The 120,000-nt window shown below is 41.8% G+C and overlaps 3 protein-coding genes and 1 long non-coding RNA gene across 7 annotated transcripts in view; 2 read left to right on the forward strand and 2 right to left on the reverse strand.

Annotated features, from left to right (window-relative positions):
- The window catches only part of lcp1 (lymphocyte cytosolic protein 1 (L-plastin)), a 22,412-nt gene extending 22,300 nt beyond the window's left edge, over window positions 1–112 (forward strand). Inside the window, exon 16 of the mRNA XM_042066654.1 lies at window positions 1–112. This exon is cut by the window's left edge and continues 196 nt beyond it. The gene's annotated coding sequence lies outside the window, so the exon portion shown is untranslated.
- A 48,497-nt stretch (window positions 113–48,609) lies between these two features.
- On the reverse strand, window positions 48,610–114,120 carry LOC121685931 (interleukin-1 receptor accessory protein-like 1-B). 2 transcript variants are annotated; one of them, XM_042066807.1, is made up of 15 exons: window positions 113,416–114,117; window positions 113,160–113,286; window positions 79,795–79,873; window positions 72,971–73,030; window positions 72,449–72,647; window positions 70,597–70,744; window positions 70,100–70,247; window positions 68,619–68,684; window positions 68,107–68,221; window positions 65,711–65,841; window positions 65,432–65,572; window positions 57,557–57,559; window positions 57,407–57,432; window positions 49,117–49,133; window positions 48,610–48,736 (listed from the first exon to the last, which is right to left on the reverse strand). In XM_042066807.1, exons 2-14 carry the CDS (start codon window positions 113,238–113,240, stop codon window positions 49,119–49,121), a joined length of 1,212 nt encoding a protein of 403 aa, XP_041922741.1. In that variant the 5' UTR covers window positions 113,241–113,286; window positions 113,416–114,117; the 3' UTR covers window positions 48,610–48,736; window positions 49,117–49,118. The 2 variants fall into 2 exon arrangements, with proteins under 2 accessions (XP_041922741.1, XP_041922740.1); XM_042066806.1 differs by lacking the exon at window positions 57,557–57,559 and having other exon boundaries at window positions 57,407–57,483; window positions 113,416–114,120.
- Window positions 69,930–86,550, forward strand: LOC121686431. The gene is made up of 3 exons (XR_006023954.1): window positions 69,930–70,033; window positions 79,749–79,759; window positions 86,539–86,550. It is a non-coding gene; the product is annotated as an uncharacterized LOC121686431 (long non-coding RNA).
- Window positions 114,121–117,167: 3,047 nt separating the features above from the next.
- Window positions 117,168–120,000, reverse strand: part of zmp:0000000936 (interleukin-1 receptor type 1) — a 24,293-nt gene continuing 21,460 nt past the window's right edge. For all 3 annotated transcript variants that reach the window (XM_042066667.1, XM_042066678.1, XM_042066688.1), the window contains 2 exons: window positions 119,030–119,194; window positions 117,168–118,644 (listed from right to left, as the gene is read on the reverse strand). In XM_042066667.1, coding sequence (XP_041922601.1) covers window positions 118,148–118,644; window positions 119,030–119,194 — 662 coding nt within the window. In that variant the 3' untranslated portion in view covers window positions 117,168–118,147. The remainder of the gene's footprint in view (window positions 118,645–119,029; window positions 119,195–120,000) is intronic.

Here is a 120,000-nt window from a genome sequence, read left to right on the forward strand (position 1 = left end):
ATCACACATAAGCAGTGCAAACATTCAAATCAGAACACACACACACACACACACATTTCTCTGTCACACTGTGAAATTCCGGCGAAATAAAGTTGTGTTTGTAAGAAACTCAGCAGCTTGTCATGTTCCTGTACGTTACCTTAACACCTAGTTATGTCACGGCTCAGAGCATGGAGACACACAGCAGAGCTCAGTAGTCATTTTGTATTTTATTTAGTGCTGTCAAACAATTAAAAATTTTAATCACGATTAACCGCATATTTTATCATATGATTAAAATTCTATTATTTTGCATTTCTGAACTTTCCAGGAGTCCATATTAACAATAAAGCAATTATTGCTTATCTTGATTGGGATTCAAATGAAAGCAAAGCAAGTTACTTTATTAACTGAACTTTAAGACATAGGTCTATTTGATTATTTCAAATCAAATTTCAAAAGATGTGCAGCAGACCTGAGGCAAAACAATATATTCTTCAGAAATATAGCTGATATAAACTGAAATAAATGCTACTGCAGAAGTGCATGCACAAAATGTAGGCCTACACACATAATAAAGGGCATAACAAACAGAAAATATTATATTCATGCTATATTCATTATCTTTGATACATACTGTACTGGTCTTTTACCAATTTAAGTCCATCCATGTGACTGACTGTAGTTATTTCTGACTGACCGTCCTTGCCATCCAAAAGAAGTGATTGTCCACAATGTTATGTGCCGTTTGAACTCAATGAGTTGAGTATTTATTTTACAACATTACTGGTAAATCAAAATAAAACAAGCAGCTCAAGCTCATGAAGGCAGGAGAAGGACGTAAAAAAGCTGTTGCCTCCAATCAGCCACAGCTGGCCTGGCTCTGCCTAATCAGCCACACCTGGCTCTGCCCAATCAGCCACACCTGGCCTGGCTCTGCCCAATCGGCCACAGCTGGCCTGGCTCTGCCCAGGTACTTGTGTTTTTGGGACGGAGTATCCTCAAGGGAGGAAGGCACTCCAAACCTGCAGAGGGTGCACAAACTAAAAAAAAAAAAGGGTTAAATTTGACCCCAACACATACTGTATTCATTATCTTTGAGTTAATAATATAGGAATGAGTATATTATTTGAGTTAATAAATAAGGAACTTTTCAACATGAGTGCATTGCCATTTTATAGGCCTACAGTCTATGGTGCACTGTCACTTGCCACACACATCAACGCCGAAGTTTTTAACAGGCAAACAATGGATGAACTGGATGAACAATGGATTTTATGGAGCAGCGACCAAAAATATAACTGAATCGTGATTTACACGGCTGCAAAGTGCGATGCTGGTGTGCAGTATTGAAAAGAATGGAATCTAATGTAAATGAATGTCGAAAGCAGAGTGCATCGTAAATAGTAGCAGCCAAAGAGGAATGTTGATATCAGAACAAGTGACGGTGAAAAAATCTTTGGCGGCACACAACTAATGCGTCAGCCTAGGCTACTACTCTTTGGCCGGCTCGTTAGCCCAACCAAGTGTGTGCAGCATGCCTTTACGTAGCCTACTAACGGCGCATCATCATAAAGATACATTTGATCTGCATCACGCCCCATTTTAGCGGAAAACATGTTAACATTATATCATTGAAAGGGGCGGTAGTAGTGTAGTGGTTGAGGAGCTGGGCTAGCGTGCAGTAGCCTGAAAGTTGTCGGTTCAATTCCCGGCTTCCACCGTTGTGCCCTTGAGCAAGGCACTTAACCCCAAGTTGCTCCGGGGACAATGTGATCCCTTGTAATATAGCTGACATATGTAAGTCACTTTGGTCAAGAAGTGTCTGCTAAATGTAATGTAATGTAATGTAATTGAAAGACAGCTAGTAATCACACGTTGACGTTATTTCTAGTTATTAATTCACAGGACATTCAATCATTTTACTAATACGGCAGTTATGAAGAATTGTGTTTATGTAACATAGGCCTACTCATGTCGAAATGATGTACATTACCAACCTTATTCGTTTGCAATTCCCCGATGTATTATACAAATTTAGCATGTACACTTACCATAATATCCCATGCAAAACGGTTAGCTTGCTAGCTAGCTAACTGTGGAACTTCAGTATAACATAGCCAATTATCTCACCTAGTTGTAGGAAATAGGCTACGTTCATATTACAAGTGATAGAATGAATGTGTGACTTATAGTTGATGTTATGACATGTAAAGTTAAGCTTTCTGAACTTAATTAGTCAGCCACGGGCAGTTTGACTGTGCCTATCCATACATTCGTGACACTCCTGTTAGTAAACTGGAGAGAGCAAAACATAGGAACATGGTCACATTAATCCCATAAACACACAGATAACTCTTACACCAACCTTATTTTGTGCCTTTTATTCATGTTTGTTTCAAGATTTAGTAAATTTACTATTGCTCTCCACTTTGATGCAGCATAGATTTTCATTATATCAGTCATCTTCCCCCTAAAAGGGGGCGTGTATGCAGCACATACAACGTTCTGTTCCATTCCATTCGTCAGTGCGTTTTGTTTAGTTTCCGGTCTGGCTAGATCGGTGTGGTGTTGTAGTTGTTCTAACGTTACTAGTTGTTGCAACAGCATGTGAAAAAACTACAAAGTTTGTTACACCAAAATGAACGTTAATCTCGCGATAAAAAAAAATTGACGCCGTTAAAATAGGTTTCCGTTAACGCCGTTAATAACGCGTTTAACTGACAGCACTAATTTTATTAATAAATAAATCATAATAAATAAATCTACATTTATAATAAATCATAATAAATAAATAGACATTCTAAAATCTAGATTTTCTGTATAAAACACACACGCAAGAGCGGTGAAGAAGGCAAACTCAGGAGCTTCTCATCCACACCTGCAGGTGCACACAGCTACAGTCAGTGTACTCATTTCCTATCACCCCATCTAGGCTTCACGAAAAGGGCAATCTGCGTAGTCTGCCTCCAGTGTGCTTTTATAACAAGGCAAGTTTAAGAAGATAGTACATTTTATTCATAGAGCACACACAAAAGTGTTAAAAATGACACATCTGCTGAGTGTGCTTAGGAACAACACACTTTGTGTTAATTTCAACACAGCAATGTGTGGCTGGCAGTTGAAACACAGATTTCAGTAATCTAATATTATATAAGTGATGTGCCCGCATTCACCCAATATTTACAAAGTCAAAGTCAAAGTCTGCTTTATTGTCAATTTCTTCACATGTCAAGACATACAAAGAGATCGAAATTGCGTTTCCTACTATCCCACGGTGGAGACAAGACATATTTTACCAATTAAGTCCACAGACAAACATAACATTCAAGTAAACAATATAAAAAGTAAAAATAAGAAGGCACATACAATGAAGAAATAAGAGCAGCAAAATTTGGTAGAAATTGTGCAATTGTGCATACAGTAGACAGTCAATATAATAGTGCAAAAGTCAGGCCAATAAATGGCTGAGGTAGTTTTGTTTGACCTAAGTATGCAAGTGGCATAGTGGTGCAAGTTATGTAAGAGCAGCAGAAGTGTGTTCAGAAGTGTTCAGGACAACAGGACAACAACAACAAGTTGCAAGTGTACAAGTGGAGTAGTGCAAGTGGAGTAGTGCAAGGCAGCCATTGTGGGTCTAAAAGTCCAGGATGTTATGTAGCTGAGGGTGGAGGGGGGAGAGGGGGGAGAGAGTTCAGGATCCTAACAGCCTGGTGTATGAAGCTGTTGGTGAGTCTGGTGGTGCGGGAGCGCAGGCTTCTGTACCTCTTCCCAGAGGGCAGTAGATCAAACAAATTGTGAGCGGGGTGACTTGCATCACTCACAATTGTGGTCGCCTTGCGGGTGAGATGGGAGGTGTAAATGTCCCTCAGGGAGGGGAGTGAAGCACCAATAATCCTTCCAGCTGTGTTCACTATGCGCTGCAGGGCTTTCCTGTTGTATACAGTGCAGCTTCCGCCCCACACAGCGATACAGCTGGAGAGGATGCTCTCAATGGTGCCTCGGTAGAATGTGGTCATGATGGCTGGTGGAGCACTTGCTCGCCTGAGTTTCCGCAGGAAGTACAGGCGGCGCTGAGCTTTCTTCGCCAGTGATGCAGTGTTGGTGGTCCAGGAGAGGTCTTCACTGATGTGCACCCCCAGGAATTTGGTGCTGCTCACTCTCTCCACCACAGCACCGTCGATGGTCAGTGGCAGGTGTTGGGTGTGACCTCTACGGAAGTCAACAACAATCTCCTTGGTCTTGCTGACGTTCAGCAGGAGGTTGTTGTCCCTGCACCACGCGGTCAGAAGGTCGACCTCCAACCTGTATTGAGTCTTGTCGCCCTTGGTGATGAGACCCACCAGAGTTGTGTCGTCAGCAAATTTCACTATGTGGTTGTTGCTGTAGGTTGCAGTGCAGTCATGCGTCAGCAGGGTGAGGAGCAGCGGACTGAGCACGCAGCCTTGGGGGGCCCCCGTGCTCAGTGTGATGCTGCTTGAGATATTGTTGCCAACACGTACTACTTGAGGCCTCTGACAGAGGAAGTCCAGTAGCCAGTTGCAGAGGTAGGTACTGAGTCCCAGTTTGTCAAGTTTGCAGAGGAGTTGTTGTGGTATTATGGTGTTGAATGCAGAACTGAAGTCTATAAACAGCAATCTCACATATGAGTCTCTTTTTTCCAGGTGGGTGAGGGCTGGGTGGAGGGCAGAGCAGATTTCATCCTCTGTGGACCGTTTGGCTCGGTATGCAAACTGGAAGGGGTCCAGGGTGGGGGGGAGAATGGATTTGATGTGTGACATGACAAGCAGCTCAAAGCACTTCATGATGATGGGTGTCAGTGCCACGGGGCGGTAGTCATTGAAGCAGGATGGAGCAGTTTTCTTCGGCACAGGTATGATGGTGGCAGCTTTGAAACATGATGGGACGATGGCTTGCTTCAGGGAAGTGTTAAAGATGTCTGTGAAGACATCCTTAAGCTCCTCAGCGCAGTCCTTCAGCGCCCGACCTGGGATGTTGTCTGGGCCTGCTGCCTTACGGGTGTTGATAGCAGCAAGTGTCCTCTTCACGCTGTCGGCAGAGAGGCACAGGGGCTGCTCGTGTGGAGGGGGAGGGGTCTTCTGTGGGCAAGTGCTGTTTTGTGCTTCAAAGCGAGCAAAGAAACGGTTCAGATTGTTGAGCAGAGGGATGTTGCTCTCACAGCTCTGTGGCGCGGGCTTGTAGTCCGTGATGGCCTGAATGCCCTGCCATAGGCTTTGTGCGTTCCTGCTGTCTTTGAAGTGGGTGGTTATCTTGCGAGTGTATTCCTTTTTTGCTTCCTTGATGCCACGGGACAGGTTGGCTCTCGCTGTTCTCATGCCAGCTTCATCCCCAGCTCTGTAGGCTTTGTCTCTGGCCCTCAGCAGCCTGAGGACATCCCCTGTCAGCCATGGCTTCCAGTTAGCCCGAGTGATGATGTCTTTTGTATGGGTCACATCATCAATGCACTTTGTGATGTAAGAAGTTACAGTGTCTGTATACTCCTCTACAGTATGTCTGTCTGATTGTTTTAAGTGGCTGCCTGCTTAAACATTTCCCAGTCTGTTGTGTCAAAGCAGTCTTGAAGAGCATCGGAGGCTCCCTCAGGCCACACTTTTACCTGCTTACGAACCGGTTTGTTTGCTTTTACTCTTTGTCTGTATGCGGTTAAAATCTCCAGCGAAGATGGTGAAACCGTCTGGGTGTGCCGTCTGTTGTTCACTGACAGCCTGGTACAGTTCACTAAGAGCCGCGTTCTTATCGCTGTTGTTGTTGGTAGGCGGGATGTATACTGCGACTAACAGAATCGCAGTAATTTCCCTTGGCAGGTAAAAAGGACGGCACTTTATGATCATAAACTCCGCCAGTGGTGAGCAGTGTTTGCATACTACTACAGTGTCCCGGCACCATTCGTCACGGATGTAAACACAGATTCCTCCTCCTCGTGATTTTCCACCCTTTACAATGGCCCGGTCTGCTTGATAGCATGCTAGCTGCTCCAGTTGTACAGCAGAGTCCGGAATGTTGTCATTTAACCAAGTCTCAGTGAAGACGAGCACACAGCAGTTACTCACTGTCCGGTTCGTTGATCTCAGCAGTCGTATGTAATCCATTTTGTTGTCCAGTGATCGTACATTTGCCAGGAGAATGGATGGTATGGCTGGGCGAGTTGGGTTGGCCGCTAGCCTGGCCCGGACGCCTCCGCGCTTGCCCCTCTTCTGCTTCCTCGCACACCGCTTCCGACGCTTTCTTTCCGGGGGAGGAGTAGCAGGCGAGTCCGGTGTTGTTGCAGGCCGGAGTAGTCCGAGTTCCTTTAGCGTCTCTGTTGCAAAGTCCAGAACGCTGCAAAACTTGCTTTTGCAGATGTCGATTAAAAACTGCCTGCTGTACTTGTAGTACGACGTAGTAAGACGAGACGAACACGTAAAACTTTCGGACAAACACTTTTTAAACGAACAAAACACCGTTCGGTTGGGACAGAGAGAGGTCGCTGCGTCTGCCGCCATTGTTAATGTAATGTTGTTGTTTAAATCAACTGGACCGCGAATATTAATTAAGACAAAATGATACCCAACCTGCAATCAAACCGACTTATTTACAAGTGGTTAATGTAGCACTTAGCATGTACAGCACTTGCTGTAGGCTAAAAGTTAAACGTGAGCTACACGTGGCCCTACTGGCCAATGCATAGAACGCAACAACCCTCTGGTTTAAGTGCCCTGTAGGCTCATTTGGTTTACAATGGCCGCCGTGTGAACAAGGCAAACTGCTTCAGGTCCGGTGAATTGCACATGTCATGACTTGGTTAGGCTGGGAGGGCTACCAGTGCTGCATTTGTGACGAGCCATGTTGGGCGGGCCTGTTTTGTGGCTGTCATACCTCCAAATGGCTTGGCATGAACTGCATAAAACAGAACCACTGCTGTCATCACCTCTACCGTCTCCACCTCCACACCTCCATCTCCACACCTCCACCTCCACACCTCCACACCTCCACCTCTACCGTCTCCACCTCCACACCTCCATCTCCACACCTCCACCTCCACACCTCCACACCTCCACCTCCACACCTCCACCTCTACCGTCTCCACCTCCACACCTCCATCTCCACACCTCCACCTCCACACCTCCACCTCCACACCTCCACCTCTACCGTCTCCATCTCCACACCTCCACCTCCACACCTCCACACCTCCATCTCCACACCTCCATCTCCACACCTCCATCTCCACACCTCCATCTCCACACCTCCACACCTCCACCTCCACACCTCCACCTCTACCGTCTCCACCTCCACACCTCCATCTCCACACCTCCACCTCCACACCTCCACCTCCACACCTCCACCTCTACCGTCTCCATCTCCACACCTCCACCTCCACACCTCCACACCTCCATCTCCACACCTCCATCTCCACACCTCCATCTCCACACCTCCATCTCCACACCTCCACACCTCCACCTCCACACCTCCACCTCTACCGTCTCCATCTCCACACCTCCATCTCCACACCTCCACACCTCCACCTCCACACCTCCACACCTCCATCTCCACACCTCCACCTCCACACCTCCACCTCCACCTCTACCGTCTCCATCTCCACACCTCCATCTCCACACCTCCACCTCCACACCTCCATCTCCACACCTCCATCTCCACACCTCCACCTCCACACCTCCACCTCTACCGTCTCCATCTCCACACCTCCATCTCCACACCTCCACCTCCACACCTCCACCTCCACACCTCCACCTCCACACCTCCATCTCCACACCTCCACCTCCACACCTCCATCTCCACACCTCCATCTCCACACCTCCACCTCCACACCTCCACCTCTACCGTCTCCATCTCCACACCTCCACCTCCACACCTCCACCTCCACACCTCCACCTCCACACCTCCATCTCCACACCTCCATCTCCACACCTCCACCTCCACACCTCCACCTCTACCGTCTCCATCTCCACACCTCCATCTCCACACCTCCACCTCCACCTCTACCATCTCCATCCTCACACCTCCATCACACAGAGCCTGTGTGGCTCATGTTGCATCGGCTGAAGTAATTTAGCCAATGATATCTTTGAAAAACAATTCAATAATGATGTTAGCCTTCAATGATATTTTAAGTATTTTTTATAAATAAAGCTCTGAAAAAAATAAGGGGTCAATGCACATATTCCTGATGTCATCCTACATCCTTGCTGAGTGACATTCGAGTGAGTTGATGGTCATCATGAAAACAAGCAAATTTGGCTGCCAGTGTGATAGGACTCCTTAAAATAAGTCAACATGTTATTAAATGAAGTCAACATGCTGTGTTGTGTGTGACGATAAAGAGGGATTTATGCGTGTGTTGTTAAAATAAAGAGGGATTTATGCGCGTGTTGTTACAGCACTGTTAAGGGTCATAAAGAGGGATTTATGCGTGTGTTGTTAAAATAAAGAGGGATTTATGCGCGTGTTGTTACAGCACTGTTAAGGGTCATAAAGAGGGATTTATGCGTGTGTTGTTAAAATAAAGAGGGATTTATGCGTGTGTTGTTAAAATAAAGAGGGATTTATGCGTGTGTTGTTAAAATAAAGAGGGATTTATGCGCGTGTTGTTACAGCACTGTTAAGGGTCATAAAGAGGGATTTATGCGTGTGTTGTTAAAATAAAGAGGGATTTATGCGCGTGTTGTTACAGCACTGTTAAGGGTCATAAAGAGGGATTTATGCGTGTGTTGTTAAAATAAAGAGGGATTTATGCGTGTGTTGTTAAAATAAAGAGGGATTTATGCGTGTGTTGTTAAAATAAAGAGGGATTTATGCGCGTGTTGTTACAGCACTGTTAAGGGTCATAAAGAGGGATTTATGCGTGTGTTGTTAAAATAAAGAGGGATTTATGCGTGTGTTGTTAAAATAAAGAGGGATTTATGCGCGTGTTGTTACAGCACTGTTAAGGCTCCACCAGAAATGAAGCCAAAGCGCCGCGTTTAGAGCCTAGAAATCTGGACGCACCCTAGCGGCAGCTGCCAGGGTAGTCTAGCAACTCTCCGTTGGCTTGAAAGCTGGAAAAATTAAACTTCGACCAGGCCAATCACATCGTGTATAGAGTCGGTAGGCAGGCTTAACATAGGCCTAATGCTGGCAGTTGCTATGGTTCGGAGTGAATTCCCTGCTACTTGAAAACAATGAAGATGGATGCTGCTGCTGGCAAACAGTGTGACACGAGTTAAGCTTTGTTTACGTTGGCTAAGGTTTGAACAACTAGCCAACTAGCTCTGCTGGAGAGAAAACGCATGGGACTCATGAGGTGTAGCGCTGTGGAGGGAATTTGAAAGACAACCGATTATCCCGCCCCTCGGACTGAGCACTGCGAATGGTGAGTCCAGACCAGGGTTTCCGTTGTCCGGTAATTACCGGACATTGGCCGGAAAAAAAATGAAATGTCCGACAAAATTAAATCTCTCCGGTCAAATTGTCCAATTGAAATTGCCTAATAATCCCGTCCGACTAACGCAATCTGACTTTGAGAATAAGCCTTAAAATGTAAGCCTAAGCAATCCGTCCTCTGGCTATGTTTTTAAATGTAGGCCTGCAGGCTCTACCATTTGAAAGCTATTAAACAACACGCATAGCCTATGCTGCATTTCAAATAGGAAACATTTCAAATAGGAAACATTTCAAATAGGAAGCGCACGCTTAAAACGTCCATATTAAACAACTAACAAATGAGTGAGGCGGTTCAAACATGGCCAGGCCCAGGCAGACTAGCCTTAAAAGTTTTTTCAGAGGCCAGACGCGATGGATGATGATAAATTGGTAACGCCTGAAGCCTCAGATGTCCGGTCAACTCCACCACCACCAGATAAAAAGCAGAAGTGTTGTAAGTAGGCTATCTGTCTGAATCATGACGTTGGAAGTGGAGTTGCGGGGTTGCGGCCTCTCCAAGACACTGTCATTCTCCGTGTACACTGGACATGCAACATGTGTTCTGTACCCAAAGCACATAGGCCTATGCTTTCTATGTCTATGATCTGCAGGGTTAGGACCTCTTTGATGAGGAGATTGCTGGTCCGCGCACAATTAAACGGTATCATTGAACCGCGGACCGAAAGAAAAAGAAACTAAACATTTCCCAGAATAGGAAACATTTCTTAATTTATTGTTATCAAATAAATTATAGCCTTAGTGGTGTGAGCGCTCATTCTTGTGTTTGCGCATCTGTGCAAGTTAAACAGTGGAACCACTGGAGATAACGTAGGTAGCAGCAACAAACAACGTAGCCTTTTTAAAACAATGAACGAAGCGGACTCTTGCTGTTAATGAACACATAGATACTGGCTAGATCTTGTTAGGCATGTTTACGTATTGAAGATGTTGCATTCTATTCAGCCTGATTATGTCATTCTTTAAGCTACATAGCCTGTCTCCAGTTTTCCTCAACTTGACTAATTAAGAAGCGATAATAGGATATTTGACCGGCATATCATCAAAATGTCCGGAAAACGAAACCTCTGCCGGTCACTTTACCGGCACCATTTTTTTCTAGCGGAAACTCTGGTCCAGACCCTACATTTTAACAATCTTTCAAGAATCTTTCCCAAATCTTGTCTAAGTTGTTGTAGTCATGGGCGTAGATTTAGGGTGGGACGCTAAGGACTAGTCCTAATCAAAATTTTAAGATGACAAAATTGTCCCCACCCATATTTTAGCGAACTTATTTGTGCTGCTGATCATTCCGACAGCCAGCACGACAGTAGGCTACAAGAAACGTCATTTGATTGGCTGATCGAGGGGTAGGGGGAAGGGTTATCTGACACGCACGCTACACGCATGGAGAGTGCCAATGCACGGGCTACTTTGCACTGGCAGTCAAATGAGCAGGTGTGTTAACGACAACGGTAAGTTACCAGGGCTGTCTGCCAATACATACCCCATAAAAGGCCAAAGTAAAACATTTTGATATTCCCTTTGCCCTTCATCATGTACATGTTTGCCCCTTTTTGTGGTTTGTAGGCTAGATCAGCTATGCCACCCAAGAAGAAGAAAGAAAGCTTTTTCATTATGCAGAGTCTAAGCAAACTAGCCATACAAACTGGCAACTGGTGACCAGGCTTTCAAATTCGGATTTTACTGTGTAAAATAACATTAGCTATAAGGATATTGTCACAGCTAAACCTAGCTTCTGTAATCTTTCAACCAAAGTTAGGAGTCATGTTGAATAGGCTATGGGTGTGCCGCATGGCCAGTCGCTATAGAAGAAGAAGTCACTGGGCTGCCAATCTTGCAGTGTATTTGTGAATGGAGCCTGATGGAAAGAAATAAAAGAGAAACAATGCAAAGAAATAAAAGATAAACTAGGTGCATTTCCTTAGAAATTAACATTGCGAGACACCAGATATTTCTACCATGATCTCATCCCATAAAGCTTTTCTTTGACTTGTTAGTTTTTTGAACATTTATTTTATCTAATGACATAGCAAACATGATGAATTGAATCCACATATCCTTGCACTTACGAAAACTATTTTTCACTAGCCTAAAACAATGAGGTCGCAAAAACAATGACTTCACACCAGTAGGCACGGCTGAAGTGCCCTTGAGCAAGGCACCTAACCCCTCACTGCTCCCCGAGCGCTGCTGTTCTTGCAGGCAGCTCACTACTGTATGCCGGGATCAGTGTGTGTTCACTGTGCTGAGTGTGTTTCACTAATTCACAGATTGGGATAAATGCAGAGATTGGGATCAAAGAGTATATATACTTATACTTACTTAATTAACCACATTATAATCAATAGGCCAAAATCATAATTGTGTATCTGTGCCGAATTTCGTAATTCAAGTCCAGTGCAGAACTGAATAAGAAAATCATAAGGCTATGTATCTTGAACTTCCAGTATGTGAGAAACTTGACATGCCTTAATATCTCAGACCTCAAGTATGCAGCTAATAAGGAAATAGAATTGTTATTTAATTAAACAAGGTGAACTTCTCCCCACTGTGGAATGCAGATAAGGATGCTACAAGGAAGGGAATTCAAACACACTCAACACCTTACCATCTATTGATGTCATTGTGGTTGAGATATCTGACATTTTTTCTGTTAAAGATCGGCATGGAGACAATAAGACATTGTTGCCTTTGTCTGTGTCCTTATGTGAACTTGCACAGGTAAACTTGCTCATCTACCTGCGTACGACTTCACACCTGTGCTTCAGGGCAGCCGTGGCCTACTGGTTAGCGCTTCGGACTTGGGGGGTTGCCGGTTCGAACCCCGACCAGTAGGCACGGCTGAAGTGCCCTTGAGCAAGGCACCTAATCCCTCACTGCTCCCCGAGCGCAGCTGTTCTTGCAGGCAGCTCACTACTGTATGCCGGGATCAGTGTGTGTTCACTGTGTGCTGAGTGTGTTTCACTAATTCACGGACTGGGATAAATGCAGAGACCAAATTTCCCTCACGGGATCAAAAGAGTATATATACTTATATTGTATTGTCTATTTGCTTATACTTACTTATACAGTACTTCAGACCAGAGCTGATGCTTCAGCAATAGCCGTCACTGAAAAGCTGTGAGTGTCGTTGAAAACAGCTGTTCTCACATTAGCTGATTGCGATAAACATAAACCATTGTTGCTTAATTACCAATTATTCATTACATTGTGTAGTATCTACTTTTTAGTGTCACATATAGTATTTTGCAATATTTTTAAAATACAAAAATACAAAATACAGAGCCATTTCCTTCAACCCAATAAAATACAAATGACAAATTACTATTTTGTATTTGAAATACATATTACATGTTTCAGAAATACTACCCATCCCTGAGAACAGGCAGATTACATCTTTATAGTTGGCCATATGATGACATACTTAGGTTAATACTGTATTTCACCAGTTAGGGCACCAAAATGGCCAGCACTGTGTAGCCTATCTTGACATGTCTTTAAGTTTTGGGTTACAATATACAGGTAGTGGGCTCTCTGTTGATTTTAATGAGTAGGCCTAAGCCTAAAGTTACAGCATTTCTATCACAATTGACCAGACTTCGACCTTTGGTCTGCTTTTAACAAAATTCTGGCTATGATTTTTCCTTTCATTGCATCATGAGCCATCACTGCGCCTATTGCATTCTACTGTTGTTAGCCTTAAGCCTAGCTCAGTCATTATGTTCACCCTCCATTAGAAGTGCAATGAGCTGCATTGAGCATAATAAACTGCATTTAGAATTCCAAATCCATATTTCTAGATATTTTGGTAAAAGTAACTTAAAAGGAATACAAGTAGTACAGTAGTGTAATGCCTTACAATTCAGATACAGATTACTTTGAAATGACAGTAATGAGTAATACATAATACATTACGATTTTGAAGTAACTTGCCCAACACTGATGACAACCAGCACTTTCTATGTGTGTGTATGTGTGTGTGTGTGTGTGTGGAGGGTCAATCAAATTCTATGATTGCCACTGATGTGAATGATCTCACAAATCACACAAACCAAATCAAAATCGCAAAAGTATCGATTAGAGATTCTTAGTAGGCCTATTGTTAGTGAAACATTATTACACGGCTCTTCATAGTGCTGAAGAATGCTCCATTAACTTGAATGGGCCTTCCCTATGGCGTTCCATTAGTGCCAAAAAGAATGCCTATGTCGACTAAATATTGCTTTTGTCAACTACTTATGTCCACTGAAGATGTCTATGCAACATTCACTTTACGACAGACGTGACAAAACGGCCTTGTTCATGTCATTGCTCACCTTACAAAACGACACCCCCTAGTGTTGACTGTGATGTTGTGCCATGACTCTGTTGTTGCACATGTCGTCAAGTATGTCTACTTGCCTGTTGTTTGATTCTGCTGTTGTGCATGTCGTCTTCTGTGTTGTTTGGATCCGCTGTTATGCATGTCGTCTTCTGTGTCATTTGGATCAGCTGTTGTGCATGTCGTCTTCTATGTCGTTTGGTTTTAATGTTGTGCATGTTGTCTTCTGTGTTGTTTGAATCAGCTGTTGTGCATGTCGTCCTCTCTGTCGTTTGTTTTTAATGTTGTGCATGTCGTCTGCTCTGTCGTTTGATTCTGCTGTTGTGTGTCGTCCTCTCTGTCGTTTGTTTTTAATGTTGTGCATGTTGTCTGCTCTGTCATTTGATTCTGCTGTTGTGTGTGTCGTCCTCTCTGTCGTTTGCTTTTAATTTGGGTTTAATATCGTCTGCTGTGTCATTTCATTCTGCTGTTCACCCCCCCCCCCCCCCCCATCAAACGTGGATAAACCAATCGCGGCTCAGCACCAGGCACTCTCGGCCAACTTCAGCCCAGACAGAGCTCGAACTACCGAAATTCTATCGAAATTGGTTGCAGTTCACCTTTAGTTCCTCTAGGGGCGGTCGCAAAAAACGTCCCCCCACTGCTTGTTTCACTTCACCAAAAAAAAACAAAAAAAAAACTTCAACAGTATATTATACAATAGTTTACTCACTGAACCACCTTTCTTATCGTCTTTGCACCTTGCTTATTGTGTCAGAGGATTCATATGATTTAAACTGGCATAGCTTACATAGTTAGTTCAATATTGCAAACAACTCATCTATATTATATTTTACCAGGTCTGCTCGCGTACCACCTGTGGTTCCTGGACCACACTTTGAGAAACACTGCTGTATTTTGTGGTTGTCAAAAGATTGTTAGCCTTACCGGGCAACAGCTTTATTACTTGCAAATTTAGATACCCAATATTTACAACATCGTCTCAGATATGTCAGCATGCTGTGGCCTACAGATCTAGTGTTCAGGCATTTCTGTTAGTGTCCTATTCAGTTATTTTGATAAAATAAAGGTTCCCACCACAGCATTGATAAAATTGTAAGACTCAGCCATAATCATGTGTCAAATAAATATACAAATGATCAATTACAGCTTAAATGTTAAAAATAAGTTCTATCAATACACAGCCACTGTTTCCATAACACACTTGCAACTCAATAGGCAATCAACCGTTTCAATAAAACTCATGTGCTGAAAAAAAATAATGAACTTATTTTTAACATAGACAGCTACCCATCCTTTGCACATTGTGTATTTTCTGTTGTTCACACACACACTCCAGACATTAGGAACTGAGTGTCAAACCTCCTTTCTATGTTGCAGTCCCACCACACCTCCCTTCTGGTATTTTTGTTGTTTTTCCCCCTAGTTTTTTGTTAACACACACTTGTTTCACACATTGAAAAATGAATAAAATATCTAAAATGTATCAGTCACCTTTTTATGCTGCAGTCTCACCAGCTATTTGAAATATGAGTTGAAACGGTTGATTGCCTATTGAGTTGCAAGAGTGTTATGCAAACAGTGGGTGTGTATTGATAGAACTTATTTTTAACATTTAAGCTGTAATTGATCATTTGTATATTTATTTGACACATGATTATGGCCGAGTCTTACAATATTATCAAGGCTGTGTGGTGGCAACTTTTATTTGATCAAAATAACTGAATAGGACACTAACAGAAATGCCTAAACACTAGATCTGTAGGCCACAGCATGCTGACATATCTGAGACAATGTTGTAAATATTGGGTAACTAAATTTGCAAGTAATAAAGCTGTTGCCCGGTAAGGCTAACACTCTTTTGACAACCACAAAATACAGCAGTGTTTCTCAAAGTGTGGTCCAGGAACCACAGGTGGTACGCGAGCAGACCTGGTAAAATATAATATAGATGAGTTGTTTGCAATATTGAACTAACTATGTAAGCTATGCCAGTTTAAATCATATGAATCCTCTGACACAATAAGCAAGGTGCAAAGACGATAAGAAAGGTGGTTCAGTGAGTAAACTATTGTATAATATACTGTTGAAGTTTTTTTTTTGTTTTTTTTTGGTGAAGTGAAACAAGCAGTGGGGGGACGTTTTTTGCGACCGCCCCTAGAGGAACTAAAGGTGAACTGCAACCAATTTCGATAGAATTTCGGTAGTTCGAGCTCTGTCTGGGCTGAAATTGTAAGGCATTACACTGGGCTGAAGATCCCAAGTGGTACGCGAGCAGACCTGGTAAAATATAATATAGATGAGTTTGCAATATTGTATGTAATTCCAAACAGTTCTGCAACACTGCCTATGTAAGCTATGCCAGTTTAAATCATCTTTATTTTTCAGCTAGGTGGTCCGTGAGGTTTTTTTTTTTTTTGGTGAAGTGGTCCTTGGTCTGAAAAAGTTTGAGAAACACTGAAATATAGGGACTGTAGAGGTGCACATGAACCATGACGAACAAGTATCGCAACTCCATGGCTCTACAGGGTCAGAGAATTTGTACAGGTGTTTGTTTCGATGGAAAATCCATACTTTTTTGCGATAAGCAGTGGGGGGAGTGGGGTTTTTTTTGCGACCGCCCCTAGAGGAACTAAAGGTGAACTGCAACCAATTTCGATAGAATCTCGGCAGTTCGAGCTCTGGGCTGAAGTTGGCCGAGAGTGCCTGGTGCTGAGCCGCGATTGGTTTATCCACGTTTGATGGGCGGGGCCAGTGGGTCTGGATACAACGAAAGGGAGGGCGACTTGAAAGATGGCACATCTGATGGCCACAGGTAGCAATACAACACCAGTCAATCAATTGACATGAGAGGCGACACATCTGACATCATCCGAACTTGGTAACGCCACAATCAACAGACAAAGAATATTCTAAACGTCTGCACAGTCAAACGACAGGGGAGTCGCCCTGCACTATAGCAGAGAAAACGAGATGAACAGCAGAATGAAATGACAGCAGACGACACAACATTAAAACCAAATTAAACATTAAACCCAAATTAAAACATTAAACCCAAATTAAAACATTAAACCCAAATTAAAACCAAACGACAGAGAGGACGACACACACAACAGCAGAATCAAACGACAGAGCAGACAACATGCACAAAAGCTGATCCAAACGACACAGAAGACAACATGCACAACATTAAAACCAAACGACATAGAAGACGACATGCACAACAGCAGAATCAAATGACACAGCTGACGACATGCACAAAAGCTGATCCAAACGACACAGAAGACAACATGCACAACAGCTGAATCAAACGACACAGCAGACGACAGGCACAACAGCTGAATCAAACGACACAGAAGACGACATGCACAACATTAAAACCAAACGACATAGAAAACGACATGCACAACAGCAGAATCAAATGACACAGCTGACGACATGCACAACAGCTGATCCAAACGACACAGAAGACAACATGCACAACAGCTGAATCAAACAACACAGCAGACGACAGGCACAACAGCTGAATCAAACGACACAGAAGACGTCACGCACAACAGCTGATTCAAACAGAAGACAACATGCACAACATTAAAACCAAACAACATAGAAGACGACATGCACAACAGCTGATCCAAACGACACAGAAGACGACATGCACAACAGCTGATCCAAACGACACAGAAGACGACATGCACAACAGCAGAATCAAACAACAGGCAAGTCGACATACTTGACGACATGTGCAACAACAGAGTCATGGCACAACATCACAGTCAACACTAGGGGGTGTCGTTTTGTAAGGTGAGCAATGACATGAACAAGGCCGTTTTGTCACGTCTGTCGTAAAGTGAATGTTGCATAGACATCTTCAGTGGACATAAGTAGTTGACAAAAGCAATATTTAGTCGACATAGGCATTATTTTTGGCACTAATGGAACGCCATATAAAACGGCCCCCGACGCGAAGCGGCCCTCGTTTAAACCTCGTAGTGCATTAAGTTCTGTGAACAGACCACGTGGAGTCCATTATCCCGCTTATTCCACTGTTGTCACTTGCGTTGTGTTTATTTCCTGTTACAATTTAAACGTTTTAATCGCTAAAACTGTCTTGTTTGTAGAACTAATTTCTCAACTCACAGGACAAACTGCCGTTACTAGTTCTAAATGGATGATTGCTACGGCCAAAGGCCAGTCGTTAGTTCTATCTCTCCCGTTGTCAAGCGGGCGTATCCCAAGATTCTGATGAACTTTAGCTTTGAAACATCTTTAACATTGAAACATTCTACTTAGCCTGCTGTCATCCATCTAGCTAAAAGCCACCTCCGTCATATGCTACAATGTTGCAATGTTCTGAACGTCTGCATTTTACAGCTCGGATGCAACGTGACGGTTCATTTAAACTTCACAACCAGTTCGGCGAATGAATATACAAGTGTGATACGGCCAAAAAATGGATCTACTTCATAGGTGTGCAGATAACATACGGTTAATGGTCGTTCTAAATTACGTAGGACAATGGGAAATTCAACCAAGCAGTGGAATAATTCTGAATAACAGACCGTTGCTAAGGCTATAACAGACCGCTGTCAAGGAAAATTGGCTTTGTGCTTCTAAGTCAATTCTTTCATATCACTACGCAAGGATTGGAACTTTATTCAAATGTGAAAGCAGACGGTTGATCAGTAGTGTTCTAAAGAATGTTTGATTCATTTTCAGCGTGTGTTGTTGCGAACTATTTGTTTCTCAGCAAAAGCCATGATGAAACGGTAACAAAAAGGCTATAGCCTAGGCTATTTAGGCTAAAGAGTCATATCGTGGGGAGTTTATTGTGTCGTTTTGGTAAGTAGCCGTGTAATAAGCGGGATAATGTATAGAACGCCGGTCATTGTCGGGAGATAGGTCCCTTCAGGGCGGAACAAGACCCCTCCGCTGCGCGTCGGGGTCCGGTTCGCCCTGGCGTTCTATACATTATCCCTTACATAATGTTGGTATTGTGACAACAGGAGTTGGGGATATGTCCCCTCCAAAGCTGAGACCAAACCTACGCCCTTGGTTGCAGTTGCAGTGTAAGGACGTTATAAAGAAGAAATGGGATTCAGCATGATGAGAACTAATCTGCAGAGAACACCTTTGTGATTCTACTCAAGAGTTTTCATAGGACCTTAGAACACAGTTAAGAAAATTCTTAGGAAGATATTGGTGTATGAGGCCCAATATGATTAGAAAGGATGGGTCTCCTGACAGTTGACATATTTATAATAACACGAGGCCTGCACCTCAGACTGACCTGTCCTGTCCCTCATGGGTTCCATTCCAGAATGTTCATTAGTAACCCCATGCTGCTCTGCTGTAAATAGACAGCGCAGACAGCGCTGGAGGCTTACGTGTCATGGAACCGAGTTTAAAAAGAAAAACACAATCGTTCAGATAGATTAGAAGAATAACTAGGAACTACAAGATTTTCGAGGTCAGGTCTTCTTACCGTAACATAATCTAGACATGAAAGACTTCATGAACACAAGATGGCGCCATGGCACTGAACATCGGCTGATGTGAGCAAGCAGTGAAATGGCGCCATCTGGTGGCCCTGTGGCACAATGGCGCCATAAGATATTGTTGTCCCTTACTAAATATTATAAATGAATTGTCCCTTACTAATTATTTAAATAAATTGTCCCTTACAAATTATTTAAATGAATTGTCCCTTACTAATTATTCGTCTAATCCACCTGATGTACTGTGTTCTTCTTTTTAAACATCGTTCTTTTAAATTGTGGTGTGTATCCGGGGGCGTAGCAAGCAAGGGGATGTGGGTTTTTGTCAGATTAAAACGAAAGTAAAATATGTAAAAAAAATTGTAAAAAAGCCCTTGAGCGATTCAGTGTACATGAACAATCAGAATGTCACAAGGCAGCCGTAACAACACGTGAGTAGGAAAACAGATCTGTTCAATCTTCGCTCTCTAGTGCGAGTGTTAGACAGCAAGAGAATGCAAGGGCATGTCTTTTGAAAATGATTGGTGGTGTGCAGTTGCTAGCGAGGCAGGGCTTACCTCTTAGGGGGCATGATGATAATGAGGGGAATCTCAATCAGACACTGATATACAAAGCAGAGGATGATCCTTGCCTCACCAAGTGGCTGAAAGGTAGAAAGGAGTTATATACCTCAGCTCCAATTCAGAATGAATTTCTGAATTTGTTTAGCTACTCCATCATAAGGGGAATAGTAGACAAAATCAAACCGCTTCCCCACTCCATCATAACCATCATAAGGGGAATAGTAGACAAAATCAAACCGCTTCCCCACTCCATCATAAGGGGAATAGTAGACAAAATCAAACCGCTTCCCCACTCCATCATAAGGGGAACAGTAGACAAAATCAAACCGCTTCCCCACTCCATCATAAGGGGAATAGTAGACAAAATCAAACCGCTTCCCCACTTGCAGTTCTCCGTAATGAAGGATAGGACACGAGACGAGACATTTGAGAGCAAGAGGCGTTGTGTTTGAGATATGTTGATCAACCCAAGAGGCGTTGTGTTTGAGATATGTTGATCAACCCAAGAGGCGTTGTGTTTGAGATATGTTGATCAACACAAGAGGCGTTGTGTTTGAGATATGTTTGGTTGTTCAAGAGCAAGAGCCACTGTGTTTGAGATATGTTGATCACCATTTGGTTGATCAAGAGCAAGAGGCATTGTGTTTGAGATATGTTGTTCATGATGAGTTCTTTGGACTTTAAGAGGTTTCTCTGACTACAGGAGATAATCTAGCCAGAGTGGTTATGGATGTACTACATCGCCTGAATATCAGTGGGTTACGGGGACAAGCATATGATGGGGCGGCAAACATGTCGGACAAATATAATGGAGCACAGGCCATTATCAGCAAATATAGCACAGGCCATTATCAGGAAATGGAGCACAGGCCATTATCAGCAAATATAGCACAGGCCATTATCAGGAAATCACAACCTCTTGCTCCCTATGCCCACTGTAAACCTAATTACCCAGCAGGCCTGTACTGCCCACTGTGTAAACCTAATTACCCAGCAGGCCTGTACTGCCCACTGTGTAAATTACCCAGCAGGCCTGTACTGCCCACTGTAAACCTAATTACCCAGCAGGCCTGCACTGCCCACTGTGTAAACCTGATTACCCAGCAGGCCTGCACTGCCCACCGTGTAAACCTAATTACCCAGCAGGCCTGTACTGCCGCACCATTTACCCGCAACGCTCTGGAATGGCTCAATGAATTGGGAATTTGTTTTGGACAGTCAGGGAAACTGAAGATATATTCAAGGGAATTGCGATATCTGGAGAGGACCCCTCTCGTGCTATAAGACCCCTTTGTCCAACAAGGTGGACGGTTCGCACTAGTGCCATCCATGCTGTGCTGAACCAGTATGAGCGCATGATGCATGCTTTGGCTGAGAGGGCAGCGGGTGGGTCAGATGCACCTGGTAGGGCACAGGGCTTGTATGACAGATTTAAGCATGGAGATGTTGTCCTTGGACTTCTGTGTGCTTTGGAGACCACAGAACCATTGGAGGCTCTGAATGTGTCCCTCCAGAGAAGAACCCAGACAACAGATGGAATGCTTTCTGCTGTTGCTTTTGTGAAAGAAACCTTTAGCAAAAAAAGAAATTCAGACAGTTTTAACACAGTTTTCACCAAAGCTACCAAGATGTGTGAAACACTTCAGCTCATTCCGATTAGTGTTCCACGGGCTTACAAGCCACCTCAGCGATTCACAGGCTGCGCCCCTGCGCATGTGCATGCATCCCCAACTGAATACCATAGAACAGCGTTCTTTAGAGTGCTGGATGTAGTCCATATGCAGTTCAGGGAACGTTTTCAACAAGAAGGAATGCAAATGATAAGAGATTTAGAGCAAGTCCTTAACTTAACTGGAGATGTGCATGATGTTGTCCAACAATTCTCTCTCTGACTGCTTAAGTACAGCTGGCAATGTCTAGAACAAAGTACCAGTAGCAGTCTAGCAGTGAGGTTGCTGTTATTCTTCAGGGAATGGCTCCAGAGGTCCGTGGCCTCTTTGACCAGATTGAGACGCTTCTTAGATTGCTGCTTGTTGTTCCAGTGTGGTCAGCTGAAGCTGAAAGAAGCTTCAGCAGTCTCCGGAGGCTGAAAACATGGCTGCACAGCACTATGTCACAAACACGCCTCAATAGTGTATCTGTGTGTCACATCCATAAAGACAGGCTAGACAACTTGGACAGAAAGAAAATTGCTGAAGAATTTGTTTCTTGTAAAGAGAATAGGAGTACATTTGGTTCTTTCAAGTAATGTGTGGGGATCCAATCTGATATCTAGAATAATACAGTTGTTAGGCATATACATTTAGGCTACAGATAATTTTTTTCTTTTTTGGCATATTTTAATTTCTACAATTAGTTTTCGGGCTGCCTTTAAATGTAAAATAACTAAACCATATAAAGTTGAAGTGAAAGCAATTCACGTTTATTGATGTGATGTGTAGTTTGCCTCATTTTGTAGGCCTATTCATGTTTGTAACTTCACTACATTTAATGAAGGATTTCCCTAGTTGAAAGCAACAGTTTTATAATATATAATAATTAAACATATGGCTGTCAAAGTTGCTCTGGAGTCAGTGTAGTCCCTTGTAATAGAATTGACATACTGTATGTAAGTGACTTTGGATGACAAGTGTCTACTAAATGAATAAATGTAAATGTTCTAACGTTCTGAGGTGCCCAGGGGCCCAGTGGCTCGTCCATGATGCCAATGAGTACAAATACCAGTTCTTCTTATTTGCTTTAACAGTAGGATATTAAGTCATACCTATCAACATTTAGCTTTCCAAAAACGGGAGTTTTTTTTTTTTTTTTTTTCGGGGGGGTCAGTGTTTATACCGGATCAGTGTTTGCATATTTAATAGGTTTCATACACGTGTTTCAACACTGCATTTCGGTCGTTGCTTTTACCTTAACCTTACGCATGCCAGTTATGTATCCACCAGCTGCCTGCCTGCAGCCTACTTCCAAAACTCAAAACTGCTTGCTGTCAGATTTGGTTTCCGAAGACACAAGTTCAATGTATCAACAACACTCAATAACAGTTTATGTGATGTGTTAATCAATTAAATTCCCAACAATTTCACAACAGCTAGTTCTGGAGTAGGCCATTCATCTAGCCCGCTTGCTTACGACAAGACTCCGGCTGCGCAGTCGGCACTCGCTTCCTTATTTGGGTTGCCAGGTTTTAGCCTATGACAAAACGGTTGAAATTGAAACTAAGTAATCGTGTATGTGTGTAGGGTGTATTTCATTCACAATCTGGCAGCCTGGGAGATGTCAGACTAATAGAAAAAATGCATAGATCAATGATTTTAAAATGAAGTTTGATGGCCATGCAAATTACGGGAGTTTTCCGGGAGAAATAACAAAACGGGAAGGTGCCGGGAGATGACCTTGAAATACGGGAGAACCCGGGAAAACGGGAGTGTTGACAGGTATGTATTAAGTGCATGGTTTTATTTGCATTTGCAGAACCCCCACACTTTTAGAAAGCTTGATACGCCCCTGGATGTATCATTAAGGTACGTTTTTGAATCTCATCATTATTTTAATCTCATTGACATTCAACATTTTGATTTGATCAATGGTCACAGGTGGAGGGGCTGGCAGTGTTCATAACATTTCTCTACACTGCTTTAACCAATTTCTGTTATTCTGTCTGTATATATCTTGTACCAAAACATAGTTTATTATTAAAGTGAAATGGTTGCTGGCATACGTCAGCATGGCGTTAGTTTGAGCACATTTTTAAAGTGTGTTTTGATTTTTTTGAATGAGGGTCAATATGGAAGCTGTAAATCTTGGCCAGGGTAGCGTGAGTGGTGATTGGCCGGTTGGTGTGAGAGTGCTGATTGGCCGGTTGGCGTGAGGGTGCTGATTGGCCGGTTGGCGTGAGAGTGCTGATTGGCCGGTTGGCGTGAGGGTGCTGATTGGCCGGTTGGCGTGAGAGTGCTGATTGGCCTTCTTCTGGCTTCTTCTACAGCCACGGTTGTCAAACTGGGGGTACGTGAACTGATTTCAGGGGGTACGCGAAAAAAGATCCAAGTCATATGCCTTTTCAAACGTTTTCTCTATCCCACGTTGGTAACTTAACTTCCGCATTTGCACTGCACATTAAAAACTTATTTTCTCCGCATTAACAAAATATTCGAGAGTGGAGACCGAGAGGGTAAAACAGCGTTTCTCAAACTGTGGATCGCGGAGACATGCCAGGTGGGGCACGAACTGACGTGAAAAACAGAAGTTTTATTTATTTATTTTTTTATCTGTAGCCTAGGCCCAGGTAGCACCCGATGCGCAATGGACGCACTGTGTTATTCATATGGAAGCGCTCGTGTCAAGGCAGCTTAGTTAGTCCCGACCTGAATGAGATTTTGAACGAGGTTGTGAGAGTGGTGAATTTCATCAAGACCCGGCCCTTAAAAGCGTGTCTATTCTCCGCACTTTAAGAGGAGATGGGAGCTGACCAAAAGGCTGTACTGTTTCACAGCGAGGCAAGGTGGCTTTCCCGAGGTAAAGTGCTGTCGCGTGTTTGAGCTCTTGGAGGAAGAGCGCATGTTTGAATCTGCAAGCACGTTCACTAATGAACATTTCTTTACGAAGCTGGCCTATTTTAGCGATATATTTGGAAAGCTCAATGAGTTAAATCTCCAGTTACAAGGCAAAGACAAGCACCTAGCAGATAAGATCACTGCATTCAACAAGACGATTGTGTGTGAGATTAGGTGCAGATCTATTTAAAATCATTATATTCAGCACATTTGTAGGCCTATCATATCTTGACTATTGATGAGATTTGTATGCATGTTTATGATCCTATTCACTATTCTCGACAAAATTGATAAAAATAAATATTAATAAAACAATTAAAAAAAAACTTGTTAACAAATTGGTGGTGTTGGGGGTACTCCGGAAGATCATAATGTCTCAGGGGGTACATGCCTGTTAAAAGTTTGGGAACCACTACAGTGATGACGCAAGCAGCGGAGGGAGCAGATGGGAATGTGGGCGTGAGAGAATGGGGTGGGGTGGGGATGTGCTGCTCATAAAATACAGCATAACGTCTGTCCACGTGTGTCCGTGTCTTTCACATAGTTGCCATGGGTCACTGCCTTGGGTCATTAGCCCCACATCACATATTGGCATGGTTTTATTTACACACACACATCACATACCCTTCACCATACCTAGAGATTGGCATTATTTTATTTCAGTTAGCCTGGTTAGCTGGCATGATTTGCATTGAGAGATGATCTCATGGAAAGTGCCCGATGCCAATCTCTAGGTATGGTGAAGGGTATGTGTGTGTGTGTGTGTGTAAATAAAACCATGCCAATCTCTATCACTGTAAAATTAAATATGGAAATGATTAAAGTAGTGTTAATAACTATAGTTCAGCTGGATGTTCTGTTAGGCAGCATTAAAAAAACTGGGTTTAAGCATAACCAGGGTACCCCCAGAATTGTCAGACCTAAATTTAAGACTTTTTAAGACCTTTTTAATACCACTTCAGATGAAATTTAATACCTACATCACACCCATTCGGATAGAATAAATAATATCAAAGGTAAGATTAAACCTCAAATAATTACTATTTAAGTGTTTGAACATGCCAACATGAACATGACAGCAGTGCAGTGGCAACGCAAAGATTTGTCGCGGTATTAACGTGACAATGTCCTGCTTCATGGACAAATTTACACGGAATAGAACCTAGTTGATTTCAGGGATTAAAGTGAAAAAAAAAAAACCTTTTTTCAGGCCATAAGTCATACGTTGTTCATATATAGAGATAGCACCCCTTTTGCGGTCGCGACCTATTGGTTTTTAATGTACAAAAAGATGCAAACAGCAAAGTAAAGCACCAAATAAACACCAAAACGAGGCTACAACTCTTAAGTTACTATATAATTAATGCCACCTACAGGTGAATGCATAGAACATAACAATCCTATGGTTTGTGTACCCTGTAGCCTCGTTTTAGCCGCCAATGGCCGCCATGTGAATAAGGCGAATTGAGAGTGTTCTTGATTGAGATTGAGTTTTCCTGATGAACAAAACAATATTTCAATACCATCCCTGACCATTGCTGTTCTTTTCTACTGCAGCAATATTGTAGCAAGGCTTTAACTTACACTCTTATTTAATTACTTCAGGCCAAAAGTATTTAAAGGGGACATTTTTTTTCTTGTTAATATGCAATTCAACACCAAGTAAAATCTATAAAATCAAGTTTGCAAGACACATTTCCTCATCAAAGTAACGAATCAGAACAGTCTAGATATTGTTCATATTTCCATTTGTTGCCTCATCCGCATCTAATGAAAACATGGTAACACCAGTGGGTCTAGGTATATGTGATAACAATGTGTAGTGGGCAGTGGAATAACTATTGGTTTCCGTTTGTGGTGACTGCTGACTGAGATAAGGGGTGAGATTAAATAGATCCTGGAACTTAGCCTGGTCTGGAGCAGGCTAGCTCCACAGAATAAATCGCCATGGTGATTTATACCAAAACATATCCTGCTGCCCCCTATCCCGCTTTTGTGCAACTGGATCACGGATAAATTGAGCCAGGATAACCAAGATATCCCGGCTTAATCCCTTATCCTAGTTTTGTGCAATAGGCCCCAGGCCTACTTCAGTTGTTAGCCTACATTCATAACCAAGAGACTGACATCTGGAGTCTTTCTCAGGTGTGTGTGCTCCTTTCGTGAGACAGAAAGAAAAGCTGAGTAGGCTGTCCCTCCTGCATGCGGGCTTTAGCGGGCGGGAGTGGGACATCATGTTACAGATGTGGGCGGGAGCGGGACTAAAAATGACACACTAATGCGGGAGCGGGACAGAAAAATCAGTCCCGCGCAGACCTCTAGTTCAGAGGGCATACTGTTATGTACTTCACTGCACTCACACACACTCCTACCAAGTTAACATGGGGTTTACCACTTAGTCAGACTTAACATGGGGTTAACACACACACACGTATGCATTTGCACATTAGGGTACAAGACTTTGTTTATGTATTTATTTCAGACTTGGGCAAGAACCATGGAGGTGCTCATTTATCCTCCCTCCCTCTCTCTCTCTCTCTCTCTCTCTCTCTCTCTCTCGCTCTACCAAGACTGAGCTAACACACACACACGGCTCTTTAATTGGGGTCAGTGACAAGACACACACTCAAATACACTCTCTAGTGTGCACACACACACACACACACACAGCCACAGTCCAGCATCCTGACAACCAGACGCACCAACACAAACGAGGCTGGTATGCGTGTGTATTTCAAATGGGCTGAATTTGAACCATTCTGAAGTGTGTAAATATGTATGTGTGTGTGTGTGTGTGTGTGTGTGTGTGTGCGTCAGTGAATTGGCTGAATTCTAGGCAATCAGGCAATACATAATGTTGGTATTGTGACAACAGGAGTTGGGGATATGTCCCCTCCAAAGCTGAGACCAAACCTACGCCCTTGGTTGCAGTTGCAGTGTAAGGACGTTATAAAGAAGAAATGGGATTCAGCATGATGAGAACTAATCTGCAGAGAACACCTTTGTGATTCTACTCAAGAGTTTTCATAGGACCTTAGAACACAGTTAAGAAAATTCTTAGGAAGATATTGGTGTATGAGGCCCAATATGATTAGAAAGGATGGGTCTCCTGACAGTTGACATATTTATAATAACACGAGGCCTGCACCTCAGACTGACCTGTCCTGTCCCTCATGGGTTCCATTCCAGAATGTTCATTAGTAACCCCATGCTGCTCTGCTGTAAATAGACAGCGCAGACAGCGCTGGAGGCTTACGTGTCATGGAACCGAGTTTAAAAAGAAAAACACAATCGTTCAGATAGATTAGAAGAATAACTAGGAACTACAAGATTTTCGAGGTCAGGTCTTCTTACCGTAACATAATCTAGACATGAAAGACTTCATGAACACAAGATGGCGCCATGGCACTGAACATCGGCTGATGTGAGCAAGCAGTGAAATGGCGCCATCTGGTGGCCCTGTGGCACAATGGCGCCATAAGATATTGTTGTCCCTTACTAAATATTATAAATGAATTGTCCCTTACTAATTATTTAAATAAATTGTCCCTTACAAATTATTTAAATGAATTGTCCCTTACTAATTATTCGTCTAATCCACCTGATGTACTGTGTTCTTCTTTTTAAACATCGTTCTTTTAAATTGTGGTGTGTATCCGGGGGCGTAGCAAGCAAGGGGATGTGGGTTTTTGTCAGATTAAAACGAAAGTAAAATATGTAAAAAAAATGGTAAAAAAGCCCTTGAGCGATTCAGTGTACATGAACAATCAGAATGTCACAAGGCAGCCGTAACAACACGTGAGTAGGAAAACAGATCTGTTCAATCTTCGCTCTCTAGTGCGAGTGTTAGACAGCAAGAGAATGCAAGGGCATGTCTTTTGAAAATGATTGGTGGTGTGCAGTTGCTAGCGAGGCAGGGCTTACCTCTTAGGGGGCATGATGATAATGAGGGGAATCTCAATCAGACACTGATATACAAAGCAGAGGATGATCCTTGCCTCACCAAGTGGCTGAAAGGTAGAAAGGAGTTATATACCTCAGCTCCAATTCAGAATGAATTTCTGAATTTGTTTAGCTACTCCATCATAAGGGGAATAGTAGACAAAATCAAACCGCTTCCCCACTCCATCATAACCATCATAAGGGGAATAGTAGACAAAATCAAACCGCTTCCCCACTCCATCATAAGGGGAATAGTAGACAAAATCAAACCGCTTCCCCACTCCATCATAAGGGGAACAGTAGACAAAATCAAACCGCTTCCCCACTCCATCATAAGGGGAATAGTAGACAAAATCAAACCGCTTCCCCACTTGCAGTTCTCCGTAATGAAGGATAGGACACGAGACGAGACATTTGAGAGCAAGAGGCGTTGTGTTTGAGATATGTTGATCAACCCAAGAGGCGTTGTGTTTGAGATATGTTGATCAACACAAGAGGCGTTGTGTTTGAGATATGTTTGGTTGTTCAAGAGCAAGAGCCACTGTGTTTGAGATATGTTGATCACCATTTGGTTGATCAAGAGCAAGAGGCATTGTGTTTGAGATATGTTGTTCATGATGAGTTCATTGGACTTTAAGAGGTTTCTCTGACTACAGGAGATAATCTAGCCAGAGTGGTTATGGATGTACTACATCGCCTGAATATCAGTGGGTTACGGGGACAAGCATATGATGGGGCGGCAAACATGTCGGGCAAATATAATGGAGCACAGGCCATTATCAGCAAATATAGCACAGGCCATTATCAGGAAATGGAGCACAGGCCATTATCAGCAAATATAGCACAGGCCATTATCAGGAAATCACAACCTCTTGCTCCCTATGCCCACTGTAAACCTAATTACCCAGCAGGCCTGTACTGCCCACTGTGTAAACCTAATTACCCAGCAGGCCTGTACTGCCCACTGTGTAAATTACCCAGCAGGCCTGTACTGCCCACTGTAAACCTAATTACCCAGCAGGCCTGCACTGCCCACTGTGTAAACCTGATTACCCAGCAGGCCTGCACTGCCCACCGTGTAAACCTAATTACCCAGCAGGCCGGTACTGCCGCACCATTTACCCGCAACGCTCTGGAATGGCTCAATGAATTGGGAATTTGTTTTGGACAGTCAGGGAAACTGAAGATATATTCAAGGGAATTGCGATATCTGGAGAGGACCCCTCTCGTGCTATAAGACCCCTTTGTCCAACAAGGTGGACGGTTCGCACTAGTGCCATCCATGCTGTGCTGAACCAGTATGACCATGATGCATGCTTTGGCTGAGAGGGCAGCGGGTGGGTCAGATGCACCTGGTAGGGCACAGGGCTTGTATGACAGATTTAAGCATGGAGATGTTGTCCTTGGACTTCTGTGTGCTTTGGAGACGACAGAACCATTGGAGGCTCTGAATGTGTCCCTCCAGAGAAGATGGAATCAGATGGAATGCTTTCTGCTGTTGCTTTTGTGAAAGAAACCTTTAGCAAAAAAAGAAATTCAGACAGTTTTAACACAGTTTTCACCAAAGCTACCAAGATGTGTGAAACACTTCAGCTCATTCCGATTAGTGTTCCACGGGCTTACAAGCCACCTCAGCGATTCACAGGCTGCGCCCCTGCGCATGTGCATGCATCCCCAACTGAATACCATAGAACAGCGTTCTTTAGAGTGCTGGATGTAGTCCATATGCAGTTCAGGGAACGTTTTCAACAAGAAGGAATGCAAATGATAAGAGATTTAGAGCAAGTCCTTAACTTAACTGGAGATGTGCATGATGTTGTCCAACAATTCTCTCTCTGACTGCTTAAGTACAGCTGGCAATGTCTAGAACAAAGTACCAGTAGCAGTCTAGCAGTGAGGTTGCTGTTATTCTTCAGGGAATGGCTCCAGAGGTCCGTGGCCTCTTTGACCAGATTGAGACGCTTCTTAGATTGCTGCTTGTTGTTCCAGTGTGGTCAGCTGAAGCTGAAAGAAGCTTCAGCAGTCTCCGGAGGCTGAAAACATGGCTGCACAGCACTATGTCACAAACACGCCTCAATAGTGTATCACATCCATAAAGACAGGCTGGACAACTTGGACAGAAAGAAAATTGCTGAGGAATTTGTTTCTTGTAAACAGAATAGAAGGATTTTGGTTTGGTTCTTTCAAGTAATGATAGCTTCAGCGAAAGTTCTACTAGGAAGACTCGTAGTGTAGCTTACTCCTCCCATGCTTACACGGAGCCAATCTTAGCGTTGCCTACTTTCGGGAAAGCCCCGCAATCTGATCATTCACTCATTCAATCAGCACTAGCCTATAGGAATTCAGTGGGCTCTTTAAATATGTACCACCTAACACTGCTTCTGCTTCTCAGTACGCTGACTTTGACGTCCTAGCTCAGGCTTCCGCGTGGACCTGGCTCTCTGCATTTTTACATTCGCCCCTTCTGCCCTCAGTGGCGTTACTTGTTACAATCCTACCGCGCTCGTTTGCTGCGCTGTTCAGACCCGTGCGTCCTTCAGTCAGGGCCATCGCATGTCGCTTCATCGCTAATCTCTGCCTATCGAAGCCAGTCACGCTCACGCTGTTGCAGCCTTCAATTCACGATAGCATACTGCCGGGTCGCCGTCCTCGCGCAACTCTGTTGCAGGCCCATGTTGTTTTCGACAACAATTTCTCAAGCTTCAGCGTCTGGTCGGTAAGGTTATCGTGCTCTCTTCCCAAGCTCCTCGAGCTGGGCTACACTCTACTCACTGTCATGCAACCTGCTTGCCAACGATATTCGGCGGGCAGCAAACAAACTGACTTGTCTGACACGGTTTAACTTTCACTTAAGCCTCCTTACATAATTCCTGCTGATTTTATAATCCTTGCGATTTGTGCTGTAAATTGCTGGCCTGCACCACGCTGCCGTTGAACCCAACCCTGTATTAAGACCTGTTTAATTGATGTTCTACACTCACTGTGGTTATCTCGATGTCTACCTTGGTTGAGCGTCGTCAAACCAGTTGTCTTTTTGTGTAGCCTCTTAATTTGCCTCGCTGCTCGTTGGGCTGCATAGGCTTAGGCTAGGCTACTCGTCTGCTGGACCTTCGGTTCAGGTATCACTCCTTGTGCATGGCTGCGGGAAGCCAGTTCATCGTTGCATTCGTTTAATCATCTGGGATTGCGTCCCATACCTTCTGGTAGGAAGTCTACACGGCCTTCCTCGGGTGATTCTCTACATGCACTTGCCGTTGCTCAAACTACTCTCAGCTACCGCTGATCCGTGATGTCCCAGGTATGCCGTGACGTCCCCTACGTTCTCAGCTATCTGGGTTCTCAATTTTGGGGGGTCTTACACCAAAGCTCGAACCAAACTGACGGCACGCCGGCCCATGGTCATCAATTGCCAGTATGTCACACAAGCTATTATCTAGGCAATAATAGGTGTTTTCTTTTCAATGCCCGTATTATGTCAGTGTTCATGAGCTGACACCAGTGTGGGCTCATGCCCACATGGTTGAGCTTTTAATTAAGAAGCTGTGTCATTTGTGTATGTAACATATCCTTCTAGTGTCTTTTGTATGTTTAAAATGTCTTTTCTGATTCCGTATCGTGTATTGGGTTCCTAGGAATTCTATGGCAGGCCTCACTTTGCTCACTGCCCACCAGTGGGTCGCTTCAGCACTCCATATATTGGTTTTAATGGTTACCGGCTGTTCATGATTGTCGGCAATTTTGCTAGTTGTGGTTTAAATGGTGGCCTATGCTGGAAGTTCGTTGATCACGACTACCAACGTAGCCGTTGGCTGGTTGTTTTACCGATGACGATGCTACATGTCGCCTGTCTAACCACTCCTTCCTTCTCGCAGGTCAAACGGAGCGGTCCATCATCACTGGCAGACTCAAGTCTCCTTCAGGCCAACGCCGCGCCCTTCATGCACTCTCTTTAGACACAACGGGTCTCTGCGTATCCACGTGATTTCAGCCCATCTAGTCATGCCATCAGTCACATTGATTGCTGACTCGAATTGCCGTTTTAGCAGGATCCTCTGCAAATGTGTGCTCTAATTTCCATTCTCCTATTTTGCCTTGGCTGTTTTGTTTTCGGCAGATATGCTCACCCGAAGTGATCGCGCCAGGGAGGACGTGCAAGTTCCTTTTACATTCTCCTCTCAATCTTTAATTGCTAATTGCCCCTTCAGGTGCATCATGCCTCCTCTCTTCCGTTGAGGGGATGCAGTTCGTCAATGGAGAAGCAGTTCCACATATCACACTAACATCTACTTTCTTACAGGGATGGCAGTGCCGGTTCACAGAATCACGCAATCGTGTGGATCATGTTTCCAGTTCATACTGGAGGGGGGTCATCCCTCAGTCTTCACAAATCTCCCGAAGGCCAGCGCTTTCGAGGATATCTCCTCTTGTAGCACAGCTTAAAACTAGCCTTCCTAATCCCAGCACTTATCACCTGTCTAGAACTGACTCTTGACTGTGTAAAACCGGCACTCACTGATGCACTTTTCGTTATTGTGCTCTACCTTGTAAATTGTTTTTAATTGCACTGGCATCGTGGGAGAATTGTTTTAGCTTTAACCTGTTTGCCGTCACGTTGGTCTAGGTTGCCCTAGACGCTGGTTGCCCAGCTCACTGTCCAGGTTGCCTTGGACGCCGGTTGCCCGGCTCATGACGCTCGTCTAGGTTGCCCTAGACGCTGGTTGCCCAGTTTGGTCCAGGTGGCCCTGGATGCCGGTTGCCCGGCCGTCATGTCTGTCTGGGTTGCCCTGGACGCTGGTTGCCCAGCTCATGGTTCAGGATACCGCTATACGGTCAATGTTAACTGCCTGATTCCAGACTCGACGCAATTGGATGACACTACATCTGTCATCTGTTTAGATCGCCTCTGGCCCGCTATATCAGCTACACATATATTGGTTCCCCGCGATGCAAGGGGCAAAAGTTACGTGCATCATACTCCTTGCCAGACTCGAGTCTCTCCCTGAGCAAACGCTTCCGTGAGAACTCTGGATTCCCAGGGTACATTGTCAGTCGCTTTGATTAAAAATGTCCTGGCCACATGGAATGTCACGTGAATGCACACCCCTCCACTCACTCAGGGGCCAGTGCTTGGCGCATGACTAATATAATTTCTGCATCCAGTTGGGCGATATGTATTGCTTATTCTCTCCTCATTGCTACCTTTACTCATCGTCTCTCCAGCAGCCAGTTCGAAACTACTATCCTGCCACAGTGGTGCAGCTGGTATAGCAAGCTCGCGTTAAGTCATTCTCAGAGCTCCTCTGCACTCTGAGATGCATAAGCACCATGGTGGTACCCCAGCACTCATCTGTTCGTTGTCTCGTCATATTTCAGTAACATATGTTTCTTCCTCCTGTCACATACAGGCATGAATTGTCCTGAAGTCCTTTGTCTACGTCGCAAGGTCATGCTTCCCTTGCATTACTGATGCTGCTCATCTTATTTTGGGGGGCTTTCCAAGAGCAGGTGCTAAGGTGTAGCTCACACGCATCCATCTTGGCCTTGGGTCTGCAGCTCAATGCATTCATCTCACTCTAGCCGCCGCAGGTGAGCTATCGAACCAGAACACACATCTGGCTTCACAAGCACTAGTCTTCTACAAAACTAGTCATAATGCTTATCTATCCTAAATATTAAACCACATGACTTCGATGCGAATATACTCAAGCACCCATATCAACTAACTCATTGCTCTGGTCCCAAGCATCTGCAACCACAAGCTCTATTCCCCTGCATTGATCCTGAGTACATCATGTTTAACCTTTTAACCCTAACCATGTTTTGCTTCCCTGGTCCCCGTTCACTACCTTAAACTACGGCTCACACTTTACCTGATTTTCAGCAGCCATCTAGCTAACGTGCTGCTTAAATGTAACCTCTCTTCAAAGAGGTTCACTTCTCACTCATTCCGCATCGGCGCAGCCAAGACTGCCAGCCAAAAAGGGCTATCCACGTCATCCATCAGGATGCATCAAACTAACTCCTCTTGACATTTTCAATGTTCAGAAGTTGCTCTCCCATGTTAACTCAGGTACCTCTTTTACCTTCACAAATCCTGGTGGCGGTGGTTAAATTCTGGCATTCGCCTTGCACTAATCGCTGAAACATATTGGGGCCCAGCATGCCGGTAGCTTGTGGTGATTTAGTCTCAGCCATGGGCATGCTGCCCTTTTCACTGGTTGCCCAGCTCGTTCGACGCTTATGGTTCAGGTCACTTCTCGCCGGTCGCCCGGCTCGTGATGCACGTCTAGGTTGCCCTAGACACTGGTTGCCCAGTTTGGTCCAGGTTGCCCTGGATGCCGGTCACCCGGCCATCACATCGGTCTAGGTTGCCCTATACGCTGGTTGACCAGCTCACTGTCCAGGTTGCCTTGGACGCCGGTTGCCCGGCTCATGACGCTCGTCTAGGTTGCCCTAGACGCTGGTTGCCCAGTTTGGTCCAGGTGGCCCTGGATGCCGGTTGCCCGGCCGTCATGTCTGTCTAGGTTGCCCTAGACGCTGGTTGCCCAGCTCATGGTTCAGGTCGCGTCGTACGCCGGTTGCCCGGCTCGTGACGCTCGTCTAGGTTGCCCTAGACGCTGGTTGCCCAGTTCGGTCCAGGTTGCCCTGGATGCCGGTCGCCCGGCCGTCACGTTGGTCTAGGTTGCCCTAGACGCTGGTTGCCCAGCTAATGGTCCAGGTTGCCTTGGACGCCGGTAGCCCGGCACGTCTCGTGGTCTAGGTTGCCCTAGACGCTGGTTGCCCATCTCGCATAAGCACTAAAGTCCAGGTTGCTCTGGATGCCGGTGGCCTGGCTCGTCACGATGTACTAGCTTGCTAGTCACTGGGCGCCCAGATCGTGAAGTGCTTATGGTCCAGGTTGCCCTGGACGCCGGTTGCCCGGCCGCCGCATTGGTCTAGGTTGCCCTAGACGCTGGTTGCCCAGCTCGTCAAGCTTCTAAATCCCACTAAAGCGAAAGCATGCTGCGGGCCCCACTACAACCCTAGGTTTATGGTTAACACCTAGCTACTTTAAAATTCTGTCGGGGTTGCCTTGGACGCCGGTTGCCCGGCTCATGACGCTCGTCTAGGTTGCCCTAGACGCTGGTTGCCCACGTTGGCACAACGTCTTCACCCCGGCCCAGTCATGCTGTTTAATTCATCTTGTATGTATACTAATGTCTCTGCTCCTCTCAGAACCAGATTACTGAGTCACCGCCCTGGCGGGCATCACTCATCCTTTTGGGGGTAGGCTCCCCGCCCCTGCCTTCATCCATCGGCAGGAGACGAGATCCTCTCATCGCTGGACGGATCCGAGACGGGGCCTACGCCAAAGACTGTCACCTATTCAGGACTCTATCATGCTTGCATCCAAGCCGTTCCTTTACTAATTAAATTGTTAACTGATTCTATTCTGTCTACTGAGTCTTTCTGGTAGAAATGATAGCTTCAGCGAAAGTTCTACTAGGAAGACTCGTAGTGTAGCTTACTCCTCCCATGCTTACACGGAGCCAATCTTAGCGTTGCCTACTTTCGGGAAAGCCCCGCAATCTGATCATTCACTCATTCAATCAGCACTAGCCTATAGGAATTCAGTGGGCTCTTTAAATATGTACCACCTAACACTGCTTCTGCTTCTCAGTACGCTGACTTTGACGTCCCCTCCAGCCACCTCTGCCAGCAGTCCACGTCCATCGGGCACGGTCTGCCTACCACATCTTCCTTCAGCCACCGCCACCAGTTGGTCCCCGTCTCGTCGTGGGGGGTAGGCTCCCCGCCCCTGCCTTCATCCATCGGCAGGAGACGAGATCCTCTCATCGCTGGACGGATCCGAGACGGGGCCTACGCCAAAGACTGTCACCTATTCAGGACTCTATCATGCTTGCATCCAAGCCGTTCCTTTACTAATTAAATTGTTAACTGATTCTATTCTGTCTACTGAGTCTTTCTGGTAGAAATGTGTGGGGATCCACACATTACTTGAAATATACAGTTGTTAGGCATATACATTTAGGCTACAGATGAGGAGTGTTTCCTCAGGATAATTATTTTCTTTTTTGGTATATTTTAATTTCTACAATTTTCTACAGTTTTTGGGCTGCCTTTAAATGTAAAATAACTAAACCATATAAAGTTAAAGTGAAAGCAATTCACGTTTATTGATGTGATGTGTAGTTTGCCTCATTTTGTAGGCCTATTCATGTTTGTAACTTCACTACAGTTAATGTAGGATTTCCCTTGTTGAAAGCAACAGTTTTATAATATATAATAATTAAACATATAAGTATAAGTATATATACTCTTTTGATCCTGTGAGGGAAATTTGGTCTCTGCATTTATCTCAATCCGTAAATTAGTGAAACACACTCAGCACACAGTGAAAGCACACACTAATCCCGGCGCAGTGAGCTGCCTGGTACAACAGCGGCGCTCGGGGAATATGGCTGTCAAAGTTGCTCTGGAGTCAGTGTAGTCCCTTGTAATAGAATTGACATACTGTATGTAAGTGACTTTGGGTTACAAGTGTCTACTAAATGAATAAATGTAAATGTTCTACCTTTTTCAGGTGGGCAGGTGGGCCCTTTTCATGTCTGTGCCCAGGGGCCCAGTGGCTCATAATCCTTCCATGATGCCAAGGGGTATAAATACCAGTTCTTCTTATTTGTTACTTTAACAGTAGGATATTATGCATGGTTTTATTTGCATAAAATATGTAAAGAAAATGTAGGGAGTTATTTATAATTTGGCCGGGATTATTTCACTGCCCTACTCCAGAACCCCCACACTTTTAAAAAGCTTGATACGCCCCTGGTTTTCAACACATTCATTTTAAGAGTAGCATAATAACCCTTAACAATGACCAAAGAGCTTAGTAAAATTACACTGAAAATAGCCTAGGCTTAAAGGACTCATTTCAAAGGACTCATAATTCCATGGTATTCTGCAACTTTCACATCCAGTCAGCGATGGCTCAAGAGAGGATTATTGTGCAAGTCTAGTCAATGTTCTCTTGGTCAGGTTTCACCTCATTTAACTGAGTAACGCCTTACAAAAAATAACTATAGAAAGTATTTTCTATTATATATTATTATTACAAGCATGATCACATCATACTTTCCCAGATATGGGTAGCCTATACTGTCTTGAAAACTATATAGCCTAGTATAACAGATGGGCCTTACAATGAGCTTACTGTAATAGTAAAATTAAACTGAAAATAGCCTAGGCCTAGGCCTCAAAGGTAGCTCACTGAAGCCCTTTTAAGGTGTGATAAATTTTACCTACAGCCCTGGGGGCTAAACCCCCCCTCTCTTTCAATCCTAGTGACGCCCCTGGTGTAGGGCCTACAATGTTACTTTGGGAGGAGAGTTGCAACCTCTTCAATCAGCATCAATATCAGTAGGCCTAGGGCTGGGCGATATGGACCAAAACTGATATCCCGATATTTCAGGGCTGATTGGCGATATACAATATATATCGATATTTTAAACAGAAAGAGCTAAGTGTTTCGTATTCATTTAACATGAGAATTATGACAACACAACCAGCTTTAATTAGAATGATTTCAGACTGCTCTAACACAGCTGTGCAAAAAAGTGTGAACAATAACATACTGTAGGCCTACTAACACCAATAGCCATAGTAGGCTACAGCTGGTCTGATAAAGCTGTGCAAATAACAAAAGACCAATAAGTCGACCCTGACTGACAACACAGGCCTACATTGTAGGCCTACTGTACAATGCAATATTTTGGGCACAAAAAATGCAATATTTTGGGCACAAAAATATTGCAGTAGCCTCCTGCAGAAAAAAAGCTGCAGTTTTGTCACACAATGCGTTTTTTTTATCGTAAGGGTTTGATAGGGCCTACATGACAAGCAAATGTAGCTTATGATGGCCTAGACATGTGTGACTTGCTATCGATAACAATTAGTTTTAAACAATCCTAGAGGAAACTTTTGCTTCTCATTTGTATCCCTTCTGTTGCTAACGAGCCAAAATGGTGATTCTCTTTTAAGGATCATTTAAGTATTACTTTTGTCACAATTATTTCTCCTAATTTTGCCTTAGGAGAAATAAGACAAGCAAAAGATGAGTAGGAAGTAGGAGTCACATAAGAGATATTAGTTTGAGAAGCAGGAGAAATACGGAAGATCTCTTATATGTTTGAGTGTAGTCTCACTTACAACTTGTTTCTCCTTAGGAGAAATAATAGAGCAAATGAGGAGACATTGCAATGAGAAACTGTTGGGAAGTAGGAGTTACAATTGAGATATCAGTTTGAGGGTCAAAAAATAGGGCACTCCATAGCATTTCAAACTTTTATTTAACTGTTTACTTTAACAGTTGGACTTTAAGCAATGGGAGCTTGCATAGTTGCACTTTAAAATGGACTTCAAGCAATGGAACCATGTTAATGCCTTGATATGTTCTTTTTATAATGTGTATTCTTATTTTTTTTGTGTGTGAGTGTGTATGTGAGTATTGTTTTTAAAAGCTGCACAAGCAAATTGCATTGTACGGACCAACTGCACAAAGACAATTTAAGTCTATCTATAAATCATACAACATAGATAAATAAACTAATAAACAATAACATAAACTAACTGAACTTGTGCCAAAGCTTGCCATACTGTGTACAATGGTGGATGAAAGCGTGGGCTGGTCAATCTGCGTCTTTTATCCTGGTGGTGGAACCAACCAAAGGGAGGAGAGAGAGAAGAGCAGAAAATAGAACATTGTTAGTTTGTGAGCCACTCAAAAATACAAAGTAAGACATTTGTTTGACCATCTGCTTTCATAACTGTGGGAATTTTGATACAGCACAAATATCAGACACACCTTATTAATCACTTAAACACAGAATGGGGAATGTGATAGCTACCACTCACATTTGCTATATGTTGTCCCATTGAAAAACAGATTTTATTGATAGTATTGTTTAATCTGCATAATTACTATTAATCTGCTTAAATGCTAAACATATTTAGTCATTTGAATACCTAATATTTATTTTTAAACTATTACACCTAGGCCAATTTTAATGTGGTGTGTAGGCCTAGGTGTAATTGAGTGCTTGTCACTTTAAGAAATACGTGAGTAATTACTGTAGCCTTCAGTCTCACGGTTTTAGGCTTGTGAATAATAGTTGCACATAGCGCATAAGGATATGTGGATGCAATTCATTGTTGTCTGTCAGTAGATAAAATAAATGTAAATAAAAAAACTAACAAGTTCATAGAAGGGATCATGTTCAATAATGATTTTAGCACTAATGACGAATGACATACATGACCTGAGCTAGCAGGATAGTTAGCAAGGAGCTCTCTCCAGATGTAAAAGTTTGCAAAGGTTGCGCTGCCTATTTCTCGCAAAGCCTAGGTAGGTTAGCAACACAAAGTTAAGAGGTGCAAGTGAGCAAATCAACTTAATATTAGCCTATTATTATGTGTTACCACAGAATCACTTAACCTAAACTAGCAGCCATGTCTCACTATTTATGGCACGACAGCTGCGCGTATGTGTGTGAGGAGAAAAGACGCACAGCCACAGGCTTAGGGAGGAGGCACTAGAAGCATGCCTTGCGCACACAAACAAGAACACGGTCATTCTTAAAAGTATTGATACTAATAAAATTAGGTATTGTGACAACTGCTAATAGCTATTGCGACACTTTTGTAGTATCGGTGCACCGTGCAACACTAAATTAGACGATCTCTGACGTTACGCAACCCCGTGTTGAATTTTCACATTGTTGTTGTTTTTTCCCCCCATTTCTCCTTGCTTGCAGGCTAGTATAATAAAAAATTAAGACCTTCGTTTAAAAAATGAAGACTTCAGCAACGGAATTTAAGACTTTTTCAGACCTTAATTAAGGAACATGACATTTAAGACCTTTTGAAGACTTTTAAGACCCCTCGTCTACCCTGCATTAGGTCAGGAATACCAAAAGTACTTCTATACGGCTCTGGGCTATACTGTACTTCCCTGTCCATAACTCAGAATTGGCTGTGCCATATTTGCCTATTTCTAGATCCCTTGTCCGCAGCAACGCTACTTCCTAGTTTACCTGGGTTACAAGAATGCCCTTTCACTCCTGTTACAATATGCTGTAATTTAGCAGGTTAAACAAAAGTGAGAACATATTATGGGGAAAAATAGACTTACCATTTTGGTCCGCTGTTTGTTCAGTTTGTGCTCTTTTTTTTAAGAGGCTGCCGGCCTCTTTTCAGTGGCATTGAGCTGGAACCAGTTTAAACCAGTGGCAATAACGTTAGCTTCGTCATCTTGACTGACATCCCAAAGACATTTTAAAATTCCGTGCATTTTGGCTACAGCATGGCTTAACACCATTCAAAACATACAGACTAAAGCTGTATAAGGCAAAGTAAGCTAGCAACGTTAAATTGTCTAACGTTAGCTTTATAGACAAGCGGCACAGCCAGTGATGTAACTTACAAGTAGCTAACATTAACTAGCTAGCTAACTTTATGTGCTGCTTCCTCAGGTTGTTCAATCTAAAAGTCTAAAAATATGCAAGAACGTTAGCAAATTACCAAAATGTTAATGTACCTTCTCTGTGTTTTCGTGGTGGCAAGTTCTGCACAATCCTTCATACCCACACACCGTTTCACTTGGTTTCACTGGGCGCCAAATCTAGACTGGATTCATTTTCTGGTAGGAGTCTTCTGCACGCGAGTTTATCTCGTCCGACCATCATAGACCTCTGGAGTCTAACTTGCTTTCTCTAACTTGCTAACAAGTCGCAAGTTAGCTCTGGGGTAGCACAAATAAAATTGTGCTGCCTTCACGTACCATTGATTATAATATCTACTCGAAGGTTGAGGACAAAAGTGCGTTCAGCAAAACATTGTCTCCCTGCGTGAGAATTTAACAGGAGATCTCCTTATATGGGCAAAGATGGTAGCTTTTTTGTAGGCGAACTTCAGAGGTCTGTCAGAGCATCGTCATGTGTGGTGGTCACATCACATGGTTAGGCCTACTGTTTGCAAATGTGAACTTGAAAATATGTGCAATTAAAACAAATAAGCCAATGAAAATCATTTCAGAATTGTTGTACAACAGCTAGAGCTCTTACATACAGATCAGACTAATTTATAAAACAAAGGTCTGGATGAGCATTACATGAGTTCACTTAGAGAGCTCTCTGATGGATAAGCCTGAGTGAAATATGAGATATATAAATTGAGCAAGTCTGAGTATTGTATAAGCCTTTGCTGAGATCTCTTTTGTAAATCAAAAAAGTACTAAACTGAGATGACTAGAATGAGAACGGTACAAGCTTGTGAAGAGATCTCTTTTACAGAACTGATGGAGCCTAATCTGAGATTTACCAAATAGATCTGAAATGAGAATTGCATGAGTTTACAGAGAGAGCTCTCTGGTGGATCAGCCTGAGTAAAATATAAGATGTATAAATTAGACAACACTGAACATTATTTAAAATATTGATGAGATCTCATTTGTAGATTAAAGGGAGTCTACACTGAGATAACTTAACTCTTTTGCTCCAGAGACAAACCTGAGAAGCGGGAGACAAAAGCAATAATCTCATTTTTATATCACTGTGATCTCATTATTGTCTAGGAGAAACAATTGAGAAAGAGAGGAGCTCTCATTTTAACATTTTCTTTCCTCTGGGATTAGGCTACTTAAACAATGTAACTGAGTCACTCACCAAGAGTGTGATAGACGCTACCGTCATGTTGTATGCGTTCATTACCATTTTTGCACGTTCCGGTTCGTAAGAAAAAATCCCTATGCACAATTGAAAGGGGTTTCGGGAATCATAAAAAATAATGCCTCTAACAACTGCTCGCGAGTACCCGCGTGTATATCCTCTTAATAAAATCAGCGTGTAGGCTGTCTCCCTGAGGACTTTAGATCTGCTATATCGCTAAACGCAAGCACCCATAAGTGTATTTAAATTAGCTAGGCTATGTACCAAAAATGACATTTTACCATGAGTCGAAGCTGTAAACAGTGTTAGCCTAACTTAAACTTAGCCTAACTTAAATCTGCGTGTACAAAACCGCTTGGAGCTCCAGTGGAATTTTGATTTCAAAATGAGAATTCTCGGTCTAGCCATTGATGTGCCGACGGAAATAGGCATTAGCACCAACCTCTGATCACGGTAAACAAAATCTGACTCAGTGTCCGTCATGTTTGAAAGTTTGTAGTGCTGCGAGGGAGAACGTGCACACACAAGGGGCGCAGTTGAGCAGAGCTGCGGCTATCTGAATGGTCTGAACACAGAAGAGCAAGTGGCTTTGATAAAATGGCCCATTATTTGACATAATACCGGTATTACGATATTGTCTCAACTACATATCGTTTTTTAAAATATATCGGTCGTAGTCGTAATACTGATATATCGCCCAGCCCTAAGTAGGCCTATCACAAGATTCACTATTTTGTGCGTAGGCCCAGAGGATTGTTAGGGGGCAGGCTATATATTATCAAGTAGGCCTATACTAAATAATGTAGTCAACATTTTAACTTTAAAACTTGTTATTAAATAGAGAAAATCCATGGTTCTGCGTCACTGTTGGCAAAATGATCATGATGGCCTATATATTTCAGCCATATTTAGTTTAGTCTTGTGTTTGCTCTATTAATTAGTTTTCTTTAGGCCTTATAGGTTGTATTGTAATATGCTATAATGTTTGAAATATATGTAACTCAATGTATCAATACTTCCCATAAAAGCCATCAAATGTCATCATTTAAGGGTTTTTTTTTTTTTTGGCCCAAACATATTGCCTGCTCAACCGTCTGGTAGAGCACACTTTAAGACCAAAAAATCCAACTGTTTTGACTTCAAACATATGGAGCCATCTCTACCACTTGAGTACTACATGTTAAGCACAAAATATTTGCTCAGTACCTCTGTAATGTTGAAGGCCACACCTTCTCATCATACGCGATTTAAGAAATGAATTTACGCGATTTCGGCCATATTTTGTGGAGTCACATATACCAAGTTTTCAAAAGTTAGACTTTTTTTCTACATTATTATGTTATGAAATGAAGTGGAATAACACATGTATTAACTTACATTAAAAATACATATTTTCATGGTTAAATGATTTTTTGAAAACATGCTCAACCAAACGGTTGAAGTGCCAGTTTATGGTAAAAGTCCGGATAGATAATACTAGAAAACATGACAAAGTTCATGAATTAATCATATTAACCATTATATACTGTTTTGAAATATATACTACTACTGTAAACACAGCATATATATGTTTAAAAAGCATGCTTATTAGCTATGTAATTCAATGCAATTCAATACATTTAGGTCTGTACCATGAATGTGTAATGCATGGGCAGCATACTAATGAGGAGGGTGGGACATGTTTCATGTCATGTTAGATCACATCCTGAGAGTGTAAGCTTTCAGAAAATATATGGTTTATATGGTTGAACCAGTTCTTCCTAAATGGCACAGACCTAAAGGTATCAGCCATATAACCGATTTACCAATACCCAATGTGTTATGCATGGGCTGCATACTAATGAGGAGGGTGGGAACATGTCTAATGTCATGTTAGATCACATCCTGAGGGTCTAAGCTTTCAGAAAATATATGGTTTATATAGTTGAATCAGTTTTCTCTTCATGGTACAGACCAAAATGTATTATGTGTACACGTTCTTCACCTAATCCATGGAATCCCATTCATTTCAATGGTAAATTGACTTAAGTGGTTTGCAGGTACAGTGGGAATGAGTTTATTTCTTGTTAATGTGATTTTTCCTAAACTCTGGGACCAGGGCTACAAGATAATACCACTTTTTTGGGGGGAATTTTTTCTTTTCTTTCAGTATAACACAATTAGTCTGAGCGAATTAGGGTTGAAGGTGGAAGTAAATACAGCAAAAGGATATTTGGTATCAATCGAACCGTAATTTCATGTAGATTAAGAATTTCAGGTGCCTACAGTGCAGATTTGTACCAGAAAAAAGATATACAGCTTTGAATGGACCATGGTATAATGATTATTGGGCCAAACTTGTATATTATCACATATAGATATTAGCTGATATCTCCCATACTGATTAAAGGATCTTTACCAAACTTAATGTGTACTTACTCACCATAAGTTGATGAAATTAGTGGGTGTTTAATGTCTTGGGGTCAAAGGTCAAGGTCATGTGAGGTCATACTTGACATGCAATGTTTGTTTTATACCTCTCAAGCAGATTTAAGGATCCTCATTAAACCCAACACAGCTAATTAAGCCTAAATTAACTGATAAGGCATTAAAGATCATAGGTTCACAGGTAGAGGTTAAAGGTCATGAGGCTATAGCTGGCTGAGGCATAGAATCAACTATCTGAATTGACATTAAAAAAAGATTAAGATATTTATTAAAACAAAACAAACTTTATTTTCTGCATAAAAACAGTTGTTTCAACCTCCACATCTTATTTTAGTACTGTAGTAGTAGCCCCTCTGAAACCAGGGGAAATCAAAATAATTTGCTGTTTTAAAAATGCAAACATCTGTGTGAATACCTGTTTTAAAATAACTGTTACAGTCAATAAATTATATTGAAGTAAAAAACAATGTACTATTCCATAGCATGCAGTACATCAATAAGCTAAATAGCAGTTTTAGATTAAATCCAAACCATTTCTGTCAAACATCTGATCATCTCATCTTGAGCTATTTCCTTCAACTTAAATTATAACGACAATCGATGTAAACGTCTATGTTGATAGAATAGTGTTAGAAATAAAAACTACCCTTGCATCGCGTTGCAATAGTTACAGTATACTCTGTTCCCTGAAGTTGGTAGTAGGCATATAAGCAACGGCAGCAGGACTGATATTACCTAGGATTCTACTAGGTATTATGGTGGGTTTTCAGGATGTGAAGGGATGTAATCATGGGTTTCATAAGGGTTCATACTATTGCATGGGTTTTCATGTTCTAGAAGAATGTAGTCATGAGTATCATAAGTCTTAATGCCACTGCATTTACTGTGAGCAGTATGAGGTCACTGTATCTTGTGTAGGTCAGACCAACTGTCAGAGGAGTGGGGTGAGTGGAAAAGTACTGGGGGTAACAGGATGAGAGGACCTCCTCCTTACATGGTTAAGGGAGAGGGGGTGTTATCAAGCTGGTGAGGACTGGACAGGGATGAGGAGGCCACTGTGCCTTGTCAGTTAGGGCCTGTCCAGCTAGGAAGAGAATAAGATAAGGCGGCCTTATTTCACCAAACTGGAAGGAACCAGAACAACTTTACAACTTTAGGGTAACACTATTTTACATATGTTACCTATGCATTACATAGGTTTGCATATAGTTTTATGCATGATGGGAAGATGGTTTCCACCAATGTAAGCGACCCTGCTTGGTACTGATTGGTGAAGGGTGTTGATGGAGATGGCGTGAGAGGGTGGCACTTCTCAAGGGCTGAGGAGTATAAAATATAGTGTACAGTATAGCCATCCGTAGGGGAGATCTTGTCGGGGCCCCAGCTGATGACATCTCCCTATTGCTTTGATGGTTGGTCTGGACTTTGGTTGGGCTGTACTATTATTGCAATACAGTGAATAAAGATCAACAGTCTTCGGAAAATCTTATATCTACATAGTCTCCTTCGGACGCCTTGTTCCAGAGTGCTAAATTACTAAATAGTCAAGTGGTAATTGTTAATTGGACAATTGGATTTGGAAGTGGACATTTTCTAGCCTGGAAAATCCAGACCCTGGTAATCTAGATAGATTAAGGGTCTGGCCACAAACAATGTAATGGCCCAACTCGAGGGGCGGCACCAAGCATGCATTTAAAAATCTCACTGCACGCAATTGGATAACACTAGACCAATGTTTACTCTGAATGATTCCGGACTTCAACACAATTGGATAACACACTATGACCAATGTTTACTGACCTCCAACGTTGCAGCGCTGTCGTCATCAGTTTATATATCAGATACGCCGGTTTGATTGGTTCCCCGAGATGGAAGGGGTAAAAGTAACGTGCATCATTGCTCATTCCATTGTGCTCTCGCGAGAACTGTGGATTTCCAGGGTAGACATTTTCCACGACACTATCCTGATTGGAGTGGGCTTTTTCTGTTTACTTTTCGGTGCAGTACTGTAGTCCTCAGCAGGATATGATAGTAAAGAGCACATCTGGTGATTGTGATTGTAGTCCTCAGCAGGATATGATAGTAAAGAGCACATCTGATTGTGATTGTAGTCCTCAGCAGGATATGATAGTAAAGAGCACATCTGATTGTGATTGTAGTCCTCAGCAGGATATGCTAGTAAAGAGCACATCTGGTGATTGTGATTGTAGTCCTCAGCAGGATATGCTAGTAAAGAGCACATCTGATTGTGATTGTAGTCCTCAGCAGGATATGCTAGTAAAGAGCACATCTGGTGATTGTGATTGTAGTCCTCAGCAGGATATGCTAGTAAAGAGCACATCAGGTGATTGTGATTGTAGTCCTCAGCAGGATATGCTAGTAAAGAGCACATCTGATTGTGATTGTAGTCCTCAGTAGGATATGCTAGTAAAGAGCACATCTGGTGATTGTAGTCCTCAGCAGGATATGATAGTAAAGAGCACATCTGGTGATTGTGATTGTAGTCCTCAGCAGGATATGATAGTAAAGAGCACATCTGGTGATTGTGATTGTAGTCCTCAGCAGGATATGCTAGTAAAGAGCACATCTGGTGATATGTTACAATAGGGTCCCTTAGAACCACCATTTCACGTCTGTGTGATATGTTACAATAGGGTCCCTTAGAACCACCTTTTCACGTCTGTGTGATATGTTACAGTAGGGTCCCTTAGAACCACCTTTTCACGTCTGTGTGATATGTTACAATAGGGTCCCTTAGAACCACCTTTTCACGTCTGTGTGATAATTATGTTATAATAGGGTTCCTATTTAGCTCACCCTTAGAACCTTTTCACGTCTGTGATATGTTATAAAAGGGTTCTATTTAGCTCACCCTTAGAACCACCTTTTCACGTCTGTGCCCTGGGCCCATGCTGCACTGGCTCATAATCTGTCCATGGATGTGGGACAATACAATGTAAACATAGAAGCAGATATCACCTTTTTCAGTGTTTTCATGTTTGGTTCAAGAGATGTGATGTAAAAAGTGTGTCTTTTTCAGTGTTTTCATGTTTGATTCAAGAGATGTGATGTAAAAAGTGTGTCTTTTTCAGTGTTTTCATGTTTGGTTCAAGAGATGTGATGTAAAAAGTGTGTCTTGCGGAGTCCCCCAGGGATCTTTTCTGGGCCCACTAGTCAAGTCAAGTCAAGTTTATTTATATAGCGCATTTCATACACAGAGGTCATTCAGTGTGTTTTACATAAACAAAAGCAAACAGGAATAGCAAATAAAAGCATAGAAGGGCAATAGTCAAAGAATAGTTTTTTAAATTAAAATCAATAAAGAAGAAAACATAAAGAGGCGTGTGGCCTACTTCGAAGCCTTAAACCTCAAATGCGCTCAAACCTGACAAACAAAGGTAAACATTCCTGGTTGACTTCTTTTTTACTTGGACTTTTCCATTTGAACATGTTTGAGCCACAGATTAGCTTTGCTTTATTGGGGCTTTTCTGTCAGGAGGATTACGGTCCCATTCCTCTGGGGTACGTCACCTTTGTTTACTGTACACACCCACAGGAAGTGGTGCTGTTGAGAAAGAGGTAAATAAAAGCAGAATAAGAGTACACATCAAATGTAAATGTCAGACAAAGAGGTACTGTAAGTGTGTGTGTCAGACAGCAGTGGTGTGTGTGTGTGTGTTTTCAGAAACTGTTCTCCGAGGTGCTGGCATGCGGTATCTCAGTTCCTTCCAGAAGCGTTGCTGAGGTGCCGAGTGTGAGCGTGTGTGTGTGTGCCAGCGGAGTGGGCGTGTGGAGCGTGTGAGCAGCTTCAGTGGGGGGGGCAAGCTGGACCCCCCCTCTCCCGTCTGGACGATGACCACCTTCAGCCCAGAGCTCACCAGAGCCTCATACTGACCCAACGTGCGCTCAAAACACACCTGCTCTGGCTCCCACTGCAGGAGTGTGTGTGTGTGTGTGTCTGTGCGTGTGTCTAACTGTGTGTATGTGTTAGACTGCATGTCTGTCTGTGTGTGTGTGTGTGTAAGTGGGATTGTTTCCATGTGCGCAGGTGTGTGTGTGTGTGTCTGCGTGTGTGTCTGCATGTGTGTTTCCATGTGTGCCGGTGTGTCTGTGTGTGTGTGTGTTTCCGTGTGTGTGTGTGTGTGTGTTTCCGTGTGTGCAGGTGAGTGTGTCTGTGTGTGTGTGTCCATGTGTGCAGGTGTGTGTATCTGCGTGTGTGTGTCCATCTTTGTTCCATCCAGCACGATGAGGAGTCGACGACTCTTCGCCAGAGCTTTATCGATGCCGTCAAACACAGCTGCAAAGGATCATGGGAAAGACAGGAAGTTAGTTAAAACACTTCCACACTCCAAGGCCCGCTGTGGGCCAACAGACTGTAGCTCTGCCATGCAGACTAGCTAAAGGAGCTAAACATAAGCCAATTAGCTCCCCCACCCTGCAACAAACAGCCAATCATGCAGCACTTCCTATCTGCAGTACCAAAGCCAATCACAAGCACTCCCCTATCACTACTGGCCAATCAAAAGCTCACTTGAGCAAACACAGCCTGCGATACCAGCCAATCAGCAGCCGCATCAGCTCTGGTGTGCCAGCCAATTACCAGTTAAACATTCTAACATATGTAAGGAGGGAAACCTTCAGGAGTACGACAAGGATTTCAAATGAAGTGCAACAAACCTTCAAATATGGTATATCTGAAATAACATGACAGATATGTGAGTGTAATGACAGTCTGCCTCTAGATGATGCTGTGGTACTACCAGGGCTCGAAATTAACGATGTCCCGACGTCCCGGAGACCATAAAAAATGCTTCCGGGACACAATAGAATGCTGTCTGGGACAACTCTGGGACAGTAGAAAAAATGGCAAAGCAAATTTCAAAATAGGTACTTTTTTCCTAAACTGTTCACATGGGAATCTAAACGTATCTTTCTCGTCTTTATAAAATCATACAAAATTTGACTTGGCGTGACGGGCAGCTGGCAAAAGCAGCGTTAGCCAGCTGATCTGTAAAGAAGCGGTTTTGTACACGCAGCCTTACAACACTGTTTAGGCTAATGTCCTTCAAATCACTGTTGGCTACAATGTTATTTTTGGTACAAATATAGTAAGATACCCAAATGGGTTGGGTGCTTGCGTTTCCTTAGGAATCCGCCGTATTGGTTAAATGAATATTAAGTGACTCATAGGCCGACACAAAAATAGGGCACGGGCGGTAGGCCTAATGGGTCACTTTCCGATATAGAGGTTAACTTACCTAACTAGCAGGCAGGTAAATGGCATTTGTTTTCATGACATGTGAACATTTTTACTGATAGTGCAGGCCTAAGGTTACACTGGTGTTCTAAAAAAACGAGGTGACAGCCCTCTCTGACTACGTGTTTTCTGTCAGTGACAGACAAACGTCACCAATATCATGCTGAGCTAAATAGCCTAGGCCTACCGCAACTGCGATTTGACAAAAACATAGTGTTGCAAGGTAGCCTATAACAATGAAAACAGTTATTTAAGTTAGCATTTGACATTTCGCTGTGGCAGTTCTAAGGCTAGGGGTGTCCAAACTACGGCCCGCAACGCACTTTAATCCGGCCCGCCGAGGTTTTATTAGTTTATCATAGATCCGGCCCGCCACTAGACCAGGCCGCTCGCTATTTTTTCCAGCAATAGACGACGTTGTGGTTAACTTTAGGCTACTGCAAACTGCTTTACACTCTTCTTAGAGAACGTTTACAATGTCAAAACAGCTTGTTACATCGAGATACATAGTTGCAGCAGATCTAACTACGCTTTGCTACTTAATTTAATTGGGAACGCATTTGAGTGTGCACAAGAGGGCGAGAGTGTGGCAGGAGAGTAGCCCATCTGACAGCTTTGTGGTAATTTCCCACGCTACTTATTGTTTTCACTGAGATCTGTGGCCATGACCTCACACCAAACTGACATTGAAATTAAAGACACGTGAAAATAGATTATTGACGGAATGTTTTACAACCCTGTCCGTCAAAACAATGGACAATGAACGTCTAGTGCAACCTCAAAAAAGAGCCAAAAGCGCAATCTCTGAAAATAAGTGTTGCGTGAAACAGCAGAAGATTAATGTTAATAAAAATGGTCTTTAATAAATTGTTCAGAACTGACATGGTGGACCAGAACGAGTTAATTAAGTGATGCAAGTTACTGATCATTATGCTGTTTATTATGTAGAATGGGAAAAAACAAGAACTTGAATTTGGGACACTGGTGTTTAAGTCCGGGACAGTGCCAAGTAGAATTCGGGACAGCTGCGGGACCCTGAGAAAAAAAGTTAATTTCGAGCCCTGGGTACTACACAAGTCACTTTAACTGAGTGACCACAAGGGCAATCAACAATCAACAACATAAACAAGCAAGTGAAAAAGTTAATACATAAATAAATAAAGTAACAATACTACAATGACAAACTGGATTCGGCAACTTAAGGCGAGACACTACAGGTGAATAGGGTAAAATTTTTAAATAATAGATATCACCATGAAACTTCCTCAGTTGATTACTTACTCAAGTATGAAAAAAAAATGTATTGCAAGTTTTTGAAATTTGTATGTTTAATTATGCAAATTAAGCATTATCTAATTAAATATGCGTGATTTTGCATGTATTTTCGGTAGATAGATCTGAACATATGATAAAGCCAGGTTTTTTTTTTTTGTTTTTCATTTTGTTAACACACAATAGGAAAACAAAATTACAGAGGGATTTCAGGATATCTGCTTTCATTACATAGGAAATCAAAATATACTGTCCATAGCCTTAAAAACATCAATTTTCGCCATGTTTTTTGATTAAAATGTCACATAAATCAGGCCAGGAATGATTTATTAACAAATCCCTCTGTAAATATCTTCAGAATACTGCTAAGTGTATAACTGGAAAGTTTGGTGTACATAGGTGCTACATAGGCTGAGATGTATCTACCGGAGAATGACAAAAAACTCATTTTGAGAAAACGCCATTTAAAGATTTAAATAAGGGATTTTAATATTTTTTTATTGGAAACAATTGCTCAAAAACAGAATAAATGCTCAGGCCCTTAGTAATAATAATATGGAACGTCTCAAGCTCATAGAAATTGATTATTTAATAACATGGCAGGCATATAAGGCCTACAACTACAGTAACTCAGTGACATAACATTGGCGTGTCATACAGAAAGTTGCCCACAAAACCCACGCCAGTTGAATGGACACAGAACAAGAACAACAGTAGATGTCACATCTTTCTAAATGTCCATTCCAGCACCATATGTTGTTCCCTCTGACATCTCTTGCTGGTGCCTTGCCACTTTCTTGGCTGTGCTAACTAATTTGCGTTTGCGTTTCGCACTTTTGGACTGAATGGCATTTGCTTTTGACACCCTGAGCAGGTCTGCCTGCTTGATGTTGTTCACGGTTATTAGTGTGCTCTCCAGCCATAAGTTTGCCATCACATTAAGCATAGCTGAGGCACCCTCATTAAAAGAGGAGATGGCCATGCTTGCTGCTGCCTCAACCCTGTTCTTGCCTACAAAAACAGTTTTTGGGCATCGGGCCCATATAACAGAATTGAGGCACTCGTTTGCATTTTGTGTGCCCCCATGCTGCATTTTTTGCAGCAAGCTGTCGCTAGACATGCGGTGGTAGATGGGGAGAAGTTTCTCGCCCACCTCTCGGGAAAGGTCATTTGTAGCATGTCGTGTGTGGCTTTCGGGGGTCTCACCATTGTCTTCTGCCCTCCGATACCAACACCATGTCGGATTACACCTAGTGTGTAATGGTGTTTCGTCCGTTGACATACTGTGGAGAAGGCCTGCCCATATTTCCGCTTTCATTGTATCTATTGACCCCTGATTATTTAAAATTGCCCCCCTGTAATAATTTTGTAGCGTTTTGCATTTGTTTGCCGTCAGTTTCCCCAAACCCTTGCCTCCCAATTTGCGCTCTGCACTAAATTTTCTGAGCGCTGTACCCATTCGTTTGTGGGCATGGTTAATACACTCCAACTTAATAATTTCATGCCCAGGGTATGGATTTAGTGATAGCACTTCCTTAAAAGCAGAGCTATCTCCATCTGAGAGCATTTCAGTATACCGCAGCTGGTGGTGACCGACTGATCTGGCCCACATCCTTTTTGCTGCCTCCTGCTCCATTGCCTTACTAGAGCCTGTGAAATTCTTGGCACAGTCAGTGTGCATCTCCCTCCAGTTGTCAAATTCCTCTAAAGTAATCTTCCCCTCATTCTTGGCACCTTGCTTTAGGACACAAGCATGGCAGTAAGAGGATAAGACCTCAAAGTCAATGACCAGTCCTGTAAGAATGTCTATGCAAATACCAATCCCATAATGGGAAGTGAAACCTCTTTTTTGCCAGGTGCCATCAAAAGAGACACCGATGTTAATTACAGCATCAGCATCCTCCCTCAGCAACTCTGCCAACTCTGGATCAACATCTGCATAGGCCTGCCTGATCTGCTCCCTGGTCTTGTGCAGTGACTCCAATCCTCTCTCAATTTCCGCCACTAAAATAAAAAATGCCTGTTGTGTCAGGAACTGTTCCTTTTTTGTTGAGTTTATTGATACAGTAGATTTATTTTCACTTGAGTGGCAAAAACCCAATTTCTTTAGGAAAGGACCAGGGAGTAGACCATGCAGTCATAGCAGCCAACTTGACAAGCAAACCGTAAATGATTATAAAGCATAAGGCCATCCTATAATTCTATACTATTACAACAGATCCATAATTGTGTGTGTGTGTGTGTGTGTGTGTTAGTGTCAGGGGTGTAGTGGTAAAATAAGAGGTGGGTAAACTATGAATTTTGTGATCACAGTAAGGTGGACTGCACTATGCAGTATTGGATATTTAAAAAAGGCATTCAGAACATGTTTGATGATGGTGGAGGTTATTAAATTAGATTAGATTCAACTTTATTGTCATTGAGTACAACTACAAAAACATATTTAATATATATATATATATATGTGCAGTGTAGTAGCATTACCTTATAAGAGCAGTATATGGCTATGCAATATGAACAATGTATTGTCCAATGTTTATAACAATACCAGTGGTATTAAATGGTTCCTAGAGTGTTGATGAGTGTACATATTGTGAATGTGGATAATATAGTGTGATTTAATGATAAAAGTTGCAATTGGTGAATAAACTCTAACAATAGGGGGATAAACTATTTCAGAAATTTCAGAGGTGGATAAACTGTGTAAACATTTAGCCTCCACTACATCCCTGGTTGGTGTGTCAACCTGACTACAAGAGCATGGATGTCCCCTCTTCCTCTCTCTCTCTCTCTCTCTCATTCAAAATGTTTCTTCAATGTCCATAAGTTGATACGGCTGCATTATTCCAATGCCTTTTGTTTTTGCCACTGAACTGAAAACTCAAAACTGACCAATACAACACAATGAATGAGATGACATTTTATTCTGTTACAAATCCATCCTTGTTCCATCCATAAAAATATGTTCACTGTTACAACAACATGATAAAATGTAACAGGTCATTAGACCTCCAAAATCAACATCCCTGTTTCCATAGCCTACATAGCCTACCTGTCACTCTCTTGTCATGCCTCTGGTATGTTTTCAGGTGAAGGGAAGGGATTCCCAACACCTTGCTGACCTTCCTCAGTGCAGCATATCCCATCCCTAATTCATGTGCCAAAAGCACCATGCGGACATTCACATCAAAAGCGACATCACCTCTCGTCTCACTTTGCAGCCGTGTGGATATGTAGACGCTTCGCCTATTGATTGATTTCCCTTTTCACATCTTGCAAAGCACAATTGCTGCTTTCTTTTCCTTGAAAGTTGCGGCATTTTCGAAGGTCCCGCGGTAAGCTAAACTCGGAAGTGTCAGAGTACACCACGTGATGCGTCTGAGCGAATCACGTTAGCAGGAACCAGCACTAGCCAATGAGATTTCGTCATTAGCTTTAAATCCCCCTTTGGACATTCACGATTGGTTACTGATAGAAAGGAAATGCCCTTATTTGGGTTACATAGCGTTGAGCAGGAGACTCGGAGCTTTACAACAATACCGGACATGACAGACTTCAGTAAACAGGCGAAACTCGGCATGTCGCGTTGGAATGCTAACTTTTTAGTAATTTCGGGAGAAATTTACTGCCGCAAGTAAACAAAATGTAATAAAATAAATATCTTAATGTATATTTTCAACGTTTTCTTTATAGCAGCTTGAAAGAACACATATTGAAGGAGTAAATTAGCCCAAAATCTCAAAATTGACCACTGCATGAAAAATCAATGTTTTTGCCTGCCGTGTCTCGCCTTAAACAAACTAAAGGAGATATGGGAAACTTTTGACCTAATCTGGTAGCTATTTTTTGTCCTAATCTGGTAGATGTGTCTGGTAGCTGTGTCCTTTGTCTTAATCTGGTAGCTGTGTCCTAATCTGGTAGCTGTGTCCTGCTTGAAGGGACCCAGAGACACCTGAGGGAGCATGAATGTGTCTGTGTGTGTATGTGTACATTTAAATCAGGTTTCTAGGCCAAGAATACTTGCGTATACAAGGGATTTGGTCTCTGCATTTATCCCATCCGTGAATTAGTGAACACACAGAGCACACAGTGAACACACAATGAGGTGAAGAACACACTAACCCAGAGCAGTGAGCTGCCTGCTACATCGGCGCTCGGGGAGCAGTGAGGGGTTAGGTGCCTTGCTCAAGGGCACTTCAGCCGCGGCCCACTGGTCGGGGATCAAACCGGCAACCCTTCGGTTCCAAGCCCGAAGCCCTAACCAGTAGGCCACGACTGCCTGACTGTGTGTGTGTGTGTGTGTGTGTGTGTGTGTGTGTGTGTGTGTGTGTGTGTGTGTGTGTGTGTGTGTGTGTGTGTGTGTGTGTGTGTGTGTGTGTGTGTGTGTGTGTGTGTGTGTGTGTGTGTGTGTGTTAGAGGTGGAACGGTACATGTATTCATATTGAGAATACACGGTATAAAAATAAATAAAACTAGCGTGTGAATTCATTAATGTAATGCGGAGAATACACATAAAAATAAACAAAACTTGCATGTGAATTTGTTAATGTAATGCGGACTGTTAGGTCCGAGAGTTCTTTAGGGGCACCTGATCTGTAGCCCCTGCCTGAGCTCTGACTGGTGCCTAGGTATGTTACAGTTTTTTTGTCAGGTCGACATTCATTGAGTGATGTCGGAACCGAGGTATGAGCCAAACCGTGATTTCTGTGTACAGTTCCACCCCTACTGTGTGTATGTGTGTGTGCGTGCGTGCATATGTGTGTGTGTGTGTATGTCTATGTGTGTGTGTGTGTTTACCCTGTGTGTGTGTGTGTGTGTGTGCATGTATATGTGTGTGTGTTTACTCTGTGTGTGTGTGTGTTTACTCTGTGTGTGTGTGTGTGTGCGTGTATATGTGTGTGTGTGTGTGTGTGTGCGTGCATATGTGTGTGTGTGTGTGTCTGTGTGAGTGCGTGCGTGCATATGTGTGTGTGTGTGTGTGTGTGTTAGGGCTGTAACAATATACGATTCGAAACCGAAATCGCGACATTCATATCAACGATACTGTGTCGCGGTGTGAAAAGGCAGAATCGCGACACACCTTTCTAGTGTTTCAAGCAACCCACATCTCCCGCTTTACTTATCGGTAGCCTACGTTGTCCAAAAACAAACAAACAAATAAATAATAAATTCATATCTCTCCTTGCTTTCATTGTAGACTATGTGTGCAACTTTACCAAACAGTATAGAAGTAAAGCCCCTCTCCTTGCCCCGCTCTCTCCCTCTCTCCTCTCCTCCTCTCCTCTCCTCTCCTTGCCCCGCTCTCTCCCTCTCTCCTCTCCTCCCCTCTCCTTGCCCCGCTCTCTCCCTCTCTCCTCTCCTCCTCTCATCCTCTCCTCTCCTCCTCTCCTCGCCCCACTCTCTCCCTCTCTCCTCTCCTCCCCTCTCCTTGCCCCACTCTCTCCCTCTCTCCTCTCCTCTCCTCTCCTTGCCCCGCTCTCTCCCTCTCTCCTCTCCTCCTCTCCTTGCCCCACTCTCTCCCTCTCTCCTCTCCTCCTCTCCTCTCCTCCCCTCTCCTTGCCCCACTCTCTCCCTCTCTCCTCTCCTCCCCTCTCCTTGCCCCACTCTCTCCCTCTCTCCTCTCCTCTCCTCCCCTCTCCTTGCCCCACTCTCTCCCTCTCTCCTCTCCTCCTCTCCTCTCCTCCCCTCTCCTTGCCCCGCTCTCTCTCGTGCTCCCTCCCTCTCCTGCTCAACTTAAATAAAACCTTCACAATCGTGAAAGCAAGGACTCATAGAAGACGACTAGCTAAATTACTATTAAATCCGCTTAGCATCATTAGCATGCTGCACATATTTGTTTAAAACTCTTGCATTGAAGTTGACTGATCATCTCAATACCAACGTTTCCCAAAAGGGCCTGTCCCAAGGAGAACAAGTATTACCTTGAAACTTAAACACACATGGGAAAACTGAACAGTCCAATCAGTAGACTATGATAGGCTAAGCTAGCCAACTATGCTACTTTGTTTACAATATGTCCAGGCTTCAACCAGACAGCTGAATTAAAGAGGTAGAGTTGTAATAAAAAATAGCAGGCTAATCTGCATAAAGTGTGCTGTCATAAATATCAGTCATTCAGAAAAATATTTTTATATCAGGATATAAAATAATAGATATATTATATTGTAATCCTCTGGTGTTCTAAGGGAGGCTATTAAAATGTTATTTAATAAAATGTCTAGCCCCCCCCCCCAAAAAAAAGAAAAATCGAGATTCGTATCGAACCGTGGGTCAAAAATCGTGATACAAACCGAATCGTGAGGTTGGTGTATCGTTACAACCCTAGTGTGTGTGAGTGTGTTTACTCTCTGTGTGTGTGTGTGTGTGTTTACTCTGTGTGTGTGTGTGTGCGTGCATATGTGTGTGTCTGTGTGTGTGTGTGTGAGCGCATGAACGCACCTTCACCTGGGAGGTCATCTCTGCCTCTGATGAAGAGTTTGTAACCATAGTTACGCTCCAGAACCTCGGGGAGAACCCTAAGAGCAAAGGTCATTGCCATGGAAATGCTGTTCCCACTTGGGTAACTAACATACGCATCATAAAGCTTACCATCTAGGGGAGAGAGAGAGAGAGAGAGGGATAGAGAGAGAGAAAGGTAGAGAGAGAGAGGGATAGAGAGAGAGGAGAGAGAGAGAGAGATAGAGATGAAAGAATGAATGTGTACATAAAGTATAACCCTATGGTAAACGTATTAAAGAGTTAAATGTGTGTGTGTGTGAGGGAGAGAGAGAAAGAGAGTGTGTGTGTCTCACCGTATTGTTTGTGCAGAGGGCAAAGTGTGTGTTTGTGTGTGTGTGTGTGTATGTGTTATGCAGGGTTGGGTAGTAATGGATTAAATGTAATCTAGATCATGTAATCAGATTATAAACTCAAGTAACTATAGTATATAACTATATAAAATGTGTAATCAGATCATAGTTACATTGCTGGGCATTACTTGATTGCATTGCATGTAAATGCAGTGGACTATTATCGCTGTTCTTATTGCATTGCATGTAAATGCAATGGACTATTATCGCTGTTCTTATTGCATTGCATGTAAATGCAATGGACTATTATCGCTGTTCTTATTGCATTGCATGTAAATGCAGTGGACTATTATCACTGTTCTTCTTATCTGTTTTTATTGCATTGCATGTAAATGCAGTGGACTATATCACTGTTCTTATTGCATTGCATGTAAATGCAGTGGACTATTATCACTGTTCTTCTTATCTGTTTTTATTGCATTGCATGTAAATGCAGTGGACTATATCACTGTTCTTATTGCATTGCATGTAAATGCTCTCTCTCCCTCCTCTCCCCCCTCCACCCTCAGCTACATAACATCCTGGACATTGGACCCAAAATGGCCGCCTGCACTACTCCACTTGCACACTTGCACACTTGTACACTTTACAACTTGGTGTTGTTGTCCTGAAAACACAACACTTCTGCTGCTCTTACATAACATGCACCACTATGCCACTTTCTTTCTTACTTAGGTCAAACAGAACTACCCAAGCCTTTTATTGGCCTGACTTTGCACTAGTATTTTATTGACTGTCTATGCACAATTTCAACCAAATTTTGCTGCTCTTATTTTTTCATTATTATATGTGCCCTCTTATTTACTTATTTACTTACTTTTTTGTTTACTTGAATGTTATGTTTGTCTGTGGACCAAAATTGGCAAAATATGTCTTGTCTTCACCGTGGGATAGTGAGAAACGTAATTTCGATCTCTTTGTATGTCTGGAACATGTGAAGAAATTGACAATAAAGCTGACTTTGACTTGACTTTGACTTTGACTTTGAAATGCAGTGGACTATATCACTGTTCTTATTGCATTGCATGTAAATGCAGTGGACTATTATCACTGTTCTTATTGCATTGCATGTAAATGCAGTGGACTATTATCACTGTTCTTCTTATTATCGTCTTTTATTATTCTTCTTCCGACCAAGTTTGACGTTTAATGACACTAAAACCACTGAACCGTTTGACGTCATTCAAACACTCTTACAAAGGTCTTGTAACGGACAATTGTACAATGTATTTTTTACATTTGTGAACTTCCAACAAGCAACAAATTCCCATTGAGTTAACATTGACTGTCGTGGCGGCAACTTTTAGCATTATGATGTGACCTGCAGCTGAATGCAATCAACCATGCAATCTTTCTACCACTGGAGCTGTGAGTCTTCTGAACGTTCGTCTTATCGCCTGCCGTGATCCCACTTAACTTGCTCGTAACTGTCCTTCTCCAATTACAGACAAGGTAAGCGGTCCGATTTTTGGCATTTGACTCATTTATGTCATCAAACATTATGTTGTATGAAATAGCCAAACTAACCTTATGTTAGGGGAATAGTTACGTTAGCACTTGATCTGTTGCTATTTATTATGTAACGTTATTACACGGCTCTTCAGAGTGCTGCAGAAAGTTCCATTCACACGAATGGGCCTTCCCAACGTTCGGGCCTATGTTAAATCACCGGCAAAGTATATAATCCCAGCTGTCAATGGCAACGGGTTGATTAACGTCTTTCATATCCCTCCGCAAGAATTCCGTTCGCTTATTGCAATGGAATTTCATTGAAAGGGAAAGTAAGCTAGTAAGACGTTGCCACGCAACACCTGAAACTGTCAAGTTCTATCTGTGTGGCGAACTATTTATTTTGTCAGCGGAAGACACGAAACGGTAGCAAAATCATTTTTAAAGATTCGTTGTGTTTCTTTTCTCGTTTTGGCAAGTAGCCGTGTAATAAGCGGGATAATGTATTGTCCGCCCGTAATAATCAGAAAATAAGTCCCTTCAGGTCGAAGCAAAACCCCTCCGCTGCGCGTCGGGGTTCTGTTCTCCCTGTCGGGACTTATATTTTCTGATAGGCCTAATTACCGGCGGACAACGGCGTTACTCATTTCTGCATTATTCTGGACTAAAAATGAAAGCGTAGCCTGGCACACGAATCAAGCTTCCCAGTTGTTGTAGGCTACATCCTAGAGTAGGCCTACATCGTAATATGTAGAAAAAATGTGGATGACAGACCTAGCAAGCTGTATAAGCTAGTTGGTTATCAAGATACATAATATCAGAATGGTCCATCTTTAACCCTTAGAACCCTAAGCTGTTTTTAGGGCATTTTCACTACCTTTATTCATAAGGATTTATTCTGGTAATTGTAAGTGCCACACACACATATTATATATTGGAGAGTCTAGGCTATCCAGATCTGCTATCATTTCATGTATTAATACTAGCATTGATTTTATTTTGATTTTTAAAGAATTAAAATATAAAACGTGTATTATAAAAATTCTTATATTTCGACATGTATCTCACCACAGCAAGCTCACAGCTCTACATGCATTTCATGTGTGTGTGGGGCAGACTGTACTGAACCGGGCAATATAATTGCCATGTTGGAGGGATACTCTGGGGCTGAGCAATTTACATAAATATGTGCTGTGTGATTTACGGAGATAAATGCCATTTTTTATTTAGTAATGAAAAATGACCTTTCTGCGCTCCATATCTGTGACACGAACTGATCTGACCTGACTTGACCCGAGGTTGCGTGTTAGCCTGCGTGCCTGTGTGTATGCAGTCATAATAATTCTCAACTTTTTACTGCATTGCCATGAACAAAGTAAAGGCAAAAAAGGTGTTTGCCATGCAGGAATTTGCTAGGATCTCAAAACCGGAATATGAACATGCTTTGCCATAGAGAAACACAGCATTGGATTGTAGACATGCTTTGCCACAAGAACAGACAAAAACGTGGGGTAAGTCCAGCTATATGAAGTTATTATTTTGCTGTCACTTCGTCTGTTTTATAACCCAGAAGGATGTACTTGGTATCAAATGATAGCTCAAATGTTCATGGCAATGCAAAAACATGCTTTGCCACAAGAACAGACAAAAACATGGGGTAAGTCCAGCTATATGAAGTTATTATTTTGCTGTCACTTCGTCTGTTTTATAACCCAGAAGGATGTACTTGGTATCAAATGATAGCTCTGAGTCTCCTCTTTCATCTGACATATCTATGCGATCACGGGTCCGCGAGTAATTCATATATCAAGAGTAATGGGTGTGCAGCGTTGGTTTGTGTACATGGCGTTATTATTTTGCAGTCACTTCGTCTGGTTTTATAAGCCAGAAGGATCGATAAACATGGTACCAATGGATAGCCCTGTGCCCCCTCTTTCTGATATGCTTGCCATATCGATGCGATCACGGGTTCGCGAGTAATTCAAACAAGAGTAATGGGTGTGCAGGTGAACGCAGAGAAGTATAGACTGTAAATATGATGCTATTTGATTTAATTTCATGATTTTTTATTTTCATACTTGATCGTACAGACAAGTGTGTAGTCTCGTTGGAAAGCCCCACTTCTGCTCTGTTATGCAATAAAGGTTTCATCTCGCTGCGATGAACAGTTCCAGAGCAATGTAACAGAGAAGAAAGGGTGTGTTTTTTGACGCACTTTGCGTCAATCGGGTTCTAAGGGTTAAGACTCAGTTTATGATTATCAACAGCAACACACCCTTTGCCTACAAAGTGTTCTAAGCTGTTTACTTTAAACTGTTTGGCTATCAACTATCCTTAAACTGAAATAAATAAAACACAAAATGTTGCTTTGTTTGCAACGAAATACTATTGGCTAGTATATTTAACTACCATTACAGATTTATGGTGCAACAACCTCACTTAAATATCTAAGTTGAATTGAACAATTGTACACATTCATTGTTTTTGGTATAACTAACTTGTTTGCTTTTGTCTTTTGGGTTCCAGACCAGACCAGTGTGGTGATGACCGTGTATTACATTACGTGTGTGCCTGTCTGTGTGCACATCCTCCCAACCAACCATACGTCGCTTGCCAACCAACACTTGCATTCATTTCTAAAAATATGTGACCATATCTCAACATATCTGCACATACAGTACCTTTGAACTATACTGAGACGTAGATCTGAGAGTATTATATTGTTACAGGAGGGCTATGACGACAACTATATGAACATGCGCACATTTGAATCATACCTGTGCTGTGACATCTGTGAAACTTAGCTGTGCTGTTAGACCTCTGTTTTTAGACCTCAGCTGTGCTGTGTGAAAATTAAGATTCTAACCTAAGTTCTGTCTAAAACTGATCATCTGAAGGGCTAAATCTTATTCTTCAGTCTATATCACCACCAAATGTGACCTATTACTATTAACTGAGACCAGTAGCTCTTGCTGCCAGTTCAGAATTACCACTGATAAATAGATCTGTCTTATAATATGATTGGCATTATCAAGTTCTGTAAGAATGCAAATTCAGTAGACATCTGGTTTCTCCCTAATCATTATTGGGTAACTTTAAAATTGGTTTCAACAACTGTGATTTTTTTTTTTACTTCAAGCTTACATTGGTTGATAAGTGTTCATTAGTGTATTCTGCTGTATTAAAACAAAGAATGTTGATCAATATTGAATTAACAATTTATTTTTACTGTCATATACTCTAAGCCAACATCTAACCAAGTAAGTGGTTTTCAAGAATACTGTAAGTCTATAAGTCTATGTAATCTGAATAATTATACTGTAAGTAATATAATGTTATAAACAGCATTTTTTTTGCATTTACATGCAATGGTAATTCCCTGGAATTACATTTTCTAGTTATTATTCTTCTTCTTCCGACCAACTTTGACATTCAAAGGCTCTAAAACCACTGAACCGTTTGACGTCATTCAAACACTCCTACAAAGGTCTTGTAACGGAGATTTGTCCAATGTATTTTTCACTTTTGTAAACTTTATACTTTTTGAGATATTTACGATAAAAGAGCAAGAAATTCTCATAGAGTTAACATTGACCGCCTTTGCGGCAACCTTTAGCATTATGACGTGACCTGCAGCTGAAAGCAATCAACAGCTGAACACTGGAGCTGTGAATCTTCTGAACGTCTTCGCCTGCTGTGCCGTGGTCACTTTATTTGCTCGTAAAACTCTCCTTCAGAGGCACATTTCTCTAATTACAGACAAGGTAAGTGTTCCGGTTTTTGGTATTTGAGTCAAACGTTATGTTATGTAAAGTTAGCGTTAAATATGTATAAAATGATGGGTCACAAATAGCTAAACTAATGTTATAACGTTAGGTAACGTTAACGTTAGTGAAATAGTTAACGTTAACGCTAGCACCTTGCTATGTTGATATTTTTTATGTAAGGAAACCCACTGTTGATCAACGCTAATGTCGTCAACTTTAGGGCTCAGTCACCAGTTAGCTGTAGGTTTCGATAGCTAACATTAACAACAATCAAACGTAACATAACGTTGGCTCCCAGCTAAGCTAACGTTACATTTGCTCATTACTAACCAGCAGCGTTTTAGAACATTAACGTAAACCACAGAATTACAGACGACTCTGGTTTGGCCTAGCCTACATGGTTTCTATTCAACATCAGCTCACTTTCCACAGGTGTATTATCAAGCATCTAGAATGCCGACTGCATGGTGCTTGATTATACTGTGTGAAGGGACCTCATGAAACCCATGATTCATGTTGGTAGTTGGTTATCAAGATACTTATAACTTAAAAAATATAATAATAAAATATATTCTTATATTTAAAAAAAACAGTTTTATAAACGTTTTATATTTAAAAAAAAATATGATTAGCTATCAACTATCCTTAAACTGAAAACAATAAAACACAGAATTCTGCTTTGTTTGCAATTTAATATTATAGGCTAGTATTTAACTACCAGCAGCTTGATGGTGCAACAATTGTATTGTACTCTACCTTTTTTTTTAATTGTCCTAGAATTGTTGAGAGAATTGTTTAAAAAGCTTAAACTGTAGGGGTTTAAAGATTAACCGATACGTATCGGTATCCGTTTTTAACGTGTAAGATCCGGCTACATCGATACGTGAAGCCCCGTATCGAAATAAAACTGAAATGAACCGGTCGTTATATCGATTTACTTGTTACGAATCGGTTAACAACCTTTTCTGCTCGCTCAGACTCTCATTTACGTTGCAAGCAGCGCGTTCATCCCACTTCCGGTTTTGAAACTACACAATGCACGGATTTGTGGGTAATGCAGTTCGTTTCGGGCTACATTCATTGGTAGACTTCCGAGGGCCCTGACATTTAAAACGAGACATTGAGAACTTTGAAAAAGCACTGGTAGTTTACTTACAAGACGATTTATATAGACAGTATCTTCACGAAGTTTAGCGTTTGCAGCCATCTTGAATTTAGATTCCAAAAATAATTCAGTGGAAATGCATGGATTCCAGTTTCTTCCAGTAGCAGCAACTGGAATCCATGCATTTCCACTGAATTATTTTTGGAATCTGATCCCTTATCATACCTGTTCATTCTTACTCGTTGCTCGACTTATCGTGACTAAATTCAAGATGGCTGCAAACGCTAAACTTCGTGAAGATACTGTCTGTATAAATCGTCTTGTAAGTAAACTACCAGTGCTTTTTCAAAGTTCTCAATGTCTCGTTTTAAATGTCAGGGCCCTCGGAAGTCTACCAATGAAGTGTGGAGATACATTGAGCCTCGTATATGGGTGTAAAACAGTGATTTATTTGCATGGCTAGCCCGATGCCGAAGCACCACTATTGAAAAAGCTGTTGGTAGCATCGGCTAACTAGCGCCAGATTTTGGAGTGCAGGGGACAAGCCGAGATGGGCTATGAGACATACGTTCACACTAGGTATCATGTTTCAATACACTTTAGGTCAATATCACATCAATTAGTGTTCATTAGTGTGTTCTGAGTATCATTCTGCTGTTGTTTCTGCAGTACTGTATTAAAACAAAGAATGTTGATCAATGTTGAATTAACCATTTATTTGTACTGACTGTCATATATTATAAGCTAACATCTAACCAAGTAAGTGGTTTTCAAGAATACTGTAAGACTATGTAATCTGAATAATCATACTGTAAGTAATATTACAGTACACACAGCAGCTTTTTTGCATTTACATGCAATGGTAATTCCCTGGAATTACATTTTCTAGTTACATTTTATCATGCAAACAATGCAAATTATTTATGATAGCCTAACTTATGTTTTAATTTGTTTGTCCACTAGATGTCCCTATCATCCAATTGGCTGTAGTTTTTTGACAAAAAAAAGGTTCAACTCAAAAGCCATGATGGTGGAGCGATAGACCCAGTCTAGAGAAAATGCGTGTGTGTGTGTGTGTGTGTCCTCACCGTATTGCTTGTGCAGGGGGCAGAGTGAGCAATATAACACTGTGTGTGTGTGTGTGTGTGTGTGTGTCTCACCGTATTGCTTGTGCAGGGGGCAGAGGGAGCAATATAACACTGTGTGTGTGTGCGTGTGTGTGTCTCACCGTATTGCTTGTGCAGGGGGCAGAGGGAGCAATATAACACTGTGTGTGTGTGTGTGTGTGTCTTACCGTATTGCTTGTGCAGGGGGCAGAGTGAGCGATATAACAGCACCAGTTCCACTCGGCAGCGCCAGCAGAGACACACACACACCAGCAGCAGCCCACAGGCCACCACCAGGCCCACCACGCAGTAAAACAGCTCCTGATTGGCTGCACACACCAGAGACACAGCACACCATTGGTGGGGGACTGACCATGAAAATATATGTAGTGTGTGTGTGTGTTGTGGTTATGTGTGTGTGTGTGTGTGTGTGTGTGTGTGTGTGTGTGTGTGTGTGTGTGTAGTACCTGCTTGGAGAATGATCTGTCTGAAGTCTTGGCCCAGGCTGTTTATGGCCCAACATTGGAACGGAATGTTGAGATGCTCCTCACGGACCTCAGAGATGATCAGAGTCTTCACAACCCTGGACTCAACCATTCTGTCAAACACACACACACACACAACAAACACAAACATACATAAATACATACATCAGATGCATATACAGACAAACACACACACATATGCGCACAGATTCACGCACACACACACACACAGGGAGAGAGAGAGAGAGACACACACACACTCTTTTCTCTTCAGTGATAGATGACTACATTGTTTCACACACACACACAAACCACTGAGCAGTGGTGGGTAGTAACCCATTACAAGTAACGCACATGAGTACCAAGAGAAAGTGGAATAGAACTTCATGTCCAATATTCCAATATGTGGTTTAATGTTCTGCATTATGTCCAATATTCCAATATGTGGTTTAATGTTCTGCATTATGTCCAATATTCCAATATGTGGTTTAATGTTCTGCATTATGTCCAGTATTCCAATATGTGGTTTAATGTTCTGCATTATGTCCAATATTCCAATATGTGGTTTAATGTGCTGCATTATGTCCAATATTCCAATATGTGGTTTAATGTTCTGCATTATGTCCAGTATTCCAATATGTGGTTTAATGTTCTGCATTATGTCCAGTATTCCAATATGTGGTTTAATATTCTGCATTATGTCCAGTATTCCAATATGTGGTTTAATGTTCTGCATTATGTCCAGTATTCCAATATGTGGTTTAATATTCTGCCAGAGGGTTCAAGTGGAGCGAGAGGCGCAAACATTCGACAATTTCCGCGTTCGATTTATGCAGACCAGAGTAAACCCTCGCTGCACTAATGTCAATTGTGGAATTTTACCAATGAATTGGTCATTATGTCTTTCTGGATTTGTTGAGGGTTTTTTGGAAAATTTTGTCATAATCTGTAAGTGTTTGGGATCATTTCAAGCCTAATAGTGTATTTTTTTAGTGTTCGGATTTGTAATAAAATAACTTAATATCAGACCATGCTGCTTCCAGTTACTGTCTGGTTGTTAGCATGCTAGCTAGCCTCTTAGCTAAGGTAACATTTTAAATGGAGAAGTGTAATTTCTTTGAAATGACAACTAGCTGAATAACATTACTGACATTAGTTAAAGTGGATAGTTTATACTCAAGTGAATTTGCAACAGTATATTAAGTTTAAGCGAAGTCCTTCAACTACTAGTCACTTGTTAGCGCATAGCTGTATTGCCATAGCTACTCTCATCCACTTGTATAACGTTTTAAGCTAGCGTTAGCTAGCTAGCTAGCTCGGTTCACATGACTAATTAAATTATTCATATCACGTCCTAAAGAATGATTCTTTGGCATCATATACGATTACAGACAATAATACTGTGAACACAATTATGTTTATCTGTTCTTATTGCTTATTAAGGGAGAAAGTTTATTTAGTGACGTAAGATGACACTCCCACTTATGCAGACCGGAACTGTCCTGTTTTGCTCCCATAGTAACGAATTACGTTGCTCTATCTTGCTAGTAATCAAGGATCTTTGGTTCTGCATTATGTCCAATATTCCAATATGTGGTTTAATGTTCTGCATTTCTCATTAGTGGGTCACTTTGATACTAAAAGTATGATTCTATGTAATGACTGTATGATATCTGTACTGTCCCTGTGTATATCTGTGTGACTATGTATTTAGAGATAAGCAGGAATATTATGACTTTGCAGTGTTTCACTGTTCTGCATGGCTGCGTCAGTAGCTATCTGCTCCGGATTGCCAGAATGCCACTAATCAGAGTCTGATTCAGTGTAGTCCACGTGAGATGGGATGACCAACGCCATCTCCCGTCAGCCTGGAAGGATACTTAAACCCGAACCATTTCATCTGTGCTATCAAAATGACCATCAGTACAAAAGGAGCAGCAACTTTTGTGTGTGTGTGTGTTGTGGTTGTGTGTGTGTGTGTGTGTGTGTGGTGTGTGTGAGCGGCAACTTATCGAATGAACTTGAGAAAATCAACTGTTTAACTGGAGGGGAGGTGTAATTCTCCAAATGGTGGTATATCCCTTTAAATAAAATATATTTGAATGTTAAAATATGTTTGCCTTTATGATTAGCCTTCAGAGGAGGAGAAAAGCAAACAGGTGTAAAGAATAATTTTGTATTCCCATAAAGGGCCATAAAAAAAGTAACTTGTTACTTGAGTAATTTATGAACAAAGTACTTTTTTACTTTTACTTGAGTAGATTTCTCAGATAGTAATACTTATATATATTATTATATTATATTATAATACCGCTCAGTGATGGTGAAGAGTGTGTGGTTGATGATTAGTGAGCACACACACACACACACACACACACCGCTCAGTGATGGTGAAGAGTGTGTGGTTGATGATTAGTGAGTCGTTCATCCTCCAGGACACCAACAGAATGTCACCTCCAGTAGATGCCACACAAGTCAGCTCAAGACGGGACCCTACACACACACAAACACACGCACACGCACGCACACACACACACACATCCGCCCACACACGCATACACGCACACACACACACAACGTGATTAATGCACGTTATTGCAGTGATGTATATAATGTGACTCACTTACTCACTGACTAACAATTAAAAACATTGAATTTAGTCACTCACCTAGCTCCACGACTCATACCTCATTAATCCCATTTCCCTAATGTAATTGGCTGATTTGGGCTGTTTGTAATGTAATTGGCTGATTTGGGCTGTTTGTAATGTAATTGGCTGATATGGGCTGTTCCCCTAATGTAATTGGCTGATATGGGCTGTTCCCCTAATGTAATTGGCTGATTTGGGCTGTTCCCCTAATGTAATTGGCTGATTTGGGCTGTCACTCACCTAGCTCCACCACTCGTGTCTCATTACCAGGCAGGATCACCTGCGGCTTACTGAGCTGTTCAGCAACTGCAACACACAGAAATACAACACACACACACACATGAATACAAAACATCGACATACACACAATTGAACCCAGGCTGTCCATAAATCACAACTCTAAACACACACACACACTCAAAGCACAGATTCACACACATACACAACAAAGTGTAGTTTATCTGGTATAGTTTAGCTGACGTAGTTTATCTGATGTAGTTTAACTGATGTAGTTATCTGGTGTAGTTTATCTAATCTGGTGTAGTTGTGTAGTTTATCTGGTGTAGTTTATCTGGTGTAGTTTATCTGATGTAGTTTATCTGGTGTAGTTTATCTGATGTATTTTAGCTGGTGTAGTTTATCTGGTGTAGTTTAGCTGGTGTAGTTTATCTGATGTAGTTTATCTGGTGTAGTTTATCTGATGTAGTTTATCTGATGTAGTTGTGTAGTTTAACTGATGTATTTTAGCTGGTGTAGTTTAACTGGTGTAGTTTAGTTGTTTTGGTTTAGCTCAGGGGTGGGAAACTAATTTCCCCAAGGGGCCACACGACAAACTGGGACTGTTGAGGAGGGCCGTATCCAAAATACCGAACTCAAGTCTGAACTCAATTCTGTTCAATTCTATTCTGTTCTTGTATAACATTAAGTAAATCATATGTTTTTGATTACTACTCGTAAGAACAGATGAAAATGTGAGGGACACTAAGTAAAAATGGCAATATTTAATCTATATCCAGTATTTAATCCTCTCAAATTCTCAAAAATGATTTTTTGACATTCACATGTTTCTTTTTTCAGTTTTCAAAGACTGATACAAAAAAGTAGTACACTATCTATATAATTAGGCTAGGCCATGAAAATGTGAAGGAGTCAGTACAACTATAGGCCTGTGCCACCATTTAATCAACACTCAGCAATATTTCAGTAGGCTATGTCACTAGTTAATCAACATGCACAAAGAAAACTATTTTGAAAATGTAGTCTATGTTTTTGCTTTAACTTCATACACACAAAACTGTGATTGGTCAACTCGCCCTGTGTGTTGAGCCAACTGCTTTAAGCAACCTGTGGTAGCATCATACTATTTCGCTAACATAAGCTTTGCAAATAAACTCATATTTTGGTTACAATGATGGGGTTATCCGATTGTAAATTGTCTATCTGTCAGTAATGTTTTGAAATTAATAAGCACGAATGCATGGGCGTACAAATAGCAGTCGCTTTGAAAATAAAAGCAACGATATTGATTTGCGTGCATTATCTCTGCTAGGCTCTTGACTACTGTTTATTCACGGACCTTACGCGGGCCAGTCAGGGAAAGCCCACGGGCCGGATGTGGCCCGCGGGCCGTATGTTGCCCATGTCTGGTTTAGCTGGTGTAGTTTAGCTGGTGTAGTTTAGCTGTTTTGGTTTAGCTGTTGTGGTTTACTGTCTGAGTTTACCCTCGATGGAGACCTGGGTGGCGCTGGCGGAGATGTAGTTGTGTTCCTCCAGGCTGAAGTGGAGCAGGCAGGTGTAGTTCCCTTTGTCATCAATCGACACCCGAGGGAACTTCAGGATCCTCTCAGACCTGTTCAAAGGTGTACAGTCCTACATCACACACACACACACACACACACACACACACACACACACACACACGAATAGTTCAACTTCTGCATTCAACTTCTGTATTGATATTGTATACTTGGTATTCATTCTCTAAAACCACTTTAAATTAGACATTCAAAGCCAACAACTCTCAAAGCCATCCTATAAGTGTTCAGCAAATGGTACAGGAATCAATATGGGAATGGGAATCGCATCGATAAGCAGACTCGACAATGGCATCAATATCAATAATTTCTTAACGATGCCCATTTCTCCGAAACTCCATTGTTCCGACCTCTCAATAATCTGAAAATTTCCCTTGTGATGAGTAGGTTAGCGCCGTATCTACCTTTAGCCAGGTGATGAGTAGGTTAGCGCCGTATCTGAAGATGTGGTCTTGTCCGCAGTCCAGTCTTTGAAACTGATTCAGCTTCAGGTATACTAGTCCCCTGTGGCCACTGCCCACTCGCAAGCTCACACGCCACGGTTCAGCATCACTGTACACACACACACACACACACAGACTTGAGCATACAATGCGTACAAATTCTTTGTTACTGAACTTAAGTAGCCTTTACATGTATCTGTATTTTTCTGGCAACGTATTACATGTCTATTAAGAACAGTGGAGTGTCGCTAGCTTGCAAGCTTGCTAACATGTCTATTAAGAACAAGGGAGTGTAGCTAGCTTGCTAACTTGCTAACGTGCCTATTGAGAACAGAGGAGTGTCGCTAGCTTTCTAACTTGCTAACATGTCTATTGAGAACAGGGGAGTGTAGCTAGCTTGCTAACTTGCTAACATGTCTATTGAGAACAGGGGAGTGTAGCTAGCTTGCTAACATGTCTATTGAGAACAGAGGAGTGTGACTAGCTTGCTAACTTGCTAACGTGCCTATTGAGGACAGAGGAGTGTCGCTAGCTTTCTAACTTGCTAACATGTCTATTGAGAACAGAGGAGTGTAGCTAGCTTGCTAACTTGCTAACATGCCTATTGAGGACAGAGGAGTGTCGCTAGCTTTCTAACTTGCTAACATGTCTATTGAGAACAGAGGAGTGTAGCTAGCTTGCTAACTTGCTAACATGTCTATTGAGAACAGAGGAGTGTGACTAGCTTGCTAACTTGCTAACGTGCCTATTGAGGACAGAGGAGTGTAGCTAGCTTGCAAGCTCGCTAACGTGCCTATTGAGAACAGGGGAGTGTAGCTAGCTTGCTAACTTGCTAACGTGCCTGTTAAGAACAGGGGAGTGTAGCTAGTTTGCAAGCTTGCTAACTCGCCAACGTCACATATTACACAACATTTCAGACGTACAGAAAAGGCACAGTGTCTATCTAACTTTCACAAAATCGAAGCATTAAAAGGCCAAACAAATGATGTTTCTGCAAACACTACCGTCTTGGACCATCTAGCCTACAGAAGTCCGGTAGCTGGTAGCTGGAAGCTGCAACTAGTGGTCATGTAAATTTCAGGGCGTTCCAAAGGTGCAGACCAGAGTGAAATAAGGTGCAGACACCAAGTTGTCGTCATCTATTATCTATTATTATACCATGGTCTAGGTTGAAAAGGGTGTCGTTTAAAAAATGATATACTACACCTCCGCTTCGCGTCGGACGGTTCACGCCTCCGGGTCGTCCATTTATTTCTGATAATGGACACCTCGTCGGGCATTATCCCTTACCTATCATCTATTGCTTTTCTTGTGATTCACCTGGATTACAGCGGCAGTTTGAACTTGTTGTGATTCACCTGGTTTGTATGTTTATCTTACATACCTGCCGTTATTACTATGCCAAGATAAACTCAGTTTTGCATTCTATCCCCCTTGAGCAGAAATATCTGCACTTTTCAAAACAGGTCTATCCTTTCCTTACATGCATTTGAGGCATTATAGTTGCAAATTATTTTGATTATTTTTTATTTTCCATCGTTGCACTCTCCAGACATGAAGACCAATATCAACCTTAATGGTTACGTGACAATGTTTGTGCATGTGAGATGTGTGTCTGAGTGTGATCTTCATACCAAGTGTGATCTCTTTGTGTGTGTGGTGAGAAAGAGATGTGTGAGTGTGTGTGAAAGAGATGTGTGTGTGTGTGTGTGTGTGAGTGTGTGAACGAGATGTGTGTGTGTGTGTATGTATGTCCGAGTGTGTGTGTGAGTGTGTGAACGAGATGTGTGTGTGTGTGTGTGTGTGTCCGTACCTCCTCTCACACACGTAGATGCCGCTGTGGGAGGAGTCAGCAGGTAGGAACCACAGAGCTCCGCCCCTCACCTTCACCCCGGCAACGGCCGTATCCAAGGGCGGAGCCTCTCGTCTCCAGGTGACATTCTGACTTCCATCAGCGTCATCGCAAGGAAGAGCAATCACATGACCCACAGAGGTGTAGTAGTCTTCATCAGCTGCACACACACACACACACACACACACACAGCGTCATCACAAGGAAGAGCGATCACATGACCAACAGAGGTATAGTAGTCTTCATCAGCTGAACACACACACACACACACACACACACAGCGTCATCACAAGGAAGAGCGATCACATGACCAACAGAGGTATAGTAGTCTTCATCAGCTGAACACACACACACACACACACACACAAACACACACACACACACACACAGCGTCATCACAAGGAAGAGAGATCACATGGCCAACAGAGGTATAGTAGTCTTCATCAGCTGAACACACACACACACACACACATTTTTACTCACTCTCTGGTGTGTGTGTGCTGGCACTGATGGTGGCAGGTTGAAAGGTGGGGGCAGCTTCTCCTGATGAAGACAAACAGAACTGAAGCATTGTGGGTAATGAATTGTTTTCCATCAGTTTAAAACACACTTGTTTTCCAACTCCCACATAGTGCTGTTTATATAATGCAGGTCTATAATCTCCACATAGTGCTGTTTATATAATGCAGATCTATACTCTCATGCTGTTTATATAATGCAGATCTATACTCTCCACATAGTGCTGTTTATAAAATGCAGATCTATACTCTCCACATAGTGCTGTTTATATAATGCAGATCTATAATCTCATGCTGTTTATATAATGCAGATCTATACTCTCATGCTGTTTATATAATGCAGATCTATACTCTCCACATAGTGCTGTTTATATAATGCAGATCTATACTCTCCACATAGTGCTGTTTATATAATGCAGATCTATACTCTCATGCTGTTTGTATAATGCAGATCTATACTATCATGCTGTTTATATAATGCAGATCTATAATCTCCACATAGTGCTGTTTATATAATGCAGATCTATAATCTCATGCTGTTTATATAATGCAGATCTATACTCTCATGCTGTTTATATAATGCAGATCTATACTCTCCACATAGTGCTGTTTATATAATGCAGATCTATACTCTCCACATAGTGCTGTTTATATAATGCAGATCTATACTCTCATGCTGTTTGTATAATGCAGATCTATACTATCATGCTGTTTATATAATGCAGATCTATAATCTCCACATAGTGCTGTTTATATAATGCAGGTCTATAATCTCATGCTGTTTATATAATGCAGATCTATAATCTCCACATAGTGCTGTTTATATAATGAAGATCTATAATCTCATGCTGTTTATATAATGCAGATCTATACTCTCCACATAGTGCTGTTTATATAATGCAGATCTATAATCTCATGCTGTTTATATAATGCAGGTCTATAATCTCATGCTGTTTATATAATGCAGATCTATAATCTCTAGGGATGCACGATTTATCGGCGGCCGATATATTATTAGCCGATAAGTGAAAAAATTAAAATATTATTATCAGTCCGATAACAGAATTCTGGCCGATAATTTGCGCCGATATTTTTTAAAGTCCTAATTTAGGCCTACGTAAGGTCCGTCTGGCTACACTGAGCTAGCCTACTTGAGCTTGGTTGGCTATACTTTTTCCTCAATATAATGTCAGCGGTGTGAATGTATTTCACCACTCTAACCAAATCTGTGGATATGCGTTCATTTGGGAATCTGTGCATCTCAAAATCCTCTCGTGAATGATCCGCCATTTAACCTTAACAGAGCGGAGCTCAGCCCTATCTAGAACCGTCTTGTGCTGGTGTGTTTGCACTTTACCGCGCTGGTTGGGGAAACAAATAAACAAACTCGTTAGTGGGATGAGTACATAAGTAGGCCTAGTTCTAAGTTGTGTTTTAGTATTATATTTGCATTACTTTAGCTTGGGTTTTGTATTATTACCTAGAAATATGCTAACCATTCGTGTTTCAGTTCCAGACAGGTCATCATAATAAGTTATTAAAACCTTCGGGGCTAACGCCTTTCATTTCTGCTGCAGCATGTCGTGCGCAACAGAGTAGAGGGACATAAGATACAGCCTGAGGAGTTGCAGCTTTATCAGTTACCCGCAGTTGAAACTAAACCTAAGTTTCCCTCACAAACTCTGATTTGGTTGCTATACTGTAGCTTATTCCAAGCTGAGCCGTTTATGAGCGTTTAGTCCTAAATGAAAACGATTCAAACTCTCTAGCCACTCACTCGCAATTCACTGACATCAGGTTCACTTAAAGGAGCCACACATACTGTAGGGCTAGGCTACTGTTATGTTGTTGACTGCCGTACTATTGAGGACTATTATGAGTTCTGTCCATCATTTGGTGGTAGGTAAAATTACTGCAATAAAATTATGCTTATTAAATGCTTTCCCCAAATCACTTTTCACAATTTTTTTTCAAGAGTAATATTATCGGTTATCGTATCGGTATCGGCCACAACAAACCAATAAATATCGGTTATCGTTATCGGCCCTAAAATTCCATATCGGTGCATCTCTAAATTAATCTCATGCTGTTTATATAATGCAGATCTATACTCTCCACATAGTGCTGTTTATATAATGCAGATCTATACTCTCCACATAGTGCTGTTTATATAATGCAGATCTATAATCTCATGCTGTTTATATAATGCAGATCTATAATCTCCACATAGTGCTGTTTATTTAATGCAGATCTATAATCTCCACATAGTGCTGTTTATATAATGCAGATCTATACTCATGCTGTTTATATAATGCAGATCTATAATCTCCACATAGTGCTGTTTATATAATGCAGATCTATACTCATACTGTTTATATAATGCAGATCTATAATCTCCACATAGTGCTGTTTATATAATGTTCCAATGTCATATTCGTAAAGGCTTAGTCGCATTTCAAAGGGCGTGAGGGTTTGATTACACACTTACCGAGCCCTTTCCATGAGTCTGCATCACAGCAGACTTCACCAAAGGGAATTACCCACAGTTCAAAGGGAATTACCCACAGTTCAAAGCATTGTGACATTTATCGCAGAGACCATAGGGAAATCCCAAAATTACAAAGGTAAACAACTGCACGATACACAAGCAGCTTGTAAAAGAAGAGTTTGAAAGAATGTGGAATCAGGCAGGCATTTCCTGTGCCTTGGCCATGTGAAAAGCAACAAATTTAAAATGAAAATTCCCAAACCGGCAAGTAACAGCAACATCTTTGTTATTAAACATGACCAAGGTAACATGTGATGTTGTGATGTGCTGTCCCAAACCCATTCATACCTATCTGAGCCCACGTGGCCTCACACACTCACTCACTTAGCACCTGAGATCAATTAAGTCTGTGAGTCTTTAGTCCTTAATCCTCAGGGCTCACTTTAGTCCTTCATCCTCAGGGCTCACTTTAGTCCTTAATCCTCAGGGCTCACTTTGGGATTGACCCATATTATACATATCTGTCTATACATTTAGATAAATTAATGAAAAATTAATTAAAAAGTTGTTCATGTTTTTAATCGCTTGACAGCCCTCAAGAGATCTAATTACATTAGTTCTAGTATATATCTAATTACATTACAGTAGTTATAGTATACAATTAGTATATACGTGTTGGCAGCATGTTGTGGTTAGAGTGTCACTGCTGCCCCCCACTGGTCTGTCTCGGTAGGGCTGTTGATTGTACATGCTTAACTCTGCAGCCCACGTAGCCTGATCTGACCTGTGAGATGCATGCAGCCCATGTGGGCTGATCTGGCCTGTGAGATGCATGCAGTTCATGTGGCTGCAGCTCTAAATAGGGAAGCTGCTGCTGCTTTCAGATCCTGTGGATGCGCTTCCTCTTGAGTTCAGTTGGAGGGGAAAAGGAAATGGAGTCAAATGGGAAAATGAATGTATGGCCCATCACTAGTGAACGTATGGCCCATCACTAGTGAATGTATGGCCCATCACTAGTGAACGTATGGCCCATCACTAGTGAACGTATGGCCCATCACTAAATGGAAAAGTGAACGTATGGCCCATCACTAAATGGAAAAGTGAACGTATGGCCCATCACTAGTGAACGTATGGCCCATCACTAGTGAACGTATGGCCCATCACTAAATGGAAAAGTGAACGTATGGCCCATCACTAAATGGAAAAGTGAACGTATGGCCCATCACTAGTGAACGTATGGCCCATCACTAGTGAACGTATGGCCCATCACTAAATGGAAAAGTGAACGTATGGCCCATCACTAAATGGAAAAGTGAATGTATGGCCCATCACTAGTGAACGTATGGCCCATCACTAAATGGAAAAGTGAATGTATGGCCCATCACTAGTGAACGTATGGCCCATCACTAGTGAATGTATGGCCCATCACTAAATGGAAAAGTGAATGTATGGCCCATCACTAGTGAATGTATGGCCCATCACTAAATGGAAAAGTGAATGTATGGCCCATCACTAAATGGAAAAGTGAACGTATGGCCCATCACTAGTGAATGTATGGCCCATCACTAAATGGAAAAGTGAATGTATGGCCCATCACTAGTGAACGTATGGCCCATCACTAAATGGAAAAGTGAACGTATGGCCCATCACTAAATGGAAAAGTGAACGTATGGCCCATCACTAGTGAATGTATGGCCCATCACTAGTGAACGTATGGCCCATCACTAAATGGAAAAGTGAATGTATGGCCCATCACTAAATGGAAAAGTGAATGTATGGCCCATCACTAGTGAATGTATGGCCCATCACTAAATGGAAAAGTGAATGTATGGCCCATCACTAGTGAATGTATTGCCCATCACTAGTGAATGTATGGCCCATCACTAGTGAACGTATGGCCCATCACTAAATGGAAAAGTGAATGTATGGCCCATCACTAAATGGAAAAGTGAATGTATGGCCCATCACTAGTGAATGTATGGCCCATCGCTAGTGAATGTATGGCCCATCACTAGTGAACGTATGGCCCATCACTAAATGGAAAAGTGAATGTATGGCCCATCACTAGTGAACGTATGGCCCATCACTAAATGGAAAAGTGAATGTATGGCCCATCACTAGTGAATGTATGGCCCATCACTAGTGAACGTATGGCCCATCACTAAATGGAAAAGTGAATGTATGGCCCATCACTAGTGAACGTATGGCCCATCACTAAATGGGAAAGTGAATGTATGGCCCATCACTAGTGAACGTATGGCCCATCACTAGTGAATGTATGGCCCATCACTAGTGAACGTATGGCCCATCACTAAATGGAAAAGTGAATGTATGGCCCATCACTAGTGAACGTATGGCCCATCACTAGTGAATGTATGGCCCATCACTAAATGGAAAAGTGAATGTATGGCCCATCACTAGTGAACGTATGGCCCATCACTAAATGGGAAAGTGAACGTATGGCCCATCACTAGTGAACGTATGGCCCATCACTAGTGAATGTATGGCCCATCACTAAATTGAAAAGTGAATGTATGGCCCATCACTAAATGGAAAAGTGAACGTATGGCCCATCACTAGTGAATGTATGGCCCATCACTAAATGGAAAAGTGAATGTATGGCCCATCACTAATGAATGTATGGCCCATCACTAGTAAATGTATGGCCCATCACTAAATCACTCCAGTGGATCCTTCCTGGTTCACTTTGGCAGCTCAGATTAAATTATTGTTGGCAGTAGTGGACTTTACAGGTAGTGTTTAGATTAAATACATTACTCTAATTACTTACGAGTCATGTTTAGAAGAAATAAATGACTCTAATAAACTCTACACAAGACTAAACCAAATATGGCTGAAATATATAGGCCATCATGATCATTTTGCCAACAGTGACGCAGAACCATGGATTTTTTCCATTTATAACATGTTTTGTTTATAACTTAAACCAACATTGAGTTAAAATGTTGACTAAATTATTTAGTATACTCCTACTTGATGATAATATATAAACTGCCCCCTAACAGTCCTCTGGGCCTATGTACAAAATAGTGAATCATGTGATAGGCCTACTGATATTGATGCTGATTGAAGAGGTTGCAACTTGAAGGTTGTTGATATTTCAGTTCCAAAGAGAATCAAATTACATCGATTCCTCTCCTCCCAAAGTAACACTGTAGGTCCTACACCTCTCCTCCTAGAATCAATGGTAGGCTCTAACTTTATGCTACTGTGCCAGGATTGTGTAGGCTACAACACTAGTTTTACAAGCGCAAACACTAAATGGAGAGCTAGGACTAAAATGCAGACTGCGCCTTTAAATAGGCGACTTTTTATCTATCAGCACAATGGTACAGTAGGCTATTTCCACTAAATATTCAGCTCAATATTATGTGCAAGACAAATGTGCAAGACTAGCATGCCAAAGCTTTGATCTCTTAGCACAGTCACCATAACGTTACGTTTTCTCATGGTGAGATGGCAACCCGAAATACATGGCATAACATGACATGGAGAGCAAGGTTAACGGAGGTGAACGGCTGGATAAACGCGAAATGACAATGTGTTAACTAAACAATTTAGTAGGCCTAAGGTAGACAGGCTTTGTGGTTAAAACTATGAAAACCTGTAACGTTACGATAGTTTGTCACAGCTAACTTCAAGCACAGCTTAGGCCTACACGCGCAGAAAATCAATATCAGCATCACGAGATTCATTATCGGAAAATCCTGACAGCGAACCCGATGCAAAGCCAAAACGAGAAAAAAACAACTTCATACATGATGTTTTTAAATCAATGTGTTGACCTTTACCGTTTCATGGCTTCTGCTGAGAAACTAGTTCGCCACACACACTGGACTTGAATCAAGCTTCTTCAGAACGCAGCTGATCAACCCGTCTACTTTCACTTTCAATGAAATCCACTAGTAAACGGAATACACTAGACTACTTGCGGCGTGATATTCGGAAAGATGTGAAGCACAAAACCCGTTGTCATTGTCAGCGGCCTGTTATAGCCTACATCACAATGGCCTGTGTTATACAGAAATATAGCCTACCTCTGACCGACAGAACCCCCTGTGTTATACAGAAATATAGCCTACCTCTGACCGACAGAACCCCCTGTGTTATACAGAAATATAGCCTACCTCTGACTGACAGACCCCCCCCCCCCCCAAAAAAAAACCTCAGCAGATCTATACGAATTGTGTGGGTCTCATTTTCAGGTCGAAAAAAATGGAATTCCGTTTAACAGAAAAGGTGTGTGTGTGTGTGTGTGTGTAACCTGCAAGAGAGCATACCTTTAGTGTTGGGATGGTCAACCAGCAGCAGCAGCAGTCCCACACACACACACATCCATCGCCATGCCATAACACACACCTGGAAGAGATCACATACACATCCATCACACACTCAATCTTTTATGTGTGTGTGTGTGCTTGTGTCATTTCCTAGTGCTTTCAGGGACACCAAAGGTTATGCATGAAAAGCAACTTTATGTGTGTATGTGTGTGTGTGGTGTGAGTGTGTGTGTGTGTGTGAAAAAGAGAGTACTCAGCACTTTTCTGTTCCGCTCATTCCCCCAACCACCTCCCCCATGACACACACACACACACACACTCCAATGCAACCGTTTCATTCTTTTCAACAAGCAGAAATGATATGTTTTGCTTGAAGTTGCAATCTGTCACACACACACACACAAATACACTAACACACAGACACACTCACACTTTTCTCACACACACACACACACACACAGCCACTCACACTTTCACACACACACACACACACACACACACACACACAGAGACACTAACACACACACACACACTCCAATGCAACTGTTTCATTCTTTTTATCAAACAGAAATTATACATCCGGACTGTTTCCAATTTGCAATCTGTCACACACACACACACATTGCTATATGACAGGAAGTGCACGCACGCACACACACACACACACACTCACACACAGCCAGTCGCACTTTCTCTCTCTCACACACACACACACACAGACAATAACACACAGAATCACACACACACACAAGCACACACACACACTCACACACACACACATAGCCTGTCTACTGAGCACACAGCACTCAAAGAATCATCCTCCATGGGGTTAGTTCATAACGCCAACATGGCTGCGGTCTAGCTTACACATACTGTAGGAACATAGCTGACCTGTATGCATAAAGCATCAACAGACAAACATGAAACTTAGCCACACATGACAGTATCCTGCCCTGTATGCCTCCCCATTCACTTGAATAGGAACATAGCTGCCCTGTATGCCTCTCCATTCACTTGAATAGGAACATAGCTGCCCTGTATGCTGCCCCATTCACTTGAATAGGAACATAGCTGCCCTGTATGCCTCTCCATTCACTTGAATAGGAACATAGCTGCCCTGTATGCTGCCCCATTCACTTGAATAGGAACATAGCTGCCCTGCATGCTGCCCCATTCACTTGAATAGGAACATAGCTGCCCTGTATGCTGCCCCATTCACTTGAATAGGTACATAGCTGCCCTGCATGCCTCATTCACTTGAATAGGTACATAGCTGCCCTGCATGCCTCATTCACTTGAATAGGAACATAGCTGCCCTGTATGCCTGCTTAGACCAAAGTAACACAACTTGAAGCTTTTGTTACTATACCTTAAACACAGTGTAACCATACCTTAAACACAGTGTATCCATACCTTAAACAAAAGCGCTGCTTTGCACCTTAGTTGCAATTCTGCAACAGACTTGCTCCTGCACACTACACACTATTACATACATAAGACACTTTGCTCATAAGGAGGTGGTCGAAGAGGCCATGCACGGAACAATATTTCAGATGATATTAGAGAAACTTTGGTGGATCATGTGATAAATCATGGCCTGACAATGAGGGAAGCTGGGCAGAGAGTCCACCACATCTAAGCCTGTTTTACAGTAGTGTGATTTTGTTTTCATTTTTGTTTTTTATCAAAACCTTTGTTGGAAAAAAAACATACTGTAACAAAAACTATAAGTGTTACATTGAGCGTCACAGAATTCTAAGTGTCACAGAATGCTAACTGATAAACTGAATGCTGAGTGTCACAGAATGCTAAGTGTCACAGAATGCTAACTGATAAACTGAATGCTGAGTGTCACAGAATGCTAAGTGTCACAGAATGCTAACTGATAAACTGAATGCTGAGTGTCACAGAATGCTAAGTGTCACAGAATGCTAACTGATAAACTGAATGCTGAGTGTCACAGAATGCTAACTGATAAACTGAATAAAAGCAGTGAAAATGAAAGACTGCAGTGTTTTAAATAAAGTACACTAGTGTGTTGCTGCTAATCTGAAAGTGTATTCATATGATGCAAGTGTGTATCATTGTGTCATCAGAGTGACATTTTGACAAAGGATTGTTAGGTTTTTATAGCAGAGTTTCAATTCGTCATAGATGTGAATGGTTTATTTCCCAGTGTTGTGTCTTGTGTGGTTGTGTGTAAAGTTTCTTGAATTTCCCCTTGGGGATCAAAAACTGTAGTTTAATGTATTATGTGTATGTGATTACACTACATAAAGATATACATTACATAAATAAATATGACCCCCCCCCCCCCCATGATATCCAAGTTAAGTAACTAATCCTATCCATCACTACAATCTAGCTATGTAAAATTAAACAATATACATCCCCATGAGATCCTCATGTGCTGTAATGCTTGATCCCCCATGGCATCATCATGTGCTGGAATGCTTGATCCCCCATGACATCATCATGTGCTGTAATGCTTGATCCCCCATGACATCATCATGTGCTGTAATGCTTGATCCCCCATGACATCATCATGTGCTGTAATGCTTGATCCCCCATGAGATCCTCATGTGCTGTAATGCTTGATCCCCCATGAGATCATCATGAGATCCTCATGTGCTGTAATGCTTGATCAATGTTCCAAACAAAGTAGCAAAACAACCAGGCGAGTTAACAAACAAACAAATGAGCTTGCCAGGACATCTGGGGAAAATAGCAGACGGGATGTTACAGCAGAGATGAGCTGCACTCTCTCTCACAACATGCTGTGAATGAATTTCTTCAATTTCCCCTTGGGGATCAATAAAGAATCTATCTATCTATCTATCTATCTATCTATCTATCTATCTATCTATCTATCTATCTCGCCGACGTTTTGGGACATGAAAATAGGGTCAAGGTTGGGAAGTGTGTGTGTGTCTCTGTGTGTGTGTGTGTGTGTGTTGGGAACCCTTGTGCTCTGTGTGTGAGTGTGTGTGTGTGTGTGTGTGTGTGTGTGTGTGTGTGTCTGTGTGAGTGTGTGTGTGTGTGTGCGTGTGCGTGTGTGTGTGGTTTTTAATTGACAACGTGCTTTGGCTTGCTTTCCATGATGTTCTAGCCCTGAAACCCCCCTATAGGAAAACAATATGCTGATTTAGCATGAAGTGCAGCTGTGGAAACTTCAGCTGGTTTCACAATGCAACGTGTCCCACATACTGTGTGTGTGTTGTGTGTGTGTGTGTGTGTGTATGCGTGTGTGTGTGTGTGTGTGTGTGTGTGTGTGTGTGTGTGTGTGTAGCCCAAGTAAACCTGCCAACGCCCACCACATCCTGAAGATGTAGGGCAGATTGTGACCACAAGAGGGCGCTGTTTCCTGTCTCCTGTTTCCTGTTTCCTGTCCTGTTTCCCCCCCTCTCCTCTCAGCTTAACCTGTGTCTACTGGCCTTGCAGAACATGAAGAACACATGAGTGTGTCCAAGACACACATACAATCACACACACACACACACACACACAAACACACATCACACACACACACTCACTCACACACACACACACACACACACACATCACACACACACTCACACACACACACACGCACACACATACACACTAGAGCCCAACCAATATGGGATTTTAAAGACCAATACCGATAAATCAGTGATATTCAATTTTATGTAATACAATGTAAAAAATGTAGCCAACGAGGTGATAAAATCATCCAGGTGGGACATTGTGTTTAAATTGGCCTAACTATCTGGTACTTTAATGGACTTTGTGTGTGTGTGTGTGTGTGTGTGAACAATAAAATATGAAATAATTATTATGAATAATTAGTGTCAGGTCTCCGTTGTTATCTGTGACCACCAGCATTGCCACAATCACCTTCATGGCATTTACTTTACTATGTTTCATACACACCATTAACAGTACACAATAGTGTGTGTGTGTGTGTGTGTGTGTGTGGGCACTCCTGATACGTGCTCCTCTGACGTGATATGTGTGTGATATATGTGTGTGTGTGTGGTAGGAGTGTCACGATTCTCCAAATCCTCGATTCGATGCAATTTTCGATTTTAAAGTCAGAATTCGATTCTCGATCTTTTTTTTAATATTACTATTAATGCATTCCATATATGTTATTTACTCTTTTTGGCCTTTTCCTTTTCTGTTTCGGGGGCTTTTATTTTGAAAGCGCTTTTTATTTTGAAACCGTTCCAACCGCGAGGTTGTAATGTAAACAGAACCAACATTAGGCTAAAACAGAGACGTGAACATAGTGAAATGAAACAACACAGAATGATAATTAGATTGTTTCAGCACACTCCGAAGAGACCCAAGGTTAGTGTTCATGGAATATGTACTTATCAATGTGCATTTTAAGCCTTAAAGTAACTTTGGACTGTAACTAGATCATCTTTTCACTTGCTAGTTGAGTAGGCCAAGTTAGTGTTAATTGACGTGAATGAACGACAAAATACTTCCACACCGGTGATTTCAGAATAGCAAGAGGGGCTTTGATTTCGGTAGGTTGATGTGTATTTTAACTGGCTGCAGCCTAAAACTAGAGGAGTTGACGCTGCAGTTCAGCACGTGCGTGTGTGTTTGTGTGTCTTGGCATACATGCTGGATGTGACATTGGGGGTGTGGCTGCATCGTCGATTCTACTTTTAAGTTCGAAGTTCGAGGTTGAGATGTAATTTCGATCGATTTCGATATAAATTCGAAATCGTGACACCCTTAGTGTGTAGGCTCTTTCCTGATACGTGCTTCTGATGTGATATTTGTTTGATATGTGTGTGTGTGTGTGTAGGCACTCCTGATATGTGCTCCTCTGACGTGTGTGTGTGTGTGTCTGTTGGCTCTTTCCTGATACGTGCTCCTCTGACGTGTGTGATGTGTGTGTGCGTGTGTGTGTTGGCTCTTTCCTGATACGTGCTCCTCTGACGTGATATGTGTGTGTGTGTGTGTGCAGTGCGACGCTCTCTGCAAAACAGTCACAGATCAGAAAGAAGACAAAAGGTGTTTCTTGCTCAGACACGTTTCCAACACACTGAAGGGGCGTTACACCAAAACACCCTGTACGCCAAAACACCCTGTACGCAGGAGTTTGGCCAGTTTGTGCACTCTAACGTGTGTGTGTGTGTGTATGTGTGTGTGTGTGTGTGTATGTGTACACAGCTATGTGTGTGTGTGTGTGTGTGTGTGGGGGCCCTGCACTCTAACGTGTGTGTGTGTGTGTGTGTGTGGGCCCTGCACTCTAACAGACTACAGAGAGACTGAGTAAAGTCTCCTCCTACCACACAATTCTGTAACACACTCACACACACACTCACCGGGGGGCTACACCAGGTGCAAACAGTCACACACATTCACAAATACACTCTCACACACACAAACACACATTCACAAATACACTCACAGACACACAAACACACACACACACTCACAAACACACACACATTCACAAATACACTCACACACACACACACATTCACAAACACACACACACACACACACACATTCAGGCACGTGGGGAGAACCTCTCTGTGCCAGAGCCTCCGGAATGTGCTGTCCAAAAGGTCCATCTTTCTCCATCTCTCTCTCTCTCCCTCTCCATCTCTCTTTCCCTCTCCATCTCTCTCTCTCTCTCCATCTCTCCCTCTCCATCTCTCTCTCCCTCTCCATCTCTCTCTCCCTCTCCATCTCTCTTTCCCTCTCCATCTCTCTCTCTCTCTCCCTCTCCATCTCTCTCTCCCTCTCCATCTCTCTCTCTCTCCCTCTCAATCTCTCTCTCCCTCTCAATCTCTCTCTCCCTCTCCTTCTCTCTCTCTCTCTCTCCCTCTCCATCTCTCTCTCCTTCTCTCTCTCTCCCCCTCTCCATCTCTCTCTCTCTCTCTCCCTCTCCATCTCTCTCTCTCCCTCTCCTTCTCTCTCTCTCTCTCTTTCCCTCTCCATCTCTCTCCTTCTCTCTCTCTCCCCCTCTCCATCTCTCTCTCTCTCTCCCTCTCCATCTCTCTCTCCCTCTCCTTCTCTCTCTCTCTCTCTCCCTCTCCATCTCTCTCTCCTTCTCTCTCTCTCTCTCCCTCTCTCTCTCTCCCTCTCCATCTCTCTCTCTCTCTCCCTCTCCTTCTCTCTCTCCTTCTCTCTCTCTCTCTCTCCCTCTCCATCTCTCCTTCTCTCTCTCCTTCTCTCTCTCTCTCTCCCTCTCCATCTCTCTCTCTCCCTCTCAATCTCTCTCCTTCTCTCTCTCTCCCTCTCCTTCTCTCTCTCTCTCTCTCCCTCTCCATCTCTCTCTCTCCCTCTCCATCTCTCTCTCTCCTTCTCTCTCTCTCCCTCTCCATCTCTCTCTCCTTCTCTCTCTCTCTCTCTCTCTCTCCCTCTCCATCTCTCTCTCTCTCCATCTCAAATTCAATTCAAATTCAAATGGTGCTTTATTGGCATGACAAATATGACACTTGTATTGCCAAAGCAATTGTTACATAAAAGTACAGTATCAGGATCTAAGCAATTATACAGGTACAAGGGATAGGGGTACATGGACAAAGTGTAAAGAACATATATATATATTTTTTTTTTTTTTTTTTTTTTTTGTCTGTGTCTGAGTACAACATATTGAGTTTTAGTTCTGAGTGACTCAACATAGGCAACAAACTTACAGACATACAATACATCAGGGCACAAATCTAAAGTGGACTGAGTAGAAACTTCAAGTATGGTACAGTATATACAACATGAGGGGACTGTGTTGAGTTAGTGTATGTGGCTGTGGCTGTGAGAGAGGGGTGCGTGTGTGTGTGTGTGTCTGTGTGTGTCACATGTACATGCATACAAAAATCACTCAGTGTCTCTCAGCTGGTGACAGGCAAGGACATATTGGGCAGCAGTAATACAGCTGTCTGTGTCTTCTCCCAATAGGTATAGTATTTTATTCGGGTTTGGTAGGTCATAGAAATTAGGGATTTTTTCTTTCATTTTTGGGAAGTATTTATTGCGAATTGATTCAAATTTTGGGCATTCAGTTAAAAAGTGTAATTCAGTTTCAACAACATCATCTCTGCACTGCTGGCATAGACGCTCGTCTTTTGGAAGCCATGTCTTTTTGTGTCTTCCTGTTTCTATGGCTAAACGGTGTTCACTGAGTCTGTATTTCGTTAGTGTGCATCTCAAATTTGTCTCTTTTATTTTTGTTAGGTAATGTGCAAGTGTATATTTCCTGTTTAGAGTCAGATAGCATTGCATTTTGCTTTGGGATTGTGTTTTAGATTGCCAATATTCGTCATAAATGTCTTTTAGGTTTTGGGGGGTTTGGTTAATCCAAACATTTTGTGTGGATGTGGCCTGGTATTTGGCCTTTAAAGTGTTGGATGTCTCTGGAGGAGGGTGACTGAAGACCAGGTTGGTAGGGGAGTTATCTTTGCTCAACTCTTGGTGTTTCAGGGCTTTATAGTGGAATGAGTTTGGGTCACTCAGACATACATGTTTGATGAACTTGTTTGCCCTTTTCTGAATTTTTATCAGCAGAGGGTATTGGCCTAGTTCTGCCCTACATGCGTTATTAGTTGTGTGCCGGTGGACTTTTAGAATGGCTTTACAAAATTCAGTATGCAGGATCTCAACTGGGTGTTTTTCCCATTTATCTAGGTCCTGATTTCCAAGTGGGCCCCACACTTCACTGCCGTAAAGGGCAATTGGTTCTATTACTGATGAGAACAGTTTTAGCCAGATTTGGATTGGGATTTCGAAGGAAATTTGTCTTCTTATGGCATGAAGAGCCCTGCGTGCCTTGTCTCTTAATTCATTCACTGCCATGTTGAATGATCCTTTATTATTTATTCTAAGGCCTAGGTAGGTGTAATCTGGTGCATGTTCGACTTCATTAGGTCCTAATCTAAATATGGGTAGACTTCCCCGGTATCCGGATCTTTTTTGGAAGATTAATATTTTTGTTTTATTTGTGTTAACAGCCAGGGCCCAGGTCTGGCAGAACTTGTGAAGATGGTCTAGTTGAGTCTGGAGTCCCTTTTCTGTCGGTGAAAGAATGACAAGATCATCTGCAAAGAGCAGGAATTTGACTTCACTGTCATGTAGAGTGAGTCCAGGAGCTGATGATTTTTCAAGTATGCTTGCTAGCTCATTGATGTATATATTAAATAAAGTTGGACTTAATGAGCAGCCCTGTCTCACTCCACGTTCTTGGGGGATGAGTTGGGTTCTTTTGGATCCTATTTTGATGCCACACTTAGCTCCTGAGTACATAGATTTTACAATGTCATATGTTTTTCCACCCACACCGCTTTCAATTAATTTGTAAAATAATCCATGATGCCAAATGGAGTCGAATGCTTTTTTGAAGTCGACAAAGCATGAGAATATTTTGTTCTGGTTTTGAGTGTGTTTTTCAATTAGGGTGTGCAGGGTGTATATGTGGTCACAAGTGCGATAATTAGGTAGGAATCCAATCTGGCTTCTACTCAGGACACTGTGTTCCATAAGGAAGTTTTGGAGCCGTAAATTAATAATACTACAGAATACCTTTCCTAGGTTGCTGTTAACACATATGCCCCGGTAGTTGCTGGGGTCAAATTTATCTCCGTTCTTGAAGATGGGTGTAACTAGTCCGTAGTTCCAGATATCTGGGAAGTAGCCCACACTCAGGACAAGATTGAGTAGTTTGAGCATGACCATTCTGAACTTACTGTCAAGGGATTTTAGCATCTCATTTAAAATACAATCAAGTCCATATGCTTTTTAAGGCTTCAGTTTGTTAATTTGGGTTAGAAGCTCCTGCTCTGTGATGAGGGAGTCGAGTGGATTTTGGTAGTCTTCACTGAGGACTCTAAGCTCTGTAATTTAATGATTATATTTTCTTGGTCCCTGCTTTGGTCTGATTCCACTTTCTTAAAAAGGGTTTGGAAATGGTTCGTCCAAATTTCTCCATCTTGAATCACCAATTCTTGATGGTTTGATTTTTTAAAGCGATTCCAGTTGTCCCAAAAACTGTTTGTGTTTATGGACTCCTCAATTAGTGTCAGTTGCTTATGGGTGTATTGGGCTTTCTTAGTTCTTAGTACGCATTTGTATTTTCTTAATGTCTCACAATAGAGTAATCGGATAGATGTGTTATTAGGATCTTTGTGTTTTTGGTTGGATAATTTGCGAAGCTCTTTTCTTGCAGATTGACAGTCAGCATCAAACCAAGTGTCATCTTTTTTAAGCCTTGGTTTTGCCCTTGATCTTTTTAGTTTTGCCTTTTCCGCTGTTTTCTTAAATATTAGGTTAACTGTTGCCACAGCTTGGTTAACACCCTCTTTACTGGGGGCGCATGTAGTGTCTAAGAATATATCTAGGAGGTTTTGGATTTCAGGATTTTCTGTGGCTTTCTTGAATTCCTCTGTGCTGTTTTCAGCCCATCTGTATGATTTCTTTATGTGAAACAGCTTACTGGGCTGTGATTGGAGGGTGTTGTTTTCTGTCATTTTGATATATATTGTGATTTGGCTGTGATCTGATAGGGGGGTTAGTGGTTTGACAGTGAATGCTCTAATTGATAAAGGATCTATATTAGTTATTACGTAGTCTACTGTACTATTTCCAAGAGGTGAGCAGAAAGTGTGTCTCCCAAGGGTGTCTCCTCTTATTCTACCATTAACGATATACAGACTCAGATTGCGACAGAGCTGCAGTTCTTTCCCATGTCTGTTTGGATCACAGTTATTTCTCTGGGAGTACATACAATGATCAGTTTTATCAAGGGAATGACAAATGTAGTTATTGCCATCTGTGTTTACAAAGTCATTTTGTGTACCTGTTCGGGCATTTAGGTCCCCACAGACAAGAACATTACCCTGAGCCTGGAAATGGCTTATTTCTGTTTCAAATGAGGTGAATGTGTCTTCAGAATAGTATGGGGATTCATGAGGGGGGATATATATTGCACAAAGGAAGATATCTTTTTGTGAGATGATTAGTTCTTTCTTGATTTTTAGCCAAACATGGTATTTGCCAGTTTTTATTACACTGAGGTATCTATCCAGTTTTGATTTGTACCACAATACTAGACCTCCCGAATTTCTTCCCTGTTTTAGAGTACTGAGTTTTTGTGAGGCTACTATTATTTCTTTGTAATCTGGGGGACAGTGAGTGATGTCATCCTTATGCCAGGTTTCCAGTAATATCAGTATGTCAATGCCTGCAATGTTGTCTTGAAATTCTCTAGTATTGCATTTCAGACCTAAAGCTGATGAGCTCAGGCCCTGGATATTCCAAGTACTAATGGATAAAGAAGCCATAGTGAATATCAACAGTTATATGTTCACAGCCTTTCAGAGGCTCTCTGAATGTGGTTTTCTCTTATGTGGTTGTCTCTGTATGTCTATATATGTCTCTGTATGTGGTTTTGTCCTGTCTACACTTTCAAAAAGAGAAAAGTATTGATAGTATAACATCTGCAACATAGAATCATATTATCATAGTAACAATAGTAACAAGTATGCTATTTTGAAGTATTTTAGACTGAAGTATTTTGTGAATGAGTAACAGTAAAACGATTCAACATTCAACATGAAATACAAATTTTTATTTTTTATTTTATTTTTTTTCTTCCCATTTTTTGCGTGTGGTTAGGTACCTTTTACCACGATCTACTGCTCATTAGGCGTTCACAAATGAGGCTGAGCATCTGTTGAATGTCTCTCAGATCAGTGCTGGCCGGGCCTCCTGTTCCGCTGAGCACCTCGGCATAGGTGGGTGTCTCTGGCTGCCGTCGCTGGGGTGGTGGAGCTGAATTATATGGTGGTGCCGGTGTAGGTCCAGTTATGGTGAGCGGCGTAGTTGTTCGTGCAGGCCTCTCCTGGGGTCTCCTCTGTCTGCCCAGTTGCGATGGATAGTGTGTGTGGCGTTGAGGAGTATTTGGGTATCCCCTGTGTGTTTGCGGGGTGGTTTTCCGTGTGAAGGCTGCATCTTTCAGTGTCTTAGCAAACATAGGGACAGCGTGTTTATGTAGGTGGACGTGGTCATAAAGGTGGTTGATGTTCATAGTCGGATTATGGGCGAGATGGACATTTGCCCGTAGTGCACAGTCCCTGGAGACGCTGGCATTTATCTTTTGGATGGTGAGGGGGTGGGTGTCTTTCCTGGGTAGCAAAGTAGATATCACAATTTTGGCTTGTGAGAATGTGTGTGAGGCCTTCTCTATTACTGCTCTGAGTGAATCAGCCACTCCTTCTTGCTGACTCCTCAGGTCATTCGTTCCTGTGTGTATCAGGATATGGCTTGGTGACCCTAGGTTTCTCTCATTTAGGAGCTCTAGTGCTCTTTGGGTTGTGGGACACCAAAGTTTAGCTGTCTTGTGACTCGGGAAGAGCTTTTTCTCATCAACAAATTTGCCGTTTGAGTCTATGAGAAGAACAATGTCAGCTCGCTCTGGATGTCCTGTGTTCTGTCTCTCTCATCTCTCTCTCTCGTGGGTCATTTCCTCATTCTCAGTCTGGGCAGGTCAGGACATGTAGAATGCAACCCACACACGACACACACACACTACCAAACACAATGTTGGCAGACAGGAGTACTGGTAGCATACCACACGTCTGCTGCGTCCTGCCATGGGGGTCTTCCTTCCATTCTGAGTGTGTGTGTGTGTGCGAGTGTGTGTGTGTGTGGAACTCGTGATTACATGTAGAAACAGTGTGATGTATTATTGTATGTGAGTTGTGGATAAGTATGAATTACACTGTCTTACCAGGAATCTCATTTGTGAAAAGAAACCAAACTGAGTTCATTCACAACTAAGTGACTGATCACTGATCTTATCACACCGTGCTCATCACATCGTGGTTATTAGAGCTGTAACGATATGCGATTCGAAACCGAAATCACGACACTCATATCCACGAAACTGTGTCGCGGTGTGAAAAGGCAGAACCGCGACACACCCTTTCTAGTGTTTCATGCAGTGCTTTGCAGCTTATGCGGCCGCATAAGCAACACACATCTCCCGCTTTACTTACTGGTAGCCAGCGTTGTCCAAAAATAAATAAATACATCATAATTTCATACCTCTTGTTGCTTTCATTGTAGACTATGTGTTCAACTTTACCAAACAGTATAGAAAGTAAAGCCCCTCTCCTTGCCCCACTCTCTCTCGCTCTCCCTCTCCCTCTCTTGCTCAATGGACACGCGCGCCTCGGCCAACACAATCCAAATAAAACAGTCACAATCGTGAAAGCAAGGACGCATAGAAGACAACTAGCTAAATTACTATTAAATCCGCTTAGCATCATTAGCATGCTGCACATATTTGTTTAAAACTATTGCATTCAAGTTGACTGATCATCTCAATACCAATGTTTCCCAAAAGGGCCTGTCCCAAGGAGAACAAGTATTACCTTGAAACTTAAACACACCTGGGGAAAAGGAACAGTCCAATCAGAAGACTATGATAAGCTAGCCAACTATGCTACTTTGTTTACAATATTTCCAGGCTTCAACCAGACAGCTGAATTAAAGAGGTAGAGTTGTAATAGAAATAGTAGGCCTAGGCTTTAGGCTAATCTGCATAAAGTGTGCTGTCAGAAAATATCAAACATTTATTATTCTCTCTTTTTATATCAGGATATAAAATAATACAGATCTGTTATATCATATATTATATTGTAATCTAGACCCCCCCCCTCCCCTTCCAAAAAAAAGAATCGTGAGGTTGGTGTATCGTTACAGCCCTAGTGGTTATCACACCATTTATCACGCCGTGGTTATCTCCCGGGCTGCTTCTCAAAAGCCTCACAGACCAACTGAAGGCAGATAACTAGCACATGTGAACCGCTGCGGCTGTTGCTTACTGCGACTCAGAGCCACAGATGGAACTACTTGTGTACTAGTAGTGTAGACTATCAAACAGCAACAGATGCGGCCCATGGTGTACTAGTGTAGAATATCAAACAGCACCAGATGAGGCCCATGGTGTATCAAACAGTACCAGATGAGGCCCATGGTGTACTAGTGTAGAATATCAAACAGCAACAGAATGCAGCCCATGGTGTGCTAGTGTAGACTATCAAACAGCAACAGATGAGGCCCATGGTGTATCAAACAGCAACAGATGAGGCCCATGGTGTACTAGTGTAGACTATCAAACAGCACCAGATGAGGCCCATGGTGTATCAGCAACAGATGAGGCCCATGGTGTATCAAACAGCACCAGATGAGGCCCATGGTGTATCCAACAGCACCAGATGCAGCCCATGGTGTACTAGTGTAGAATATCAAACAGCACCTGATGAGGCCCATGGTGTATCAAACAGCACCAGATGAGGCCCATGGTGTATCAAACAGCACCAGATGCAGCCCATGGTGTACTAGTGTAGAATATCAAACAGCACCACACACACACACATATCATACACATCAGAGGAGCACGTATTAGGAGTGCCTACACACACACACACACACATGCACGCACGCACGCACGCACACACACTCACTCACACATTTCATACATGTCAGAGGAGCACGTATCAGGAGTGCCTACACACACACACGCACGCACGCACACACACACACACATATCATACACGTCAGAGGAGCACGTATCATCAGGAGTGCCCACACACACACACACACACATCACGTCAGAGGAGCACGTATCAGGAGTGCCCACACACACACACACAACTCCCTGTTATCACAGAATTAAAAACAAACTGATGAAATTAGGGATGTAACGGTATGAAATTTTAACCTCACGGTTATAGTGACTAAAATTATCACGATTTTCGGTATTACAGTAGAGAGATATAACATCCACCTTCTGTCAAGATGATGGATGGGGGGCCCCCTAATTAAGGTCAGAGGTCAAATTATAAATTCGCTGATTCAGGGGGGCGTTACCTTCCAGATCATTCTTGATCACGTGAGGTAGGCGTATCTTATGACGTCATGATGGGGAGGTCTTATTTTCTGCAGGCGTGTCTTATGACATCATACAAAGGGGCGGGACCGTTCTTGTTTTTCTGGAACTTTCAGCAACATCGGCGTAACTTTGCTTTGTGCCTTGAAACCGTAAAAAGTGTAGAGTTTTTTTTAAAAATGTATAAAAGAAGTAATTTTTTTAGTTTTTAAAATGTATAAGAAGTTTTTAAAATGTATTATTGAAAAATAAAAAGAAATTAAAATAAAAGTCTGTAAAGCACAACCAGAGAGTGTGTGAGAGGGACAACCGTGTTGAACAGTTAACTTTTGTTGCCGGGGGCCTGTGCGGCGTGCGTGGCTTGCGAGGGCTCTGAACTCGGGGGGAGCTTGGGATTCCTTAGGATTCCTTAGGATTACCCGGACCTAGTAGCGGGCAGAGGCAGGCAGGCAGGCAGGCAGACAGACAGAGTCCCTGGGATGGGACTCTGCGCGCGCGAGAGAGAGAGAGAGAGAGCCTGAAGTCTGGAGCTCTTAGTCGCACGTCTTCTCCCTCCGACGGTTTGGCTGAAAGTGACTGAAAAAGCGGGAAGGATTAGGGGCGTGATCAAACAAATGGGGAGGAATCAAAAATGCCTGTGGGCCGGGCTAGAGGCTGACTGTACAGGCACAGCAGGGGGTAGAGGTTGACCTTGCACATGCACATGTATGTTGCAAACGTAGGGGCATTCCTTAACCATCGAGTCACGCTACGTCATCAAGCACGAGGTTCGCAAACACAGAGAGGATAAAAGGAGCAGGTGCAATCGAGCCCCGGTAACCTTTTTAAAATTCTCCTTCTCTGCAGCATCAGCGCGCATAAGAGGTGAAACCTAGGCTAGCCATTGTGTGAAAATGGCTGAGCAGATGCAAACAGGCACTGGGTAACCTTTTTAAAATTCAGCTTTAAGCCTTATGACCTGCGATTGAAAGTTCAAGCACAATAGAGGGTGGTGTAGGATTACATACATGTAGCCTATGTTGCAAACGCAGACATTCCTTAAGCATTAAGACACGCTGCGCCATCAAGGACGAGGGTCGTAAAAACAGAGAGGATAAAAGGAGCAGATGCAAACGGGCACTGGGTAACCTTTTTAAAATTCAGCTTTAAGCCTTATGGCCTGCGATTGAAAAGTTCAAGCACAATAGGGGTAGTGTAGGATTACATACATGTAGCCTATGTTGCAAACCTAGGTATTCTTTAAGCATTAAGACACGCAGAGGCTCGTAAAAACACAAAGAGGATAAAAGAGCTAGAGAGAAAGAGCTAGAGAGAAAGAGCAAACATGGCTGAGAGAATGAGCGGCAGTGCTAGCGGCAGTGTCTGCGCCAGTGAGGAAGAGGCGCTCACTATTGATATGGATGCTGTTGCGGGGCCGTCTAGCGGAGCAGGCACTCCTCAAAACAGGATTTCTAAACCTGACGAAGACCTGGCGAACGCTCCGGCAAGGAAAAAACCGAAGCCCATTTTTACCTCCAGATATCAAGATCCTCCTCCCAACGAGTTAGGAGGAAAAGAGAGATGGTGTAATATCATTTTAGGCTACGACTTTCATTTTCAATTGGGCCAACTGAGTCTGTAGACCTATAGTCTACTATGACTGAACAACAGATCGAGGGAGCTCCTCCAAAGGACCCCATCATTTTGAGATCTTATGACTTTAAAACGTGTCAAGGAATCATCGGTAACTGTTTGAAAGGTAAAACGGAGGGAGAAGAGAGTATCTCTGCGGTGTGGTGCTCTGTACCTACAAATGATGAGAACGTTGTCTATCAGGTGTTTTTGTTGCCTGAAGAATGAAGCTCCGCCGTCTTTCTTTACACTCTCTCGTCAAGTGGGTGACGATGAGGAAAAGGCTACAGTGTAAATTGTGATTAGTTCGCTTTACTTAAAAAACTGTGAAAACCTGTTGCCTTAGAAAAAGTAAGTAAATTAACTTGTTAAAGTTTGTTGTACTGTATATTGTATAATATTCTGAGTTGTAAATTCATACGAAAGTTGTTGTTACTCACACACTCACAAACAAACACACACACACACATCCATATGAACATGTATACAGACACACACACAACAAAATGTAGTCATTCAAACTAACTTGAGCTTCAAACTAACTTGCTTGCTTAGGCTACTTAAAGATTATTAAGTAATTATTCCAGTTGTTAATACACCTTATATAGCACATTAACTTCCACAATTTTGCATTGACATAGAATGTAATGCTAAACTGTTTTCATTCATATAATGACAAGATTTACCACAAACATTACAGAGTGTGCACCCTGCATGTATGAAACTCAGGCTTTTAATACACATTTTTAGTTTGTGCAGAAGGTGATGTTGGAGTTAGCCTTAAGGGGTTGCATGAGAAATGTATGTTAGATTGTGTAAAATACCCTATAGGGTTTATAGGCATATTAAGGCCTGCATCTGCATAATCTATCTTTAATAATCAATTTTTCTGATTTTTCATAAAGCCAGATTGTATTTGAGTATATACTGTAGACATATCAGCCTCACTACTTTAACTAAAGCAAACATTTTATATTCAACAGTTAATATTGAGATTGGATGTCAGTTGTCAATAAAAGACTGCGTCGTTACATTCCTTGTGTCACTGATTCCTTGTGTCCTTGTCTTCTGCCTCACACATTCTTTATACATAGCGCCGAACCCTCATTATAGCCCCAAAATGAACACGGAATTCCACTAAACGTAGCATTCTACCTTGTTTTGAAGGGACTGGTTGTTTTTTGAATGGTCTGGCACTTGCCTAAAGCTAGCCTCTAGTGTGAATTTGGTGAGGTTTCACGTGTACTCTTCAGTTTAGAGATTGAGGCGTCTGATGCTCTGTGTTTCCGTGTGATAGTGAGGCCTTGCTGTTCCGGACAGTATTATTTGGCGACCTTCAACATTTTATCCATTCCTACTTGTGATAATAAACTGTATAAAATAATAAACTCTCTCGTTCAATCCTTAATAATAAGCCTAATAAGGCTCATTTCCATAATGTTACACTTTCTTCATGGAATGGTGGGCATTTCATTCATTCATCATTGCTGTAAGCATTCTTGCGTGCGTTCATTTCTGAACAGAATTCACAATCAAATTGACAGATTCACATTGTCAGATTCAGATGTTTTTTTTTGTAAAATGTTTATGTGCACCGAGTAATACTTACTTGACTTACTTACTTAGTATAACTTACATAAATAAGTTCCTTTACTTGTCTTTTCCAGGCAATCGGTTTCCAAATTGTTTAAAGTGTAGTTGTATAGTTAACACATCAGATTTTACAGTGTACATTACTGTGTGTACATGATTCAAGTGTAATCGGATCATTTGGTGTGTTTGTGATTTGACAACAAAATAGAGTTTCATTTTAAAACAAGTGTTTCATTTTGTAAAAGATCCGAGGGATTCTGTTATTTGGCTGTGGCGGCTGTGTGTTAATTGTGTTTTTCGGAAAAAAAAATTTGAATTTGAAATTTCAAAATTCTGCTTAAGCAATGGAAGGAAAAAAAAACTGTAACAACAGTTCTGCTCACACCGTTCTCTAAAAATTTGCTCCACGATCTTACGAAGCCCCCTTTAGTCAAATAAATCTCCTCAGGTTGTAATTTTAGGCTATTCTCTTTTGACAACTCAACTGTTTCCACAACTTTGTGTTCTGGAGATTTTAATCATTTTACATCTCTGAATGACAATATATCTTGTTTTATACTTTGAGAATCCCCACATTTTTTTGTTTAGATCAGAAAACCGCATCGGAAATCAGTTTCCGTCCTTTCATAGAGCATTGTTCAATTTCCAATAACCTCATAGTGTTGGAAAATCTGAGGGGTCTGTTTATCCGGACAAATAGCAGACTGGGGAAACGTAAGACATGATCAATCCACGATCAATCCACGATTTGAGCGTTACGTTTTTTATTTGACATAGTGATGTCCAAACCTCCTGCACATATCTGTACATACAGTACTGTGCATATCCGTCTATATGGTTTTCTTATAATCATTTCTTATAATATATTCTGTAAATAAGCTGCATACATCTATAGTATTCTTACTACTATTATAAAGTTACTGCTACTTCATTGCACATATCTGTAGCCTACATGTTGTTCATACATTGTTCATATGCTATATAGGCCTACTGCTAATACGCTGCACATATTTACCTTCTGGGTTTACCTTCTGTAAACCAGCTATTCTTTTCAATTTCTTGTCCTGTCCGTCTATAATTTATATATCACATTGCACTTTCCTGCTTTTTTTACACTTCTGGTTAGACGCAAACTGCATTTCGCTAACTTTGTACTTGTACTCTGCATAATGCCAATAAAGTTGAATCTAATCTAAGACCCAGCAATTCAAGTTGAATCTACTTGACAAATCACTGGCAAATTTGCAGTGCATGTATTCGAGTCCTACCGCACTCTTTGTGTTGCACCCTGTGCATGTAAAATGTGCTATATAAATAAATACTTACTTACTTACTTAACGGAGCGCACAAACTTTCTTTTCAAAATGGCGGACATAGCATTTTTCTCATTTTTATAGCGATGCAAGGGGTGATTGATGAAATTTTTGGGGGTGTGTTAGTTTTTAACAGTGTTTCATTGGTTGATAACAGTTCAGGGGGGAGTGTTGTAACATAAAGACATAAAAAGCATCGGGTAGGTGTGTACCGAGTAACTAACTTTCAAGACAGTCAAACCAATAACTTGTCAAGAGTTTCTGGACCTGTATTTACAAGGATGGCCGAATCGCATACACCAAGAGTATCCGTTTCCAAGAAAAGAGTTACGCTCACGTCGGTTAGCAACAGGCTAATGGATCCTGAAATAACTTTTGCAGCAAAAAGAGGAAAGCCGGAAACATTCGTAAACTTTTTTCATAAACCGAGCAATGCTCTGGAATACCAATGGATGTTGAGTGATGGTCGCATAGGAGGCTATGTTTTTGACAAAGAAGAATGCAGTGTGAAGCTATATGTTTTGGCTTCACCGTATTTGGTGTTTTCAGAGGGGATGCTACACATCTCATTTTGTGCTGCCGATTGGATAATGTTTAGGGATATTTGGAGTGATCTTGAACTACCTGTTTCGGATAGCACCTTCACAGCATCATGGAATAGTTCGGTCTATACCAAATGTTACCATATTTATGCTAATTGTCTTGAAATAGAACCACAGGGGTTCATTCACCTGTGTAGTGATGACTACAGAATAGCAACATATGCTGAAGCAATATTTACTGCAGAAAATGATGTAGAGAAATTCGTACAAGGTCCTAAAGTGAGGTATCTATGGAAAGACATGCTTGTTTTAAGTAATGTTTTCAAAAAGGTTGATAGATTGTTCAAATGTAGTGTTGGCTTGGATAGATACCAAAGGATCAAGAGGCGTCTTTTCCCGATGCGTTGCCTTGATCTAGCCAACAATTGTGAATCGTCAGCTTTGGAATCAACGCCCCTCGTTTACGAAGCTTAAACAGTGAGCATGCAAAGGGTCACTTCAGTCTCAGCGATAACTTGAAACTTGAAATGGCTGAAGAGTATGTTTGACTTAACGAAATGACAGACATACAAGAAGAAGAAAATGCTGAAACACCAATGATTGTCTCGTCAACAAATACCTGTGAATCCTCTGAAGCTACCGGATTTGGTTGTCACTACCTTACAACATCCTAAAGGCGTGTGTGTGCAGCATTCTACAGCATATCATCGCTGAGAAGTTATGTGAGAATTGTTTCGGCGGTGAAGTCCGGATGCCTACTACTAGCAGAAGCACATAGGGGATCTAAAAAACAGAGACTTTTTAAGCCAGAATTGTTACAAGTCATCACGAGTGTTTTCCAGACGTAAGGAATTCATGCAAACCCTCAAAATTCCTGGGGTGCTGTAGAGGCCCTTGTGTATGAAACATTACAATCAAGGAAAACATTGCTGAAGCTCTGGATTAAAGCTCTGGACTGTTGGTGTGAAAAATACTTTTTTCAAAAGATCATTGTGTTAGAAACAGGCAATCAAAAGATTCTGACTTTTCAAGATTCTGTTATAGCCTACCATAGAATTTGCAGTGCTTAATGCCCTTAAAAACAAATAATGCTTGCTAGGTCATTGTCTGAAGACTGCTCTAACCTATCGTATGTAGAGTAGGGGCCTCCATTAACAAACCATATCACGTAACAGTATGTGAAATTTGAAAAAACATATCATAGACAACATATAATAGCTGTATGTACATATACTGTAGATGTTTGTATCATTCATTTGTATGAAAATGTGTTTTTTGTATTTATAGATAGCTTTTAAACTAGTTTGATACTTTACCATTGTAAATGTGTTTGTGTGGGTGACAATAAATGTTATCAAAATCAATATTTGGTGAAAAGGTTATCATGACGGACCCTCTAAATGCGGTTTACTATACACCATCCAGTGAGGGGTCTTTCAACGATAAAACAAGATTAAAAGAAGCTGTATTTAAAGATACAGGTGTACGTTTGTCTGACAAAGATGTCACCGACTGGTTATCTGTCGAGGATTCTTATACACTTCACAAAAATATGCATGTTAATTGCAAGATAATTGTTTTGAAACAGTTTCAAGCAGACTTGGTGGATATGCCTATATACTCAAAGTAGAATGATAACTTTAAATATACGTTCACACACATAGACATTTTTAGCAAATATACCTGGGTATGTATGAAAATAATAATTGTATAAAGAGTTGAATCCATTTTAAAGGAGGAGGGCCTCAGAAATTGCATGCAAACGGACCGTGGGGCAGAATTCTTCAACAAACATATTTTTTGTATTAAAAGAGACTATTACTTTAATAACTCAACAGCACTGAAGAAACATATTGTAAGCTTATTCATTTAAAACAAATAAAAACTCCCTCTGACGGTGGTGACTTTAGAACTGACTGTGGGCACTAATCTGATGGCGGTGACAGTGGCCTCATTACAACATACAATTCCAAAACTTATACCACTCAAGTCAATAGCTTCTTGCTTAACAACTTTGTTATTTTTTGGACCAATGGTTAAATAATCCTGAGCACTGAGATAAACATTTTTCAAGGAATATAAGGTACAATTAAGCAATATCATTATTAAAAGTACCCATCATCAAATATTAAATAATCATAGTAAAAAATAAAGTCATTACCAGTAGGAATTATGCATCACTGACATCATCTTAAACCGTCATCTAGTGCCCCTACTCATGCTAATTCATAATAATACATTGTATTGTTCTGAAAACTGGATTGTAAACTGTATTTATGACGTGAAGAACAGATAACAAATAACAATTGTGAGCACTGTGGCAAACATTCAATAAGAAACATATTGGTTCAATTAGCAATAGGCTATCATTAAATGGTGTTCAAATGCTATTGTTGAAATGCTAATTGACTATTGTGATAGATGTTAAGGAAAGGATGTTTTGTGTGTTTTATCTATCTTTTCCCATGAAAATGTTAAGTTTTTTGTGGAAGCCAGCTTTCACAAACATTAGCTATCATTTTCCTAACTAGCAGTGTTAGCTCATAGATATGAGCATAGACTAACATGGTAAGCCAAACATATGCGCTAATTCAAAAAGGATGGTAACGTTATAACATTAGTGTTGGTGAAAGAAGCCTGGTATGTGGATGCATGCAGTAAGCATGATCAGGGCTGTACGTTAACTTTTTTGCAAGTAACACCGGTGCTACAGAGGTTGAAAGTTTTGTAGCACCAGCCATAAATTCTGTTTCATCGGAATAAAATCAATTCAAAATCATGGTTGGGATCTAGGGCTACTGCAACTGGATTGATAAAAGGTCATGTAGTTGTAAAAATCTCACCCGGCTACATTGTGTTTGAGAAGAGCAAAATCTATCAGTATGGTATGATATGCCATGCTATTTTGTTGTTGAATTTATAAAAAACAAAAAAATAATCCCTGTCAGTTCCATGCAGTTCAACTTTTCAACGGGTATCAGAAAGAGAGGTCATGCTACTCCGTCTTCAGTGTCCCGCTGGCGAGACGGTTATCCCCCCTCCCCCACCTCCCCCAACATTCTAAACCAATTGTATGCACCGTATTGCTATGTAGCATGGTAATGGTATACACCATTTGAAAGCTTGGACTCTTGGGAATCCAAACATGACAACTTTTCATGTACAATCTGTATAGTGCTTTACATTGTCAGATTAATCTTACTATGTCTCACTTAAATTTCATCAAAAATGCCCTCCTCCCCCCTCTATCACCTTTGGTGCTTCCCTATCTTCTAACTGCAGTGTATATCCTTAGCAATAAGTAGATTCAGCATATTGGGTCTTGACATATTCACAGGAATCCATAGAAATGGAATCTTCATGCTGTTTTATCCAATATTCGATGTGCAGATGTATAGTCCATCTTATACACACCCATTGAAGCAACAAAGAAAATGGAACAAAATGAGACTTTTGTGTAATTGTTCCATATTTTGCGTAGTCATTCTATATCAGAAACCCTGACATACAATTCAAATAGTCTACAAGAAACTTCAGAGTGTTATCTTTCATTTGATACCAAGATTATGCTTCTACACAAAAGGGGTTCATATGCATGTAAGCATTTGATTGTCAGTATGCATTTTGGATAACCAATAGTCCTATGGGAAGTTTCCATAGGGCATTTTACGAAACGCATGAGCATATCTTGGCAAATAATGGTACCCGCATTTTCATTCTATATTGATCTACTGTTGCACACAGCTCCACAATACCTGGTGCTAGGGCTCAGTTGTGTTTCTAAGTCGTATCAAGTGACCTAGAGGGTTGAAATGTGGTCAGTTCAGAGATGCTTGTAATCCGACAGAAAAAAAATCTATATTCTAGCCTTTGTAACTCTGTGTCAGTACAGTTATTCTGATTGTTTCCAAAGAAACTACAGTGTCTCTGTCTAACTACAGTGTCCAAAGAGGTCAAGCATTGGATAGGCCCAACTAGGTGGCCTCTGAAGCAGGCGCTGTGCAATTTCAGACAAAAATTTGAAATTGGTATTGAGAATGAAGCGGTTCATTTTTCTTATACGCATTGTAAGTCAGTTCATATATTTTTGAGTAAGTAGAAGATGTGCTGAAGATTTTGTTCCACTAAGATTAAATTCACGTTTAGTTCATATTTCTAAGTTTTTAGATTAGAGTATGTTCAACTTTATTGTCATTGCACGGGTGAAATATTATTTTTCATCTAACCAGCGGTGCAAATGAGAACTGACATGTCAAACATTTGCCAATATTTTTGAGATGGTAAAAAGCTGATTTACACTAGTTATTGCTTTCATGTGGCTGTTGAAATTTATATCACTGTCAGTTAATACACCCAGATTTCTAACAGTATACTTTGCTTTCAACCCTTTTGTGTCAAGGAGTGTGGCAACCCAAAGTCTTTCCTCCATTTTACCAAATATTATTACTTCCGTCTTGTCTTTGTTCAGCTGAAGACATTTTTGAGACATCCATTTGTTCATTTGCTCAATACACTGACAGAGATTCTAGGGAACCATAGTCATTTGGCGACAGAGCTGTACCGTTTTTTTCAAGTGTTTTGTAGTCTAAGCTGAACTCTGTTCTCTATCAAGTTAAGTTTCCCTCTATTTGTAGCTGGAAATTCCTGATGTTGAAGTAATAATTGAGCAGATATGTTGACTGATTTTGTCAATTTTACCTTTGAAAAAGATGACTAGTTGAGAGAAGTTCAGGCATTTATTTTGAGGGGGGATTTGTTAACTTCTTGACAGTTGAAAATAGAAAACAGTGTTATTTTAACTTCTACTGATGATGTTAGAAAAGAAAGTCTATCTTCCTTTGCATACGTCAGAGTTATACTGTATGTGCGGAGCATCTCTTTATGGATCTCAATGCGGATCTGAAGTTTGTATTTACGCCATTTTCTTTCGGTCTTCCTACACTCTCTTTTTAGGAGTTTAACCGCTGGATTTTGCTTCCATGGTGCTTTGTTTGTCCTTAACTTTCCTGAATTGTAATGGAGCAATGTCATCCATAATGGTTGCCATTTTTGTGTTAAAGTCATCGAATTAGTCTTCTACCGTCTGAAAGCAAACTTGACGTCTGTGAAAGTGCTTGCTCAAAGAGAGCCATTTATGATTCTCCTTTTTTTGTCATCATAGAAATGTTATTGGGAACATAGACATTATAAAAGAACACAGAAATGATCGGGTAAGGTCAGGTCTTTAACAGTTGTAGAGACATTGAGACCCTTTGTGATAACAAAGTCGAGGGTATGGCTAAGAGAGTGTGTTGGCCCCCATGTACATTAATTCCTTGGCATAATTGTTTTCAGGATTATCCACATGTAAGTTTAGATCCTCTGATATAATCTGATAAGACTGACTGATAAGACAGTCAAACTCTATGCAAATGACTGACAGCATATCACCTAGCTCTTCAAGAAAGACTTTAGCTGAATGTTTTGAAGACATGTAAATTGTCAATAATAAAATCTGAGGAGAAGACTTGCAGTAATGTGTGCACACACAGGTATTCAAATGATGTAAAGTCACCGATGATGACTACCCAGTTGGAAGGATTGGAGTGTGTTTTCTGATTTATTTATTTATTGGTGATGGTATGAACATATTGTATGTTTTTACAGGCTTGCTCATGTTTCCCAAGGCTTGTGCATTGTTTTCTGAGATACTACTCTAAAATGTTGCTAAATGACTCATTACATCATACTTAAAGAAACACATTGTTCACCTAAATTCTATGGTCTATGGCTATGAATCCAAACATGAAAATAAGATAATAGATAATAGCTTCTGCAAAGTTACTGCAATGACTTTGAAAAGTAATTTTGTAAAATCAAGCACAAGATGCAATAGTGCTGGGAGCTTTTCTCTGTAACATTCTCTATGCATTTGTGATGGTGACGGTAAGCAGAGAGTGTATTTTCATCACTCATTGACATGAACTTGAAAGCATGCAAGGTTTTTTGTGTGAAATGTCACTAAGTCAAATATTGCTGTAATATAGATAAAATAAAAGTGTTATTAGTGTTGACCACCTATCATGCATTTTTTTTTCTTGCATATACACAATGTGGCTACTCAGGCAAAATATTGTAAATCAAAGTGTTTTATTATTTACACTTACATAAAGAGCATGTTTTGCATAAGTATATTGATATGAATGCAAGATACTTTGATGTTTTGATATGAATGTGTTTTTAATATGAAGATGATTTAATGTTATCATTTATTGTACCTGCATTCATGCGTAGTATTGTGTATAATGTCACTGAAAGTGATTTTTCTCCCATATAATGATATAAATTTACTTATAGGAAAATATAAAATGAGGAGGTTGCACCAGTACATTGCTGAACAGCCAATACCTTGGTCTATAATGATGTACCTTCAGATTTTATAATTTTACAAACTTTTTATTTTCAAAATTAAAACCTGTTTTATACAAATTCCCAAGAATCAGTGAACTGTATTAGGGACCCTCACAGTCTGACCTCTGCATGATGGACCACAGAGATGAGTGTGGGGGGCACTCTAGGATGGCAAAAGTTATTTCAGGATCCATTAGCCTGTTGCTAACCGACGTGAGCGTAACTCTTTTCTTGGAAACGGATACTCTTGGTGTATGCGATTCGGCCATCCTTGTAAATACAGGTCCAGAAACTCTTGACAAGTTATTGGTTTGACTGTCTTGAAAGTTAGTTACTCGGTACACACCTACCCGATGCTTTTTATGTCTTTATGTTACAACACTCCCCCCTGAACTGTTATCAACCAATGAAACACTGTTAAAAACTAACATGCCTATGTAAGACACACCCCCAAAAATTTCATCAATCACCCCTTGCGTCGCTATAAAAATGAGAAAAATGCTATGTCCGCCATTTTGAAAAGAAAGTTTGTGCGCTCCGTTAAGTAAGTAAGTAAGTAGCCTATTTATATAGCACATTTTACATGCACAGGGTGCAACACAAAGAGTGCGGTAGGACTCGAATACATGCACTGCAAATTTGCCAGTGATTTGTCAAGTAGATTCAACTTGAATAGCTGGGTCTTAGATTAGATTCAACTTTATTGGCATTATGCAGAGTACAAGTACAAAGTTAGCGAAATGCAGTTTGCGTCTAACCAGAAGTGTAAAAAAAGCAGGAAAGTGCAATGTGATATATAAATTATAGACGGACAGGACAAGAAATTGAAAAGAATAGCTGGTTTACAGAAGGTAAACCCAGAAGGTAAATATGTGCAGCGTATTAGCAGTAGGCCTATATAGCATATGAACAATGTATGAACAACATGTAGGCTACAGATATGTGCAATGAAGTAGCAGTAACTTTATAATAGTAGTAAGAATACTATAGATGTTTGCAGCTTATTTACAGAATATATTATAAGAAATGATTATAAGAAAACCATATAGACGGATATGCACAGTACTGTATGTACAGATATGTGCAGGAGGTTTGGACATCACTATGTCAAATAAAAAACGTAACGCTCAAATCGTGGATTGATCATGTCTTACGTTTCCCCAGTCTGCTATTTGTCCGGATAAACAGACCCCTCAGATTTTCCATCACTATGAGGTTATTGGAAATTGAACAATGCTCTATTAAAGGACGGAAACTGATTTCCGATGCGGTTTTCTGATCTAAACAAAAAAATGTGGGGATTCTCAAAGTATAAAACAAGATATATTGTCATTCAGAGATGTAAAATGATTAAAATCTCCAGAAAACAAAGTTGTGGAAACAGTTGAGTTGTCAAAAGAGAATAGCCTAAAATTACAACCTGAGGAGATTTATTTGACTAAAGGGGGCTTCGTAAGATCGTGGAGCAAATTTTTAGAGAACGGTGTGAGCAGAACTGTTGTTACAGTTGTTTTTTCCTTCCATTGCTTAAGCAGAATTTTGAAATTTCAAATTCAATTTTTTTCGAAAAACACAATTAACACACAGCCGCCACAGCCAAATAACAGAATCCCTCGGATCTTTTACAAAATGAAACACTTGTTTTAAAATGAAACTCTATTTTGTTGTCAAATCACAAACACACCAAATGATCCGATTACACTTGAATCATGTACACACAGTAATGTACACTGTAAAATCTGATGTGTTAACTATACAACTACACTTTAAACAATTTGGAAACCGATTGCCTGGAAAAGACAAGTAAAGGAACTTATTTATGTAAGTTATACTAAGTAAGTAAGTCAAGTAAGTATTACTCGGTGCACATAAACATTTTACAAAAAAAAACATCTGAATCTGACAATGTGAATCTGTCAATTTGATTGTGAATTCTGTTCAGAAATGAACGCACGCAAGAATGCTTACAGCAATGATGAATGAATGAAATGCCCACCATTCCATGAAGAAAGTGTAACATTATGGAAATGAGCCTTATTAGGCTTATTATTAAGGATTGAACGAGAGAGTTTATTATTTTATACAGTTTATTATCACAAGTAGGAATGGATAAAATGTTGAAGGTCGCCAAATAATACTGTCCGGAACAGCAAGGCCTCACTATCACACGGAAACACAGAGCATCAGACGCCTCAATCTCTAAACTGAAGAGTACACGTGAAACCTCACCAAATTCACACTAGAGGCTAGCTTTAGGCAAGTGCCAGACCATTCAAAAAACAACCAGTCCCTTCAAAACAAGGTAGAATGCTACGTTTAGTGGAATTCCGTGTTCATTTTGGGGCTATAATGAGGGTTCGGCGCTATGTATAAAGAATGTGTGAGGCAGAAGACAAGGACACAAGGAATCAGTGACACAAGGAATGTAACGACGCAGTCTTTTATTGACAACTGACATCCAATCTCAATATTAACTGTTGAATATAAAATGTTTGCTTTAGTTAAAGTAGTGAGGCTGATATGTCTACAGTATATACTCAAATACAATCTGGCTTTATGAAAAATCAGAAAAATTGATTATTAAAGATAGATTATGCAGATGCAGGCCTTAATATGCCTATAAACCCTATAGGGTATTTTACACAATCTAACATACATTTCTCATGCAACCCCTTAAGGCTAACTCCAACATCACCTTCTGCACAAACTAAAAATGTGTATTAAAAGCCTGAGTTTCATACATGCAGGGTGCACACTCTGTAATGTTTGTGGTAAATCTTGTCATTATATGAATGAAAACAGTTTAGCATTACATTCTATGTCAATGCAAAATTGTGGAAGTTAATGTGCTATATAAGGTGTATTAACAACTGGAATAATTACTTAATAATCTTTAAGTAGCCTAAGCAAGCAAGTTAGTTTGAAGCTCAAGTTAGTTTGAATGACTACATTTTGTTGTGTGTGTGTGTCTGTATACATGTTCATATGGATGTGTGTGTGTGTGTTTGTTTGTGAGTGTGTGAGTAACAACAACTTTCGTATGAATTTACAACTCAGAATATTATACAATATACAGTACAACAAACTTTAACAAGTTAATGTACTTACTTTTTCTAAGGCAACAGGTTTTCACAGTTTTTTAAGTAAAGCGAACTAATCACAATTTACACTGTAGCCTTTTCCTCATCGTCACCCACTTGACGAGAGAGTGTAAAGAAAGACGGCGGAGCTTCATTCTTCAGGCAACAAAAACACCTGATAGACAACGTTCTCATCATTTGTAGGTACAGAGCACCACACCGCAGAGATACTCTCTTCTCCCTCCGTTTTACCTTTCAAACAGTTACCGATGATTCCTTGACACGTTTTAAAGTCATAAGATCTCAAAATGATGGGGTCCTTTGGAGGAGCTCCCTCGATCTGTTGTTCAGTCATAGTAGACTATAGGTCTACAGACTCAGTTGGCCCAATTGAAAATGAAAGTCGTAGCCTAAAATGATATTACACCATCTCTCTTTTCCTCCTAACTCGTTGGGAGGAGGATCTTGATATCTGGAGGTAAAAATGGGCTTCGGTTTTTTCCTTGCCGGAGCGTTCGCCAGGTCTTCGTCAGGTTTAGAAATCCTGTTTTGAGGAGTGCCTGCTCCGCTAGACGGCCCCGCAACAGCATCCATATCAATAGTGAGCGCCTCTTCCTCACTGCCGCTCTTTCTCTCTAGCTCTTTTATCCTCTTTGTGTTTACGAGCCTCTGCGTGTCTTAATGCTTAAAGAATACCTAGGTTTGCAACATAGGCTACATGTATGTAATCCTACACTACCCCTATTGTGCTTGAACTTTTCAATCGCAGGGCATAAGGCTTAAAGCTGAATTTTAAAAAGGTTACCCAGTGCCCGTTTGCATCTGCTCCTTTTATCCTCTCTGTTTTTACGACCCTCGTCCTTGATGGCGCAGCGTGTCTTAATGCTTAAGGAATGTCTGCGTTTGCAACATAGGCTACATGTATGTAATCCTACACCACCCTCTATTGTGCTTGAACTTTCAATCGCAGGTCATAAGGCTTAAAGCTGAATTTTAAAAAGGTTACCCAGTGCTTGTTTGCATCTGCTCAGCCATTTTCACACAATGGCTAGCCTAGGTTTCACCTCTTATGCGCGCTGATGCTGCAGAGAAGGAGAATTTTAAAAAGGTTACCGGGGCTCGATTGCACCTGCTCCTTTTATCCTCTCTGTGTTTGCGAACCTCGTGCTTGATGACGTAGCGTGACTCGATGGTTAAGGAATGCCCCTACGTTTGCAACATACATGTGCATGTGCAAGGTCAACCTCTACCCCCTGCTGCGCCTGTACAGTCAGCCTCTAGCCCGGCCCACAGGCATTTTTGATTCCTCCCCATTTGTTTGATCACGCCCCTAATCCTTCCCGCTTTTTCAGTCACTTTCAGCCAAACCGTCGGAGGGAGAAGACGTGCGACTAAGAGCTCCAGACTTCAGGCTCTCTCTCTCTCTCTCTCGCGCGCGCAGAGTCCCATCCCAGGGACTCTGTCTGTCTGCCTGCCTGCCTGCCTGCCTCTGCCCGCTACTAGGTCCTGGGTAATCCTAAGGAATCCTAAGGAATCCCAAGCTCCCCCCGAGTTCAGAGCCCTCGCAAGCCACGCACGCCGCACAGGCCCCCGGCAACAAAAGTTAACTGTTCAACACGGTTGTCCCTCTCACACACTCTCTGGTTGTGCTTTACAGACTTTTATTTTAATTTCTTTTTATTTTTCAATAATACATTTTAAAAACTTCTTATACATTTTAAAAACTAAAAAAAAATTACTTCTTTTATACATTTTTACAAAAAACTCTACACTTTTTACGGTTTCAAGGCACAAAGCAAAGTTACGCCGATGTTGCTGAAAGTTCCAGAAAAACAAGAACGGTCCCGCCCCTTTGTATGATGTCATAAGACACGCCTGCAGAAAATAAGACCTCCCCATCATGACGTCATAAGATACGCCTACCTCACGTGATCAAGAATGATCTGGAAGGTAACGCCCCCCTGAATCAGCGAATTTATAATTTGACCTCTGACCTTAATTAGGGGGCCCCCCATCCATCATCTTGACAGAAGGTGGATGTTATATCTCTCTTACAGTATCACGGTATTTCTAAAAGTGTGTTCAATACATGTATGATCAGAAAGCACTAAAAGTGTGTTCAATACATGTATGTTCAGAAAGCACTAAAAGTGTGTTCAATATGTTCAGAAAGCACTGATAGGCCTACACAAGCTGAAATAGTTTCAAAAAGTGTCCTGTTCACTTTTTTCTTCATGTTTAATTGGCTATGTGCTTATAGCTTAACTTACCCTACCATAACTTGGAGTTTGCTATTTCTGTTATTTGGGTCCAATGAATGAGACCAAAGTAAGCGTTTGAAATTAAACTTTAGGCAGTACTGTATTGCTTTACTGTATTCTCCTAATAACGTGAGTGGCAGGGGCGGAGCTTGAGGGGGGTGCGGCACGCCCCCGGCGGGCCCGGTGCGAGGGCGCCCCTCCCCCACCTCCGGGTAAGGTGGGACGGGCCTCTCCCACGGCACAAGGCCAGAGGAGCTAAGATCATGCAAACGGTTTCTTTTCAATCATTTTCATCAGAGTGGGACGTATTAGGCTTATAGGTTGCCCCAGTCAGGACGAGTTATGACTCACGGTTGCTGAAAAGTTTTGAAATTTACTTTGAAGATTTAGTAGGTGTAAAATATTGAATAAAATGTTCTGCTGTATGACTGGCTTTATTTTAACTCTCATATTGAACTTTACGACGTGCAAATTTACAAAATTGGATCAACGATATTGTCTCCTACAGGCGTCAATGAGAGAACACTTACACTTACATGATTTTGGTTTAGATTTTTTTTATTTTGAGTAAGTCTTTGTGACACGTCATGATACATTTGATAATGTTTGATCGTTGTTTTGGTATGAAGCATCTTTTACGTAGCCTAATGAATGCGCTCTAGAAAGTGAAAGTAGCCTAACCTAGGCCTATATGCGCTCTGTGTCTGAGCTGTCTGTGCACGTCCGCAATTGATTACGTTCCTCAAATGGAGAACACATCAATCGCATGGTATTTTTTGCCCTAAAATGCATGAAACATGCAAGTTCAAAATCCCGCCGGTAGCCACGTTACATCTCCGTTTCATATTTGCCTAGGCTACTAGCCTCCAATAAATTGAACAAACTCAACTGACAACAGGTATATCTACTGATTCGGTCATTGAGACTACAGAATACAGACTACAGAATACAGTACAACAAACTTTCTGTCTTTCTGAAGTTTATTTTTGTATTCCGTGGTACAGTAGCCTAATTGCATAATGTCTTGACAATAGTTTTTCTAACCGGCTTGCTGTTTAAACTGACTGCGCCGGTCTGAACTTTCCTGCCAGGTTTATGACGTAAACCGCATCTCGGCTCTGGCATTGCCTAAACTCATCGTGTGGGAAATCCGATTATCTGTCAATATTGGGCTTTGAAAGTAAGGGATATTTGCTCAGTAATAGTAGGCTACATTTTGTAACATTTATAGAGAAACCGAGGGGAAGTTAAATTAGAAATTAGAATCGTGGGAAATTGAAAACACATAGGCTACAAAAAAAGATTCGGGGCTTTTGAAAAGAGATTCAGGGCTTGAGCCCCCGAAACCACCCCCTCGCTCCGCCAATGCAACCACCCAGCAGTAACTTCTGCATTCAGTGAGATTTGCTCCACCCTAATTTTATTTTTGACTCTTCCCGTCACCGTTGCAACCTCTAAACGCTCGTTCTCCAAGTTAAAGATCATTAAAAACCACCATAGAGAATGAGAGAGCAAAGATAATGGACATACACAGAGCATCGTGGACGAGTTCGCGGAGCGCAAGGCTCGTCGTACATGTATGCCCTTCAAATAGTGCTGCGTATTATTGTTGTTTTATTATTAGGGGTCATGTAGCCTAATGTTTTTGTTGTTGTTCTCTTGGTTACACTTCATGTACGTTCGATGGACTTCAAAATTACATAGTTGCCCTCCGTGGCGCTGACGCTTGTAAGACCCGCTGTTGCGGGCATGTGTAGCCTATGTTGTAAAATTATGTTATGATGAGTTTAATAAAGGGCCCGGTCATGTGCCCCGCCCCCGGCCCGGCTCTGACTTGTTCCGCCACTGGTGAGTGGAATGGATTTAATGTGGATGTGAACATAGAAAGACGCAGAGTGGCTACATGATACAGTGCACGTTTTGCGGTGAAAATGTTACACCTTTTAAAATCAGGTGTAGCCTTATCCGAATCGCAGTTAAAACCATCAATTAGACAACAGAATCAGTAGGGTACCAGTTTTGTTTCATTGTACCAGGCCTACTGTATGTTAAAAGCAGGCTCAGATGAAGCTGGGAAGGATTAAACACACGGTTTCCACACTGCGGTAATCAACCGTGATAATTATGATATTTGAAAAGAAAACGGTAATTGTTATCGTCAACATTTTTATCGCGGTTTACCATTACAACGGTAATTGTTACATCCCTAGATGAAATGCACTCCCTGTTATCACAGAGTTAAAAACTAACTGATGAAATGCACTCCCTGTTATCACGGAGTTAAAAACTAACTGATGAAATGCACTCCCTGTTATCACGGAGTTAAAAACGAACTGATGAAATGCACTCCCTGTTATCACGGAGTTAAAAACTAACTTATGAAATGGACTCCCTGTTATCACGGAGTTGCAAATTCTACCTTGTGCCTTCTATGTTTTCTTTTTAATTATTATGTACTTTACTTTTTAAACTATGTTTGTGTTTTTGTTTACTATTACCCTACTCTTTGTTTTGTTTTTAAGCACACTGAAGGTTGAGAAGGTTGAAATAAACGCTGTAGATTAGCCGATACATTCGTGGGACAAGCCAAGCAGAGGTGCTGTTTAGAACGCAAACGCTAATCGGGAGTTTCTGCGCTCAATGAAACCAACTGATATTACCGTTACATGTGTACTTACCGGTGATCCAGGGTGGGAGGTCGCCCAGTAGCCTCCCGCGTCGGAGCCGCTGGTCCTATCAGCTCGAGGGCTTCTGCGCATTTCGCCGTTAGCTCATCTGGTGTTGCGTTCTCCCAGGTACAGTTATCTGAAAGAAATTGGTCACGGTGTGACTACCGTAGTAGCAGCCTATGGGTTAGGTGAACACAATCCAATATAAAACCGAGGTTAGGAAAAGGGTTCCGTTTCACTGTGTAGGCTTCTCGCAACAGACTACCTTTGGATGACTGAGCGCGCGCGCCCGCTCCACGTAAATGGCAAAGATGCGATCTGAAGGCTGATCTGGTCGATCCTGAAGTCAGCAATGAAAATGTCAGGAGTTGCCCTGATTGATCGTCACCACGCGAGCGGGTTTTCCTCTGAAACAACACGGACCTTGTCGAGATGCGAAAGTGGAATTACTTCAAGTGAAAGCAGTTAGGTTTTCTTGTGTTTTTACCCAACACAGAGAACGCAATATCCTGCGAGCGAAACACAAGTGAACTGTGTACACACACTACTCACAGGGAAATCCACCTCTTGCCAAGACCTGTTTCTGGTGAACTAGCAGGAAATCCCTGTCCTGAATTCCCTGAACGACACACTTCCTCCGTCCGCTATTTACCGCCACAGCAGTCGTGCAGCAGAGCCGGTGCGCGTGGCAGCCTAGTCCAAACAAAAACGTGCAAATACGCACACGAAAGACACAAACTCAGCAAGACACGCAACATCACTTAGGCTACGCGGAAAAAAGTCGCCCACATAATGGCGTGTCGACCCTTTTCACAACTCGGAAATAAAAACAGAACTGCCTAGAGAAATATCTTCCAAACTGTAGACCAGCAGGTTAAACAGAAACAAGACAGGCCCGATCCTTAGACTTAACCATCGAGGGAATTTCCATGACATGATGACTCCTGTTGGCTAGTGCTTACTGTAGCCTACTGCCCACACATATCTGTCAAAGGTACATAAAGGAGACAAACCGCAATACAGAAATTGAAACCTTTACCCTTGAGATATGGTCTGAGCGAATTAGCCTAGAAAAGGGTCAAAGGTGGAAGTAAATACAGCAAAAGCATATTTGGTATCATTTGAATCGTAATTTTCTGTAGATTAAGAATTCTGTGGTGCCTACAGCGCAGATTTGTACCGAAAAAATATATAGGGCTTTGAATGGAGCATGGCACAATGATTTTTGGGCCAAAAACGTATGTTAGTACATCTTGATATTAGCTGTTATCTCCTAAGCCAATGGAAAGATATTCATCAAACTTGGTCTACTTACCCACTATAAGTTGTCAAAGAGCTGGCAAAGGTCAAAGGTCAAGGTTACAAGGGGTCACACAAATAACTCACATGCAGTATTTGGTCATATCATTCATTAACTCTAGTACATTTATTGTCTATACAAGTTAGATGAACTTACGGACTCAGGGCCATGGGTTCAAAGGTTAAGGTCAGTTTCATCCCCTGGCATACAAGGTTATAGACGGTGGAGACATGCTAATCACCATGCCATGTTCAATTCAATTACTTTTTTTTAAAAGTTTTATTTTTTTTTATGTTGCACAACATAGACTTGGTTGTTTTTGACCTGGGGAGTCCCTATCTACAGCACAATGAGTTTAATACCCCTCTGTATATAAGAATCAAGAATCTGATTGCAATTACTGTAGGCAAATGTGCTTAGCAGTTACATAACAATGAAATACTTCCACTAGCATAGTCATGACCTGACCAATATCTCTTTCAATATTGCCCATGCAGTCCTTACCACAGTACAAGCAGTGCTACTTCTGTGCTGTTGTGACTTTCCATAAGTTAGTATGACTGCTAACTGTGGCCCTTGCTATTTTTCCTAATAACCAAAGTCATTTGGTCATTAGGCTGCAGGTAAATCAGTGTTATTAAGCTACCATAAGCCAATAAAGATAAGATCAATAAAGTATCTGTTTATTTAGGTCTCCTCTATTTTAATACCTTTCCCAGCACTCTGAGGGACTGTACTGTAGTTCCCCGAGTCCTCTATATTGTAAGGTCGTTCCCGCCACTCTGAGGGACAGACGCTGGTTCTGCTGGCGCGAGTCCAAGCATTCCAAAGTGTGCGATGTGTGGGCGTGGCCAGACTAGCGCTGTTGTGTGGTAGGATCTCTCCATGTGTGAGACGAGTCCCTGGACTGATGCGCGTGATTGGCTAGTTAACCCTGTCACTCCCTGGACCGATGCGCGTGATTGGCTAATTCTCCCTGTTATTTCCTGGACTGGTGCACGTGATTGGCTAGTTAACCCTGTCACTCCCTAGACCGATGCGCATGATTGGCTAGTTCACCCTGTTATTTCCTGGACTGATGCACGTGATTGGCTAGTTAACCCTGTCATGCTCTGCATGAATGCTCGTGAGATGTGTCTTTAACGTGTGTCCCTCTGTTACATGGTTTGTGATTTATGTGTGATTGATGTGTGATGTGTGATTAATGTGTGATTTATGTGTGATTTATGTGTGATTGATGTGTGATGGGAGATTGATGTGTGATTGATGTGTGATTGATGTGTGATGTATGTGTGATTGATGTGTGATGTGTGATTTATGGGTGATGTGTGATGTGTGATTTATGTGTGATGTGTAATTTATGTGTGATTGATGTGTGATGGGTGATTTATGTGTGATTGATGTGTGATGTATGTGTGATTGATGTGTGATGGGTGATTTATGTGTGATTGATGTGTGATTTATGTGTGATGGGTGATTTATGTGTGATTTATGTGTGATGTGTGATTAATGTGTGATTGATGGGTAAACTAAAGCATTCGTTTAGGCTATGTAGCCTCAATGTTCTCAATGCAGGACAGACTGTCGGCTGAGGGGGAAAAAATTCTGTCGGTCTGTCCGAGTGACATTAACTAAATAAATCCAAAATATAGCCATTGTCGTAAGGTTAAATTGTGTGTAGCCTATGGTGAAGTTATAATCAGACTTCAAGCTGTGCAAAGCAAATGCAGCAGTTGGGAAAAGGTTGGAAATGACTGATTTTCAGCCACTTAATGCTCATTCTGGTGTATACTATGACAAGATGTACAGAAGTGTATCAATAACCCTAATATACAATTATATTAAATATATTTACCTAGTTAGTTGCCTATTTCAGTAGGCCTAGGAGAAAAGCAAACAGGTGTAAAGGGGAATTAAGGGGCCATCACCGTTTTTTTTTTTTTTTTTTGGGGGGGGGGGGGGTGACATAATTGATATGCAAATTAGTGTGTGACGTCATCTAGCGACATTTAGCGACTTTTGGAGCTGGCTTTAGCTACTTTCCATTTGAAATAGTTGGCAACACTCATGGTACTGGCAGACTTCATACAGTTCAAGGAATGATGAATGGAGCCATTTTGCTGAGAGAATCTTGCCATCTACCAGGATGATGAGGATGAGACATGGCTAGACCTTCCAGCAGGACAATGATCCAAAGTATTCAGCAAAGGAAACTCTCAATTGGTTTCAGAGAAAGGAAATCAAGGCCCTGACTTAAATCCAATTGAACAGTTTTTGAAGTTATCTAAAGATCAGGGTTTACAAGAGGGACCCCTGGAATCTTCAATATTAAAAGACTATCTGTTTGAAAGAATGGGCCAAAATCACACCTGAATACTGCGACTGATTAGTTTCGTCATACAAGAAATGCCTTGAAGCTCTCATTACAAATAAAGGCTTTTCCACAAAGTATTTAAGAAATTTCAGTAGGCATGTTCAATACTTTTTTCCTGTGGCATTCCACTTTTTTTACTCATAACTCTACTTATGGACATTAATGTTTGGATTTTTTTATATGTGTGGATTACCTAAGTTAATACTAATGTCTGATGAAAATTTAATGCAAATAGCCTCACTGGTAGTATACTTACTGAAAAAATTTTAACGTGTTCAATACTTATTTTCCCCGCTGTAAGTATAGATTTGTAGTCTACTTAATCAACCAGCATGACACAACATCAATGGAAACCATTATTTATTTATTTAAGAACACAAATGCTTAATTTGTTGCATAATTATTCTAATTGTTGCATTGAATAATTATTTTGTTGCATTGAATACACACTGGCATGATCACACTGGCATGATCACTCTGGCATCACACTGGCATGATCACACTGGCATGATCACACTGGCATGATCACACTGGCATGATCACTCTGGCATCACACTGGCATGGCATGATCACTCTGGCATGATCACACTGGCATGATCACACTGGCATCATCACACTGGCAGCATCACACTGGCATCATCACACTGGCATGATCACTCTGGCTTCACACTGGCATGATCACACTGGCATGATCACACTGGCATCATCACACTGGCATCACACTGGCATCATCACACTGGCATGATCACACTGGCATCATCACATTGGCATGAGGAAGTACAGCTCTGTAGCTCTAGCAGTTGAGCAAGGTAGACCTCACACACACACGCACACACAGGCACGCACGCTCACACACGCACACACAAGCACGCGCAAACACACACACACACAGGCACACACACACGCACACACAGGCACGCACGCTCACACACACACACACACAGGCGCACACACAGGCATGCACGCTCACACACGCACGCACACACACACACGCGGCGTCTGGTGTAAGGAGTACAGTTCTAAAAGTGCAGCTCTGTACACCCACTGACACACATAACTCCAGATGAGCTTCATATCGCTGGAGAGGATTAAGGACGTCTGCCCACATGATGTCATCTACTCCAGATGACATCTTCAGCCAATGCCCACATGTCTGGCTCTGGAGGAGAGATGACATCACATGCCCAGAGATGATGATGTCACATGCCCAGAGCTTTCAACTCCTGAGTGTTTGGTGCCTGGCCAGTCTGGCCAAGTTAGAACAGTGATTAGTCAGCAGCCCCCTCTACAGGCCAAAGTCTGTAACTGCCATTCTCACACATCTTACGTCTCAGACTGGGGCTGTGTGTTGTGTGTGTGCGTGTGTATGTGAGCTCCTGTCCTGCGTTTCCCTCGGATGGGCATGTGGTAGCGCAGCTCTTTCCAGAAGCGCCGAGAGGGCGTGATGAAGGCCAGCGCCTCCTCCTCCTCCTGCGCCTCCTCCTCTGGCCTGCTGCAGCAGCAGCCGTGTGTGTGTGTGAGCGTGTGTGTGAGCGTGTGTGTGAGCGTGTGTGTGAGCGTGTGTGTGTGGGCGGGACGCAGAGCGCCTTGCTCCTCCTTCAGCAGCCTCAGGGCCGGCGGCACGGCGGAGTCGGACACGCCCCCCAGATCGATCAGGATCACACCCAGCGTATTGTCCTCCAATAGGGAGCGCTGCAGAGCCAGCTGCTGCTCTAGCCACGCCCCCCAGTCATCATCACACGACTGGCCACGCCCACCACCATATATGAGCAGAACCCGGCGACTCAGAGAGAGGGCGGAGCACACAGCGTCAACTAGAGCTGTGGAGACAAAACACACACACACACACACACACATCAGTTAGAAGTGTAGAGACAACAAACACACACACACACACACACACACATAAGTTAGAAGTGTAGAGACAACAAACACACACACACACACCACATCAGTTAGAACTGTAGAGACAACAAACACACACACACACACACCAAATCAGTTAGAACTGTAGAGACAACAAACACACACAACAAACACACACACACACCACATCAGTTAGAACTGTAGAGACAACAAACACACACAACAACATACACACACACACCACATCAGTTAGAACTGTAGAGACAACAAACACACACAACAACACACACACACACACCACATCAGTTAGAACTGTAGAGACAACAAACACACACACACCTTCCCCTGGCATACAGTCCCTGCCCAAGATAAAGAGGCGGTAACCATAGTGACCCTCCAGCATCTGGGGGATGGTGCTCAGGACGAAGGTTTCCTCTGGACTGCCTGGCTGACCAATCAGACGCGGGTACACCACGTATGCATCATACACCTTCCCATCCCCCTCTGCAAGAAACAAACACACACACTTAATGTGCGTGTGTGTGTGTTTGTGAGGGTGTGTGTGTGCGTGAGGGTGATGTGTGTGTGTGTGTGTCCGTGAGGGTGATGTTTGTGTTTTTGTCCGTGAAGTTGATGGGTGTGTGTGTGTGTGTGTGCTAGACATTTTATTAAATAACATTTCAATAGCCTACCTTGGAACACCAGAGGACCAGAATATAATATATAATATAATATATCTGTACTATTTTATATCCTCATATATAAAAAGAGAGAATAGTCTGGTATTTATGACAGCACTCTTTATGCAGATTAGCCTAAAGCCTAGGCCTACTATTTATATTACAACTCTACCTCTTTAATTCAGCTGTCTGGTTGAAGCCTGGAAATATTGTAAACAAGGTAGCATAGTTGGCTAGCTTATCATAGTCTACTGATTTGGACTGTTCATTTTCCCCAGGTGTGTTTAAGTTTCAAGGTAATACTTGTTCTCCTTGGTACAGGCCCTTTTGGGAAACATTGGTATTGAGATGATCAGTCAACTTGAATGCAAGAGTTTTAAACAAATATGTGCAGCATGCTAATTATGCTAAGCGGATTTAATAGTAATTTAGCTAGTTGTCTTCTATGCGTCCTTGCTTTCACGATTGTGACTGTTTTATTCGGATTGTGTTGGCCGAGGCGCGCGTGTCCATTGAGAAGGAGAGGGAGGGAGAGGGAGAGCGAGAGAGAGTGGGGCAAGGAGAGGGGCTTTACTTCTATACTGTTTGGTAAAGTTGAACACATAGTCTACAATGAAAGCAACAAGAGGT

Source organism: Alosa sapidissima, chromosome 2 (assembly GCF_018492685.1).
Source record: "Alosa sapidissima isolate fAloSap1 chromosome 2, fAloSap1.pri, whole genome shotgun sequence".
NCBI lineage: Eukaryota > Metazoa > Chordata > Actinopteri > Clupeiformes > Clupeidae > Alosa > Alosa sapidissima.

Coding starts and splice junctions, on each gene's coding strand:
- LOC121685931 (XM_042066806.1), bottom strand. CDS start 113,240: ATGCGCAGAAGCCCTCGAGCTGATAGGACCAGCGGCTCCGACGCGGGA. Junction 79,874..113,159: donor CCTCCCACCCTGGATCACCG/GTAAGTACACAT, acceptor GATCTCTTCCAG/GTGTGTGTTATGGCATGGCG. Junction 65,842..68,106: donor CTCTTCACCATCACTGAGCG/GTGTGTGTGTGT, acceptor TGTGTTTGACAG/AATGGTTGAGTCCAGGGTTG.